Source organism: Muntiacus reevesi, chromosome 2 (assembly GCF_963930625.1).
Source record: "Muntiacus reevesi chromosome 2, mMunRee1.1, whole genome shotgun sequence".
NCBI lineage: Eukaryota > Metazoa > Chordata > Mammalia > Artiodactyla > Cervidae > Muntiacus > Muntiacus reevesi.
In genome coordinates this window covers 260,912,870-261,034,741 of record NC_089250.1, presented here as the reverse complement: position 1 = coordinate 261,034,741, position 121,872 = coordinate 260,912,870, and the positions used below count along the sequence as shown (strand labels likewise).

The 121,872-nt window shown below is 48.6% G+C and overlaps 5 protein-coding genes and 2 pseudogenes across 9 annotated transcripts; 5 read left to right on the top strand and 2 right to left on the bottom strand.

The window, feature by feature from the left end:
* Positions 1 to 4,553: 4,553 nt before the first annotated feature.
* MED29 (mediator complex subunit 29) lies at positions 4,554 to 7,957 on the bottom strand. The gene is made up of 4 exons (XM_065926080.1): positions 7,603 to 7,957; positions 7,011 to 7,069; positions 6,651 to 6,735; positions 4,554 to 4,868 (listed from the first exon to the last, which is right to left on the bottom strand). The coding sequence occupies exons 1-4, from the start codon at positions 7,816 to 7,818 to the stop codon at positions 4,626 to 4,628; spliced, it is 603 nt and encodes a 200-aa protein (XP_065782152.1). The 5' UTR covers positions 7,819 to 7,957; the 3' UTR covers positions 4,554 to 4,625.
* A 175-nt stretch (positions 7,958 to 8,132) lies between these two features.
* PAF1 (PAF1 homolog, Paf1/RNA polymerase II complex component) lies at positions 8,133 to 13,069 on the top strand. 4 transcript variants are annotated; one of them, XM_065926074.1, is made up of 14 exons: positions 8,136 to 8,427; positions 8,874 to 8,981; positions 9,075 to 9,167; positions 9,479 to 9,600; positions 9,694 to 9,760; positions 9,845 to 9,946; positions 10,027 to 10,132; positions 10,231 to 10,299; positions 10,384 to 10,487; positions 10,576 to 10,692; positions 10,788 to 10,916; positions 12,136 to 12,241; positions 12,351 to 12,441; positions 12,524 to 13,069. In XM_065926074.1, exons 1-14 carry the CDS (start codon positions 8,381 to 8,383, stop codon positions 12,931 to 12,933), a joined length of 1,671 nt encoding a protein of 556 aa, XP_065782146.1. In that variant the 5' UTR covers positions 8,136 to 8,380; the 3' UTR covers positions 12,934 to 13,069. The 4 variants fall into 4 exon arrangements, with proteins under 4 accessions (XP_065782149.1, XP_065782146.1, XP_065782148.1 ...); XM_065926075.1 differs by having other exon boundaries at positions 8,138 to 8,427; positions 8,952 to 8,981; XM_065926077.1 differs by lacking the exon at positions 8,874 to 8,981 and having other exon boundaries at positions 8,133 to 8,427; positions 12,708 to 13,069.
* A 446-nt stretch (positions 13,070 to 13,515) lies between these two features.
* On the bottom strand, positions 13,516 to 50,029 carry SAMD4B (sterile alpha motif domain containing 4B). Its single transcript, XM_065926073.1, has 13 exons — positions 49,886 to 50,029; positions 35,588 to 35,990; positions 26,224 to 26,694; positions 21,563 to 21,802; positions 20,891 to 21,000; positions 20,649 to 20,735; positions 19,550 to 19,895; positions 18,722 to 18,807; positions 18,114 to 18,232; positions 17,341 to 17,539; positions 17,023 to 17,146; positions 15,635 to 15,718; positions 13,516 to 15,424 (listed from the first exon to the last, which is right to left on the bottom strand). Exons 2-13 carry the CDS (start codon positions 35,781 to 35,783, stop codon positions 15,396 to 15,398), a joined length of 2,091 nt encoding a protein of 696 aa, XP_065782145.1. The 5' UTR covers positions 35,784 to 35,990; positions 49,886 to 50,029; the 3' UTR covers positions 13,516 to 15,395.
* LOC136162348 (U6atac minor spliceosomal RNA) lies at positions 40,024 to 40,115 on the top strand (annotated as a pseudogene).
* Positions 50,030 to 56,238: 6,209 nt separating the features above from the next.
* Positions 56,239 to 61,269, top strand: GMFG (glia maturation factor gamma). The gene is made up of 7 exons (XM_065920585.1): positions 56,239 to 56,362; positions 56,751 to 56,847; positions 56,943 to 56,992; positions 57,420 to 57,469; positions 60,105 to 60,187; positions 60,813 to 60,886; positions 61,115 to 61,269. The coding sequence occupies exons 1-7, from the start codon at positions 56,360 to 56,362 to the stop codon at positions 61,184 to 61,186; spliced, it is 429 nt and encodes a 142-aa protein (XP_065776657.1). The 5' UTR covers positions 56,239 to 56,359; the 3' UTR covers positions 61,187 to 61,269.
* Positions 61,270 to 65,513: 4,244 nt separating this feature from the next.
* On the top strand, positions 65,514 to 66,147 carry LOC136158767 (large ribosomal subunit protein uL16-like; annotated as a pseudogene).
* Positions 66,148 to 70,226: 4,079 nt separating this feature from the next.
* On the top strand, positions 70,227 to 82,392 carry LRFN1 (leucine rich repeat and fibronectin type III domain containing 1). Of its 2 annotated transcripts, none has more exons than XM_065926085.1 (5): positions 70,227 to 70,298; positions 72,754 to 72,786; positions 75,017 to 75,071; positions 75,486 to 76,928; positions 80,665 to 82,392. In XM_065926085.1, the coding sequence occupies exons 4-5, from the start codon at positions 75,523 to 75,525 to the stop codon at positions 81,569 to 81,571; spliced, it is 2,313 nt and encodes a 770-aa protein (XP_065782157.1). In that variant the 5' UTR covers positions 70,227 to 70,298; positions 72,754 to 72,786; positions 75,017 to 75,071; positions 75,486 to 75,522; the 3' UTR covers positions 81,572 to 82,392. The 2 variants fall into 2 exon arrangements, with proteins under 2 accessions (XP_065782157.1, XP_065782158.1); XM_065926086.1 differs by lacking the exon at positions 70,227 to 70,298 and adding an exon at positions 71,375 to 72,328.
* The last annotated feature ends 39,480 nt before the right edge of the window (positions 82,393 to 121,872 follow it).

Genomic DNA, 121,872 nt, shown 5'->3' with positions numbered 1-121,872 from the left:
CGCGCCGAAGGACTGAGCACCCATCGAAACACTGACAGGGGCGGGGGTACTAAGAGCCCCGGCCTCTGCCCCTCCTTGCTTAGATCAAGGGGTTCGGGTTTCCAATCCGCCTCCTCGCTCAGACTCAAGAGACCCGGCTCCCAGGTTTCACCAGACTCAGGAGTCCTGGTTCCCAGCCACCCTGTCTCTCAAACGCAGGAGTCCGAGCCCCACCAACCCCTCTCTCTCCGATTGAGGAGCCTGGCTCCCATCCCCCCCTCCACCCCGTCCAGGCCTCAGGAGTCCCAGCTCAGGAGGAAGTTCAGGGCAGGACTCCGCCCAGCTCCCCACGTAGCCAGCGGGAAAATCCGTGGCCTCGGCGAAAGCCGGGAATCCCCTCTGGAATGACGGTGGGGAAGGGGATGGCCGGGGTCCCCCGCGGGGCGCAGGGGGGCAGGTCCCGGGCGGGCTGGCTGGGGGAAAAGGGGCGGAAACCAGAGAGGCTAAAAATACAGCGAGCGCTTCCGGCCTAGGGGGAGGGGAATGGAGAGCAGAGTTTCCAGAAAAACAAGCGGGGACGGGAAACGCGGGGGTGTGAGAGCCGGCGCGAGTGCGCGGGCGAGCTGGGGACTGTGTACGCGTGGCACGTGTGACCTGGGCCCGTGTACTCCTGGCGTGATTGGCGGGAGCCGTGTGCGCAGCTGCGCGGGCCCAGCGGCTGGTGTGCTGTGCGGTGCGTGTGGACCGCGTGAGCGCCACATGTGCGAAGGGGGGCTGCCCTGGAGCGCCTGGGTGTGTGGTGGGGCAAGTAGGTGTGGGACAAATGAGCCCACTGTCCTATGTCAGGGCCGTGTCCTTACAACCCGTCTGACACCGCTCTGAGAATAAATAAGGGAAACCGCCTCTGCCTGTGTGACCATACTGTTTACTCCCACCATCGCTGGGTGAGGGAGTGTGTACTCAAACGTAACTGCCTTTGAAGTGGCATCCCATGAGAACTTGTGACTTCCATACCTACCTGCACATCTGTGTGTAGCTCTGAACCACCATGGGATCTGGAGTGACTAAGAGCTGGTAACTCCTTGAGGGAGGCCGCTGAGGGTGACTGTGTGTCCTTAGGGGTGATGAGGAGCTGTGAGCACACAGCTTGGGTGTGTGTGAGAGCCTGTGTGACTGTAGGTGGCTTGGTTGTGTTCAAGACCCCTGGAACTGTGTGGTTATCAGGTGTGTGAATACTGTTCCTGTGTTTGTGTCCTTGGGGTGTAGCTGAAAACACCCGGGAGGCCAGTGTCTGGAAGCAGTTCCTCTGTGGCCAGATCACAAGGCAGTGAAACTGGTGAACTTTGGTTCCTGACGTCTGCAGCGCGCATGATGGGGAGGGTGGCTGGCGCACTCCTGCTCCTCTTGGTGGCCTCTGTGGGCAGAGCAGGGGCAAAAAGACAGGCACACTTGAACCTGAGAAGCCTTATCTAAAGCCAGCCTCACTGCTTTTGATAACGTAGAGCTGAGGGCAGGGCTGAGTCAGCTGATGATGGGCAAAGTCTGAGATGGGGCAGGAGATAGCGGCATAAGTGGTAGTTAGACGGTTGTTTGTGTATTCACATGGTTGGATTGTTCCTTGAGTCTGTTTGTGGGACTGTCCCTGGGACCGAGACACCATGATCGCAGGATGGCGGGTCACGCTGTTCTCTACTAGAGAAGAGGGGCTCTGTGTGCCTGTTTCTCCCTGGTCTGGTTTGCCCTGAGTAGCTGTGCATCTCATGTACACCCTCCCCTGGAGTGAGTGGTTGTGTTCTAGGCTGTACAAGCTTCCTCTGGGCCTGCTAATCTGGTGAGAAGTTTCGCTGAGGTCCTCTCCTACCCTACCTCCTCACTGTGGTCCCGGCATCCACGTTATTCCATCCATGAACCACCAGAGTTCTGCCTCAGGCAGGGCCTCTGCACTTGTTCCCTCTGGAATGTCCAGGACCTACTCCCTCTCCTTTAAGTTCACTCCAGTACTGCCTTCTCAGGGAGGCCTTCATGACCTGGGTCAAGGATTAGAAAAGGTTTAAAAATAACCTTGTTATCCATTTAACAAATAATAAATACATCCATGGGGTCACAAAGAGTGGGACACAACTGAGCAACTGAACCAACAAAATACATGTAACATCTATTTACCCCCAAACCTAAACTCTCAAACTTTCATGGTTTCCAATATAAAGTAACATTAATTCTCCACCTGCAAACCTTACACCTTTAGATTTATTCCTAAACACTTTTTCTCCCCCTATTTGACTTCTGGTGTCACCTCTCTGGTTTCTTTCTTGAACTTCTCACTGCCTGACACAGGGTTTTCCTTTATCACACTTCACTGTCACTAGAATATCAGCTCCAGCAAGGCACTACACAGTTCACAGCGTGAACACAGCAAGTCCACACCACACAGGCCTTGGCCCCACACAGATGCGCAGCACATGCGTGTTGCATGAGCTCAGCTTCCTGGTGCACGATTCCTACCCTGTGTGCTGCTGAACTGTGCATCCCGCGCCCCGCCGCCCACCAGGTGTCTCCTGTCTGTCTGCTGGGATGTCCTGCCATCTGTGTGTGATGCTGTGCTGATGCCGCCTCACAGGGCCAGCCGTGCCTCCTGAGAGTGTGGGCCTGTGGACTGACACATCTCTGCCACCTTGTGCTGTGTGCCCCCAGGCTGGAAGCCAGCAGGCTCTCACGGGGAGTGTTGTAGGCAGATAATTGTTATCATGGTAGGTGGAACTGGGACTTTGTTTTTGTGTTGATTTGGAGATTAAGTGTGGTTAAGGAGATGTGTAGGGGTGCCAAACTGACAAGGTTATGATGGTCAGTTTTATTTGTTAACTTGGCTAGGCTACAGCCCCCAGTTATTTAATCTAGATGAGGCTGTGAAAGAATTTTGTGGATGTGATTCAAGTCTATAATCAGTTGACTTTAAGCAGATTATCCTAGAAGATGTGGGGAGTCACACGGGTGGGGGGGCTGATCTAGTCAGATAAATGGGCAGAGCTGTGGCTTCCTCCTAGAAGAAATTCTCCCTGTGGACAGCAGCTTCAGCTCGTGCCTGAGGGGTCTGCCGCCCTGCCTGGAGCTTGCCCTTGTGTGCCTGGCACTTCAAGGAAGGTCAGGGAGAAAGGGTAGGAACTGCTGGGATGTACACACACACACACACACAAACACACACAAAGAGCTGACCATTTCCCAGAACTCCAGTGTGGGGACTTAGGCTCTGGGTGATTTGTAGGGCTCCATGCTCCTGGGCGTTCCACACTGATGTGGGGTCCAGGACAGCAGACTGGGCGGTGCCATGGGAAGCAGGGTACAGAAGGTTCTGGGTGGGGCCATCCGTCCCCCAACCAGGCTGAGTCACTTGGGCCTTTCACACCCCACCAGCTGGGCCTGAGCTGGTAGCTCCGCCCTACGCTTGCCCAGGCCTGACAGCCATGGCTGAGCTCCCTGAAGCTCCCTCTCGGGGAAGTGGGGAGCCCAGCGGGACACACTCTTCCTGAAGCCTCCTCCTCAAGGTCTACTTCCCGGAGCTAGGGCCAAGGTGCCTGGGTTCTTCTCCAGGACTGATGATTCATCCCTGCTAGGGTCTTTTCACTTCTCCTTTAGGGCTAAAAATACAGGGACCCAGGCATTCAGCTGGGCTGGCTACACCGCGGATTGCATAACACCCCTTGTTTGAGTGCTGCTGACGCAGGCCCGGGGTATGGGGGAGGTGGGGGGGCACGCTGGGTTGCTCCCTGACTGGGACTGGGTGTGCTGTCAGGGCCCAGACCTTCCACTTCCCCTTTTTTGGGTCAAGCAGACTGGGGGTTGAGCTGACATGAGAGGTGCTGGGGATTGCTGGGTGTGGCTATGGTCCCTGGAAAGGAAGCTCCTTCTAGCCCCAGGTCACCCTGGGGTTCTGGCTTCCATTCTGGCCCTGTGCATAGGCACAGAATCCCAGTTAGGAGCTGGAAAGTGAAAGTGAAGTTGCTCAGTCGTGCCCAACTCTCTGCGACCCCATGGACTGTAGCCTACCAGGCTCCTCCATCCATGGGATTTTCCAGGCAAGAATACTGGAGTGGGTTACCATTTCCTTCTCCAGGAGATCTTCCCGACCCAGGGTTTGAATCCAGGTCTCCCACACTGTAGGCAGATGCTATACTGTCTGAGCCACCAGGGGAGTCGTTAGGAGATAGGGACAGACCCCATTAGCAAAGGCGCACTGGGCAAGAGATGGTCAGAGAGAGGGAGATGGGAACAAAAGGAGATCGAATGACAGAAGACACCAAGAGAAACAGTTAGAAAAGGAGCAGACACAGAGACCACCCCCCAAACTGGGACAAGATTAAGAATGAACTGAGGGAGAGGGGCCCGGTCAGGACTCCACAACTAGGCTAGGTAGGGGGAGACCCCCTGGAAGAGATCACCAAGGGGCACAATCCAAAGTCCACCCTCAGCCAGGGATGAGAAGTCAGCCGGCAGAGGCAAGGCCCCGCCCTACACGCGCCCTGCTGGCCTCTGCTGCCCCCTGCTGGCGCCGGCGGGAGTGCTCAGGCAGGAAGAAAAGCCAGAGACAAAGCTGCTTTGAAGCCACTCTTCATTCCCTCCCTGGCCCTTCCCCCACTCCCAACCCTGCTGGCTCACAGGGTGCCTCCAGGGCCCGTAGGTGGTGCAGGCGTCTTGCCTGTGACCTTGTTGGCACAGTCCAGCAGGGCAGTGTGAATGTCCTTGGCACAGGCAATCTGGGCTTTGATGACCGCTAGGTACTGCGGGTAGGGCAGGCTGTCAGGCTGGACGGCATCAGGCTTGGTGGCTGTGGGCACCAATGTCGGAGAGTGCTTGGCACTGTCGCAGCTCTGTGACAGACACTCATGTGCCAGGCGCTGTGGATAGACAAGCAAGGTGCAGCATTAACCTCACTTGAGGTACTGCCAATCCCACCCCAAGGGCCAGCCTGGGGTAGGCTTTTCAGCCTCTGGAATCCTGGGGTCTTGGGGTCAGAGCCTGGCCCTGCCACTCACTTGCTGGGTGACCTCAGGCATGTGGCTTCTCCTCTCTGGGCCTGTTAACTCCTTTGGAAAATGGGTTTGATAACTACTTCTGCTACCTCTTAAAATGAGAATGGTGAGCGCAGTGTGTGAGACATAGGCACAGGTCCTGGCAAGTTCTTTAAGTGCCAGTTGATGGATGTCAACTACTATTATTGTGACTCTCCTAACCCTAGGGTTGGCATTGACACTGGTTTCTCTGGTGGCACCTGCCCCTCCTCGTTTTCCTTCTACTTCTCTGGCTGGTTCTTCTAGATGCCTCTTAAACTACTTAAGCCTTAAGTGTGGCAATTCCTGAATCCTGTCTCCTCCTCTCATTCTCATGCCCTCTAGGAGGTATCACCCACATACACACCACTCTGCTCCGAACCCTGCACTGATGTGCCCACTTCCCCTAAAATTCCAGAGCTCCTATACTCTGCCTCCCAAACCACTCCCTTTCCTGGGTCCCTGTCTCAGGGACGGTCCTACCATCCAAACCAGACCCCTGGGCCTCATCTTGGAGAGTCCTCCCACAGCCCATCAGTCCCACTGCCCACGCACAAAGCCTTCTGAGTATCTCTCCCACCTGCCTTTCCCCACTGCCTCAGGACCCTGCCCTGGTGAAACCTAGCAGCTCTTGAATCCTGCCATGGGTCCCCAGCCTCCACTCTAAGCCCCCTGAACCCATCCCTCATTTGGCGACCAGAGGTATACCCCTAAAAAAACCAAATGGGTTGATGTTTTTCCTTGCTTGAAATCCTCCATGGCTTCCTAGCAACCTCTGGGCTATATGCAAACTCCAACAAGCCCCAGTGCCTACCACACCTCAGCCAGACTGAATTTCATGACATTCTTACAGGGAACTTAAAGCAGAAGTTGATCCTCTTGGTTGAAACATCCTTTACCACTATGAAGCTCCTCAAACTGCCTTTTCCTTCAAAATCCAGTTCAAAATGATGATGACACTATAAAACATTTGTCATTTGTCTACTACCACGTTAAGTGCTTTACATGCAAGATCTTGCCAAGTCCTTCCCCAAAATCCATTTTCCAAAGGAGGAATCCAAGGTTCAGAGGTAGAGATTGGTGGTCCCTCTGACTCCAAAGGCTGTGCTCTGAGCCATCTGCTTTCCTCTCAACTTCTGCCCTTCTTCCCTTTTTGTTCCAGCCTTGGCTCAGATGTGCTCTCTACTAGTAGTCTATCCTGAGCCACTTCCTCCCTAGACCCACCCTAGGTGGGGTCAGGTGCCATCTCTGGATGTCTACAGCCCCCTAAATGTCCCTTATTTTAACCTTGCCCCCTCTGCCTGGCCCCCACCCCACCCCCACATCCCAGCCCTGAGCCTTCTGCCCAAGTTTCCCCCTTCATGGTCTTCCATGTCTTGAGCTTCTCCTGTCAGAGCCCTGACTCTCTGAGCTATCACTGCTGGAGGATATATTTGTCACCCACTGAACTGGAAGCTCTATGAGGGCAAGGACTGGGCAACTTTCTATCCCCAGTATCAGGTGCAGCATCCACACAGGTCTGGGCCACAGGAGGTGCTCAGTCAGCAGGTGTCAACTGACCGAATGAAGGTTCCTGAAGCACAGGAACTGAGGTAATTGTGGTCACCTGGTGGCTAGGAGGCCCCTTACCAGGCAGAGCTCTAGCTGGTCACAAAGTGCATAGAACTCTTCCAGACACTTGTCAAAGCGCTGAATGGGTCCATCGCTGCTCTTTCTACAGTCCAGGAGAAGAAGGTGGAAGATAAATTTCCAGTTTCTGGGACTAAGTGACTACCCAACCAAGTATCCATCAGAAAACTAGGTATAGACCCAGGAGACCCAAAGTAAGACCTAGGGGACAGCTAATAGTAGAATGGGAAAAAAGGGCAAGGTCAGAGGATAGGGAATAGGCTTCAAAATAGAGAAAAGAGGGGTGGGTGGGGGTACAAGGGGGATGTTTCTGAGACTAGGATGGAGATACTGACATCCTGGAGAAAGGGGAGTACTCACTGTCCATTGTCAATGTTAGTGTTCTGAATCAGGTTCTGGGCTGCAACCTTCATCAAGGTCTAAAGAGGGAAAGAAAAAAAAAAGGTGTGGGAGATGAAGGAAACAGAAGAGGACACTTTTGGTAGATCTACACTCTTCCTTAAGATATATCCAATTTCAGGCCTCCTCTTCAGTTGTTACTTGTCCTCCTATCACTGCGGAGTAATTCCAACTTCCATTCCTTTATAGCAATTACTATCCATATTTTTCCAGAGGCTCGCGCTCTCTTGCCAGTAATTTCCCAGACATACCTTAGGGTCCTCCCTCACCCACCAGTCACGGTCAGTAAAGGCCAGTCCTTTCCTCAGGCTTTAACGTCCAGAGCTAGGTTTTTTCTTTAAATTCCCTCCAACTCGCATTCCGGTCAGTCTCAAACTCAAGATTCTCTCTGATCCCACCTTACACTGTCAATCCACAGAACTTCACTTTGGCATCACGAAGACAGTCTCATTCCTCTTTCCTTCTTAACGCTTCTTTTGCTCTCTCCCTGACTAAACAATCCCTCCGGCCCACCCCCCCGGATGGCAGAGAGCCAAATCTCCCAACCCATCACCTGTAGACTCTCCTTCAGCTGCGGGATGAGCATCTTATAACGCTGCACAGGATCGAAGTCCTGTTGCTGTTGCTGCAAAAGCCCGCTCTGGGCAGGTCCCACAAGCTGTGCTGGTGGTTGTGGCTGCTGCTGGGAACCCGACCCACCAGCTGAACCTGGACCCGATACACTAGCGGCAGAAGAAGTCGCTGAAGCCTGCTGTTGGGATGCAGCCATCTTCGCCTCGCGCACCGGAAGTGCGTCACAAGTGCGTCTTCCCGGTTTCTTTTTAGCGTCTTCGTCTCTGGGCCCTGTTTGCTGATTAGCTCCGCCTCCCAGACAATACAATCAATGAGAGGAAAGAACCCACCCTCCAACTAGTGACTCTCAAATCCGACGGCTACAATGAGATATCGATAAACCAATCACAAGAGGCTCTTTCCGCCTCGCTCCGTCCTTTGAACAGTCGCTGGCCAATCCGGGTGTGGAGCCAATCAGACTCTATTTCCCAGAAGGCCTAGCGGGCTGAGGCGACCTGCGGTCCTCCGAGTCTTGGCGGCAGTTGGTGGAGACGGAGCTGTGGGGCAGTCCTTGGCGTTGTTTGCGCGTTTACCTGAGTACTACGTAGTACTCCAGTGTTCCGGGAACTCTTCTCGCCAGCCCACCTCACTCCGGCCCTATCTGTGAGGAGAGCGGTGCCAGCCCGAGCCCTGCCTGGGATTGGGCGCCCGCCGAAGTCGGCACGCCGTTTGCCGTGGCTCTGTGAGGTTCTCGTCAGGATTGCCCTTGCCTCATCGCCATGGCGCCCACTATCCAGACCCAGGCCCAGCGCGAGGATGGCCACAGGTAGGCACTCCTGTGCCTTTTCTCTAGGTCAGGGTGGGCGTCAGCGAGGTGAGAGGGTCAGGTGGGTCTGTCAGTCTACAACCTTGCCAGCCCCCCAGGTCTGCCCGTGTCGTCACGGAGCGCACACCCTTCAGGGGGGCGGGTCCCAGACGTGGTGTTCCCCAGCTCCCCCAACACCTTGCCTGCAATGGAGTTTTGGAATTAAGCTGTTGAGGATTGAGTTTTTTTTTCTTCCAGTCAAGCGTTTGGAGACCCCTTTCCCCCCAAAACAATTATTTGACTCTATTATTAAAGTACTTGAAGACGTGTCCTTCAGGAGGGATTGAAAAACATTTAGGGACACTGTCTCTAATCAGGAGGCATACTTGACTCCCTCCATTAGAATACTTGAGGTACCTCTACCGAGAAGAATTATCATTTGTCACCTTCTCCTTCCCTTTTAAAAGCTTGGAAAAGCCCCCTTCGCTCTCCTGTCAATCCTGTTCTTTCCATCATTTGTCAGTGTCTTGTCTCTTACCCACCAGGCCCAATTCTCACCGGACTTTGCCTGAGAGGTGAGCTCCATCGTGTTTCCCCAGGACGGGTGGGCCAAGGTGGGCGCAGAGGTGGGGCAGCAGGGGCCATGTTTTGAGCCACTGTGTTCCCAGGTCTGGAGTGGTCTGCCGAGTCAAGTACTGCAATAGCCTCCCTGACATCCCCTTCGACCCGAAGTTCATCACCTATCCCTTCGACCAGAACAGGTGAGACTAAGAGTGGGGCTTTGGGATACACCTTAGAGTATGAGTTCCTTGAGGGTAAAGACTGCTTTTTCTGGCTGTTCAGGGCACAGAATGGTAGTTAACCTGTAATAGTAGGTGCTCCATAGGTATCTGTTCAGAAGCAAGCAGTATCCAAGTCTCTTTACACTTAAGAGCTGGTAGCTTTCTGATTCTAACGTGGAGGCTATTTCATTCTGAATTCCTCCCTGGAGTACCTTAGCCTCTAAGAAGCTGGGCTGTGAGGGGTAAGGCTGGAATAAGGAAACCATAATGGGCATGTTTTCCCTACCCAGGTTTGTTCAGTACAAAGCAACTTCCCTGGAAAAACAGCACAAACATGATCTCTTGACTGAGCCAGACTTGGGAGTTACCATTGACCTCATCAACCCTGACACCTACCGCATCGACCCCAATGGTGTGTTGGGAGACAGGGAGGGCCTGCTCTAGGCTCACGAGGGCCAGCTCTGGGCCTCCCTCAGAGTCCTCCTCTCACCTTGCTTTCTTCTAGTACTCCTAGACCCAGCTGATGAGAAGCTTCTGGAAGAGGAGATTCAGGCCCCCACCAGTTCCAAGAGGTGAGGGGATGCTGAGTGGGGACTTAGGACTGGCGCTTATGGGAAGGCAGTGGGGTCCTGAGGTGCCTGATTCTCCCGCTCCAGATCCCAGCAGCACGCGAAGGTGGTGCCGTGGATGCGGAAGACAGAGTACATCTCCACTGAATTCAACCGTTATGGCATTTCCAATGAGAAACCTGAGGTCAAGTAAGTTGTGGTGGGTAGGGAGGGAAGGTAGATTTCAGGTGTGTCCAGTGACCTCTAAATGTTTTTCTTTTTCTCCCCAGGATTGGGGTTTCTGTGAAGCAGCAATTCACTGAGGAGGAAATATACAAAGACAGGGATAGCCAGATCACAGCTATCGAGAAAACTTTTGAGGATGCCCAGAAATCTGTAATTGAAGGACTGGGATAGGGGAAGGGGGGGCGGGTAAAGGTGTGGCTTCAGAGCACTTTGTACTTTTTCTTACCCTGTTTTTTTGTCTCTGCCAGATCTCCCAGCATTATAGCAAGCCCCGAGTGACACCAGTGGAGGTCATGCCTGTCTTTCCAGATTTTAAGGTCAGATCCAGGGCAGGGGGCAGAGAGGGGCAGCCTGCCATCTCTGCCTATCCTAGTCTAACCCCAGTGCCCTCCATCCCCCAGATGTGGATCAACCCTTGCGCTCAGGTAATTTTTGACTCAGACCCTGCCCCCAAGGACACAAGTGGTGCAGCTGCATTGGAGATGATGTCTCAGGCCATGATCAGGTAAGTGGCCCTGCTGTCCACCTTGGCCTGATTTTTATTGTCGCTGTCCTCACTCAGTCTTAATGACTCCTCTTTCCCCCTCAAACAGGGGCATGATGGATGAGGAAGGGAACCAGTTTGTGGCTTACTTTCTGCCTGTGGAGGAAACACTGAAGAAACGAAAACGGGACCAGGAAGAGGAGATGGATTATGCACCAGATGATGTGTACGTGGGTTGGGGTTAGGTTTCGGGTATTGAGAACTGTCTCCTTTTTTCCCTCAGGGAAGAAATGGGGCTGACCCTGTCCCCTTCATCCTCAGGTATGACTACAAGATAGCTCGAGAGTACAACTGGAATGTGAAGAACAAGGCTAGCAAGGGCTATGAGGAAAACTACTTCTTTATCTTCCGAGAGGGTGATGGTGTTTACTACAATGAATTGGAGACCAGGTACTCAGCACAATCCTACTTCACTCAGATTAGCTTGGGCTTGTGGTTCAGAATCAGAATCTTGGGGTATACAAGAGCCACCTTGGAGGTGGCTCTTTGTATCTAGGGATTTGCCACATGCATTTGTAAGAATGGAAGCCTATAAAGCTGGAGCCGGTTCTCACACAAGAACCCAGAAGAAAAATCTCTACCTAACACTGGAGATATTTGGAGCTTTCGTGTAGGGTAGGACTGCCAAGTTTCCCCTGATATTAATAAGAGACTCCATGTAAAAGTAGACATAGCCAAAATATGGAGTAATATGTAAAATTAAAATTAATGTTTTAAATAAGTGAAATGCTAGATATCCAAGTTCAAAAAACATGACCCCAAAACTTCCCTGATGGTTACAAGTTTACTGTTGTGCTGGGACCCTTGATGTAAAAGTTGGGAAAGTGTGACCTTGAGTTTCTGTTTAAAGCAGAGATCACAAATTCTGATCCCATTAAGCCAGGCAAAAAGTGTAAAATGCACAGTAGGCTGTTGGGGTCTAGGTGACCTGGAGCCCTTGGCAAACTTCAAGGGGCACTGTGACCCAGCACAGCAAAGGGCTCCAACCCACTGCTGCTATGTTGGGGGGTGGGGGTGGGGTGGGAAGGGAATCAGAGGCCCAGTGGAACCTCAGAATCTTATTTTCTAAAAGCCAGAAATCCAGATTCTCTTTTTAAGTGTTGGTATCTAATTCACATTAAAATCTTACTTCTTTATACATTTATGTAAAGGGCATACATATACACATATATAAAGTACAGGGCACTCAAACTGATATCTTTGGAGCTATTTTCTTGCCTGTGAAAGTGAAGTTGCTCAGTCGTGTTCGACTCTTTACTACCTCATGGACTGTAGCTTGCTAGGCTCCTCCGTCCATGGGATTCTCCAGGCCAGAATATTGGAGTGGGTTGCCATTTCCTTCTCCAGGGTATCTTCCTGACACAGGGATTGAACCCTGGGTCTTCCGCACTGCAGGCAGACTCTACCATCTGAGCCACCAGGGGCTCCTTTTTTTCTTGCTTGTCCCCTACCCCAAATTTAGTTTCCCTTGTTCAGTCTGTATTTATTCTGGTCTTTTCTGGGCTAAGCATAAATGAGTAAAGATGAGTAAGAACCAAGTTAGACCAGATTTCCCCACAGGGGTCTTTAACTGAATCTCATGTACTTCTCCCCAATTCTATCACTGCAGGGTTCGCCTGAGTAAGCGCCGAGCCAAGGCTGGGGTTCAGTCGGGTACCAATGCCCTGCTTGTGGTCAAACACCGGGACATGAATGAGAAGGAATTAGAAGCCCAGGTACACAAGCACCACTGACCTAGGTCTCCCATGGGGTGGGTGGTAGTTGGTGGAGTGGCACAGGAACCAGACTGAACATTTTCCTTCCCCTCAATTGTCCTGCTTTCAGGAGGCACGGAAGGCTCAGCTGGAGAACCATGAACCCGAGGAGGAAGAGGAGGAGGAAATGGAGACAGAAGAGAAAGAAGCTGGGGGCTCAGGTAAACCTGGACAGACCAAACTCTTGACTCTGGGAGTCTGGGTGGGTGGGGAACTTGGGTCTTACTTCTTGCTCCCTTGCAGATGAGGAACGAGAGAAGGGCAGCAGCAGTGAGAAGGAAGGCAGCGAGGATGAGCGCTCTGGCAGTGAGAGTGAACGGGAGGAGGGTGACAGGGACGAGGCGAGTGACAAGAGTGGCAGCGGTGAGGATGAAAGCAGTGAGGATGAGGCCCGGGCCGCCAGAGACAAAGAGGAGATCTTCGGCAGTGATGCTGATTCGGAGGATGACGCCGACTCTGATGATGAGGACAGAGGACGGGTTCGTGGCAGTGACAATGACTCAGACAGTGGCAGTGATGGGGGTGGCCAGCGGAGCCACAGCCGGAGCCGGAGCGCCAGTCCCTTCCCCAGTGGCAGTGAGCATTCTGCTCAGGAGGATGGCAGTGAAGCTGCAGCTTCTGATTCCAGTGAAGCTGACAGTGACAGTGACTGAGTCCCAGAGCCTTCAGCCCTGGTGCAGATAGTTATTTTGTGCAGGAAGGCACTTTTCGCGTGATCTCTTTGTGAGCCTATTGCTTTGTTTTCCTCTCCTCCAAACCTTTGCTGTTAATAAAGCCAGCTTCTCTTTACTTCCCCTCCCAGGCACCATGGTCTCATTCTGCCTGCCCCATGCATACCCCCCTGGAACCACCCCAGGTGCTTAAGGCACAAAAGCAAAGGCCACAAAGGCAGGGTCACTAGGTTTTTTCAGGAAATATAGCATAACAAAGATCAGAATCTTTTTCGTTTGTTCTTTTTTTTTTTTTTTTTTCCAAAATAAGCCCAGACCATTAAACAAGTGAAACTCCAACAAATAAGTCTTCTCCAACAGCGAGAAAAACTGTACAGTTACTCAAAGCTGATTCTGCCAGTGGGGCTGGGAATAGAAGGAAGGGTGAAATCATGGTGGAGGGACGGGGGCTGGGGAGGGGCAGGAGTGGGTCAGGATCCTGCCCATCAGAGTGGGGCCGCCTGCGTCCTGCACACTCTGCTGACAGGTGGGGGGAAGGGGGCAGCTCTTGCCTCCCATTATGTGGGGGGTGTCCCTCACCACCTCCCAGTGCCAGGCAGACCCACCTCACCCTGATGGGTAGTGAACAAGACAGGACTGGCTGGGAGGAGGTGAGGGTCTCTTAAGAGGGACACCCTGCTGATTCCAAAAAACGAGGTGGCCCCTGTCCATCCCACTTCCCCGGGCTAGGAGGAGGATTGGAGAAGCCCTGGGAGTTGGAGGGGAATGAGCAAAGGCACAGAAACATGGAGGGGCCGGGATGGGGGACTTGCATAGGTTGATGAGTGTGCAAGAGGTACATAAATAAACCTGACACCCCACCCAGCCCGGCACTGGGAGAGGAGGTAGGGACCTGGAGCAGGTCCCCAGGGCCACCCCACCCCCTGGCTTCCTCCCCCACCCTGGGTCAGAGTTGAGGGAGGTCCAGACCAGGAGGGCAGAGGCAAGAAGGTCTGGGGAATGGGTGAGTGCAGGGAGGGTGGTGGTTTTAAATTTTTTTTTTTTGGTTTTTTGTTTTTTCCCAACATTTTGTATCTTTAATAACATACACAATGGTTACCAGCCATATTCATAACAAAAGTTATTCATAAAATGTATCTAAAAATAACATTTTTTCCTTTTCGGTGTGAAAAGCTTGAGAATGTCCCAGTGAGGGGGGAGTTGAGGGGATGGGGTTGGAAGAGGAGACCCTGGCTTCCCCACAGCCTGAACCCCCAAATTCCCGCCCTCCAACTGGGCCCCAGCACAACGCCTCAGTAGGAACAGAGATTGGTATGACTCTGGGGCTGGGACGAACCTCTGGGTTATGATATATAGTGTTCCACTTAAGTGAGGTCATGACAGAATGAGGGGGTGGGGGAAGGGTAAAAGAAAAGGGGATAGGGGTGGGGAAGGAAACCAAAAACCATCCCCTTTCCCTTATTCTTTACCCCCAAGTCTTTCAGCAGCCAGACTTGAGAGTGGAGAAGAATTTGTGTTGGCGGGGGTAGGAGACGTTAAGGCAACAGACTTCCTGACCTCACTGGCTGCCCTGGCTCCCAGTCTTCGACCTCTGCATCTGCGGAGCCAGGGCTAGGGGTGGGGTGGGGAAGGGCTAGGGGGTGTGGAGGAGGGGGCTCTGCCCTCTCCCCTCATAAAATTCAGGCTCCCCCTGCCACTTTCTTGGCTCAGAGAGAGGCCTGAGGATTCTAAAAATGAGAGGGAATGATCAGAGAGAAAAACCGTTAAGAACTATATAAATATGTATCTTAAATAGACCTAAGAAATTAATTGCAGAGAACCTCTGATAAACAGGGCAAAAGGAGGTGAGTGAGAGGAGGGTGGCTCCTGTCCTTGGGGAATTATGGGAATGGGGAAGAAGAAGGTGTAAGGAGGTGAGGGAGAGAGAGATAGGCAGACAGACACGCTCCTCTCCTCACCCGCCTTTATCTCCTCAGCTCCTCTCAAATAACATTCAGGAGAGCAGATTATCTACCCCACTCATGTCTCCCCAAATGTCAGATGGTTCTGAGCAGGCCCCACAAGAGAGTGGGTTAGTGAGTCTGGGGGAGACTTTTTCCTTGGGAGGGGCAGGTGGCCGGCAGTCTAGAGGAGGCAGGGGTGGGACAGGGCCAGGTTGGGGGTGAAGGAGGGAAGGAGGGGGCAGGCAGGCTGGCCAGTCCCTGCCCCCTTTATCCTGGCTGCCCCCTACCTCCCTGGGCCTCAGCAGAGATCCCTCGACGGGCCTGGGAGTGAGCAAGGCGTGTGCCAATGTTAAACAAAAGTTAAAAGGGTGAGAGAGTAGAAAAATATTAGAATGTATAGCTGAGCCAGCCCACCCTCTCGCTGTCGCGGAGAAGCCCGTTGGGGGTTGGCCCCCGCCCGCCGCCCGGGGAGCCTATGGGTGCGCTGGGCTGTGGGTCCCGTCAGATGGTGGAGGTTTTGTCTGTCCCATCTGTGGTAAGAAAGGGAGGAAGGGAGGAAGATCAGGAGCTGGCGGGAGGCCCAAGAAAAGGTGCTCAGGCAGCCTGTCATCCCAGTCAGGCCCTCCCTGGAGTCCGGCCTCCCCTAGGGACCCCTCAGGATGACTCTGAGTTGCTCAGTTCAGAGGTGGAGACGCTGCTGGGTAGGTGGGAGCTGGGTCAGGGAAAGAGAAAATGCTCACCACCCAAGGCGTGTTCTGTCATGCTCAGACACAGAGACTCCAGGGTGGGATTGATCTCCAGGTCAGGCCCAGGGACCGGGCAGTCTGGGTGGGAGAGAGGAGAACGGAAGCAGTAAGGACTGGACTAGGGTGAAGGGTAGAGTCACGAAAACAGAGGCTGGAGTGAGGGAGAGGCTGAGGGGGATGAGAAGGAAAGCAGAGGCAAGAAACAGACACAGAGCCTTTAAGACACACACACACTTGGTACTGGGCAGACCTAACACCACTCACTGCTTAAAAGTCTTTCTGGGCTCCTCACTGATTCTAGAGTAACTCTCAGCTTTCTACCCAGGTTCAGAAGACTCTGCTCTTTCAACCTTCCAGCCTCACCTCTCATGATGTCTCCTATAAATCCACAAGCCATGTCAGATCATCTAATTTTCTCTCCTTAATTTAAAAAAAAAAAAAAAAAAAGTTGACCTTGAGCAAGGTCAACCTTGCTCTGAGATTCAGAGTTCTGAATCTCAGATTCAGATTCATGACTAATAAGATGGGAATATCAGTGCTTTCACATGTGCAGCTGGGAGGATTTGACTGAACAGTGCAGGAAAGGTGTCTGACACATAGCATACTGGTGAAAAGAACTGGTCTCATTTTTCACTCCTGCAATTCAACCATCCAGTCATTTGATAGCGTTTACAGATGCCTACCATGTGCCAAGCCCTGTGCAGGATAAACAGGACAAATGGGGTCTCCTGCCTCTCACATAATCTCAAAAAAGAATTCTTTGTGACATAAAGAGTTTGGGGTCACAAGCAAATCTAAGCTCTCTCTAGAGGCAGCCTTTTCCAGACCAGCCTTCTCTGCTTCTGCAGCCTCAGTGCCTAGCAGCAAGTCTGACACAGGGGAGTCACCCCTGACTTGCTGAGCAAGGCAGGGCTAGTGCATCTCTAATCTCCCTTTTGCCTACTTTGCCCTCCTTCTGATCTCCCATCTCTAGGCTAATCTGTAAGCAGAGGGAAGACAGCCCTTAGGGTAGAACCTGTTCAAAGAGACGAAGTCTACAGGTTTCTGGCTTCTGAAAGAACACTAGTGGACTGATAGGCAGGACTCCCTTCTACAGAAACCTGGCCACTGTGTCTCATCCCCTCTATTCCTTTCAAACTGAGTACTTAACAATCCTCGAAAAAGACGCAGACAGACACCAGTATGAGCACCAAGATTATGACACAGGGAGGAGGAGAAAGAGAGATGGGGGGTGGGTGGGGGTAAGGAGTGAGAGAAGATGGGGGAGGGGGGGAGAGAGAGAACAGACGCATGCAAGGGACAGTGTGTATAATATCCAGAAGAGAAAAGAAAGGCCAGCTGAGGGCAGTGCTGAGGCAGAATCCTGAGGGCGGGCACCTTACCTGGAGGGAACATGAGAATGGCCTGGGGTGACGAGTGGACCGGGAGCGAGTGGGTGCGCTGCACAGAGCTGCGGCTCTGGCTGGGCATGCTGTTGCTGCCTCCGGGGTTGGCGAACCACAGGTTCTGCATGGGGCACAGGAAGACAGAGAGCAGTGGGTGGGGAGGGAAAAGGCCCAGACCCAGGAGTGGTGGAGTTGGCAGAGTCCCCTCCCCACTAAGCTGGGCCCGCCTGGACACAAACATATGGGGACACACATCACAAGCACCAACCCCCCCAACCCCAGAAGTGCCAGGCTCTTTGCTTCCAGCTGGCTCACCTGTCGGCCCTGGCCCCCAAGGCTGGGGCTGGTGAGGGCATGTCGAGGGGAGATGCCCCCAATGCCCGAAGGGCTCAGAAGGCCCATCCTGCCAGGCGGAAGGGCCCGGGGAGGCATTGGGAACTGCCGCTGGGTCCGCCGGGCCACCCCCATCCCCACAGAACCAGCTATGGGGAGTGAGTTCGAGCCAAACGCCCAGCTGTGAGAGAGCAGAAGGCAGGGTATCAGTTTAGGTGTATGTGCCCATCTGTTTACCTATTCCTCTCACCCCCAACAACCCCTGTGGTAGGAAAGAACATAGACCTGCATGAGCAGGGATTCCCTGTCCAAGTCCTTGCACTGTAATTCTGTCTCCTTCTGCCCCAAGGGGACTCCTAAGACGAAGATGGGGAGAGTCCAAAGGTTTCCTCAAATCCACTCACAGCAGTTCTAACTTCAATTCTCAAGTGTGATATTTCTGTTGTTTGTTTGGGGAGAGAAGGGACTTCAGAGCCCTCTGCACACAGGTGAGGAGAACAAGGGACAGGCAAGGGGCCAGCTCCCGAGATGGGTACTGATTCTGCTAGCTCAGCGCTCTATTCTAATGGAAAATCAGGCACCACCTGATTTTCTAATGGGAAAGTCCTCACTGGGTGACTTATATAAGGCCACTCAGTTACTGAATGAGGACAACTGGACTCCCAGCCCAGGATGCAATCACCCCTCTAAGCACTATCTGTCAACCAACAAGGGCCTACGAAAGGAAGGCCCCTGGGCCCTGGCCGCCCTCCTACCCTTTCTGCTGCCTGTAGTTCTGCATTTCTAGTGCAGCTTTGCGCGGGAAGGTCCGGAGGAGCTTCAGCACTTGCTGTTTCCAGGACAGCAGTCGTTTCTTCTGTGTCTCCGTGAAAGCCTAGAATTAGGGGGGTGAAAGAGATGTGTGTGCTTCTTTCAGATCTGCCTTCTATCCATTTGCTCAAGTATTAACAGCTGCCTGTCCTGTGCTGGGCAACGCTGGGACACAGAGGTGACCTGTGCTCACACAGCTTACAATTTAGCTGGGGAGATGATACATGCGAAATTGTAACTGTGATAAATGCTGTGAGGAAGCAGCACAGGAGGCACAAGAAACCTGATGTTATGAGGGGCTGGTGAAGCCATCCCTGTTTTACTGAGAGCTGAGGGATCAGCAGGCGGGAGGGAGACTTACTCCCTAGAGAAGAATTATGTACTAAGGCTCTCAGAATGGGAGCTCAGGGCATCCACTGAACCCAACACTGGAAGGATGAGGAGAGGTGGGCAGGAGTCAGTTAGGCAGGGCCTTGCTGGACACATAAGGAGTGTTGGTCTGCGAGGATGGGGGCAGCCTTTCCATTCCTGAGAGCCCTAGGGAAGGCCTCACCTCATGAGACAGGCACTTTTCGATGAGCTGGAGGTAACTGGTGATGTTCTCCTCGTCTGGTCGGGACACCAGCAGCTGGGTGCACACTTGGGGACATAGAAAAAGGCAGGAGGTTAGCCCCCAGAATGCCCTCTGCCATGTTCCAGCTTCCCTGGCCCCAGCTGGGTGGCAAAGAAGGTGGGTCAGGAAACTCATGCTGGATGAGTACTAGCTATGTGCCAAGCATTGCACCTGGCTTATTATGAGGTTATATAAACGGCCCACCGTACTGCCTGGTGTATGGCAGATATGAAGTCCATGATACTTTTTCTCCTTTTAAGTCTTACAATAGTCTCATCAATGGAGGGATTTTTAGCCTGACGAGTCTGAGGTTCAGAGAGGGTGAGTCACTTGCCTCAGGTCACACAGCTAAAAGAATTCAGACCCAAGTGTAAACCTGCCTACGCTGTGCTGCCTTAGGAAAAGGTGAGCCCATTAAGAGCATCAGGATACCCATCCCATGGACTTCAGTCCCCTCTGAAAGAACCAATGGATTCGCCTTATCTGTTTACTCTCTGCTGTATGCAGTTTCCACTGACATAATGTCCCATCTTCTGCTCAGGCTGGAGATACTTTGAGGGTAAGGGCTGTTTCCCATCATCAGCCTGGACATGCCGGAGGGAAGGGGCCTTGTCATCCTTAGTCTTAGTCCCTTTTCTTTAGTGCTCTAGTCCCCAGGGTGCTCTGAAAAGTTCTGCTCCCATCATTTAAACTGGATTTGACCCCTGATGCCTGGGTTCACTTGGTACCTTGGCCCAGAACCTCCTGCTGGGCCCTGGGTGGTCTCACCTTTGCCCATCACCCGTGTAAACTGGCTGGGGATGTCTCCGTCAGCGACGGGAGCCGGGGCTGGCTCACTGCCATCAGTGGGAGCCGGAGCTGGTGGAGGGGGGTAGCTCTCTGCAGCTGGAGGGTCATTGGTCTCACTGCCCTTGTCTGTGCCAGGGTGAGCCAGGGGAGGCTCAGGACCTGGCAGTGGTGGCTCCCCCCGGCCCCCATCCTTGGCAGTAGAGGTGGTGGTGGCGGCGGCGGCGGCCACAGTGGCCTGGAGGACACTGTAGGCCTTGATGGGGGTGATGATGATCTGCTGCAGCTCCTGCAAAGCATTTCGCAGATTTCCGCCTTCCAGCACATCCTGAGTGGGAAAGACACAGCCTGGGTCACATGCCAATCCCTACAGCTCTGCAGAATGACTACGCATATGGGGTCAAACAGCCCCTGCAAAGAGCTGGCGGGACCCTGGGTTCCACCACACAGCGAAGGCAGGTAAAGGTGCTGCTGGAGTGTGCACACACACACACACACACACACACATTTATACACACATATTCCCTCTTCCCCACTTCAAGGTGGAGTCCCATGGAGATGTGGAGAAGGTGGGCTAATGCTGGGTTCTCAGGGTCTCACTGAGGATGGAACCAATTCAAACCCACAGATTTGGACTAAGACACTGAAGGGCTCAAAAACCAGAAGGCAAGTGGCAGGGAAAGAGGAAAAGGGATGCAAATCAAGGCAGATATGTAAGGACAGGGCGCAGATAAGAAATAAACAACTGGAAAGAGAGATTGTGTGCACAGGGAGACACTCTGCTCTACCAGAAAGAGCTGTTAAGAGATGGAAAAGTGAAATGGAAGAGAAGTGGTTGAGTCAACAAATAAGATTCCAGAGACACAGACCAGGACAGACAGGGAGGAGAGCCTCTGAGCTTAGCCACAAGCAAGTGATCCCTGTGATCTGACTTGCACTTGGTCCCAGAGCCTGGATCCCTAGGGTTGGGGAGATCCCAAGGTGGGGGGCCACATGGGCAGCAAGGCTGACCCAGAGCCCTCAGCCATTAGCACTACTGGGCAGTCAGCTGACCTTGGAGATGGGGATACCAGGTCCTTACCTTCTCCAGGGATTTGAGGACGCTCTGCCTTTCACGCAGCTTCTGGATGCTCAGGGCTATCTTGTGGCGGGCACCTTTGGTGACATTCTGTGGAGGGGGCAGAGGGGACAGGAAGCTGGAAATGGGAGGTTAAGGTACTCAAGGTGCCCCAACAAGACCCAAAGAGAGGAGGCTTGGACTGCAAGGGTCATGTCAAAATGGTACTGCCCTCAACCATGCCCTGATGGTCCCCTCAGCTTCACCTGAGACTCCAAGTGCTGTTCAGTCAGTGTCATCATCTCTTCATAGCTCATCTGTGAGAAGAGGGCTGCGTACTTGTGCAAGCGGAGGCTCTTGAGCCACGAGGGCACGTCTGTGAAAAGAAGGGAGGGCATAAGGCCAGGAATCTGGCCCTGGTGACAGTTGTAGGGAAGAACCAGGCAGCAATCATAGGCAGCCTTAAAAGCTCTAAGACACTGGAAAGAGGTAGGGAGAAGCCCAGGATCCATATGCTACTTTTCTTCTGCCCAGTCAGACCCTTCCAGGTGGCCTTCCCTGGTCAGGACACCCCATCCTTCTGAGCTGCTGGGTTGGACATGTCCTAGGATAACCTCTGATGTCCTTAGAAGTATTCCTGGAACCTCTGTTCCATCAGTTACCTCTAGGTCCTGGCTTTCTTAGTCAGACTGGGCTGCCTGAGCGCAGGGGCTTTTCCTTAATCAGACTGGGACTTGAGGGGGTCTCTCTGCTCAGTCTTGAGCCCTTAGAGCAGGGACTGTCCACTTTCCTCAGGCCTGTATCTCCTTCTCAGGGTGGGGGGGCGGGAAGAGGAAGAATTGGGTGGGGAAGGGTGGCAGCTCCAAGCTCTCTTCTGTCCTTTTAAGCTCTGCACAAGCCTCTTGAGGAGGTCCTAGTGCTAGTCTTCCCAACTGTACCTTTCATGCCACTGCCGTCCTCCTGGAAAGTGTTCCGGCTGGAGCCCTGCTCCTCCGTCTGTTCACTGCCAGAGGAGGCCACGCTGCTCTGGGGTGAGAGGGGTGCGTGGTCGGGCGTGGTGAAAGCAGCCCGGGCCCCAAGCTCCTCTGGACTCGGCCACTCACCAGGGGCCTGGGGGCTTGTGGGGATGAGTGACATGGAGCGCTTCAGCGGGCTGGGGTGGATTTGGCAGGGGAGACCTGGCCGGAGTAGGAGAGAGACAAGAGGTCAGGACTGGGAATCTGACCACAAGAGACCATGTTCCCCTGGTCAGTGCCCTGGATGGCAGCTCAGCCCCGGAACCCAACAAGGAGAAAGGACCCTGGGGTATGAGGGGAACTACCTACCAGCTACTGCTAGTTCCCTCATTCCCCTACCTACCCAACCATCAGCAAGCTGTCAGCCACTTCTCTGAACTGCTTCACTTTCTCTGCTAGCACCCTGGGCTAAGTCACTGGAGTCCCTAGCTGGAACTGCCATCACAGCCTCCTTACAAAATTTCTTGCCTTCATCTTCACCCCCTATGGTCTATTCAACTCACAACAGCCACATTGATCCTCCTTTAAATGCAAATCTGACCCACTCAGTCCCTGATTAAATCCTACCTGTAGCTTCCCTCTACAAGAATAAAATTCAAACCCTCCTCCCAACACCTAAAAGGCCCTGCAGAACCTTGGTCCTCCTCATCTCTGAGGTCTCATCTCTCATAACTCATCCCCCTCTGGTTCAAGCTTTTCCAGCCTTTGCCACACCCCTGCCCCCAATTTGTTCCTGGAACAGTGGAGCTTGTTCTAGTCTCAGGACTTCTGAGCTTGCTCCTCCTCCCTGTTCTCCTGATCCTGGCAGCTGGCTCCTCCAGGTCTCCTCTCAAAAAAGCATCACTCCTTCTGAGGCTTTCCCTGAACCCTCAGTCAGAAGTAGCTCCTCCTCACCAATCCCCTATCATATTACTATGTCCTGTCTTTCTTACAGCACCGATCACAACTTGAAATGACCTTATCTAATTATCTGTTCACTTGTTTATAACTGTACCCCCCTGCTTCCATACCTGTGACAACAGGGCCCCAACCTTGTCTTAAACATTATTAATTAAACTCAGTAATTACAGGGGGGTTTCTACTAAAGGAGGTTCTGCACAATTATGTGTAAAGTAAGTGAATGAGGTACATAAACTGCTTCCTCAACATCTATTATTGGGCTTCAACACCTCTCAAAAGATGTTTCCTTGTTCTGAGCCCAAACCAGGGTGAATCCAGGCCCTCACTCACAGGATGTTTCATATCCTCCCCATCGATCCCATTCCTGGGATAGGAAAAGGGATTCATTTTGATTTTTAACCATTCTAAGGACAAGGCAAGTTCCCACGAGCTTCCAGACCTTTACGCATGCTACTCCCTTCCCCTAGCTCACCAGTCACCCACCCTTAACTGCCAGCCACTTTGGCCTTCACTCCTAGCTCAAGTGTCCCCTCTTCTGCAATTGTCTCCTGTGTGTGCCCTGGGCCCCTGTGCTGCTATCTCAAGTCCAGCCCTCCTGTCCCTTCCCTAGGCTGCCTCCCACTGGAATCTGGGCTTGTGTAGGATGGCAGTAAGCCTGCCCAACCATTTCTGCATCCCCAAGACAGGCCAAGACACAGGAATGCCTGAAAATTCACTGACTCCAAAAGGAGGGCACCCATCATCCTAAGAGTGCTAAAGGGGGCCTCTGAGCTTGACACAGGTAATTTAGAAGTACCCCAAGTCAAAAAGGAAAAGAAAACAAAGCCAAAAAACATCACACTGGGTAGGTGAGAACATCAAGGCCTAGGAAACAGAAGTCCTTCACCCCAGTTCCTACAAAGAGTTAGGAGGCAGAGACAGAAGAACCCTAGCCTCACTTCTGATGGAATGGCTGGGTTTCCTGTGAGTGCCTCACTGACACCCAGATTCAGGACACCCAGCCTGGTACAGGGTCCCAAAGCACCTTCCCTCATCTGTGACAGTTATCTACACTCCTAGCCAGGAAGTCACCTGAGGGAGAGGGCAGTGCACTGACCCCACCCATGAAGGCTACCCTCCACCCACTATCTATGACCTCTGGGGTCCTCTGCATGGGGCTCCTCCAAAGCCTCTCGACTCATAAAAGATGTCACCCTCTGGGCGCGGGGGGCTGGAGGACCCTTAACACAGGCCTTTTTTTTGGACTTGTCCTGGTGCCCCTGGCTTCCTTTCTCCCCTCTCAGCCAAGAAGGGGGCAGGCGAGGCTGAGAGGACAGGAAATTATCCTGATTGGAATGATTGTGCAGTTCCTGAGAAGCCCTGCTTGGCCCCGCACTAGGGTGGAGGCTGGCCACAGCATGAGAACTATAAAAACAGGAATGCTGGCCAGATATCCAGGGCCTCGCACTCTCCAAGAAACCCTGGTCTGTCCTTGGCAGAACCCCAAACCCACCCTGCCTGCCCTTACAGGCCAATCCTTGCTCCCCACTCAAAAATATTTTAATGACTTCCTGTTTCCTGCAATTGCCTGAAATTGAAAAGCTTCATCTTATCCTTCAAGTCCCCCTGCCCTTGCCCCCAGATTTGATCCTAACATACTGAAATCTGAGAGTCAAGACAGACCTGAGTTCAAATTCTGGCTCTGCCACCTATTAACTTCACGATCCTGGGCAAGTCACTTCATTTCCTCCTCTGTTCCCACTTTCATGTGAAGTCTTTGGTACAGGGGCAGGCCCATGGTAAACATGAGTATTTGCTACGGCTATTACTCATTTAAATCCCTGCACCTCTCCATCCTTGCCAGACCTGTCTATATACTGTCCCCTCCAATCTGACATCCCTGTACCTTCAATCTATGATATGCCCTCTACTTGGAATGTCCAGTTTCTCTTCTGGTTCAAATCCCCGATCCAACACTGTTCCAGCTTGATTTTTTAAAGTTACTGCAAGTACAGGCACCCTGCATGGGTGACCCCTCCCCTTGATGAGCATCTTCGGGAGGGTCACTTTTAGGTGGGGGCAGTGTAGCACAGTAATTAAGAATATGAGCTGTGGAGAAAGATTGCTTGGACTTAAATTCTGGCTACACCACCTGGGGCGAGTGACTTTTCTGTGACTCAGCCAATGAATTTTTAAGTATAAAGTTCTCAGAACAGCTCCTGGCAGACTAAATGTTGAATATATTTTAGCTAGAATTGTCATTATTAATATACCCTCCCAATTTGGACACAGAAACTGTCATGCTCTGAGACTGGAAAAAAAGGTCCAAGACACCTTGGGTTGCTAGAGCTCCTGGAAATGCCCCTCTATCCCTCTATCTTCCCTGATTCTTGCCAACACTTGGGAGGGAAGCAGGTGACCAGGATATCCATATTTAACTGGGGAAGAAAGAGGCTCAGGGGTAACTGATATGTACCAGGTGCCATACAGCTCAGTACCAAAGACCCAAGGTTCACCCTACCACTGGCACAGGTAACATTTTTATTGTCACCCTCACCTGGCCTGCTTTAACCATGGCTTGCAAAAGGCAGTCGGGCATCTTGAAGTTAAATCTTGGCAACTTCTTGCCTTGAGTCAGGTCATGTGACCATCACCTCATCAATCCCGGGAAATGTCGATCTCTTTTATCCGGTTCATTTCAACTAACATTTTAAAAACTAACTGGAAAGCAACTATACTCTAACAAAAATTAAAAAAACAAAAAACAAAAACCTCACTGGAATACCAGCCCCTCCTGCTCACCCCAGCATCTGGAGGTGCTAACTAGGAGAGTCATTTTGATACCACTTAGTTGGAGGATAGCATAGCAGTCAGAAGCAAGCACTGGTATCAGGCTGCCTGGGTCTAAACCTTGGCCAGTTTCATTACTTGCTTTATGACCTTGAATACAAGACTTTATCTCTTTGAGTCTCAGTGTCTTCATCTGCAGAATGGGGCTAATGATATTGTTGTGATGATGATTAAAGGAGATCATGCCTGCAAAATGCTTTTAAAAATAGAGCACCTAGCACAGTCAATGCTAAACAATGTTACCTACTATTACTAATGCCTTGCAGTATGAGTTACATCTTATATGGACAGGCTAACAAACATAACACTTCTCAGAAATGAGTCTGGTAAGTTGGAGCCAGATACAAAAATCCAGAATGTCTGAGTTAGAAAGAACTTCAAATTATGGTCATTAACTCAATGCTTTCAGAGGTCAGGCAGTTATCACACATGCCCAAAGTTGGATGGTTGCGGCAGAGCCCTACTGGGACACGTGTAGGGTCTAAAGGTGGTGACCAATATTTAACTCCATCTTATGACTGCCACTAGAACACAGGCCTTGATTTGCCAGATCGTTTGATTTTTAAGAAAAGCTGAAATCTGGATTTTTAGGGGAAAATTCCTTACACTGCCATTTTATTTAAAAATGTAACAAAATAAAACCAAAGTTTTGTTGAGTTTGGGCTCAATAAAGCATGTTGGCATGTCAGAAATGGCTCTGGGAATGCCAGTTCATAACCTCTACACTGCCTCATAAAGCTGAGGCCCAGAGAGATTGGTTATGTGACTTGCCCAGGGACAGAGTGAGTGAAGAGAGAGCCCAGTCTGACCCTTTTTAAGTAGGCATGGCCTCCTGGGAACTCCCACCTCCTCACCTGCATTTGCGTTGCTCCCAATACTGTTGATGGCTGGCGGCACTGAGCTGGGTGGGTGGAAGGGCACATGTCCATTTTCCCGGGGTGGCTTGTCCTGCCAGGCTGGCCCTGCATCCCCAGGGCCCAGCTCTGCAGGGCCACCCCACTCATCCGAGCCCTGGCGAGAGTGGTAGGTGGGCTCAGGTCGGGTGCGGAAGCCGCTAGCTAGCCGCTCTTCCAAGTGGCTGAGCCAGAGGGCCAGTGCATTGCGGTCCTCCAGTGTGGTGGCCGGGTGGATGAGGGCATAGGAAAGCAGCTGGCGGCTCTCCTCGATGAAGGCATTGCTCTCGATCGAGTAGGCCAGCACTTTCTGCAGCAGCCTCATGTACTCCGACTTGGCCTCCGTGTTGCCCGGCTGAAGCAGGGGTAGGTGAGACAGCAGGAGGGACACCACCTTCTCTTTGGACTCCTGCTGCCACTGGCTGACGATGGCTGCAGAGGGGACAAGAGGGAATGTCAGGGGAGCCAGGGTGGGGGACCCTCCATAAAACCAGGAAAGTTGTCTATAATCCACTCCCTCATCTCCAATCTCACTTCCCTTCTCCTTTCATTATTCCAACCTTGTCCCCCATATAGGTGATATCTAACATACTCTGCCTGCTTTCACGGTAATTTTCTTTTTTCTGGTTTCATCACTCCTACTCTCAGAAACCTGCTATGGCTCCTAATCAGCCAAACATGCTACTCTGGAACCTGAGTACCTCCTGCTGTCCCCAGGCCTGCTCTTCTTGCTGTATCCCTACTCCTTACCTTCATGGCCTCTACTTTCTTTCCCCTATCAAAACAGCCTTCATCCTGACTTGGAGGACAACAGAATATATTGGTTCAACGCCTGGGCTCAGGACTTCCCTGGTGGTCCAGTGCAGAGGGCAGGGTTCAATCCCTGGTCGGGGAACTAAAATCTCACATGCTGTGTAGTGTAGCCAAAAAAAAAAAAAAAGCTTGGGCTTGGGAATCAGATGGTCTGAACTCCCCCAACTTACTAGCTTGACCTTAGAAAAGTCACTTGAACCTCAGAGAGCACTGATTTCCTCACCTGAAAAATTCAGTACCCAATTCACAGTGTTGCTGTGAATCACTCACAGAATCACTGAGATTCAATGAGTTAATAAAAAATGGAATGTGGCCTGGAATGTAGAACATATCTAATAAATGCTGATGGCTGCTTTTTAAACTGCAATCAGCCTCTAGATTCTACCCTTCCAGTTCATTCCATACACCAGATGGATTTATCTTCCTAAAGCACACCAGGATATCATGTTCCTGACCTGAAGCTTATAATGGCAACCAGCACCAATAGACTCAAGTTCAAGAGCTCCTAGCCTAACATCACCTTCATTTCTTGGGCACTCTTCCAGATAAAGACTTGGTTTAGGATACCTCCTCTTCCCTGGGGCTCTCTAAATGCCATATTCATCCAATCTTCCACACTCAGGCTGAGAATCAAGGTTTTAGTCTGCAACAGTCTTCCTCCTCCTATCTAAATTATAAGTCTTTTATGGATTGCCTAAACCTGTCCTTCTTCAGGATGTCTTCCTGGTTACTCCATGCCTTGGGGATCTGGTGATGTTTCCTTTCTATCCCAACACATAGTCTGAGGGCCTATCTGTCCTGTGAAGATGAGTGAGGCTTCCTTGTTCTACCCAGAAGTGAGCTCCCCGAGAATAAGGCCCCAAGCTAGCCCCACAGAGGAGGCCTTGGGAAGGAACTGTTATAGGACTGACTGTCCCTCCTTGAAAACCTTGTTACCACTTGCACAACTAGCTCAATGGAGTGGAGGATGGCGGGTAATGCTGATGGGGAAAGGGAAAAGGACAAAGAATACCAACACTTGAGAAAAAAAAGACAATGATCAGGACCAACTCTGTTCTCACTCTTGGGCAACTCAGCTCATACCTACATCCACAGTGACAATGTTCCAACAATAAACAAGGGAGTTCTGAGAGGTGAGTGACTGGGTTAATGGTAAGGTCTCAGAAAGGCACAAAGGAGCTGAATGGAGCTAGGACCCCAAAGGGGTGGGTGATGAAAAAGAACAGGTAGTGATGTGGCCCATGTCCCTCCTCTCCTACTTACTGATATAAACATGATCACTGCAGAGAGCTCTACTTTTTCTATCTTAAACAGAGACTAAGAATCATTCCTAGCATGGTTGCTATGAATTGAGACCACAGCACAAAGCAGGACACGAAGAAAGTCCTCAGTAAACATCAGTTGTCATTCCTAACACCATGGTGGTTACACCTTACAATGGCTTCTTCCTTTTGAATATCCACAGAGATTCTCAAAGCATACATAAGCTAACTTCTAGACCAGGAAACAGACAGGCTAGGAATGGGCATGTACAGGAGAACCTCAGAATTTCAGGCATCTGGATTTCAAGTGAGCCCTGATCTGGATCCCTCTGCCTCCAATGGTGTCTCAACTCAATATCCTTAAGGCTTAATACTCTAGGTACTTCTGGTCACCTCTGCCCACACTACAGGCTGGACACCTGGCCACTGGGAACATGGCATAAAAACCTGAGAAATACCTTTTTTAAACATTTCTTTCTCTTAATGATGTGTCTGGAAATCTGTGGCTTGGGAATTCATATGAACTTTTAATTCTGACATTTGTAGCTCTAAGAAAACAAAACACATACAAGTCCAAACTCCTGGCCATATCAGTGCACATTTTCTTGCCTGGCCTCTCTACTCCAAGCTGTTAAAGTACTCAAGGGGTCATCCATTTATTCAGAGTCATCAGTTCATGCTTATCCACAGTACTGGCCAAAATAGAACTAACTACACAATAACAGTAGTAATGCATAATCCTACAACCCTCCACTATATCTCTCCAATGCCATTATCTTCTTCCCCTTGTTCCTGGCCTTCCAGATCCCTTTTTGGACCTGGCACACAAGGCCAGGAAACCTCATCCCTTCCATCCTTAATCTCCTGAACTAGCTCCCCATGACCATGAAGCGTTCTCTTAGGTCATCTCCATATCAAAAGATCTTTTCAAGGTGGGACAAGTCTTCCTGACTTCAGGGAGCCTTCACTGTTTGAGTTCTCCCACCTCCATATGGCACTGGATCACAGGGAAAGGAACTCCCTGGCACTCTATCTCCTTGATTAAGTCCCTGAGTTTTCAGTTCCTGATGAGAAGGAAGAAAAAATACAGTGATTGAAGATGAGGGACAGAAAGTCACGGACTTGCACCCCAGCTGTGTGGCACAGGTGCTGGGACAACGTGCTTCCTCCTCTGTAAAAGAAGGGTCACAGTACTGCTAAGAGGATTTAGGGAAGACAATCCATATAAAGCACCTCACAAGAGTGTGCCCATGGTAAACACTCAGTATGTGACTCAGTGATAGGTGATTTTCTCCCTTCTCCTCCAGCACAGTTGGCCTACCCCTTTAGTTCTACTCTGATGCTCTCAGTTGCTGTTGTTTAGGCCTTACAGGGTAGCTGGAGGCATCTGGGACAGAGAAAAGCCTTGTCTAGTCCCTCCCCCACCCCAGAGTATTGCCAGGACTCCAGGGCTAAGGGACACAGTTTCTCCTCTGGTACTGCCAGGGGACATGACAGAAGAGCCCCAAGGGTTGGGTTCAATGAAGGACCTTGTTCTACTGCAGTGAAAGGGGAAAGTGGTTTTGGATGAATGGAGGCTGACCCCAGGGAAACATGTGTTCATGTATCTGTGCAGCCATGTGCTGGAAAGGGTGGGCCTCCCAAGATTGGAAAGCATCAGTGAACACTGGAGCTGGTCCAAGGAATCTGCGCAGCCTCAGGGCCCTTGGGGTGAGCCCAGCGGGGGCTGCAGATGATGGGTGGGGATGAAACTTCTAGGTTCCTGCCCAGATCAGAAGAGTCTGGCCCAGAGCTGAGGCACAGCAGAGCCCCAATGAATACCTGCACAGCTGAACCCAGATGGTCCCCTGGAAGGCAGTGGTGTCTCTGTGTGTTTAATATACCCTGTCTAGGATCACTCTGTCCTCAGGTCACTCTGTCTCATGTCCTAGCAGATTATATGGTGTAAGGAGTACAAGTTCAAGAGGCAAAATTGCCTGGATTCAAAATCTAGCTTTCCCTCTAAGACACAGGTCAATATAACTGGGCCAGTCCTTTAACCTCTTTGAGCCTTGGTTTCCTCTTCTGTATAATGAGGGTAGTTAAAAGCCCTTACAACACAGGGTTGTTTTAAAGATTCAATGAGATAATCGTGCAAAGCATCTGATCTGTGTTAACTGCTCCATGCACTTCAACTGTTATTGTTGTTGGCTGCTGGTTGAAGATCTAGAGCTTAAGCTATTTTGGGGCTGGAGGGAGCAATTCACATAGGAGAGCACATCTGGGTCTCCCCCTTAAGATTCCCGACAAGGGTGGGGAATTTCATGCAGTTATTTACCAAAAACAGACACGTTTCTGGTTCCTCTGAGCTAGAGGCACAATAAGCAGTGATGAAATTCTGGAGGTGGGCGGATGGGGGAGGGGACTGGGGAATGCCATGACGTCAATGACTGCAGCTCACCAAGCTGAAAACTTGGACTCCAGAGAGGATGAGGGACACTGTGTAAGAGTGTTCTCCTTGGCCAGGTGACCAGAGCTAAGTAGGTCATGACCCTGGGTGCTGCAAATCACAGGAGCCAAATATATCCTGGAGACTGCCATAAGAAGAAACTCATTTTTACATGCTGGGCTGTTGCAACAATTGTGGCAGCCTGTGGCACTAGTCAGAGGGGCTGGGTTTTGGCTCCAACATGCCCTTCTATGCTTCACCCCATCTCACACAAATGTAGGGGAGGGCAAAGGGGCTCACATTTTTGTTTGATGAACTGCGTTAGTAGAGCTTGAAAGGGGAGGGTGGAGGCATCAGAGTTGAGCTTGGGTGACTCACTCAGCCACAGTCCCCTCTTGACCTCAGTTTCCCCACCCCAGATTCAATGAGCCAAGGAGGGAAGGGCTTAAACCTGCTGGATACAGGGATTCTGACTCAGAGAACAGGAGGAGAGAAGAAACTCAGGAAATGTGGCCCAGGAAGCCAGAGGACCAGGGAGAGAAGGAGACTTCAGCTTCCCTGGCCCCACCCTTGGGCTCCAAGTCATCATGGGTAGGGGGGACGGGTGATAGGATTACTGTTGTAGCTGCAAGTAGGCAGGGCAGACAGCACTGAGACAAGGAACAGGGATAATGACAAGGGGAAACCTGGGGCTTCTCCTTCCCTGGTTCCAGAGATTCTTGGGGTGTTGCTTTTCTGTTTCCAGGTTTTATCTCAGACTCTGCTCCCATGAAACCAACACTGGCTGCGTGGGCTGGGGGACTTCCTTCTACCCTTCTAGATGCTTGAGAGGAAGGGACAGCCCAGACCAGCACCTCTTCCATGTCTCCCAACTCTCCACTTCTAGTAGGTCATGTGACAGTACCCTCACCACCTTAATGGGCCCACCCAGAGTCAGTGTCAGCAAGACCAGCAGTTCTCCACTGAATGCACACAAGTGCCAAACAGCAAGCTTAAAAAACACCAAAATCTCTGGAGATAGGACCTAGGCCTCAGGTTCTTTTTATAAAGTGATTCTGACATGAAGACACCATGGGGACCCACTTACCAAAATTCAGCTCTCTGTACTCTCTGGCCCTTTCTGAAGAGGATATGGGAGGGTAAGCAGCTCTGACCCAGACCTAAACTTGAACCCTGGATTTCCCTGGGAGAACTGAAAGTAGCAGCAGGCTTGGGTGGGTGAGACATGAAGTACAAACCCCCCAAAAAAGGCAGAGGATCTGCCTCACTGTTCTGCTCTCCTGGCCCAAAGAGATTAGAAAAGCTGAAAAAGAGCATCAGACCCTGTAATAGGTAATCCTTATCCAAGAAAAGGTAGACCAACTGAACTCAAGATTTGGTTTGCAGGGTAAGTGTGCATCTTGGTGGGAAGGAGGGACAGGTTCTCTGAGGTGCCCATTCCATAAAATACTAGAAACTACTGCTGCACTTGGAGAGTATCTAGAACAATCCCTTCCTTGTCCAGATGAGAATCCTTAGGCCCAAGAGGGATGGGGCTGGCCCAGGTCACAAGAGGTGTTAGTGGCAGAGCTTGATCTAGAACCCTTGGGTGTCCTGATTCGTGTTCTCATGTCCCATGACAAATGAATCATCAGTACAGAATCATCTCTCAAACTGCCTAATCAGCAGAAGAAGCAGGGTGCCCATTAACAGGCCTATCCTCTAAGGATTCTGATTCAGTGGGTCTGGGACAGGGGCCCAGGAATCTGATTTTAGGTCACATTCTCCTCCATCAGGTGATTCTGATGATGATGCAAATTTGGGAAACACAACAGGATGGGAAAGCCATAATGGACAAGAGGATGCAGAGCTCCTCCTACAAGGCAGGTCTCCAAGTCCAGCGCCAGATCCTTCCTTCACCAATGAGGTTGAGAGTGAGACAGCAAACACAGGCTTGGAGCCCCCATGCCTATTAGGAAGAGGCATTCAAGGTCCAAAGGACTGATCTCTGTGATCACCTCTCTCTCCAGTCATGTTTTTGCTCTAATCCTGGCAGGCTTCCTGCTGACTCTGGAACACACCATGACCCGCCCTCTCTTCCCTCACTCTAAGTTTTCCCTAACTCTCCATCCACCAAAAGTACCAACTTGTTTTATTCTTACCACCTGACATGGGGCTGGGGATAAAGACCTTGACTCATATATTCATTCACCAGTCAAGTCATTGCAAGGCAATTCTCAAGGACAGGCATTAACCACAACATCTTAAAGCCAACTGTCTGAGATTGGTCTCAGGTTCTTGGTATAAGGTATGTCATGTCTTTCAAGGGCAATGTGGTAACAACAGATATTTTAAATGTACATAACTTCAAACTAGCAGTCCCACAGAATTCTAGGAATTTATCCTAGAGATGCTTAAAGGGTACTCAATACAGCACTCCTTTTAAGAACAAGACCTTTAGAGTCAAATTCCAGCTCTACCTCTAACCAGTTGTATCATCCAGGGCAAGTGACAGAGCTATTTCATTTGTAAATGGGGAAGTTAAAAGATCTTCCTTACAGAGCTGCTGGGAGGATTATGAATAACATTAAGTAAAGCACTGCTTGATACACAGGTCGGGCTCTCTGTTACTTTACTATTCTTACTATCAAGCAGCCATTAACAACAATAAGGTATATGTGTATGTGCTGAATAAGGAATGATCTTCAAGTTCCATTTTTAAGTGGAAAAAAAACCCAAATAAATTAATATGTGTGTGATGGTCTGTTCTATGTGCTAAAATCATCAAAATAATGAAAAAGCTGGAAGGAGAACTTGAATGTACTCAAGTGCAGAATGTGCTTCAATGTGCACAGAATCTCTCATAAAACATACACAAATTGGGAATGTGGAAGTCTGGGAGACCTCACTTTTCATCTTTCATATGGTTTGATTTTACTGCAAATTTTGAAAACAAAAGCAAAAACTAAAAATGCTCTAGTAAATAAACAGCAGTAAGCAACCAGTGATTCTGATAGATGGCCAGGATTGGCACCCAGTGCTCATCCAACTCTCTGCTCAGAATGGGATAGTGGGGATGCATGACCAAGCTGCTTAAGACATTGGTCTGCCCCAAAGAACCCCCTATGCTGGGGGTACAGCCATAGCACAACCACAGATCCCCTGCCCTGGAGCTAGAGTAGAGAAGAACCCTCCCTGGTGGGGAGGATGGGAGAACTGTGAAACAGCTGAGGTCTGGGCCTGTTGTAGCCAAGCTGGGTTCCTGCTGCTCACTGTCTAAGACAGGAACATAAGCTGGTGACTCCTGGCCTGAGGAACTGACTTTCCCTATAACCATGGCACTTCTGTGATTTGTACAATAAAAACTCAAAGTAAAGGTGATTGCTAAGGTGGGTAGGCCTGAGAAGAGGAGGAAGCAGCTCTGGGGGGGTCCCCAAATTCCAATCCTAGCATTCCATGCTGATTTTTCTCACCTATAAAAAGGGGAGAGCAACATTACCTATCTCAAGGGGTTGTTATATGGGCTAAACGAGTTACTGACAATAAAAACAACAATTAACATTACTGAGTGTTTACTGCAAGCCAGACACTGTTCTCAGGGTTCATAACTAACCTATAAGGTAAGCACAGTTATCATCTTGATTTTTAAAGGTGAGGAAACCAGGGCTCAGGAAGGTAAAGTTACTTGATTATACAGGAAGTAACAGAACTGGGATTTAAACCTAGACAGTCTGATTCTAGAGTCACGAAGAACACTTTTCAAAGTTACTACACAAGTAAAGTCACTACTTGGCTTGTTGCAGGGACTCAGGTTGATCTGCTGTCATGAGGAAGAAGGTGGAAAGGTTAGGGCACACTCTACATGGGTCCCTGGGTACCACCCCCATCCAGCTAGCTTTCAGGCGCATATACTCCCTCTCTTTGGTTTCCATGGGCTTCCCTTGTGGCTCAGTTGGTAAAGAATCCGCCTGCAATGAGGGAGACCTGGATTCAATCCCTGGGTTGGGAAGATCCCCTGGAGAAGGGAAAGGCAACCCACTCCAGTATTCTGGCCTGGAGAATTCCATGGACTGTATAGTCCATGGGGTTGCAAAGAGTCAGACATGACTAAGCAACTTTCATTTCACTTTGGTTTCCATCTCTCCCACCTGTCACCAAGGTCAACACCTCTCCATCCAGCCTTGGGGAGCCCCAGAAGGCCTGACTGGCTTCAGCAGTGCCCTGTGAGATAGTTCTCTGGACTGACTTCTATCTACACTTGGGGTCTGAGGGACAGGTTCTAGAGAAGCCTTGCTCACCCACACCAGTGTCACCCTCATGACAAAGAGTACTTCTTTACTGAGTGTTCAGGATACTGAAATGGACTACATGTAAATTCAAAACTCTCTTGAAACTGTATGTCTTAGGTGCAACCTACCTTTGAGGGGGTAAAGAATAATATGACTTGTAACTTTTGAAGACTTCTAAAATTCCCTCCTAGCTCTGATGTCCTAGAGCTTGAGAAATGAATGAATGCTCACATTCCATCCCCCTTTCATAGGTAATGGGTTCAGTCTATTCTTGTCAGCTGCCCTATGTGATCCTTCCTCTGCTGTGGGTAGTTTCTAGTCTGCACTGCACTCCCCCAGGAGTGTCCCATTCCACGTCTGAAGATTTCTGGCAGCAAAGCCCCAGAAGAGACATGATGATGACTTCAGAGGTCAGGGACTCCTCACCTACCAACAAGCCTAGAACCCACATTTCTTAGCACCATTGCTGGGTAGGCCTCCTCAGCCACCTGACATCTGTTCCCATCCCACGTCTCCCTCCTGCTTTGCTTCCATCTCTGGGGATGGAGACTCACCAGCACTGTTGGCCTCCGACTCCAGCAGGTGAATGTCATTGCAGTCCGCCAGTGAGTGCTCCAGGCAGAGCTGCAGGAAGCGAGCCTGGGTGCGGGTGACTCGCTTCAGAAGTGACAGCAGGGCCACTGTCTGTTCACACTCATTCCAGCCCTTGAACCAGCCAGCGAGGATGCCCACCTGGTCTCGGAACATCATGGTGCCGGGCCTGGGGCCAGGGTGGGGGGGACGGCGGTGGCGAGGGCCAGCGCCGTCACATGGTCTCGGCTCTGGGCTCCTGTTACCTCTACCCTGAGGGCCAGGGCTTGAGGATGTTCCCTGGCGTAGTGGCAATGGGTGATGCAGGGAAGAGGACACCTGCTCACATCGGGGGAGGTCTTGATCCAGCCACACCTCTCCAGGCTCCTGGAAAAGGAAGCAAGGGGATCAGAGAGAAGGGGTTGGAACTGGTCTGGTGAGTGTGGGTTCAGGGGTTAAGGAGGCCTCATATCTTCCCCTTTAGCTCAACTCTGCTGAGCTCCTGGGAGAAAGACAAAGCCAACACCAGATACTAAGCCAACTCTCCCTCCAATCTTGACTGGGACTTAGAGACTCAGACAAAGAAGAAGATGCTGCCCCTCACGTCTGGCTGTCACAGGGCCAAAGGAAGTGGATTTAAAGCTGAGAGTAAGTTGGTAAGATTTTCTAGATGGAAACAGGAGACAATGCACACTATGGCAAAAGATGTGAATTAATGGAGACCTGGCCCCAGGTGACATGACTAAGCAGACATGTGATGCTCAGCACATGTCCTGACCTTGCTGATCTCTGGTCATCTCCTCTGGGGGCTGCGCAGAGTCACTGCTTGCCTGCTGAAAGGATCCTACAGAGTCTGTGTATTATTTCAAACTAAGACCCACAAAGCTGGGATTACAGGTGAGTGGTGACCCCAGTGGAGATCTCAAGTACATGGATAGCTATCTGATCAGCAACTGGATGCCTAATGGTAGGAGGTCTTTTCAAAGATCTCTAACATGCAGGTGGGGCGGGGGGGATCTCATCCCCTCCAACCCAGCTCTCCCACTCTGATCTCTAAGATCCCATCTACCCTTGATCTGAGGTGAATCTCTCCCAGCTTTCTTCCTCATTCCCTTAAGGATACTCCTGACTCAAGTCCTCTGGATTGGGATGCTCCCTTGGCACTCAGAGATGCCATCTTGTCATCCATTTTCTTAAAAGCCAAGAGGATACTAACCTGAGAAGGGGATACATCAAATGTTAAAAACTCCAAAGCAAGAAAGTGTCCAAATTCCTTTCTTAGGCAGGAACCACACAGGAGCTGTGTCGACTGGGCAGACAACAGATTTATTCTTCAGTTGACTGGTTTCTGGACACTACTCTGAAGCCTTAGGTCTCCACTCACATTTCCCCTGTCTCTCCTGCAACCAGTGCCCTTGGCTCCATCCCCAAACCACTTTTGGCTCCATCTCCCTCTGGCTGCCAAGAGGACTGAGAACTCCATACAAAGACTCATTGAACCTGCTGGGCTAGGTCTTAGGGAGCTACTGCCATCTCCCTGAATGTCCAAGCTCCTGCTGAGGACAGCTGTGAGGTGCACCTGACAATGGCTGTGACTCACCTCACAGATCCTCATGGGTCACCTGAACAGAGCAAACTGGCCTGGCTGTCGATCCCTTTGGATACAAGAAACAAGAGAAAATGTGGGGGGAAATGAAACCTTATTCCCAATTAAACAACCCTCCCAGAAATCTTTCTAAACGACCAATCAGGAGCTTCCCCAGTGCCTCAGTGGTAAAGAATCTGCCTGTCAATGCAGGTGACATGGGTTTGATCCCTGGTTCAAGAAAATCCCATACACCACAGAGCAACTAAGCCTGGGTGCCATAACTGAGTCTGTGCTTTAGAGCCCATGAGCTGCAACTACTGAACCTACATGCCAAAACTACTGAAGCCCGCGGGCCCTAAAGCCTGTGCTCTGCGACAAGAGAAGCCACTGCAATGAGAAGCCCAAGCACCGCAACTAGAGAGTAGTCCTTGTTCCCTGCAACTAGAGAAAAGCCCGAGCAGCAATGTAGATCCAGCACACCCAAAAATAAAAATAAATACATTAAAACAAACAAACAAACAACCCAATGACAAGTCAAATATTGCCTCCCTGGCTTAAAATCCTCCAATGACTCTTCACTGCATTTAAATAAAATGCCTAGAGGGCTCCCTGCAAGACTGGTGGCCTCTCCAACCTCACTATGTACCCAGTTCTTATTCACTTGGACTTATCCACAGCTTTCCCCAACATATCTATGGCTTGCTTTTATTTGTCACTCAGGTCTCAGCTCAGTGTCACTTCCTCAGAGAGATCTTGCCTGATCATCCAAATCTAAGAAATTTCTGTTACTCTACTGAATTTATTCTATATAGCTTGGCACCCTCAGATATCTTATTTGTTTGTTGTTTCTCTCTTCCCAACAACTGCAAGCTACACAGTTGCCCAGGGCCCAGAATAGTGACTAGCACTTAGAAGGTGTTCAATACATATTTACTGAATGAACGGATGAATGAAGGTGAGCATGGAAGCCACACTTGGGACTTCTACAGCCCTTGGGGCAAAGATGATAGAAGGAATGATCAAAAGGATGGTAAAGTGATTTGGAAACCTTGCCCTAAGAGAAAAATTTGAAGGCACTGGGGAAATTTCCCCTGAAGAGAAGACTCAGGAGGAATGGCATAACTGACTTGAAATACCTGAAGGGGAAGCACACAGAAGAATTAAAGAGTTGTTTTATTTACTCCAGAGGAGAATCAGGATAGATGGCTCTAAGTGAGAGGCAACCTGAGACATGAAAAATGTTGAAAGTCAAGAAAATTCAGTTCTAGTCTTGCCCCACTGTGTCACTTTAATCTTTGAGCTAGTCTGTTTTCCTTCTCTAGGATGTGTGAGATAAGGAGCTAGACTGGTCAGACATGACAAGTGGGTTTTACCTCACAGGCTAACTTCAATTGACCGGTAGTGGCTGCCTGGAACACTGAGGTGAGAAGGATCCTGAAGAAATGAAGCAACAGGAATATCCATCAGTGGAGAATGATCAATAAACTGGAGAATACCTCATACAAGGGAATATTATGTAGTAATTAAAAATGTGCTTGGTTCTGACAGCTCAATACAAACAATGTGCTTCTAGCTAAGTGTAGTGTTTGATCTTTAACTACAATGTAAAGTGTTATGGTTAGTCCATAAGTACATAGTAATATGTTCACTGATATCATTTTTGTAAAGTGAAAAAAAAGCCGTATATAAACCCCTTATATATCTTATATATGAATGCCTATGCACCTATGTATATAGAGAAATGTGTAGAATCATACATCCTGTGCCGTTCACATTGGTTACCTTGGGGAGAAGGAGAAATTAGTTATACTCTTTTCATATAACTTTGTGCTATTTCACTAGTTCCACATGAACACAAATTACTTTTGTAATTTTTAAAAATAAATTTAATTTTAAAGAAATCTAAGGCAGCATTCTACTTTCTGGCTCAGTGAGAAAGAGTGCTGTGATTGATTATCAATGTTTGCCCTGGATACCGGACAGATGAGTGGTAGTTTATGTGCCTGAAAAAGTCAGTTTCTCTTCCCGGCTCCAGTATTTTGTGGCTTTCAGTCCTAAAGAGACAGCAGCTGCCTCAACATAAGGAAGAATTTTAAAATAATGTATCTGTCCAAGAAGGGAACTGGCTGCCATGTGAGGAGGTAATAAGCTCCCTGGCTGCTGGAAGTGGTCAAGCAGAGGCTGGATGAACATCCCTTGGGAGTGGGAGGGATTCCTTCACTGGGTGGCAACTCATAAGATAGAAGGACATGTTACTATTTCAGAGGAAACATTTGTGATGGGAGGTTTGCTATGCCAACAGTGTTTACGGCAAAAAGATGACCAAATCCACAAACAAACCTAAGATGTGCACTCTTTCCTATAAACACTTTTACTGGGTGGCTACTTTTCCTAAGTAACAGCACTGTGCCCCCGAAATGAAACTATTGATTGAACATTAATCCAGCTTCTTCCCAAAGCCAAATGCTAGAAGCAAAGCCTTGGGACACAGTAGGATCTCAAACATGATGCTTACAAGGCCAGATTTTGAATGGAGCAGGCCGGTGAGGGCTATGGTGAGCTGAAAAGCACACACACTGTCTAAAGGGAGAATTTACTATTGAGCTCTAATCAACTGCTGCTGTGTAGGAATTTGGGTCCAGTATTGTTAGATTTTTTTTTTTTTAAGAGGAGCCAGAAATCTAGATTTTTAAATTAAAATTCCCCTATTTTTAAATGTTGGAAACGAATTCATATTAAAACAGCAACAATGAACCCTATATAGAACAAACAAAGCCTGTGGCTTAGGCCAGATAGACACAAACTGGGAAAAGATCAAAAGTCTGATATATAGTGTTGTATGAAAGGAGAGAAGGTTAGCACTCCCCTTGACAAGGATGGAAGAGGCTCTCGGGCCTGACAACACGGAAAAGTCTGATATATATCCCTCTCAAGGGCCTCTCTGGTGGCTCAGACAGCAAAGAATCTGCCTGCAATGCGGGAGACTGGGGTTCAACCTCTGGGTCTAGAAGATCCCTGGGGAAGAAAATGGTAACCCAGTCTAGTATTCTTGCTTGGGAAATCTCATGGACAGAGGAGCCTGGTGGGCTACAATCCATGGGGTTGCAAAGAGTTGGACACCACTGAGCAGCTAACACTTTTCAAGGGCCTAGAGAAGGTCCTACATCTTCAAGCCACTCCACCGCTCAGGAAACATGATGGGGAGAGAGGACCTGGTGTCCAAGGAAGGTTTGAAGACAGCGCATGAAACCCTGGGACTTTAGGAAACAAACGGTCACTATCAGGGGAGGGACAAATAAGGAGTTTGGGATTAGCAGATACAATCTACTATATATAAAATAGATAAAACAACAAGGTCCTACAGTATACCACAGGGAACTATATTCGATATCTTGTAATAAACAATAATGGAAAAGAACATGAAAAAGACTACATATACATAGCTGATTCACTTTGCTGTATATAAGAAACTAACACAACACTGCAAATCGACTACACTTCAATAAAAATAAATGCATAAGTGAAAAATAACCCCTAAAGGAAGTGTTCCTATGTTTTAGACAGAAGAAGAATGCTGGGTGTTTGGTCTGGATGGTGAATGGAGATGAGGACTGGATGACTTTCTATGTCCAAAGGGCCAAAGGCCTCCAGCTTCTCTCCTGGGTGCTTGGCAACAGTGAGAAAGGATGACTTGGTTTGGTGAGATTAGCCAGGGAAGAAGCATCAGCACTGACTATTTGAAGGCATATTACTGTGGTAGCAAATTACTATGATGGATTCAGTGGATCTGTCTGCCAAACATCCACATCCATCTTCTGGTACCAGGCCCCTAAATTCCCTTTGAAGAATTAACTGTCCTTCTTGGATTCAAGAGTAGACATAAAATAAAACTTGGCCATGGAAAGCCCTCCCTGGACTCTGCTGTAAATACTAGGGAAAGTAAGTTCTTGGTTAGGGCTGCTCAGATTATACATATCTCCTGATACTCCTGGTTGCTACTGCTGCTATCTCACAGTGAGTGCCTATCTCAGAATGAAGCCAACACAGATGAAAGCAAAGTCAAAAGTGGAGGGAAAAGAGAGACTTGTTCACATTGCTAGAAGACCTATCTCTAGCTAGCTGGAAGCCTCTCATCCCACCTCCCCATCCCAGACTTTTCCGTTACAAATTCCTTTTGGGCCGAGGCCAGTCTGATTTGGGTTTTTACCACTTAACGTTTCAACTTTAAGCCTTGACTGTTCCCATACAGGAGAATTCACCACTGCTCTGGTCTCTTTATCCTTCAGTTCAGTTCAGTCGCTCAGTCGTGTCTGACTCTTTGCGACCCCATGAATAGCAGCACACCAGGCCTCCCTGTCCATCACCAACTCCCGGAGTCTACCCAAACCCATGCCCATCGAGTCGGTGATGCCATCCAGCCGTATCATCCTCTGTCGTCCCCTTCTCCTCCTGCCCCCAATCCCTCCCAGCATCAGGGTCTTTTCCAATGAGTCAACTCTTTGCATGAGGTGGCCAAAGTACTGGAGTTTCAGCTTCAGCATTAGTCCTTCCAATGAACAACCAGGACTGATCTCCTTGAAGATGGACTGGATGGATCTCCTTGCAGTTCAAGGGACTCTCAAGAGTCTTCTCCAACACCATAGTTCAAAAGCATCAAATTTTTGGTGCTCAGCTTTCTTCACAGTCCAACTCTCATATCCATACATGACCACTGGTAAAACCACAGCCTCGACCAGACGGACCTTTGTTGGCAAAGTAATGTCTCTGCTTTTTAATATGCTATCTAGGTTGGTCATAACTTTCCTTCCAAGGAGTAAGGATCGTTTAATTTCATGGCTGCAGTCACCATCTGCAGTGATTTTGGAGCCCCCCAAAATAAAGCCTGACACTGTTTCCAGTGTCTCCCCATCTATTTCCCATGAGGTGATGGGACCAGATGCCATGATCTTTATCCTTAGGTGACCAAAAATGACTCCCTGTCTTTGAGAAAAGACACTAGAGGGAACCCCTCTGGTGAAGTCTTTCAAATAATCCAACAATATGGCTACCATATTTGGTTTCTAAGAGACCAAGGAAACTTCAGGAACATCTTCCAACCCTGGAAGGTGGGAAATGGAGTAAAAAACTGGATAAGATGTTCCAGGAAAAACTAGTCATTGGCTCTTTCTCCAAGCAGTGAAAAGCAGCCCTCATGCAGGAAGCTCCTCTGGAGGTCAGCTATCCTCTCTCAGAAGTAGCACTGCAGAGTCAGTCAGACCTGACTGAACCAGAGCTCTCCTACTGACACTAACTTGCCATGCTGATCTTCCACAAGTAACTGTTTCTTTCTCAGTGAAGCTTGTTGTAAGAATGAAATGAAACAATGTATATAAGATACCTAGAATGATGTTTCACATGTCTTCACATATCACATATTGTATTATGTGCCAGGCCTTACGCTAATAGCTTTCCACTGATGAGTTTGTATGATCTCAAAAACTATAAACATATATATACATATTCTTATTTTACAGATGAAGACACGGGCACACAGAGAAGATTAAGTCACCTACCCAAGATTACACAGCTAAGCTGAGATTTTTAAGGCCAAACAGTCTGGTTTTAGAGTTCTTGCTTGTTCCTGTGTATAAATGCTACAGCCTCCTGTATGTTCTCTTCTACTGCCTAGAAAGTTCGACCAAAGTTGAACTTTAATGCGAACATCTCTGGACAAATGAGGGGTCCTATTAGCCTTCCCACCTATCCCTAGCCCTCGTAGAACATCCATGTATGCCCTGGAGGAACTTGTTCATTTCATGTATAAGGTAATAGACTAGTTACCTATGGTTAATTCACCATCTCAACTTGAGAAGAATAGGAGAATGTGAGAAGCAAGGGAGTCCAACTTCTAGAAACTCCTAAAATATGTATACTATATATATATATATTATTGCCTCAACGAAGACTGCGGCTTTTGTATGAATGGTCCTGGAGAAGGGAAGGAGAGGAAGGGAAAAGCCAGGAAGGGCCTCCTAGAAGATAACACAGCCTGGGGAGCTATGGGAAACTTGCATAATTTGGAGTAAGTGATTTTACCTTGTTGTGCTTGTTTTCTCATCTGTAACATGGGTTTAATAATAGCACCTACTCTCACAGAGTTGTGAGGCATAAGTACCCTCACAGAGATGTTAGCTAGTATCATCATCCTGGATTCCTTTCTCTAATCCCACTATCAACTGTTTGCTCAACACCAAACAAGTATCTGTATCTCCATTTTGACTACTACCACCATATTCAAGTCATCGTCCTTTCTCATCTGGATGAATGTATTGCCTCCTGTTTCCATTCTTGCCCATTTTCCTTGCAGAAACCAAATTTTCTTTAAAAACAAATAGATCATGTTACTGTCTTGCTTTAGAAATGCTGTAAGAGCTTCCAAATGCTTGTAAGTAAAAATGCAAATTCCTTACCATAGCCCACAAGGCCCCAGATAATCTGGCCTCTATGAACCACTCCAAGCCCCTGCCCCTTCTGCCTCACTTATGCTTCAGCCACACTGATCTCCTTACACATCTCAGGGGTTTTGCTGGCTGATTCCTCTACCTGACATGTCCTTCCCCAGGTCATCATATGGCTGGTTCCTTTTCATCAATCAGATCTGGGTTCATGTGTGCCCCAATCTTCCTCATCTCCCCAGTAGGAAGGAGTCTTTGGTCTGATATCATTGTCAAAAAGTGTTTCTTCTAAGGCTATAGCTCTTCCAGAAACACCTAGACTGGAAAATCCATGAGGGGAAGGAAGACTGTGGCTGTATTATTCACTGTTATATATTCAATTTCTAGCACAGTGCCTGGAACATAACAGACTGTTAATAAATATCTGTGAAAAATTTCCCTACCTTGCAGCAGTCTTTTCTTCACATGTAACAATGGTTAGATTAGAATGCCCAAATCTCAGATCCTCCCACAACTGGTGCCTTCTCATCTTTCAGGTTATCAGGTTCAACTGTCACTTCCTCAAAAAGGCCAATTCTGACCACCCTGTGTACAGTGGACAACTCCCTACCCTGTTCAATCTGTTTTAATTCCTTCCTAGCACATATCACTATCTGACTTGTTCATATATCTTCCTTCCATCAGAATATAAGATCCAAGAGCTCTAAGACCTTGACTATTTCATTCACTGCTGTATCTCCAGTACCTAAAAAGTGCCTTCATAAACTGTTTAATTGCTGGAGACATGTGAGATGTGCATACTCTATATAATAATGTTGTTCTGTTGCCCTCAATCAGACTCTATTGAACAAATTTACCCTAAAACAAACAAAACAAAACTTACTCACAGAAACCTATTTAACCCTCTTCTAAAGCTCTGAGTACTGGAAACCCAAAGTTGAGGTAGGGAGCTGAACACCAGTACTCCTGGATTCTACTACCCCAAGACTATAACCAAACCAAGTCAGTCATCTCATTCCTGTTTCTCCCAATTGAAAATCGCTCAGTCATGTCTGACTCTTTGCGACCCCATGGACTATACAGTCTATGGAATTCTCCAGGCCAGAATACTGGAGTGGGAGGCCATTCCCTTCTCCAGGGGATCTTCCTAACCCAGGGATCAAACCCAGGTCTCCTGCATTGCTGCTGCTGCTGCTAAGTCACTTCAGTCGTGTCCTCCCGCACTGCAGGTGGACTCTTTATCAGCTGAGCTACCAGGGAAGCTCTGTTTCTCCCAGTGAGATCCCAAAGTCAAGTCTGGTGGGGTCAGACTAGTCATAAACAATCTCTGGATCCAAGCAATCATAGAGAAGAGAAATGAATGGAGCTGGGCAACAGTGAGGAGGGGACTACCATCAACACTCAAAGGTCAAAGGATGGAATAACAGTTCTATCTGATTCAGCAAGCAAGAGAATCTCTAAGAGCACCACTCACCTAAACATGTCTCTGAGGATCTTCTGTCACCATCTCACACTTAGCTCAGAGAAGAAACTGTTTTCAAACTGGGGCTCTCAGTAAAGAGTTCTCTTTCCACTGAGACTGCTAAGAATGTAGAATTCAAATCTGGGGTTGCTAAGGGCCATTTTGTTGTCACAAAGCAGAAACCAGCTGAGGATGAAGTTAAGTCAGTGGAGAAATGGGGTGATTACTAGGAAGACTGTTTGAACTTCTGGATGCAGATAGGTCTATCTAGGAACCATCCTAGTTCTGGACTTTACAGTAACATGAGGCAATTAATTCTTTTTTTTTATTAAGCCAACTTGAGCTAAGGTAATGCCACGTACATCTTTAGAGTCTTGGCTGATGTGAACTTTATTTTTTTTTCTGCTGAAACTGAGCACTTTCATATACAGGGCATTGTTCTAAGTGTGTGTTTGTGCGTTAGTCACTCAGTCGTGTCCGACTCTTTGTGATACCATGGACTGTAGGCTGCCAAGCTCCTTTGTCCATGAAATTCTCCAGGTAAGAATACTGGAGTGGGCTGCCATTTCCTCCTCCAGAGGATCTTCCCAAACCAGGGATCAACCCTGGTCTCCTGCATTGTGGACAGATTCTTTACCATCTGAGCCACCAGGGAAGCCCTTGTCCTAAGTACTATACACATATTAACTATTTAAGCCTTATAACAATTCTATGAAGTAAGGTATCGTTATTACTTTCATTTTTTAACTCTGGAAACTAAGGACTAGAGAAATTCAGTAATTTGTTGTAGGTCACAAAACAGGTAAGCAATGAGTGGGATGCAAATCCTGTCTACCTGAAGAAAAAATCCAACTCTGACTTCAGACACTATCATCCTGGGATGGATAGAGTCAGAAACCTATTTGAGCCACTTGTCCTCAATTTCATCCTTTGTAAAATGAGGATAATCATAGTTTACCTATCTTATAGAGTTCCTGTGAATATGAGATGAGACAATACACGTGAAGCACTTAAACAGTGACTGGTAGATAATAATTACTCAATAAACAATGATCATTAACATTATTACTCTTTGTGTCACTAAAGTGCACCTGGCAAATACAGTGCAGATGGAGGAGATCTGTTTTCTTTCATCTGTGTCCTTCAGGTGAAGAGGAGATGTCATGGGTTAGAGGTGAAGAGTCTTTCTTGCTTTTGACCAGCTGCATAAGCCCCTTCCTCTGCCTGGAAGGCCAATCATCCTTGTCCCAACTCTTGTGGAACAGCACCCAGTCTTACCACCTCTTCTATGAAGTCTTTCCAGATAGAGGGTTCCTTCTCTCACTGCCAAATTCCCACAGTATATAATTTTTACCTCACATTCTGTCCCATGTACCTGACCAACCTCTCTATTGGCCTGTGAGCTCCCTGAAGGCAGTCCCCAGTGTTACCCTTGTGATCTGTTTATTCTTCTGGAACTTAGCTGCCGGTTAGCCAATGATTCCCTACAACTTACAGACGGAAGAACCCACTTTGTGGAATTCAGAGAAGAACAAGTTACATCCCAGTACTTTCCAAACTCCGAGTGTAGTCAGCGTGAGCGGACAAGTACATGAAAAATTACCAGGGAGAAGATGAGTGGCGCTCTACAAAGTACAATGGAAGGCTCTGGGGAGTAAGAGGATGAAGATTGGAAGATGCCTTAAGGGAAGGGTGTTTATGTGGAGAAGGACAGATGAGGAATAGATCAGAAGAGATGGACATGTGTGTTCAAGGAGGGAACAACTTGAAGCAGAAGCAATGAAGGATATGGGATGGTATGGAGCAATAGAGGGAAAGTCAGAAGGAGAAAATGCTGAGGAAGATCTGAAAGGGAACCATTCAAAGACAGAATCTGAAGTAATTGCTCAGAGGGTGGGGTAACCTTGTAGAGAAGCCAGAAACTTTTGAGGAAGGTAAGGAATCTTCTGGAAGGTGGGGACTTCGCAAAGGGGGCTCCCAGGAAAATGGGGGTGAGCAGAAGGGCACAGGGGCATACCCTGAGGCATCTTTCAAGGGCCTTTATGTGGGGAAAGGGAAATCCTCTTAGAGGGCAGTGGTTCTCAAACTTGAGCATGCATCAGAATCACCAGGAAGGTTCCTAAAAACAGATACCTACTGCCAAGTTTTCTGATTCAGTAGGTCCGGGTTGTGACCCAAGAATTTGCATTTCTAACAAGTTACCAGGTGATGCTTGTGCTGCTGGTCCAGGGACAACACTTTGAGAACGACAAGTATAGGGGGAGGGACTCTTTTGTGAGGAAGCTCTCAATGTGGAAGAGGAAGGAGAAAACTTCTGACAGGAAAATTGAGGGAGTCCTCAAGAAAAGTCTAAGGAAGGGTCTGTCTATCTCTGAAGGGAAGATCTGAAGGGAGGCGGGGTCTATGAAGATAGAACCAAAGAAAAATGTCCTGAGAGAGCTCTGAGGGCTGGAACTTCAAGGGGTAAGGGTATCTCTTGAGGATCTTTTAATAAAAAGGACACAGAGGCTCCTGATAGGGGAAGTCTGTAGGATGCTGGGGGCCTATGGTGGGATAATGGGGGAAAGAAGCTCAGATCTGAGAAGGATCTCTAAGTTGATTTCACAGGAAAGAGAATGGAGGAGATGAAAGGGTATAAATGGAGGTTCTAAAACAGATATGTAATAAGGCCTTGAATAAGGTTTCTTGGAGATGTCAGAGGGGGAATCTGAGTGTGTTCTGAGGAAGTCTCACAAAGTGGTGGGGTTGTTGATGCACAGCAATTTTGGAGAAAATTCTCTAAAAGGAGTCTGTGGATGTGTGGTCTTTTGTGAGAGATCTTAGGTTGACTGGAGCAGGATAACAGAGGTCTTTTTAGGAACAATTCTCAAAGAGCTCAGATGAGAAATCTGAGTAAAGCCTTCAATAAGGTATATGGGGAAGGTGGTTCTTCTGAGGGAGAATGTGGGAATGTCACAGTAAAGGGTTTTTCAGAAAGAATTCTGGGACTTTCTAAGAAAATGAGCTCAGAGTTATTTTGGGGGAAGACTGCATGGTGTTGGGTGTCTTTCACAGAGGGTTCTAGAGGATTTGAAGGAAGCTATGACGGTGAGTTCAGGGAAGGAATTATCTAGGAAAAGTCTTTTAGTAAGTAGTAGTAGTGGTAGTGTTAGTCACTTAGTCGTGTCTGACTCTTCGTGACCCCATGGACTGTAGCGGCCCAGGCTCCTCTGTCCATGGAATTCTCCAGGCAAGAATACTGGAGTGGGATGCCATTTCCTTCTCCACTCTCAGTAAGGCAGGAGGTCTGTAAGTGGTGATCCAAGGGTTACTGGAAGAGTCTCCAGAATAGATTTCAAGGGCATATCTCAGAAGGCTCGAGGGGGTTGTTGGGGTCTTTGAGATGGTATGAGGAGGTCTTGAAAAACTGTATCTCAGAGAGGTTGAGAAGAAAGGGTCTTAGGGTTTACAAGGGTTGTGAGGAGGAAAGTTCATCAGAAAGTGGGTCTTAAGGAGGGACCTTGAAAGGAGGATTCTAAGGGGGATTGAAGAAAATATCAGAGAGAAACTATGGGAAACCTTTTGGAATCCTGAGGAAGCAATTTTTGGAACATTTTGTGTGGGTTACTGGGAAAGATTCGGGATACATAAAAAGGGTTTTGGAAGAGGCTCTTGGAATGTGGAAGAAGAGTTCTCTGTAGATTCAGGTAATCTCTGGAGAAGATTTTTGGCATAAGTGAGGAGGGTCTCAGGGGAAGATTTTTGGGGTATATGAGGGTGCTCTATAGAGCATTTCAGGGTGGGGAGATTTGAGGAACATGAGGAGATCTTTGGGAGAGATTTTTGGGACCTGTGGAAAGGTCCAAACAGATGACTTTTGGGATGTGTGAAGGGGGAGTGTATACGGGAGATGAACTGGGGGAGGGGTGGGGCTCCAGGTGAATTTGAGGATCCGAGGCCATTTCAGAGGGTCTCTTCGGAAGATTTTCCAGGGGACATCAGGGGCATTCTGGAGCATTCCAGGGGGAGGGGCTCTGAGATTTGGGGGCCATGAATGGAAAATCTCCAAGGCGATTGCTGGTATGGGGGTAGGTGGGAGGGAAAATTCTTGGGATGTGTGAGAAGGAAGTCTGGGCGATATTGTTGGGATGTGTGAAGTAGGTCGCCGGGGGAGATTTCTGGAATGCACGGGGTCTGGAGGGGATTTCGGGGAGTCTCTGATCTGAAGATTTTTAGGGCTGATGAGGGAGGCTCCTGGAGAAGATATCTGACACATATTGTTGGAATACGAGGAGTGGCCCCGGGGGAATATTTCTAGAGTGAGGAGGAGGATGGGGGATCTGGGGCCAGAGCAGGGTTCTCTGAGGAAAATTTTTGAGGCGTAGGACAGGGTCTGGAACAGACATGGAAATATCAGGGGTGGTCTCTCGAGAAGCCTTGCGCACGGCGGGAGGGGACGGGGGGCTTCGAGTGGATTCGGGGGGGGGGGTCTGTGGGCGTGCCCTCTAGGGAGCTGTCTGAGATAGACCTGTGGAGGGGGGGGTCACGAGATGGGCCGCTGGCCGGGCTCCCAGGCCACCCCAAGGGGCGAGGAATTCGGGGAGAAGCTCGAGAAACGGCCTGTGAAGGCGACTCCGGGTACGGGTGTGAGGGATTCTCTCGAGGGTCGGAACCCCTGAGGCCCGCGCTCCGCGCCCGCCGCCGCCCGGGGTCCCTGAGGGGGCGGGGCCGCCCGCGCGGCCTGGGGAGCCCTGAGGTGAGCCCCGAGCGCCCCGACCCGCCGCCGCCCCGCGTCCGCCCGGCTCTGCTCGCCACTCACCGCCTCGGCTGCCGCCGCCGCCGCCCGGGCCTCCTCAGGCCACCGCCACCGTCGTCTCCCCCTCTCCGGCCCGCGGGCTCCCCTCCCTCCTCCCGCACCGACCACCGCCGCCGCCACCGCCGCCGTCGCGCTGCGTCACCGCGCCGTGCGTCACCGCCCCTGGCCCCTCCCCGACGGGACCGCCGCGCGCCAGCATTAGTTGACGCCGCGGTGACGAACGGCGCCCTCGCCAACGGGCGGCGAGGGCAGCCCGAAGGGCGGGAGGTGTGCGCGGAGAAAGGCGGGGTCCCGGCGGAGAGGGGGGCCGGGGGGTTGAACAAGGCCCACGAGGCCCAACCCCCGCCCCGTCGGATTGGTCGGCTGCTCAGCTGACGGGCAGTCGGTCCTGCGGGGTGGGGTGGGGGAAGAGGCGGGGCGCGCGCGGCGTTGCCATGGGCAACGGGCCCGGCGGCGCGCGGGATTGGGCCTCCCGGCCCGCAGGGGGCAGTCTCGCGCTTGTCTACCTCAGCTTTGCAACTAAGTCACAATTCCTGATTCTGGCGATCAAGGCCCGGTGATCCGCCTGGCACGCAAGCCGGGCTCTAGGCCTGGGCCCCGCCACGCCCTGGTCATCCAGGTTGCGGGTAGGCGCTAGGGCAGCTGGAGTCTCAGTTTCTCCATCGCAACCCTCTATGAGTCTATTGCTTCTCTCAATTGGGAATAGGACTGAAAGAGACGGTGCATACAAAGCGCTGGGCACAAAGCAGGCGGTCAATAAATGGGAGTCATTGCTCTGCCAGTAGTAACCTATTCATTTCACATACTGCCCTGGAGCAGCGTGAACTAAGTAAGCATATCGGGGGCACTCACTGAAGGCTCCCAGGTGACAGAGGCGTGGTTGTTCAGTTCAGTCGCTCAGTCGTGTTCGACTCTTTGCGACCCCATGAATCGCAGCACGCCAGGCCCCCCGTCCATCACCACCTCCCGGAGTTTACTCAAACTCATGCCCATCGAGTTGGTGATGCCATCCAGCCATCTCATCCTCTGTCGTCCCCTTCTCCTCCTGCCCCCAATCCCTCCCAGCATCAGGGTCTTTTCCAGTGAGTCAACTCTTTGCATGAGGTAGCCAAAGTACTGGAGTTTCAGCTTCAGCATCAGTCCTTCCAATGAACAACCAGGACTGATCTCCTTGAAGATGGACTGGATGGATCTCCTTGCAGTTCAAGGGACTCTCAAGAGTCTTCTTCAACACCACAGTTCAAAAGCATCGATTTTTCGGCGCTCAGCTTCTTCACAGTCCAACTCTCACATCCATACATGACCACTGGAAAAACCATTGCCTTGACCAGACGGCGTGGTTGTTAGAGGAGCCCAAAGAAAGGGAGTCTGAGAGGAATGTAGAGTTTAAGGCAGGGAGTAGTGGGAAATAAGCCGTGACCAGAAATTTGGCCACTTGAAAGAGTTTGGACTTGTCCCAAGGGCACTGAGGAGCCATGGAAGGTCTTCACCCCAAGGAGAGTCTGGGGGTTGGGGGGAGAGGGAAATTGGAAAGCTGTCCCTGGCTTCTATATGGAGGATAGATTGGAGGGAATAGTACTGGAGCTGGGTGTTCGGGAGCTAGCTGGGGTGGGAGAGGGGCGTTTGCATCAGGGGAGGAGGGAGGAGGAGGAGTAGGTGCCAGGGACCAATGCCCAGGAGCTTCGGAGAACCTGCTCTGGGACTACCTAGGGCACAGATGGTGAGGGAGGGAGAAATTCAAGACAAGGCCCTCTGGCTGGAAGGTTGAGGGGAAGGGGTTGGGGGCTTCCCTGGGGAGGAGACCCAGAGGTGAAGCAGGTTAGGAAGTTGCTGAGTCCAGTGTTGGCTACCCAGCATCAGGATTTAGGAGGCTCCACAACCCCTGGGTCTGGGGCCAGAAGCCTATATTTGAGGATGATCAAAGATAGTAAGTAAAGCTGTGGGAGTTAGTGACCTATCCTGGGGAGGGTATGAAGGTTGAATGGAAACAAACACCAAATAGAACCTTGAGAAGAGGAGACACATAAGGTTTGAGCAAAGAAATTGACACTTTCAACAAAGATTGAGAAGCAGCAGCCAGAGAGAGAGAGGAGGTAAACCAGGAAAACCAGGCATCTCTGGCGCTGTGAGGATAGGCCCTTTTAAAAGACGGCGGGGGTACATCACTAACTGCAAGCATTGCCACCTCCATTTAAGCAACAACTTTCAACGCCATATAGAATGGTTGGGCTCCAAGGACACTGGTTCATTTATTTATTCAATATTTCTTGAGTATCTAATATGTGCCAAGCACTGCTCAAGGTACTAAATATTCAACAACGAATGAGGCAGGCATGAAGCTTACATTCTAGTTGGGGGACAGAAACAAATGATACTTTCAATGTTTATTTGGTATATTTCGATGTAACTTGGTGATAAGTTCTATGGAGAAAATTAAAGCAAGCTAAGGGGATGGAGAGGTGGGATCAGCACTATTTTAGATGAGGGAAAGGCTTCTTTGATCAGGTGACATTTGAACAGAAATCTGAAGGAGTGAAGAGGTGAACCATGAAGGAAGGAGGGTTCACAAGAAAAAGGAGCCAGCACGTGAAAAAGCCTGATGTCAGGATCACTCACAGAACCAGAAAGAGGCTAATGTGGCTGGAGAGGAGTGAGCAGAGAGGAGAGTATTGAAAAGACAAGATCCAGGAAGTAAAGGAGGGATGTTGGCAGATAATTAAGAGCTTTTAAGGCCACTATAAGGACTTTTGCTTTTACCCAGATAATATGGGAGACAGGAGACAGTATTGAGTGAACAGGTATGTCAGTTGGTTTTTGTTTTTTTTTTTTTGCTTCACTGCACAATGTGTGAAGTTCACACTGACCAGGGATTGAACCCATACCCCCTGTAGTTGAAGCTTGGAGTCTTAACCACTGGACTACCAGGGTTAAGTTTGGTTTGGGGTTTTATTAGGATCTCTCTTGACAGTCCTATGAAGAATAGAGTGTGGGGAGGGGGTGGGAGCAGAAAAACAGTGAGGAAGCTACTATGAGAGTTCAGGCAGAAGTTGAAGGTGGCAGGGGCAGAATATAGGCTGTGGAAGGGGAGGAGTGAGCCAGTTCTAGTTATATTTGGAAGTTCAGAGCTGGCAGATTTAAAGGTAAAGTGCCAGAGGAAAGAGATGGGTCAAGGATGACTCCAAGACATCCAGATGGAGTCATGCTGGCAGTTGGACATAAGAGCCTAGAGAGGCCCAGACTGGGGAAATAATTAGGGTATCTCCCTTTGAATACTAAGAGAGTGATGCTTTCAGGAAGATGAGAAGGAGGATAGAAAAGAGGAGCAGACTGAGGGCTGAGCCCTGGGACTCATGACTCTTAAAAGGAAGCTGATATGTGATCCTGCAACCCCACTCCTGGGCATATATTCAGAGAAAACTACAATTCAAGAAGATATATACATTCCAATGTTCCTTGCAGCACTATTTGCAATAGCTAACTAAGACAGGGAAGCAAACTAAGTGTCCATCAACAGAGGAATGAATAATGATGTGGTACATATACAATGGAATACTACTCAGCTATAAAAAAGAATAAAATAATGCCATTTGCAGCAACATGGGCGCACCTAGAGATTGTCATACTAAGTGAAGTAAGTCAGAAAGACAAATACCATAAGATATCACTTATATGTAGAATCTAAAACATGACACAAGTGAACTTATCTATGAAACAGAAATAGACTCCCAGACATAGAGAATAGACTTGTGGTTGCCAAGGAGGAGAGGGGTGGGAAAGGGATGGATGGGGAGTTTGGGATTAGTCAATGCAAACTGTTACATGGAGAATGGATAAACAACAAGGTCCTCTGTATAGCACAGGGACCTGCATTCAAATCCTGTCATAAACCGTAATGGAAAAGAATATGAGGGACTTCCTTGGTGGTTCAGTGGTTAGGACTTCGCATTTTCACTGCCAAGGCCACAGGTTCAATTCCTGGTCTGGGCACTTTTATCCCACAAGCCTCATGGTGCAGCCAAAAAATGAAAAAGACTGTATGTATATCTTTAGCTGAATCACCTTACTATACAGTAGAAATTAACACATTGTAAGTCAACTATGCTTCTATAAAATTTTAAGAAAGGAACTGAGAAGGAGCAGCCAGAAGAGCCAGAGGAAATCCAGGCTGGGGTGGTGTTCCAGAAGTCAAGTGAAGAAAGTGTTTTGGGCACAGGAGTGATGGGTGATATCAGATGCAGCTGACAGGGCATGGCAGATGAAGATTAAGAATTGACTGTTTGGTCCAGCGCCACAAAGCTCCTTGGTGGCCCTCTGACGGTGGTCGTTGGCCATCCTTGTCAATGGAGAGAGACAGGAGTGAGCCTGCTGGGAGAGAGTTGAAGAGCAAATTAGGAGGAGATATTGGAGGCAGCGAGTGTGGACAATTCTTTCAAAAAGTCTTGCTGAAAAGGGAAGGAAATGAATAGGCAGGAGAGATAAAGTTTATAGGTTAATATTAAATTTTATTTATTTATTTTTGGCTGAAACATGTGGAATGCAGGATCCTACTTCCCTGACCAGGGTTTAAACCTGTGTCCCCTGCAATGGAAGCAGGGATTTTGCAGTGGATTCTCAACCACTGGACCACCAGAAAAGTCCCAGGGTTTTTAGTTTTTAAGATATACCATGGTGTGTAGGCCAAAGGGAAAGATCCAGTAGAGATAAGGATATTGGTGATACAGGGAGAAGAAGGGTAGCTGCAGTGTCGCCCTTGAGGAGGTTAGAGAGGGTGGGATCTGCGTACTGCTATGCGAGGGAACTCAGCACAGCGGGCCAGACATTGTGAAGCTAGGTCCTCTGAACATGCTCTATCGTTTGTGTGTATTTTTTCATAGAAATCCAGAGGGGGTTCTCATAAATTACTTCCCTTTTATTTCTACTTTATATGATAGTTAGGACATTATATTGATTTTAGGGAGAATTTATGTGTATAAATAGGTTGCCTTATCTAGGAATTTCATTCCAGGATGTGAACTGGGGGGGACAATACAAAATGCTCTTCATAATAAAGGAGGTACTGGTTTGATAGTATTAAACACCATTGTTGTAGTGCCCATTATAAGGCCCATGAGGTTGAATAACTGCAGAAAAAAAATACACCATTACCTGAGCGCTGGTGAGTTTCCTCTTTCTCCTCCATTTCCCCATCAACCTAATAAGTTGCAGTTTGATCAGCAAACATTTCTAAATTCCCCCTTTTAGCTCTGGAGTTAAAATATTCCAGATTAGGGGGTAGTGGAATCCAGGAAGGATTCCTGGAGGAACAGTTAAAGAGCTTATTTCATCATCAAAAAAGTCTGCAAACAAAAAAATGCCAGAGGGTGTGGAGAAAGGGAAACCCTTCTGCACTATTGATGGGATGTAAATTGGTACAGTCTCTATGGAAAACAGTATGGAGATTCCTTAAAAAACTAAATATAGAACAACCACATGATCTAGCAATCCCACTCTTAGGCATATAGCTGGAGAAAACAATAATTTGAAAAGGTACACACAGCATTGTTTACAATAGCCAAAAAATGGACACAACCTAAATGTCCATCAACAGAGGAGTGGATAAAGAAAATGTGGTACACTCCAAAAAAGATGTGTTACATATCAATATACACAATGGAATATTATGCAGCCATAAAGAAGAGTGAAAAATGCCATTTGCAATGACACAGATGGACCGTCCCTGAGATTTTTATACTGAATAAAGTCAGACAAAGAAAGGCAAATATTATATAATGTTGCTGTATGTGGAATATAAAAAAAGTTACAAATGAACTTATTTACAAAATAGAAAAAGAGTCACAAATGTAGAAAACTTATGGTTACCAGGAAGGAAAGGGGGAGAGTGACAAATTGGGATATCAGGATTGACATGTATATACTACTGTATATAAAATAGATAACTAATAATAACCTACTATATAGCACAGTGAACTCCACCTGATACTCCGTAATGACCTACTTTGGAAAATAATCTAAAAAAGAGTGCAAATATGTATAGTTGATTGACTCACTTTGCTTTACACCTGAAACTAACACAACATTGTAAATTAGCTATACTCCAATAAAAATTAAAAAAAAAAAGAGCTCATCACTACCTATGGTGTATTGGGTGTTGGCCACCTTGCTGGGAGATATGTGAAGTTATTTTATCCTCATAACCATCCTGAATCAGAGGGGTGAAGTTACTTAGCTAGAGCCACACAGTCAGGAAGCACTTGAACCCCAGTCTGGGTGACTGTAAAGCCTGGGAGGTCCCAACAGATGAGGGGAAGGAAGGAGAGGGAGGAGCCATCTGTGACAGTTGTCTCAGAATGGGCATAAACAGGATGTGGTGTTGGATGAAACTTTTCCCCTACCCCACACCCCGCCCCTGTAGCTGTGGTCCCCACCCCTAGAAGACAGCGGAACCAAGGAAAGAAGAGGCCCCTGGACCGTAAAGTCATGGTCGGGGGCCAGGGTCGTATGGGAAGGCCTAGGGGCTGGAGTGGGACTGGGGCTGGGAGGAGGCCGGGGTGAAGGTCAGGCTGTGGATGGGAGGTCAAGGCCGGGGAAAGAGAGATGGCGGTTCCGGGTTTAGCCCCAGGCGAGCAGATCCCCGAGCCTCCCTGGGCGCTGCCCAGGGGCACCTGCCGAGAGGGCTCCCCAGTCCAGACCCTGCTCATCCAGGGGCAGCATCCGCTCAGAGGAAAGGGTGCCTTTCCCCAGTGTTTACACAGGCAGTCTATGGGCTGTGGGCCTCGCCTCGTTATTAGTGGATGGAGAAACTGAGGTTTGGGGAACGGGGCAGGGCTGAGGCCAGGCGACTCAGCTCTTAACTGGGCTCCTCTGGCAGTCCGACTCCCTGGTGGTGTGTGAGGTGGACCCCGAGCTACAGGAAAAGCTGAGGAAATTCCGCTTCCGAAAAGAAACGGACAATGCAGCCATAATAAGTGAGTGTCTTCTTCCCTCCCGACGGATGGGGGGTGGGGGGAGCATAGGGACAGATGGGAGGGGCGGCTAACCCACCCATGCCCTCCCTCCTCAGTGAAGGTGGACAGAGACCGGCAGATGGTGGTGCTGGAGGAAGAATTTCAGGTGAGGGGTTGGGGGTGGGACTGGGAGACCCAGAGGGCTGTGACTGAGGCTAAGAGCCTGGGGTGGGGAGCCAGAAAAACCAGGAAGTCAAGTTCCAGCTTAGCTGTGACTCTAGGCGAGAAACTCTGCCTGTATAGGCCTCTCATCTGTGAAATGGTGACAACAGTCCTCACCTCTGCGGGTTGTCTGTGAATGCAGTGATTTAATCCTTGTAGTCTGCTTAGAAAAAAGCAAGTGTCTTAACACCTCTGGGCCTCAGTTTGTTCACCTGTAAAATGGGGGTAATAACAGGACCTACCCCTTTGGGTTTGGGGAGAGGTCAATAGACTAATAATCCATGTGTTTCTTGGATGAGTGCCTTGACACAGTATATGTTTGTTTAATGGCAGTCTTTTTTTTTTTCCTCTCCTCCCCCCACCCCTCACAGAATATTTCTCCAGAGGAACTAAAAATGGAGTTGCCTGAGAGACAGCCCAGGTATCCTGGGGCAAGGAAGGGAAGGTCAGGCCATGGAGGGATGCAGGCTGAGGGACTACTTGGGGTTCAGTCTTATTCATGGACTTTGAAATTATGTCTTTGAGTTCCTATCACAGGACTTTTGGTTTGTATACCAAAATTTTATTGCAGAATTTTATGCTAATAGTCATACGTGATGTTAGTACATACTTTGTAAGGTTTTGATCTCAACATTGCACTTGTTTCATTAAAAAAAAAGTTAAAATTTCCTTATTTTTCAATGCTTGGGAAGACTTTGAGTAGGAAAGGATTTATTTGACCTTTAATGATTGGGGAGAATCCTGTGTGAAGCCAGAGGAGCCTGGTGCTTTTTGTATATGGAGAAGTTTTTTGACACTTCTATGAAAACTGGTCTCTCTAGATTTTTTCATCTTGACTGGGGTGAGTTTTGGGTGTCCTAGGACTTTGAAACTCAATCCCAGGCTCTAGATCTCAGTCAGCACCCTGGGCATCTGACAAGTGCAATCACACAGGGCCCCATACCCAGAAGGGAGCCTTGAAGGCAGGGCTTGATGCCTGCTATCTTGAAATTCTTTCTAGTTTTATCTCTAAATCTGTTTCATTTAAAGTCTGAAAGGACAGTGGAGCCTGTGCTGGAGGCTTGGAGCCTTCTTCAGCTCACACCTCCAGCCCTAGATGGGTTCTCAGCTCCCCACTCCCACATTGCCCATTGATGGCTGGTGCCCTCTGCCCTGGGCAGGGGGCCTAATTGCAGACTCAGGGAGTGTCAGGGCCAGGGGGCAGCACTCACTCCTGAAAGATAAATTCCAGAGTGTGCCCGTGAGCAATTTCACTCCCCCCATGAGTGTCCCCAAGCCCAAGACAGCACATGACTTGAAACAGGAAATTTTAAAAGACCAATATCAGTCTGGAAAGAGACTGCAGAAGAAAGGGGAAAATGGCTTTCTCCTGTGTTTATTACAAGGGGCCCTGCATTTTCATTTTGCACTGGGTTTGGGAAATTATATAGCTGGCCCTTGTCTCAGCCCCTGATTCTAGACTGCTAGACAGTAAAACATAGTGGTTGAGCACTTATACTCTACCAGTGAACTTCCTGGGTTCAAATCTACCCATGGAACCCCAGGCAAATGGCTTCACTCTCTGGGCTTCGATTTTCCCATATGTAGTATGGGGATAATAATAGTACCTACATCATAGGGTTGTTGTGAATAATCAAATAAGCACTTACTATTTTTTTTTTTGGCCATGTCACTCAGCTTGTGGGATCTAAGCTCCCTAACTAGGGATCGAACCCCTGCCTCTGCAGTCTTAACTATTGCACCTCCAGGGAAGTTCCAAAACCATTTTTTCTTAAACATTTTTTTCTTTATTGAGTTATATTTGATGTATGATATATTAATTTCAGATGTAAAACATAATGGTTTGATTTTATTGGTATATACTGTATTACCAAATGTTCATCATGATAATCTAGTTAACATCTGTCACGATACATAGTTCCTAAAAAATTTTTTTTCTTACAATGAGGATTTTTAATATCTACTCCTTTAGCAACTTTCAAATATACAATACAGCATTATTAACTACACTTACCATGCTGTATATCACATCCCTAGGACTTATTTAAAATAAACAACTGGAAATAAAATAATTGGAAGTTTGTACCTTTTGACTCCTTTCACCCACTCCCATCTTTGGCAATCACTCATCTGTTCTCTCTCTGTATGAGCTTGATGGTTTGTTTGTTTATTTTTATTTTTTCAATTCCATATGTAAGTGAGATCATAAGGCATTTGTGTTTCTCTGTCTGATTTATTTCACCTAGCATAATGCCCTCCAAGCGCCATCCATGTTGCAATGGCAAGATTTCATTCTTTTTTAATGGCTGAATAGTACTTCATTGTGTGCATATGTGTGTGTGTGTGGACCACATCTTCTTTATCCATTCATTTATCAATGGACACTTAGGTTTTTTCCACATCTTGGCTATTATAAATTATGCTGCGATAAATATGGGGGTGCATATATCTTTTTGAATTATTGTTTTCATTTTCTTTGATAAATACCCAGTAGTGGAATTGCTGGAGCAGATGGTAATTCTATTTAGCATTTACTATTATTATTTTTTTAATTAAAAACTTATTTATGGCTGCACTGGTTCTTCGTTGCTATGCACAGCCTTTCACTAGCTGTGGTGAGTGAGGGCTGCTCTCTAGCTGCAATACGCGGGCTTCTCATTATGGTAGTTTCTCTTGTTGCAGAGCACAGGCTCTACGCATGTGCACCTCAGTAGGTTGCAACATGGGCTCAATAGCCATCATGCGAAGGCTTGGCTTGGCTGCTCTGCGGCATGCGGCCCTGGTCTTTCCAGATCAGTGATCAAATCCACGACCCCTGCATTGGCAGACTGATTTCCAACCACTGGATCACCAAGGAATTCCCCTATTATTATTATTTTCCCCCATTATTATTTTTTAAATCTTTTATTGTGTTTGAAGCTAGTATCCTTGGTCTCAGTTGTTAACCCTAGGTTCTCAAACTCAGGCAAGATTTCTAGGCTGTGGTCTCAGGTGATGAGCATTAGGCCCGAGCTCCAGGCCAAGTCCTGAGTTTGAATTCCCTTTCACTACTGTAGGTTCGTGGTTTACAGCTACAAGTACGTGCACGCTGACGGCCGAGTGTCCTACCCTTTGTGTTTCATCTTCTCCAGCCCCGTGGGTGAGACACAGCTCTATTCCTCCTGAGAGGGGGCTCTTAGATTATGTGTGGGGATGTGTAAGCGTGTGTGTTTGAGTGTAAGTGTGTGTATGTGCACGTGACTGGTGATTTTCTGTGTGTGACTGTGTGCGTGTGTATAGAGGCCTGTGTGAGAGTGTGGTGTGTGTGATGAGTGAATGCTGAGAGGGCAGTGGGGTGGAGGTGAGGGCACCCAACTCCCATCTTCATTAGTTTTGAGGTGTGTAAGCACATTCACCTCTTCCTTTTACTGGCAACCCCTGTCTGGCCCCTAAACCATCTCCAGGGACCTTAGAATAACTTCCAGCCCCCAAACAAATCTGAAAACTCTGACTGTAGCCTCCAGGGACCTCCTTAGAACAATGCCTGGGAGTCTTAGAAAACTCTGGGGCCTGTAGGATACTGTTATTGTTCAGTCGCCAAGTTGTGTCTGACTCTGCGAGCCCATGGACTGTAGCCCATCAGGCTCCTCTGTCCATGGCATTTCCCAGGTGAGAATACTGGAGTGGGAAATACCATTTCCTTTTCCAGGGTAGGACATTACCACGGCCTTAGAGAATACCTTGGCATCCCCCAGTTATGCTTCCCTCTTCTATTTTTCACACAGGCTGCAAGCCTGAACAACAGATGATGTACGCAGGGAGCAAAAACAGGCTGGTGCAGACAGCAGAACTCACAAAGGTCTGGGTCTGGGGCTGATGCTCCTGAGTGTGAGGGAGGAGAGTCTGGGATCTGAGGGCTGATGGAGGGTGGGGGGCTCCACCCCTGGAGGTCCCCCACTGGGGGGTCAGCACTCTTGGTCTGAGGGAGGAGGGAGCTGGGTTTCTGGGTCTGAAGGAGGGAGGGGCTGGAGCCCTCACTGTTTCAGTTCTTGAGTGGATTATAAAACCGAACCCTCTCTCTGCGCAGGTGTTTGAAATCCGCACCACTGATGACCTCACCGAGGCCTGGCTCAAAGAGAAGTTGTCTTTCTTTCGTTGACCTCTGGGCCAGGCACCTGAACTCAAACCTTCTAGGGCCTGAACATCCCAGACCTTAAAGAAATTAAAATGCAACAACTCAGACTCTCAGCTCTGGCTCAGTTTTCTGTTCCTCATTGTGGGCATTAGGTGGCACTCATGCAGTACCAGTCTTTGACCAGTAGAGGGCAGGCAGGGCCAGTGGACGCCTGCTGAGTTCTGGGAGGGCAAGGAGGATACCATACCTGTTCCTCTGAAAGAAAGGAAGGGGCCTGCAGGGTTTCCTCAGGAGAAATGAGGGAGGCCAGGGTCTCCTAGAGGAACTGGGGGAATATCTGAACCTGTGGAGGGGCTTGTTCCAAGAGGAGCAAGGACACCTGAGTCCCTGAGAGTAAAGGAGGCCAGGGCCTGTCTCCCCACCTCTCAATCTCACCTTCCCACCCTTGCAGGCAGTATTTGCACCTATGCTAATTTTCTCAGTGACCCCCCAGGCAGGAAGATTTTGAAGGCAGAAGAGTTGTTGAAGTTGTTATAAATGTCAAATATAATAGCTTCAGGGGTAGAGGAGTTGCTGGGGGGTGAGTGATTTGTGGGGTTGGGTGGGCCTATGAGCCCAGGTCTGGGAAAGATTAAGAGGAATCAGAACGCTCAGAGGACCCCTGAGGAGTATGAAAAGTTGAGGAGGCAGGAAAGGGACACCACCCTCCCCCTGTGGCGATTCTTCTTTCTTTCATCATCTTTGGTCGCTTGATTCTCTCAGGCTTTCTGTTTCTGAGGGACATTTATTGAGCACCCACAGTGTACTAGGCTCTGAGGATTCTGAGATGGGTAGGTCTTCAAAGAGTTGAATCACTGTCTCGCTCTGCTCTTCCTCCAGGTCTCTGAGTGTTCCTCTCTCTACCCCCAGGTTCAGGGATCTGGGAACTCCCTCTCCCACCCCTTTCCAGGTTCCCGGTTGAGAGGTGGTTGTTGCCATGGTAACAATGACAGAGTGACCTTGGGCCCCGGCTGCCCCTCCCCAGTCCTGTCGTTCCTGGGGGAGGGCCCGCAAGCCCAGCTCCAGCCCTTCCTCCAGCTTCCCAGCCTGAACACACCATGCCTTCAATTGCCCCACACTTTCCCATCCCTTGCCCCCTTGTCCCCAGTCAGGACACGCCCCTTGCCTGAGGGATTCAGGATAGAATTACTCTACACTGGGCCATAGAGAGATCCTGATAGTCCTCAATTTTCTGGCGGGGGGGGCTTGGGTTGAGGTGCTCAACCCTTCTTTCACCTATACTGGTACCCCCCCACCCATTTCTCTGCTAGGGTTGTCTCTACTCCTCCCTCTGTTCACAGCCTCAGCCCCTGAAGGCTAGAGATGAGGGAATGGGAGGGGTCATTCAATGAAGAGGTCAAGCAACTCCTGGTCTGCCAAGGTCAGAGAGGCAAAAGGACTTGTCCAAGGTCATGAACTTACACAATGAAATGGGTAATAATAGCTCCTACTCGCAGGGCTTCCTATGTGCTTAGTACTTCTATAAGCATTTTACAGCTAATTTAATTCTTACAATTATTTTTGAAGACGGTATCATTATCCCCAATTTGCAAATGAAGAAACTGAGGCACAGAAACCAAAAAGAGTTGCCCAGAGTCACACAACTAGTGGTCTGTACGGTTAGAACTTTAACCCAAGGCTAGCCTGTGGTCAGTGGCCACTCCCTCTCCTAGACGGGAGATTCAGGGAACCCCCATGTCTTCTTTTTCTTGCTACTGCTTGCTCGCACCATAGTTGAACATCTGTCTGCCTCCAGGTTCATTCACAAATGCTCTAATCAGAGACAGGCATGTACAAGGATTTGCCCCATCAGGAGCAGGGAGTTTGGAAAGCAGGCATCAATCAGAGAGGGTGACTCTGAAGGGCAGTCCAATGCACAGTAGGTTTGACTAGAGGGCTTGTGGAGGGGCCAATCAGAGAGGTCAGAACAGAATTCCGCTATACAATGAAAAGTGGGCCCAGTGGCGCTGTGGCTTTTCATCTGGGGTCACACCTTTGAGGGGCGATATAAACTGGGAACCTCTTCCTCTCTTTCCACCAACCTCCCTTCTCAATTCAGTTCAGTTCAGTTCAGTTGCTCAGTCCTGTTTGACTCTGCGATCCCACAGACTGCAGCACGCCAGGCTTCCCTGTCCATCACCATCTCCCAGAGCTTGCTCAAGCTCATGTCCATCGAGTTGGTGATGGCATCCAATCATCTCATCCTCTGTTGTCTCCTTCTTCTCCCACCTTCAATCTTTCCCAGCATCAGGGTCTTTTCAAATGAGTCAGTTCTTCACATCAGGTGGCCAAAGTATTGGAGTTTCAGCTTCAGCATCAGTCCTTCCAGTGAATATTCAGGACTGATTTCCTTTAGTATGAACTGGTTTGATTTCCTTGCAGTCCAAGGGACTCTCAAGAGTTTTCTCCAACACCACAGTTCAAAAGCATCAATTCTTTGGTGCTCAGCTTTCTTTATAATCCAACTCTCACATCTGAACATGACTACTGGAAAAACCATAGCTTTGACTAGATGGAACTTTGTTGTCAAAGTAATGTCTCTGCTTTTTAATATGCTGTCTAGGTTGGTCATAGCTTTTCTTCCAAGGAGCAATCGTCTTTTAATTTCATGGCTGCAGTCACCATCTGCAGTGATTTTGGAGCGCAAAAAAATAAAACTCCCTTCTAGGTTCCCACAGATCCAGGCTCCCTAGGTTTTCCCTGGGGTATTTCTCCCTGATAACCTTGAAAGTGAGCAGCGTTTATGTTGAATAGGTGAAGACTGGACTTTAGGTCAGGGTTGAGAATGGGGTACCCAAATTAGGCCTGAAGGGCCCTTGCCTAGGCTGAAATCTTGACTCCTTTGGAGTGGAGTGAGTCTAAGGTGGAGGTGTGGGGCTAGGATAGAGGGGTGGGACTTGGGTGGTGGCAGGACCCAGACTGAAGAAACATGAATATTACAAATTTTAAGATGGTGTTTAAGATAAAGGGGTGTGACTCAGGCTGTGAGGGTGGGACCTAAGCTTGAGGGGTGTTTCTTATTTAGGCCAGATAGGTCAGGGATTTTGCTGTGGGGTGGGGCTTTAGAGACAGGGGGTGGAGCCTATGCTTCTGGGTGGGGCCTAAATTGTGGAAGCATTAGATTGGATCTCTATTAGAAGGTCTGGGTCAGGAATTAAGGCCAGAGGGAAATAATCACACTATATGCTTTATCTGTTGCCTTCTTTTTCAGGACAACTCACATTCCCTGACCTCATGGGGCACTCCCCTGCCTCTGGGGTATATCCTTCCCCTGCTAGTGGCCCCAGGCTGGAAGATCATGTTTATTCCTGAGTGTAGGCTCTGCAGTGAGACTGCAGCAGCTCTAGCTCCCAGGCCTTCTCCTAAGAGGAGTTCAAGAACACATTTTTACCAAGCACCTATTGGGCTTCCCAGGTGGTTCCATGGTAGAGAATCCACCTGCCAATGCAGGAGACACAGGTTCAATCCCTGGGTCAGGAAGATCCCTGGAGAAGGAAATGGCAACCCACTCCAGTATTCTTGCCTGAGGAATCCCATGGACACAGGAGCCTGGTGGGCTAAACAACTGGTGCCAAGACTACTGGAGAAATTTGGTGGCCTGGGGAAAATTGGTGCGCAAGCCACATGTCAGGTGGCTTACATTTCAATTAAGAGACAGTAAGCAACAAATGAATAAATAGGTAAACAAAGAAGCAAGCAAGAATGTTACCAAGAGTGATAAAGGCTATGAAGGAAATAAAATGAGGTGATGGGATGATAGAAATCCCAAACAGGGTGGGACCTGTTTGGGTTTTTTTGTTGTTGTTGTTGTTGCTTCTTTAGTCTCTAGAAGAGTCCTCCAATTTCTTCCTGCCAACATTTATTGTGAAAAATTTCAAACATATAGCAAAGCTGAAATAGTTTTACAGTGAACACCCATATACCTACCACCTAGATTTTAGATGAACATTTTGACTGTACTTGTTTTATTACATAGCCACCCATCTATCCATCCATTAATTCATTAAAAAAAAAACTATTTATTTGACTGCATGTGGTCTTAGTAACGAGATGTGGGATCTAGTTCCCTGACCAGGGATTGGACCCCGGCTCCCTGCACAGGGAGCACAGAGTCTTAGCCACTAGGGAAGTCCCCCAATCATTAATCCCTCTTTACTTTTAAAGTATTTCAAAGTAATCTGAAGACATCAGGACAACTGGTAGCAGTGAGGATATAAATTGGTCATGGTAAAGGAAGGGCTCTCTTAAGAGATTACATTTGAATTAAGAATTGAATGAAGCTCTCTTTCTCTTTGGCACTGAAGATCTGGTGTCGCCATGGGCCGCCACCCCGCCCGGTGTTCCCGGTATTGTAAGAACAAGCCGTACCCAAAGTCCCGCTTCTGCCGAGCTGTCCCTGATGCTAAGATCCGCATCTTCAACTTGGGGCATAAGAAGGCTAAAGTGGAAGAGTTCCCACTCTGTGGCCACATGGTGTCAGATGAGCATGAGCAGCTCTCTTCTGAAGCCTTGGAGGCTGCCCGTATTTGTGACAACAAGTACATGGTGAAAAGCTGTGGCAAAGATGGATGGCTCCACCCCTTCCATGTCATCCGCATCAACAAGATGTTGTCTTGCACTGGAGCTGATAGACTCCAGACAGGTATATGTGGTGCCTTTGGAAAGCCCCAGGGTACAGTGGTCAGGGTCCACATTGGCCAGGTCATAATGTCCGTCCGCACCAAGCTGCAGAACAAGGAGCATGTGATTGAAGCCCTCCTCCGGGCCAAGTTCAAGTTCCTGGCCGCCAGAAGGTCCACATCTTCAAGAAGTGAGGATTTACCAAGTTCAAGGCGGATGAATTTGAAAACATGGTGGCAGAAAAGCGACTCATCCCAGATGGCTGTGGGGTCAGATACATCCCTAGTCATGGTCCCCTGGCCAAATTCTGGGCCCTGCACTCATGAGCATCAGCGCTGTCCCCTCCTTAATCACGCTCACCAATAAATGTTATTTCCTGTCAAAAAAAGGAGAATTGAATGAAAAGAAGAAATCAGCCATGGAAGGGGAAAAGAGTGCAGAGGCCCAGGGGCTGGAATGACATGATATGTTGGAGGAAGAGAAAATTCATTACTGAGGCTGGAAGACAACAGTGGTCAGGGATGAAGTCAAAAGGTGGGCAGGAGCCAGAGATCACAGGGCCAGATATGCTCTGTGAGTAAGGCTATCTCTACCTGGACTCAGGCTCTTTATTTCTATATCTCTGTCTCTATTATTATTATCATATTCATTTGCTCCTTGGAAGAAAAGCTATGACAAACCTAGACAGCCTATTAAAAAGCAGAGACACTACTTTGCCGACAAAGGTCTGTATTGTTAAAGCTATGGTTTTTCCAGTAGTCACGTACGGATGTGGGAATTGGACCATAAGGCTGAGTGCCTAAGAATTGATACTTTTGAATGGTGGTGCTGGAGAAGACTCTGGAGAGTTCCTTGGACAGCAAGGAGATCAAACCAGTCAATCCTAGAGGAAATCAACCCTGAATATGCATTGGAAGGACTGATGCTGAAGCTGAAGCTCCAATACTTTGGCCACCTGATGCAAAGAGCTGACTCATTGGAAAAGACCCTGATGCTGGGAAAAACTGAGGGCAGGAAAGAAGGGGGCAACAGAGAATGAGCTGATTGGATGGCATCACTGACTCAATGAATCTGAGTTTGAGCAAACTCAGGGAGAAGGTGAAGGACAGGGAAGCCTGGTGTACTGCAGTTCACAGGTCGCAAAGAGTCAGACACAACTTAGTGACTGAACAACAACAGTTCTTAGTTTCGTCATGTGGGATCTTTTGTGCAGCTCATGGGTTCTCTAGTTGTGGGGCAGAGGTTTAGTTGCTTCAAGGCATGTGGCATCTTCTTTCTTTTTCTTTTTTGGCTGTGCTGGGTCTTGGTTGCTGTGCAAGGGCTCTCTTCTGTTCCTGAGAGTGGGCTTGTCCTTGTGGTGGCTTCTCGTTGTGGAGCACAGGCTCTAGGGCTTCAGTAGTTTTGGTTCGTGGCTCTCAGCTCTAGAGCACTGGCTTGGTAGTTGTGGCGCACGGGCTTGGTTCCGCTGCGGCATGTGGAATCTTCCCAGACCAGGGATTGAACCAGTGTGCCCCGCACTGCAAGGCAGACTCTTAACCACTGGGCCACCAGGGATGTCCCTCTCTCTGTTTTTATTATCTTCTCACCCCACCCCCCTTTTTCACTCCCATCCATCCCAGACCTGCCCTATCCTCTTTCCTCTTTGCCTTCACCTTGTTCTGCTACTTTCTATCTATGTGATCTTAGGCAAGTGACTCAACCTCTCTGTGGCTTAATTTTCCTCATCTGTAAAATGGGCATAGTCATTTGACCTCTTCATTTGGTTTCTGTGAAGAGTGAATGGAGGACTTCCCTGGTGGTCCAGTGGTTGGGAGTCTGCCTGCTAATGTGGGGGGGTGGGGCGGGGATCAACATGGGTTTGATCCCTGGTCAGGGAAGATCCCACGTGGCTCAGGGCAACTAAGCCAATGCACCACAACTATGGAAGCCCTCAGCGTGTTCTAGAGTTTGTGCTCTGCGACAAGAGAAGCCACATCAATGAGAAGCCTGTGCACCACAACTAGAGAGTAGCTACTGCTTGCTGCATCTAGAGAAAGTCCATGCACAACAAAGGAGAGCCAAAGCAACCAAAACTTAACTATTTAAAAAATAAAGTGTGCAACTTAACAAAAAAAAGAAGTGAGTGGAGCTATATATGTGAAGCCCTTAGATCCAATCCTGGTACATAGTAGGGTTGGACATGTGTCCAATTTTGCTATTATTGTTATTGGTCTCCTACATCTGTCCTTCCAGCCCTAGTCCTCTATGTCATGGCAGTGAGCATCCAATATCAGGGTGAAAGGTGGGAACGGTGCCTGGGTGGTGGTGGTGATGGTGGTTGTTCTTGTTGGTTAGTCACTAAGTCTGACTTCTTGCCACCCTATGGACTGTAGCCTGCCAGGCTCCTCTGTTCATGGGATTTTCCAGGCAACAATACTGGAGTGGGTTGCCATTTCCTTTTCCAGGGGATCTTCCTGGATCAGGAATGGAACCCAAGTCTCCTGCATTGGCAGGCAGATTCTTTGCCACTGAGCCACCAGGGAAGCCAGTGATGGTGGTGGGGAGGGTGAAATCTAGAGACTTGGGGGTGGGGAGTGGGACTTTGAGTGTCCCCAGGGGGATCTAAGGGTTGTGAATGGTTCACTAAAGTTAGGTTCCCCAGAGGGAAGCTCTGTAGAGATGTCCTGGATCTGGGGGTATGGGGCAGGCTCCGTGTGATGATATGAGTAGGAAGAATTTAGAGAAGGGGTTTAGGGGAAGACCTTGGAATCTGAATGGAATCCAAAATGGGACAGATTTGGGCCACCAAGGACCTAGGGGATTGCAATAAGACAGATTTTTTTTTTTAAGTTAAGATTTTCCCCTTTATTTATTTATTTTTATTTGGGTGCACTGGGTCTTAGTTGTGGCATGTGGGATCCTTATATCTTAGTTACAGCATACAGGATCTAGTTCCCTGACCAGGGGTTGAACTTGGCCCCCTCCATTGGAAGCCCAGAGTTTTAGCCACTGAACCACCAGGGAAGTCCCATGAAATAAGACAGATTTTGAGGGGAGAGTTTGCTGGGTTTAGAGGCCAGAATATCTCAAAAAGAGATGGAGAATGGTCTGAGATATCTGGTGGGAGAGGGGCTCAGTTCAGTCACTCAGTCATGTCCGACTCTTTGCAACCCCATGGACTGCAGCTCGCCAGGCTTCCCTGTCCATCACCAACTCCCGGAGCTTGCTCAAACTCTTGTCCATCGAGTCGGTGATGCCATCCAACCATCTCATCCCCTGCCGTCCCCTTCTGGGGGTTAGCTGTTCTGTAGGAGTTGAGCAAAGGGGTCTGAACAAGAAAGGAACAAGGAATTCTCAGTTCCACAGAAGTCAAAGGGTGGGGGAAGGGTCTGGAGGTTTCAAGAGAGAGAATAAGAACAGGGATGAGGCAGGGTCCTCAGGAGGGCAACATGGGTGGGGAAGATGATCAAGAATTTGGGGCAAATTGGGCATTCTGGAAATCAGGGAGTACTTTGGAGGTGAGAGGGGTCTGGGATCTAATGGGGGTAACTGGAAAAGTCCAGGGTCTCCCATGAGTAAAAGAGTTACATTTGGCACCCCTAGACGTTAGATATGGTCTAGAATCTCTACTAGGGGGCAGAGAATTGTTTGAGGGCAGAGGGGCATAGAGGGTCCTCAGGAAGGAGTGCGATATGGTCTGTGGTCCTGAGCAGCTATGGAACATGGTTTGGGTCCCCCAAGGGAGTGAGGCATGATCTGGGGTCTCCCCAGATGTTGACATAGGGTCTGGATCCACTTTGGATGTTAGGGTGATCTGGGGTCCCTGAGGGATGAGGTGTGGTCTGGGGGTCCACCTGAATGTTGAGGTATGATTTAGGGACCCTCTTGGATGCTGAGATACGGTCTGGGGCCCCCCTAGATTGGGAGGTCTGGTCTAGGGTCCCTGATGGGTGTGGGGCCGAGTCTGAGGTCGCCAAGGAGAGCAGGACGTGGCTTGTGGTCCAGGACGTGGCTGAGAAACATGGTCTGGGTTCTCAAAGGCGGTAAGACGTGATCTGGAGTCCCCCTGGGTATCGGGACAAGATCCGAGCTCTTCATTGGGGCTGCAAGGGTCCCCATGCCAGTCGGGGCGTGGTCTGGTGGTCTCCGGGGAAGCCGGCTGGGCTGGAGGTGGGGCTGGGGAGGGGTTGGGGGCGGGCCGGCGGCTCCGCAGTGGAGAGGGGTCTGCGGAGGACCCCGGGGCGGGGGTCGGGGGCTTGCGGCCGCCGCGCCCGGCCCCTCGGGTCTGCGCCCCCTCCCCCCTTGCGGCGGTGGCGGCGGCGGGGCTCGGGCGGCGGGCGGCGCGGAGGGCGGAGCTCGGCGGCGGCTCGGGAGGGAGGGCGGGAGGCGGGAGGGAGGCGGCCCCGCGGCACCGCGCCCCCTCCCCCGGCCCTCCCCCCACCATGGCGCGGAGCGAGGCGGCGGCGGCGGGGCCGGGCCCGGGGCCCCCCCGGGCTGGGTGAGCTCGGCCCGCAGCGGCCGGGGAGGCGGCGGGCGGGGGCGCCGGTGTGAGCGCGGGTGTGAGCGTGCGAGCGTGTGAGTGTGTGTCCGCGGCCCTGCGGCGGGCCCGGCGTGCGCTCGCGCGGCCCTGTGTGTGCCCGGCGCCGGCGTGTGCGGCGCCCTGCTTGTGTGGCCATCCGGGTGTGTGCCGGGTGTCGAGCCGAGGTGCTGTGTCCGGCCGTGCGTGTGTGTCCCCCCGGGTGGCTGCCCCTTCGGCTGTGTGTCTGGGGGGCTGTCGCGCGCCCATCGGAGGGGCTGTGTGCAGGTGTGTGTGCGTGGGTTGTGTGCCCAGGTGTGGGTTCTCCCCCCTCCCCTCCCCCCGCGTGAGTGTGTTCCCGCGGTTAGCTGCGTTGGGTGTTTGTGTCCGGATTGGATGTCCACCCCAGGGTCTGTGTAGCCGGGTGTGCCCGCTCGGGTGTCCATTTGTGTGTGTGTGTGTGTGTGTGTGTGTCTGCGGGTTGTATGTCTCCAAGGGTGTGTGTCTGTGCGTCCATGGCAGGTTCCCGGCGGGGTGGGGGGTGGGGGGCTGGGGCTCAGCGCCTTGTGGGGCCTCGGTGTGGGTTTGGGGGAGGGGAGTTTGCCGCTCCCTCGGTCCATGTCAACTGGGGGGGGGGTCCTCGGCGGTCCTTGGGGGAGACGGCCATGTCTTCCCCTTCCTGGTGGCTGGGTGGGGGGGATGGGCAGCCGGTAGGTGGACAGATGGAGGGATGAGAGGCCGAGGGGTGGACAGATGGGCCCGAGGGAGGGACGCAGACCCGGCCCTCTCCCACCCGTCCCACCCCAGTCCCCTCCCGGCCAGATCTCTGCAGATGGGGCTGGAGGTGCCCACATCCAGATGGCCGGCCTGGGGACCTTTGGGCTGCTGGTGGGAGGATTGCCTCTGACCAGGTGCTCCTCAGCTCAGGCCCCCAGCCCTCTGAACTCTGACCTGGCTGGGGAAGGGGGTGTGCTGGGAGGGACGGGTGTTAGGGTTTCCTTGGCCTGGGAAGTAGGTGGGGCGGGGGTGCCTCAGGGCTGGGAGGGATGTGTGTCCATGACTGTGTGTGAGTGTGGTTCTCTGCCTATCTGTTGACTCTGCCAGTGGGGTTCAATATTTTGTGTGTATTTGTAAGTGTGTAAATCCCTCACAGGGCAGTTATGTGAGCATGTGCTGTTATGAGTGAACATCTCTGAGTGTCTGTGCAAAGGTGGATCTTTTTGTACCTATGTGCTTTTTGGAGTGTGTTATCAGCCTTGTCAGTGTCTGTTCCTGTTGTGGTTCTGTGCATGTGTGTGAGGTGTGTATAGGCTAGTGTGTGCATTTGTGCATCTGTTGGTGTGGGAATGTACCAGCTTTGTGACCGTGCATACTAGGGGTACATGAAGTTGTATGAGTGTGTTGGGTATTTAAGAGCGTGCACCTGTGTATCTTTGTGTGAGTGAGCATCTGTTACATGTGTGTTGGTGAGTGTGCAAGGGTAGCTTTGCTATAGATGCATGCACCAGGGGACACATGGGTTTCACAGTTGTGTGTGTGCCTCTGTGTGTGAGTGTGCAAGGGAAAAGGCAATGTTGTATGTGTGGTTGTGTGCAGGTGTGTCAACCTCGAGGGTCTGTGTCTACTCTGAGTCCATTTGCGCATTTGTATTGGTATCTGAAGAGTGGGGTTGTGTATGTTCAAATACATACATGCAGGATGATATGTGCACATGTGCCTGTGTCCTTGACATAGGCTGACCCCACTTATGGGCCCAGTGAGATGGGGGCCCACGTGGCATGACCTGTGGTATGCTGGGATCCATGGACACAAGTGTGTCCACATGCTGGTCCAAGAGCCTTCAGAGGGCGGGGGCACACATATCATGCTGCTGTGTCCATGGGAATTCAGATACAGAGTCATGAGTTGTGGGCCCATGTGGGTTTTGGCATGTCCACATGTGTTGGGGTGACCATGGTCTGATGGCGAAGATGGGAACTTCTGATCCTCCCCCAGCTCCTGCTACTGTTCAGGTCTTTGAAGTTGGGGACTGGGATGTGAATTCTGGAAGGAGGAGGCTGGGAGCCTAGCATCCTGGGTTTGAAGGAGATAGAGAGCTGAGGGACCAGATTCCTGGATCTTGAGGAAGGAGGGAACTGAGACCTGGACTCTTGGGTCCAAGGGAGGGGGAGGATGGGGATCTCGGCCTCTTGAGCCCCCAGAGGACAAAGGACTAAAGTCCTAGACTCTGGGGATTTGGAAGGTGAACAGCCTGGGGCTTAGACTCCTTGATTTCCAGAGGTGACTTCCAGGGTCCACCTGAGACCCTGCAGAACCTACAGCAGGAGGGCTGAGAGAGTGATCACGGCAGGGGCTTCCTGGGCTGAGATGGTCTCTGAGGAGGGTCTTGGGAGAGGAGCCAGAAGTATGCTAACAGTGTGCTTTTGTTGCTTTGCAGGTACTGGCCCAGGCCCTGACTGCCTGAAGAGAGGTGAGTGGGGTCCCTCAGGCTGGGGAGAGAGATGTGAAGTGATTGGGTTTACTCTGAGAGAGTCAGAGGCCTGGAGTGCTGCCTTGTATGAATTTTAGTGGCAAGTATAGCAGTGTCCTGATGGGCCAGGTGCCCCCCAGGCTGGGGATTGGTGACAAGGTCAGGAATGTCTTGTTTGGGTAAGAGCTTCGTAGAACGATGGCGTGGGTGGTAGGTGGGGTCTCAGGCCTGGAGGTATCACCTTTTAGGCTGAGTAAAGTGGTCAGAAAAGGGAAGTTTCTTCATGTTAGTAAAGGAGGCAAGAGTTTCCTGACATGAAATGACCCTGCATTTGGATGGTGGCGTGGATATGGTTTACCATTTTGTGTGTGTATGTGCATATATGTGGGGACATCTCCTGATAATCAGACCTACTGGTGGCTGAGAGAGAGCCAGAGCAAATGATCATTTAACAGCAGCTGTTAACGTTTATATAGTGTTTACTCCATCAGCAACTATTTTAAGTATGTTACAGTGGATTATCTCATTTAATCCTCACAATAATCCTATGAGGTAGGTGCTATCATCCCCATTTGACAGATGGACACACTGAGGCCCAAAGAGGGGAAGTCACATGGCAGGGAATTGGGGTGTGAACCTGGGCAGCTGGGGGCCAGATTCTGTGGGCAATGCCATACTGCCTCTCAATAAATGTTAGCTGTTTTCATTGTTAGTATTACACTGTTTCAACTTGAGTCCCACCCTGGCTGTGGGCCTTCTGGTTCATAGATAGTGGTTCTGAGCCCCAGAGAGCTTACAGCCACGTAGGTGCAGAGCTGCGCCTCCTACTTCTGGCCACCTCCCAGGCCAGGATTTTCTGTCGGATGTAGAGCAATGTCCCAGAGGGAGTGCATGACAGTTAGTGGTGGTGGGGGGGGGCCGCTCAGAGATGAAGAGATGCTCTGACTTTGCCTCTTTTTCTTTTTTCAGCCCCCTCAGTCTCTTTCTTCTGGTCTTCATCTGTGTAACACTCTTATTTTCTCTTCCTGTCTCTCCCTCTCTTCATCTCAATGTCTCAGTCTCTCTTTTCTGTATGGGTCTCCACTCAGTTTTTCTCTCTTTGCCTCCGACTTGCTCCCTGTCTCTTCACCTGTCTTTCAGATTCTTTCTCTTGTTGTCTCTTTGTCTCTCTCTTTCTGTCTCTCTCTGAATCTGTCTCTTTGTCTGCCAGTTCATCCCTCCCTCCCCCTTTTCTCTCTCTGTCTCTTCTCTCTCTCTGACTCTCTTGGTCCCTTCTCTGCATCCACAGTCCCCCTCTGCCTGTGGGCTGAAGGATCAGGGCCACATGAGGCCACAGCCCCAAACTGCAGATTCCTGGGAGGTGGGCCAGCAGGGACTGGGGCATGGGGTGGGGTGAAAACAGTGTCAGGGACACCCCCTTCCCATCCTTTCCTCTTCACCCCCCACCCACCCCATGTTGTGATGGGAACTGACATGTCGTGGGTTGCAGCTGCCGCAGGGGGAATCCCAGCCGGAAGGTTTTGCCTGGAGCAGAGGCACATTCTGTGTGTGTGTGTGTGTGTGTGTGTGTGTGTGTGTGTGTGTGTGTGTGTGTGTGTGTGTGTAGGCATGTATGGGGCCTTGTGTTGTATCCATTAATGTGAGCATGAAAGTCTGCTCCCTGCTTGGGCCCTCAGCAGAGGCCAGAAGGAAACCGGGCTCAGAGAAGGACTTCCCAAGACGGAAGAGCAGGGAGACTGCTCTTTTCTCAGCCCCTCCCACCTTGAGTACAATCCCCCCTCCCCACTGCCAAAGGTGGGGGGGTTGTTACCCTTAACATTTATTGAATATGTACTGTGTGCCTGGCCCTATGCTCCATGACCCCTATGAATGAGCTCACTGAACTCTTGCAACAACCCAATGACGATAGTACAATTATCAGACCACTTTACAAATCAGGAAATTATGGCCTAGCTCGGGAAAATCATTGGTTTGGGGTCACAGAGTTAGCAAGTTGGGGGAGCCAGGACTTGAACCCGAGTCTATTTGATTTCAAAGCCCTTGCTCTTAATAATAGTGAACATTTCTATGCATGGCACCTACTGGACACTTGATGATGATGATAATAATAGTTATACACTAACATGTATTGGACACATTTTACGTGCAAGGCACTGTTCTGAGTATACTATGCTCATTAATCCAGTTCATCCTCACAGAGGTAAGGCCTGTTTTTGTCTCCATTTTACAGATGAAGAAACCGAGATTCAGAGAGGTTCAGACACTTGCCCGAGATCACACAGCTAGTAAGTGTCAGAGTTGGGATTTGAACCCAGGGAGTATGGCTTTGAAATCCATGACTTTAAACCCTAGTCAGCAGTGATTTTTCAAAATATTTTGTGGGTACCAGAAGGCGCAGGCCAGGCCAGATGTCATCCCTCTGGTTGAGAGGTCATGAGAGGTCTGGGAGCTCCTGGAAGAGGGGCAGAGGTGGGGGGTTAGAAACTCAGAGGTGGGGGAGTGGTAATTTACCAAGCAGCATGGAAGTGACCTGATCTGTTCACAAGTGCATGCCAGTTGATGGTCAGTTCTGTCACCGTCCTACAGGACCCAGTTGTCAGGAAGGGATGGATGTGGGGCAGACTCCGAGCGGGACATCCCAGGGTGGCCAGGCAAGTGGTCAAGCCCTACGCCTGGCTGATCCTTCTCCTTCCTTGCAGATCTCACCTCCAGCTCCTCCTGCCTCCCCCCTGCACCATGGCTCCGGGCCCCTTCTCCTCAGCGCTCCTCTCGCTGCCGCCTACTGCCCTGCCCTTTTTGCTGCTTCTCTGGGCAGGGGCATCACGGGGCCAGCCCTGCCCTGGCCGCTGCATCTGCCAGAACGTGGCGCCCACGCTGACCATGCTGTGCGCCAAGACCGGCTTGCTCTTCGTGCCGCCGGCTATCGACCGGCGCGTGGTGGAGCTGCGGCTCACCGACAACTTTATCGCGGCCATCCGCCGCCGAGACTTCGCCAACATGACCAGCCTGGTACACCTCACCCTCTCCCGGAACACCATTGGCCAGGTGGCGGCCGGCGCCTTTGCGGACCTGCGCGCCCTCCGCGCCCTGCACCTCGACAGCAACCGGCTGGCAGAGGTCCGAGGTGACCAGCTCCGGGGTTTGGGCAACCTCCGCCACCTGATCCTGGGCAACAACCAGATCCGCCGGGTGGAGTCGGCCGCTTTCGACGCCTTCCTGTCCACCGTGGAGGACCTGGATCTGTCCTACAATAACCTGGAGGCCCTGCCCTGGGAGGCCGTGGGCCAGATGGTGAACCTGAACACCCTCACGCTGGACCACAACCTCATCGACCACATCGCCGAAGGGACCTTTGTGCAGCTTCACAAACTGGTTCGCCTGGACATGACCTCCAACCGCCTGCATAAACTGCCCCCTGATGGGCTCTTCCTGCGGTCCCAAGGTCCGGGACCCAAGCCGCCCACGCCGCTCACGGTCAGCTTCGGCGGCAACCCCCTGCACTGCAACTGTGAGCTGCTGTGGCTGCGGCGGCTGACCAGGGAGGACGACCTGGAGACGTGTGCCACGCCGGAGCACCTCACCGATCGCTACTTCTGGTCCATCCCCGAGGAGGAGTTTCTGTGTGAGCCTCCGCTAATCACGCGGCAGGCGGGCGGCCGGGCCCTGGTGGTGGAGGGCCAGGCGGTCAGCCTGCGGTGCCGCGCCGTGGGGGACCCTGAGCCCGTGGTGCACTGGGTGGCACCCGACGGGCGCCTGCTGGGGAACTCGAGCCGGACCCGGGTCCGGGGGGATGGGACCCTGGATGTGACCATCACCACCTTGCGGGACAGCGGCACGTTCACTTGCATCGCCTCCAACGCCGCCGGGGAAGCCACCGCACCGGTGGAGGTGTGCGTCGTGCCTCTGCCTCTGATGGCGCCCCCGCCTGCTGCCCCGCCGCCTCTCACGGAGCCTGGCTCCTCGGACATCGCCACGCCTGGCCGACCTGGAGCCAATGAGTCGGCGGCTGAGCGCCGACTCGTGGCGGCGGAGCTCACCTCCAGCTCTGTGCTCATCCGCTGGCCGGCCCAGAGACCTGTGCCTGGCATCCGCATGTACCAGGTGCAGTACAACAGTTCCGCAGACGACTCCCTTGTCTACAGGTGGGTGTTAGAGTCCCCGGACCTCCTCCTGCCTCAGGGGCCCTCCCTCCGCCTCCCTCGGCCTTCTTGCTCAGCTGGGGTTCTAGAGGGGCTTGTAGAGTGGTTTGTGGCTCCCATTTGCCCTATTTCCTTCTCTTTCTATTTCTTATCTTTGTTTTTCACACATCTTGCAAATCCTGGAGCACCCACATGAGCGATTTATCACCATGAATGCACCCAGCATGGTCCCTGCTCTCATGGGGCCCAGGGTCTACATCACTGCTCACCAAAGCTGTCTGATCATCTACCTTGTCACCTAGACATTCTTAGAGCAGGAAACATACTCACACATCTATAGTTACAGTTGCATTTATATTTAGAAATCACAAGGCTACTGTATCAATACATTGGGTACAATATAGAAACAAAGTATGAGAAAAGGATGTAAGTTGTTTCCACCATCCATTGAGTTAGAAGTCATTGCCTTGGCATGGACAGATCCCTAGGGTGTAGGCCGATGTTAAAAAGGTACTTTCCCCCCATCATCTCTGATTTTCTCTTGCTCTCACTTCTGTCTGTCTCTCTGTACCTTCTCTCCTTCCTGTTCTCATGAGGAACTAAGCCCCTGCTATGCGCCAGAACCTCAGCTGGGTGGGAGAGACACAAGGAGACCAAGAGGCCAAGCCCTGCCCTAGGGAGCTCACAGCCCAGAGGAAGGAGGCAGAGAGTATATGATGAATTTTAGTCTTGGCTTTGCCTTGTCTCTCCATCTCGGGAGTGTGGCTCACAGCAATTGACCTGGCATACAGCAGGCGTTTGCTCAGCGGTTGTGGGCTCTGTGCATATCTCTGCTTTGTCCTGGCTCTGGCACATTGCAGAGTGCTTGCTGAATGTTTAATCCTTTGTATGACATACCTTGGGTGCTCCAGAGAGGGTGGAGCCATTTTCCCACCTGTGGGCAGCTCCTGATCTTGTGGGTGCTTAGACCCACGCCAAGAAGCCTGCCTCTTGGCTTCCATCTTCACCTCACCCAATTCTCTTGGCCATGGTCCTGGCACACAGTTGGTGCTTTCCCATCGTTGGTTGAATGAGGTGATGCCTTCCTTTTCTCTTGTCTCTGTCATGCTCATTTTCTTCTCGTTTTGAATTTGGTCACCACTGAATAAATGCCTACTTTGTGCCAGTTTCATGCTGGGCCCTGGGCTTACTGAGATGGATAAGACACTGGCCCAGTCTTAAAAACATTAGGGCAAACAAATGGACAAAACAAAAACTTTTATAAGGTACTACCAAAGGGTACTACTCCATTTGACCTTCCCAACTTCACTGTGAGGCAGCTATGATCCCCCCTCCCATTTTATAGACAGGGAAACTGAGGCTTAGTGGGAGAAGTCACTTGTTCAAGGTCACACAGAAAGAGACAGAACCAAGATTCCAGCTCTTACCCTTCTAACTCCCAATTCTACCCTTTTTACATTGAACACTTCTTTATCAGGTGACTAGTTTGCTAGGCTGGGATTAGGGGAGAGGGATAATAGATTTGTGTAAACAGCTCCTGGTTTCTGTGATTCTCCACCTCTCTCTCTTTTTCCTTCTCTCTCTAACCCGTGGTCACTACATGGCGGGGTAGAGGGAGGTTCATGGGCCCCCAGACCCAGCATTTCTGCAGATGTTGATGGCCCTCTGTCTCCAACTGGGCAACAGACCCTAGGACTCTTCCCTTCCCCTCAGGGCGACACAGTCCCAGTCCTCTGTCCCTCGTTGCAGGCGCCTATGCTGCAGCACTGCAGGGGTTAACTCCCTCACTGCTGCCATGGGAGGAGGTGACAACCAACCAGAAGCCTGCTCTGCGGCTTGCTTGGGCCTTACAGCCAATTAGAGACACATGGGCTCAAGCTTTCTTAAGGAGCCAGCTTCTGTCCTTGAAAAGGGGGGAATCCCTAGCAACTGGTTATTTTAGGGGAAGGAGCAAAAGGAGCCCAAGACTCTTTGAGAGGGAAGACGAGAGGAAGAGGAAGACTTAGAGCCAGGGGCCCAAGGTTGGATGGAGTTGGTAGGGGGGCAGTGGTCTGGGAAATGGCAGGCAGGGGGAGAGTTGGAGAGGTGGTGGGCCCCTGATGTGTAGTCTTTTGGGGGGAGGATGGCTCTTGGTGATGGCGGAGACTTCTGGAGGTGGAGGAACTGAGGTGGGTTTCAGGACCAGAAGGTGGTGTGGCTGGAGGAAAGGGGATGCTTCTGAGAGGTAAGAGGCCTGAGGAGGTGGGGGCATGGCCTTTAGAGGAGGTGGTGCTCCTGCAGTATTGTCCCCACGCAGATGAGTTGAAGAGGCGGTTCATGTCTCTGATGACCTGCTAAGAGCTCTGTGGGAGAGGAGAGCCTGTGAGATTGAGTGCATGCAAATCTGTGTGGGTGTGGCAGTCCCAGCTTAGCCAACATCGAGCATGGAAGGGATGTGCCCAACAGAAGAGAGGCAAGGCCCAGGGGGAATGGTTCTTATAGACGGGGAGGAAAGCAACTGGTAGGAGAGTGTGAGCCACAGCAAAGCCAGCATCGGGTGGGATGCCGGCTGTTAATGAAATTATTAAGTGCCAGGCTTTGGGGATGTTAACTCATCATACTTCACACCATTTCTATGGGGTAGGAATTCTTAATAACCTCAGTGGGGGAAATGAGACACAGAGAGGTTAGGAAACTTGCCTGAGGTTACAGAGCTAGCAAGCAGCAGTAAAGAAACGCAAACTCTGGCATTGTGGCTCTCAGGCTTTGTCAGCTTACTCTGACAAAGTATTATTATACTTTGTCACTGCCACTTCTCTACACTGCCACTTGTTTGAGGGCAGGGGTCCATGGCAAGAAAGGGGCATGCTTTCTTGGCTACATTTGCCCCAGTTATGGATGAAACTTACCTGGGGGCATGGTGTAGTGACTTCAGGTATAATAGGGCAGGACGTGCACATACCTGGGTACAGTGCGTGACATGCAAAGAGTGGACATGGTCCTAGGCCCAGTAGGGGAACCATCTCCCCTGGGCCATTGTGGGGTGTGGTTTGGAAGGCACTTGTCAATCAAAAGGGAAGTGGCCTTTAGCCCTGGCCCCTTGGTGGGCAGGAATATGTAGTGGAGGGACTTGGAAATTGTCTGATAAGATAGATGCTTCTAGGAGAGGTGTATGTATACCCAAGGGTGGGATATGCAGATGAGGGGGAGTGGTCTGTATCATGGTTTCCTTGAAGGGGCAGGAACATGTAGAAGAGAGAAACTAGAAGAGCATCCAGTGTCCCAGTAGGAGTAAGACTGGGAGTATGAGGTAACCTGCTAGTCCAGTGAGAGTGATGCTTGCAGGTAAGGGGGCATGGCCTGTAGCATCCATCCCCTTAAAGGGTGGGAATATGTAGATAAGAGCGCTTGAATGGCACTTGTCCCAGTAGGAATGAGCCATTGCTAGGGAGCAAGCCCCTTGAGAGCAGGGCATAAAAGCTGTAGCATTCCTTCCTGGCAGGGGCCAGGATATATAGATGAGGAGAGACACGGGTGAGGAGTGGGTCTGACGGTGGGGCATGCAGATAAGGGGCGTGGCCTACACCAAAGGTCCTGAGAGGATGGGGATTTGGTGCTTCAGTGGCTGCTGTTGTCCCAGTAGGGGTGAGACACTGGCAGGGAGGCATGGATAGGTCCCCACGGGTGGTGGGGACATGCAAGGGAAGCAGCCTGGTTCAGAGTGGAGCTAACCCGGCGCTGATCCCGCCCCCTCCTGCAGGATGATCCCATCCACCAGCCAGACCTTCCTGGTGAATGATCTGGCAGCGGGCCGCGCCTACGACCTGTGCGTGCTGGCCGTCTACGACGATGGGGCCACGGCACTGCCGGCCACCCGAGTGGTGGGCTGCGTGCAGTTTACTACCGCTGGGGATCCGGCACCCTGCCGCCCGCTGAGGGCCCATTTCTTGGGCGGCACCATGATCATCGCCATCGGGGGTGTCATTGTCGCCTCCGTCCTCGTTTTCATCGTTCTGCTCATGATCCGCTACAAGGTCTACGGCGATGGGGATGGCCGCCGAGTCAAGGGCACCTCCAGGTCGCCTCCGCGGGTCAGCCACGTGTGCTCGCAGACCAACGGCGCAGGCGCAACGCAGGCCCCGCCCCCGCCGGCGCCCGACCGCTATGAGGCGCTGCGCGAGGTGGCGGCTCCGGCGGCTGCGGCGGCGGCCGTCGAGGCGAAGGCCGCGGCGGCCGACCTGGCTTCCGCGGAAACGGAGGCGGTCCTTGGACGTTCCCTGGGCGGCTCGGCCACCTCGCTGTGCCTGCTGCCATCCGAGGAAACCTCCGGGGAGGAGTCCCGGGCCGCGGCGGGCCCTCGGAGGAGCCGTTCCGGGGCCCTGGGACCGCCGGCTTCACCGCCCCCCACTTTAGCTCTGGTTCCTGGGGGAGCCCCGGCCCGGCCGAGGCCTCAGCAGCGTTATTCGTTCGACGGGGACTACGGGGCGCTCTTCCAGAGCCACAGTTACCCGCGCCGCGCCCGGCGGACAAAGCGCCACCGGTCCACGCCGCACCTGGACGGGGCCGGAGGGGGCGCGGCCGGGGAGGACGGAGACCTGGGCCTGGGCTCCGCCAGGGCGCGCCTGGCCTTTACCAGCACCGAGTGGATGCTGGAAAGTACCGTGTGAGCGGCGGGCGGGCGGGCGCCGGGACGCCTGGGTGCCGCGGACAAACGCCCAGCCGCTCTGACGTTTAGGGCAGGATTCGGGGGTGAAAGCGCCGAGCCAACACGTCGCCGGACTGGAGGCGAGAAGCACCCTTCTCCCCGGAGCGGGGCGCGGGCTGCCTGGGCGGTGGCCCGAGGCCACGACCCCGCGCTCAGCGGGGTTTGAGGGCGGGCCGCCGGGCTCCCCTCCCCCGTGGACGCCGAGCCCCCCTCCTGCCCCTCCCCCCGCGCGCTCGCGGACCTCGCTGGAGCCGGTGCCTTACACAGCGAAGCGCGGGGAGGGGCAGGGCCCCCCCGACACTGCAGCACTGAGACACGAGCCCCCTCCCCCCGCCCGGGACCCGGGGCAGGGGCGAGGGGCCCATTTCACGTATCTGGCTGGACTAGATCCTATTCTGTCCCGCGGCGGCCTCCAAAGCCCCCCTCCCCCAACCCCATTCAACTCCCTGGTCCCGTCGTCGGGTCTGGCTTGGGGTTCCCTTTTCTCTGTCCCCCTCGTTTGTCTCTGTCCCGCCCTCTGTCTTCTCTGTCTTCCGTCCTTCCCTATTCGTCTCTCTTTTCTCTGTCCCGTCGTTTGTTCTCCCGTATGGCGTCCAGCCTCCTTGTCTCACCAGATTATCTCCCCCAGTACACAATTCTCCCGGGCAGGTCCCACCGGAAGGACCAGACTCTCCCCGACTCCTTCCTCTTACTCCCAAGTGAAATCCCCAGAGGAAACAAAATCCAAAACCAAATCCCCCTCGCTACCGGAGCCGGGACCCTCCGCCGCAGGAGAATTAAACTTTTTTCTGTGTCTGAGGCCGCTCTGCTGACCTCTGTGTGTGTTCACGTGCCTTGGGAGGTTGGGGGGGCGTGGCCTAGATTACAGCTCTAGGACGTTAGTGAAACTAAAGGTAGGACTGCTGACTGCGACCAGGGGGATTTGCAGTTTCCTACCCTTAGAGAGACTTAGAGGTGGGGAATAATACATGAAAAACAGAAACAATAGCTAAGGTTTAATGAGTGCTTACTATTGCCAAGCACTTAAATTGTTTAATCCTCACAACAACCCTAGGACATCAGTACCTTGACTCCATCTTATAGATGAGAAAACGGGTCCAGAAGTAAAGCAACTTGTTACAGGTCGCATAACCAGAAGGTAACAAACGGGATTTAAAAGGGCAGGCAGCCTTCTGAGCCTCTAGTGCCGAGCAACTAGGGAGTGTTCATTTTCCACATAGGCATTGTGCTAAGCACAGCTCATCTCTCTGAGGTCCGACAGCTGTTGGGGGTCGATACACTTGGCCCCATTTTACAGACAGGAATCTACACCAGGGAGAAGTGAAGTCACTTGCCCAATGCTCCCCTGGTGAAGAAGTTGGCAGTTTGACCTCAGTATCTGTTCCACTCTACTACAAAATGTAACCTCTGATGTTTGTGTCTGGAGGCTGGGGAATGGCCTCGAGGACCTTAATTAACTGAGCCTGGATATCGAAAGCCAGCCTGGTGGGAGAAGGGACATGGGAAAGGACTCATGGGTCATGCTGCCTGGAACCTGAGGGATTTTAGGAGGTAGAGAAGGGGTCTGCTTGAGGGCACAGAGGTTGGCATGGGGTGGGAGAGGGTTTCTCAGACAAGGGTGTGGGCTGTGGCTGGGGAAGGGAAGTTTTTTGGGGGAGGGTGGATGGGTCCTGCAGTGAAAACTTTTCTGATCCTGGGGAAGAAGGAAGAAGGCTTCATGCCAACCAGGAGCCTCCTGAGGCCTGGGGAGGAGGAGAGAAAGACAGAAATAGCAACGGAGCAGGAGGGAGGGGGATGGATCTGGGCAGACGGTGGGAGGCAGCAAGGACAGAGGCACCAGAGAATCACAGGCCGGCATCACCCAGCGGCCCAGCCGCACTTATCTATCTCAGTCATCACGACTCCAGGGTACCGAGGGCTTCCCACACACCAGCCTTGGTGCTCACAAACCCTCCCTGAAGCATGAATAGAGCGTGCAGCTCAGTCCTGGCACAGAGCACAAAACGGACTTACTCAGAAAGCGTGATCACGTCTATACTCCAAAACAGATGCGTGCGGTGTGTGCACCCTCTTATTTATTTTAGGCTAGGTAAGTTGATTTGCTTAGAGGGAAACACACTCCACAGAGTGTGGGCCATCTCAGAAGGTGAGAGGCCTTGTGCACCCCCTTTTCTAGACAAGGAAACAAGTTCAGACAGGTAAGCAGCTTGCCCAAGACCATGCAGTCTGTAAACGGCAGAGCCATGATTGGAGAATTTACTGCCTTCTTATCCTGCACACCTAACCATCTGACTGTACTGTCTCAGCTCCACCCGATAAAACTTTACTGAGCATGTGCTATGTACCTAGCTCTGTGCAGAGGATACCGCAGTGAACAAAACAGATGAAACAAGAGACCCCTACCCCATGGAGCTTATTTTCTAGAGGCAGGAGACAGTAATCAAGCAAGTAAATTATGAGTGGTAGTGAATAAGTGTCACATGGAGAATGAAAACATTCTCATTTTGATGGGGGACTTACTTGATGGACCAGTGGTTAAGACTTCCCCACTCCCAATGCAGGGGGCCAGGGTTCGATCCCTGGTCAAAGGTATCAACCTGTAGGCTGCAGATGCAGCGGAAAAATAAAAAAACCAAGGTGATGGGGTGGAATGACTGAGAGGTTTATTTTATTTATTTCTTGGGGTATAGTTGCTTTACAGTGTTGTGTTAGACTCTGCTGTACATCAAAGGGAATGAGCTACAGGTATACATACATTCCCTCACTCTTGGACCTCCCACCACCCCATCCCACCCGTCTAGGTCACTGCAGGGCACTGAGCTGAGCTCCCTGCACTATGCAGCAAGATCCCACTAGCTGTCTCTTTTATACATGGCTGTGCTCACGTGTCAACCCCAGTCTCCCAATTCACCCTCCCCCCAATCAAGCCTCCGTATCCTCATGTCCATCTGGGTGAGAGACTTACTTTAGACTGGAAGGTCAAGGAAGGTGATATTGGAGCTGAGAAAAGCCCCCTGTGGAAAGAGCCAGGGAGGAGCATTCCTAGCAAAGAGAATAGCATGTGCAAAGGCCCTGAGGCAGGAGTGTGCTTCGTGTGTTGGAGGCAGTGTGCCTGGACTGGTGTAAAGGGGAGAGTGAGAGGAGAGCAAGTGGGAGAGGCAAGCAGGGAGCAGCTTCTGCTGAGCCTCATGGGCTGTGGTCAAGAGTCAAGATTTTATTCTCAGCTGTGGGTTTCAACTGGGGCAGTATTTGGCTTGACTTCTGTGAGGAATTCAGCTTTGACTGCAGTGTGCCTGTCTTCACAGCAAAATCAGAAACTGCCACCTCAGAACTTGGCATGCACCCTTTGACATATTTGGGGCCCACATGGTCCCTGGGTCAGTCCTTTGAATGATAGCCCCCACCTTCCTCTGTAACATCAGGCCTTTCATTTAACAGAGAAGTATTTATCAATGGCAGTGACATTCCCCCACCCCCACCCCCCTGCCCAAACTGAGAGCTTTAAACCTACGGAATAGTACATTAGGTGAGACAGGGCATGATATCATTCAAGGGGGGTGTTGGAGCATTTCCTCTGTGCCTGGCCCTGTACTGGACACTGGAGATCCAAAAGTGACCTAGAAAGCACCAGTCCTTGCCCTCCTGAAGCTCAGACAGACAGATGGCAATAGGGCTGTGATGGGAGAAACAGAAAGCCTATCAGAGCACAGAAGAGTTGCCTGACCCTGCCCAGAGGTTCAGGGAAGTGTATTAGCCAGAGTCTTTGCTGCAAGTGAAAGGAGGTCAGCTTAACTTGATTAGGTGTGGAAAAGTGTGCATTTGTTGGCTTGTAGAGCTAGGAAGGAGGCAATCAAGGACAAAACTATAAGGAATTTGACCTTAGAGGCTGGAATCAAGACTCAACTCCATTAGGACACTCTTCCCATTCATTTCTCTTCTCCACTTGTCTCAGCTCAGATGTGTCCCCTTCCACTGCATGTAGTGGGGAAAATGCCTATATATTTACAGACACAGACTCAATCCTTCTAGTACCACAGTCCAGAGGTAAAATGGCAGAATCTCCTCCAGTCCTAAATAAAAGTAAATCCCAGGGAAGGGGTCTGGTTGGTTTGACTAGGGTCACATGCCAACCCTGCACTGACTGGGCTATCCAAGGGAATGGAATGCTTTGATTGGCCAGATCGCAGTCACATGTTCAGGTTGTGTGGCTCTGGAAAAAGAGGGGGAGAGTTAAAAATATTAGGTTGAACCATATGAAATTGCCAGTTCTGTAGGTTAGAAATGGCAGAATACTGGCAATTTCATCAGTTGAAATGAAATAGTCACCAGAAAAGTAGGATGGTAAAACTTGTTGGGTATATAAAAGCAATAGAAACCCCAGAGTACCACTCAGAAGAATTTTTGGAGGAGGAAGTGATATTACTGAGACATAGGGAATGAAGAGAAATTAGATGAAGACATAGTGGTGATGGGAGAGTAGGGGGGACATGTTCCAAGCAGATGAAACAGCTTATGCAAAGCCTGTCATGGAGTTACAAGGGAAGACTTGTCCTTGTACTCTGGAGATGGAGTGCTGTGATTGGGCAAACCTGAGTTGTGTGTCCAACCAATGAGGGAGTGAGGAAGGGGGCTCATGCCCCAGAGGAAAATTGAGAAGCTTTACCAGGAGACAGGGATTCTGGGCAGGCAGAACCAAAATACATCCAGTTTAAAACTTCTTTTTTAGGCCTTGGCATCCCCAAGCAGAGGTTTGCAATCTTATTTCAACTACACCACTCATGTCTGAACTCAGATTTGTCTTACATGATTCAAATTCAAATAATAATTGGTCACTTTTTCTGGATTTTGGCTGGGCATACAGAGATGGACTTTTGAAGATACATTAGGCTGCAAGAAACAAAACCTAATTAACATGACTCAAAACGTTTTCTTATCTCAATGTCCCATTTTCCTACTCTTTTGTTCCACCTTCTTTAGAAGAACAGTTTCACACTCTAGGCTTGTTGCCTTATGGTCACAAAATGGCCACCACAGCTTCAAGTCTCTCATCCTCATATCAGTGAACTAAGCAGGGAGGAAAAGAACAAATGGAAGAATTTTCTCTCTGCTGGGGAAGAAAAAAATCCTAAAATAAAAAAAATAACAGCAATAAATGTATGTATGGGGCTTAACCTCTGCCAATTGTTTTCAATTATTTACATAAATTAGCTTATTTCATGGCCCTTCCACTGCAGAGGCAGGTGATCCACACTAGCCCTTCTCTAATTTCATAATCCACAGAATCTGTGAGCATAATAAGATATTTGTTGTTTCACTCCATTATGTTTAGGGTGTTTGTTATAACTTGGAGGATATTGTTTGTGTGAAAGCTGGAGCCATGGCTGCCATTTTGAGATCATGAGGTAGCCAGAGTACAGTTGGTCAACAGAGGTGGAAAGAATCTGGTTTCACAGTGACATTATTAAGTGAATGAATCCTAGAACTGCCCTGCCAACTCACTTTTTATTATATATGATAATACATTCATTTCTGTTCTACCCATTTGAGTTTGGTTTCTGACACCTATTATAGGATAAAGAATCCTGATATAGACTTCTATCTGTCCTAGGTACACATGGAAAAGAGAGATACACATTTCACACAAACAGGGAAAGACTTATAAACATGTGCACAAATACACATACACTTACACACATGTGGGCATGAATATGCTGTTACGCATCTTCAGACTCCGTTTTGGGCAGATACTTGCTTGGATGCATATACACACAGTCACAGAAGGCAGGCACACACAAGTATATGCACCCTGTAATGAATTTTGCTTGCACCACACAGACATCCACACTCACAGAGTCACAGAAACACACACACACATACACACACATTCAAGGATTCACTTATTGCAGAATGTTCCAACTCCTTACAGTTTACTTCTGCAGTTCTATAAATAAGGGGTGAGGGACTTTCCTGGTGTTCTAGTGGCTAAGACTCTGCACTCCCAATGCAGGGAGTCCAGGTTCCATTCCTGGTCAGGGAACTAGATCCCACATGCCACAACTAAGAGTTCAAATGCCACAACTGAGAGTTCACATGCTATAACTAAGGATCCTGCATGCTGCAATGAAGCTGGAAGATCCCATGTGCTGAAACTAAGACCAGTGCAGCCAAATAAATACACATTTTTTTAAAAGGGGGTGAGAAGAAATATCTTCAGGCAGGACTGGGGTTAATGCATAAAGAAGGTCTGAGGTCTCAGATGGGCTGAGAGTAGGTCCTGGTTCTCAGATGCACACGTCTCTTCTGGTGACACAATTCACATCCCAAGTGAGAAGGTGGAAGATGTTGAATGTGGCAGGCCTTGAGGCTCTCTTGAGACTCCTGTGGGAGAGATGAGAAGTTTCCCACTGATGCCCAGTTTCCCCATTGCCCGGGCATCAGCCTCCACCTTACCCAGGGCCCAGATATTCATCCTCTTCCAGGGTCACTCACCTTCTCTGGGGCCTCCTGGATCTGATGAAGCCAGTGCTGGAAGCAGCCCTGAGGCCTGCAGCCTGCTGTGGGTTGAGCCCGGACCCAAGCACAGGAAAGGGTGGTGTGTGAGACAGGACTTGGGACAGAGGGGTGAGGTCCCATCTTCCCAGAACCCACAGACCCAGCCCAGGTGCCCCAGGCACTCACACAGGCCTGGAGCTTGGAGTGGATGTAGTGCTTTGTGAGAAGGGGCTGCTCCAGGGTGTGGTCCAGGGATGAGGTAATCACAGCCCCCAGGACCCTTCAGGGTCAGGACCAGCTCTGCCTCTAAGGCTATGGGATGCTCCCACACCTGAGAGGTGAGAAAGAACAGGTGATGTGGAAAGGTGAGGAAGGATAGGCAAGAATGCTCAGTGAAGTGGAGACAGGTAGGGAATCCAGGGGAGGAGGGCAGGTGACATGGGACACACGATGGACACAGGTGATGGGACAGGTTACGAGGGAGCAAGTAGAGGGGAACACGTGGAAGGAGACTGTTGAAGGGGATACAGGTGAGGCAGAACGACAGGGGAAGAGACAGGTGAAAAACTGAAATAGGGACAAATGAAAAGTGAATCACAGGAGGGCTCACAGAGGTTTGAAGAGGTGGGGATGGAGAGGGACCAAGGTGGGAGTCAGTGGCGAGGGGAAGAGGGAGTCAGTGTTGAGAGTAGATGGTGATAAGGTGTCGGGGCGGGGGGGGGGGAGGGGGGGGAGGGCAAGGGTCCCAGGTCGGGGACAGAGCTGGGAGAGAAAAGGAGAAATGAGAAGGAAATAGGGAAGAGGGCAGGTGAGAGGGACAGGTGAGGGAGACAGGAAAGTGAACCCCGGGGAGGGACAGGGACAGGGCCAGGGGAGCATTTGAGGAGGGACAGGGGTGCAGGACAGATGAGCAAAGACCAGAGGAAGGGAAATACAGATGAGCTAAAGGAGGCGCGAGGCCAGCTGCAGAGCTAGAGTTAGAGGGGGGCGGGGCCAGGTGAGGGCAGGTGGGCCTGCCTCTCCCAACTTACCTGCAGGTGGTTCAGGTCCCGGGTCCTGGGGAAGAGGCGGGAGGTGAGGTCCCAGTCCTTCTGCAAGAGTGGGTCTTCCTAGAGAGCAAGGACAAAGTTGGATCACAGCGGGAGGGTTGGAGGCTAACAGCAAGGATGAGGGTCTAGCAGGAGGGCTTGAGTTTAACCCATAGGCAAGAGGCAAGGGGTTGTGCCATGCCAAGTCGCTTCAGTAGTTTCTGACTCTCTGTGACCCCATGGACTGTAGTCCGTCAGGCTTCTCTGTCCATGGGATTCTCCAGGCAAGAATACTGGAGTGGGTTGCCATGCTCTTCTTCAGAGGATCGTCCTGACCCAGGAGTCAAACCCGAGTCTCTTACGTCTCCTGCACTGGCAGGTGGGTTCTTTAGCGCTAGTGCCACCAGGAAAGCCTGAGTCGAGAGATTCAGTCAGTTCGGTTTAGTTACTCAGTCGTGTCTGACTCTTTGCGACCCCATGGACTGCAGCATGCCAGGCTTTCCTGTCCATCACCAACTCCTGGTGCTTGCTGAAACTCATGACCATTGAGTCGGTGATGCCATCCAATCATCTCATCCTCTGTCATCCCCTTCTCCTCCCACCTTCCATCTTTCCCAGCATCAGGGTCTTTTCCAATGAGTCAGTTCTTCCCATCAGGTGGCCAAAGTATTGGGGTTTCAGCTTCAGCATCAGTCCTTCCGATGAATATTCAGGACTGATTTCCTTTAGTATGGACTAGTTTGATCTCCTTGCAGCCCAAGGGACTCTCAAGAGTCTTCTCCAACACCACAGTTCAAAAGCATCAATTCTTCAGTGCTTCTTCAACTCACATCCATACATGACTACTGGAAAAACCATAGCTTTGACTAGATGGACCTTTGTTGGCAAAGTAATGTCTCAGCTTTTTAATATACTGCCTAGGTTGCTCATAGCTTTTCTTCCAAGGAGTAAGCATCTTTTGATTTCATGGCTGCAGTGATTTTGCAGCCCCCAAAATAAAGTCTGTCACTGTTTCTGTTGTTTCCCCATCTATTTGCCATGAAGTGATGGAACTGGATGCATGATCTTAGGTTTCTGAATGTTGAGTTTTAAGCCAACATTCTCAGTCTCCTCTTTCACCTTCATCAAGAGGCTCTGCTCTTGATTCTTCACTTTCTGCCATAAGGGTGGTGTTATCTGCATATCTGAGGTTACTGATATTTCTCCCAGCAATCTTGATTCCAGCTTGTGTTTCATCCAGCCTGGCATTTCACATGAAATAAGCAGGGTGACAATATACTATCTTGACCTATTCCTTTCCTAATTTGGAATCAGTCTGTTGTTCCATTTCTGGTTCTAACTGATGCTTCTTGACCTGTATACAGATTTCTCAGGAGGCAGGTCAGGTGGTCTTGTATTCCCATATATTGAAGAATTTTCCACAGTTTGTTGTGATCCACACAGTCAAAGGCTTTGGCATAGTCAATAAAGCAGAAGTAGATGTTTTTCTGGAACTCTCTTGCTTTTTCAATGATCCAGTGAATGTTGGCAATTTGATCTCTGGTTCCTCTGCGTTTTCTAAATCCAGCTTGAACATCTGGAAGTTCATGGTTCACGAAGCCTGGCTTGGAGAATTTTGAGCATTACCTTGCTAGCGTGTGAGATGAGTGCAACTGTGTGGTAGTTTGAACGTTCTTTGGCATTGCCTTTCTTTGGGACTGGAATGAAAACTGACCTTTTCCAGTCCTGGGGCCACTGCTGAATTTTCCAAATTTGCTGGCATATTGAGTGCAGCACTTTCACAGCATCATCTTTTAGGACTTGAAATAGCTCATCTGGAATTCCATCACCTCCACTAGCTTTGTTTGTAGTGATGCTTCCTAAGGCCCACTTGACTTCACATTCCAGGATGTTTGGCTCTGGGTGAGTTATCTGGGTCATGAAGATCTTTTTTGTATAGTTCTTCTGTGTATTCTTGCCACCTCTTCTTGATATCTTCTGCTTCTGTTAGGTCCATACCATTTCTGTCCTTTATTGTGCCCATCTTTGCATGAAATGTTCTCTTGGGATTTTTAATTTTCTTGAAGAGATCTCTAGTCTTTCCCATTCTATTGTTTTCCTCTCTTTGAGAAAGGCTTTCTTATCTCTCTTTGTTACTCTTTGGAATAGCTGGAGACAGAGGATGAGATGGTTGGATGGCATCTCCGACTCAGTGGACATGAGTTTTAGTAAACTCAGGGAGTTGGTGATGGACAGGGAGGCCTGGTGTGCTACAGTCCATGGGGTCGCCAAGAGTTGGACATGACTGAATGACTGAACTGAACTGAAGAGATTAGAGATTAGTTGTAGACAAGAAGTTAGACGCAGCCTGTAGCAAGAGGAGAGAGGCTAAGCCATCAGTAGCAGGGCAGCAGCTTGGCTATGGCAGAAGGGGTAGAGGTTAGCCCATGATAATAGGGACTTAATGGTTGTGTGTGTGTGTGTGTGTGTGTGTGTGTGTGTGTGTGTGTTGGTTGTGCCACAGTCTGTGTTGGGTTGTGCCACATGGCTTGTGGGATTGTAATTCCCCAACCAAGGAGCAAATCTGGGCCCTTGGTAGTAAGAACACAAAGTCCTAACCACTGGTTGTGTTGTGTTAGTTGCTCAGTCATGTCTGACTCTTTGCGACCCCATGGACTGTAGCCCACCAGGTTCCTTTGTACATGGGATTTCCCAGGCAAGAAAACTGGAGTGGGATGCTATTCCCTTTTCCAGGTGATCTTCCTGACCCAGGGATCATACCTGCGTCTCGTGTCTCCACTAGCATCACCTGGGAAGTCACTGGATCACTAGAGAATTCCCATCCTTTTCTTTCTTGAAGGCCACCAGCTCACCTGGCAGCAGAGATTTGAGCATGCCATTGTTGCAGCTTTTCCTGGTTGTGGTGGGGACAGGACGTGCTCTGGCCAAGCCCAGCCCCTTGGCCACCAGAACTAGCGTCCATGCTGCAGCCATGGCCAAATTTCCACTGCTTCTCCAGCTGCATAGCTCAGCTTTCTAGCCAGGCTAAATGAGCTATCCTGGCTGAGGTTTGTGAAGCGAAAAGGCAAATGACTTTGACTTGAAAGGCATGATTGGGTGTGACCAGCTGGCTGAGCCAGGTGAGTTGACATGTGTGGGTGAGGCAAGGTGAGTTCAGCACCATGCCCAGAAGAAAAGAGAATCTGAAATCCCAGGAGGGCTCCGGAGATGTTCCTATGAGTCCCTGGGATGTTGAGGAGCCCCTGATGGAGGCTGAGGCAGGAGGAGAGGTGGGAAGCTACAACAACAGGGCAGGGGCTGGGGTGGGGTGGGTGTGGGTGAGGCTGCTGGAGTGGCAGAGAGGAAGCTTCCTCCATTGGCTTAAGTGTTTTTCATGAACGCATTCATTTTATGCTCCGAACATTCCCGTGGGTAGTTATTTTTATGACCACTCCCATTTTACTGGTGAGGAAACGAGGGCACAAGAGGGTAAAGTGACTTAACCTTAGGTCCCACAGGTGTTTAATGGCAGAGTTGGGGTTTGAATGGAGTTCCATGCACTTACTCCCTACTCTGTGTACAACCAAAATATAAGGTGGAAACCTCTGGGGCTCAAGATGCCTAGCTTTCCTTTCTCTCCCTCTGGGTAGCATGAAAGGGTAGGAGGCTCCTTGTTTGCAGGGCAAGAGCACTTGCTGGGGCTACCTGAAAAGCAGGCACTGATTTTCAGAATGCAGGCAGAGTCCGGTTGCTTTGCTGTCATCATCCCCTGCGGTAATAAACATTGTGCAGTGAGGAGGGAATTGCTCTGATGTACAGGAACTTCATATTTTTCATTCCTTTATTTCTTTTTCTTGGCCCTAAGGTGCAGAAAAATATTAATCATACTCTTCAGATCATAATACAGAATCGCCATTGGTCCATGAAAGATTCTCTAAGGTTTTACCCCCAGCCTCATGCCCAATCCCTACCCTCCTTCCCCTTCACAGACACCCACTTTAATGCCCTTGACATATAGCTGCAAAGATGTAGCTTTATACTTTGTGATTTTGAATGTGTATATGTTGTTTCCAATTTACATAAACGGGATTGGGCTATGTATCTTCTGTTTCTTCCCCCTCTTTTTTGTTTGTTTGTTAGCCTAATAGTATGTTTCTGAGATTTCCCCATATAGGGGTGTACTTCAAACTCTCTGTTGCCAACTGCTGCATTGTGTTCCAGGGTATGCCTGCAGCAGTCTGTTACTTATTTATTTCCCCAGTGAAGGACACTTAGGTTGCCTTCAGCTCTCCATTACCATGAGGCTCACACACATCGTCTCTGTGGGAGGTTTTCTAGGATGTACTGAGTACGTCATGTGAAATGCGAGGCTGGATGAATCACAGACTGGAATCAAGATTGCCGGAAGAAATATCAACAACCTCAAATACGCAGATGATACTACTCTAATGGCAGAAAGCGAAAAGGAACTAAAAAGTCTCTTGATAACGGTGAAAGATGAGAGTGAAAAAGCTGGCTTAAAACTCAACATTCAAAAAACTAAGATCATGGTATCCAGTCCCATCACTTCATGGCAAATAGATGGGGAAACAATGGAAACAGTGGCAGATTTTATTTTCTTGGGCTCCAAAATCACTGCGGATGATGACTGCAGCCATGAAATGAAAAGATGCTTGCTCCTTGGAAGGAAAGCTATGACAAATCTAGACAGCATATTAAAAAGCAGAGACATCACTTTGCTGAGAAAGGACAGTCTAGTCAAGCCATAGTTTTTCCAGCAGTCATGTATGCATGTGAGAGTTCTACTATAAAGAAAGTTGAGTGCGAAGAATTGATGCTTTTGAACTGTGGTGTTGGAGAAGACTCTTGAGAGTCCCTTGGACAGCAAGGAGATCAAATCAGTCAATTCTAAAGGAAATCAGTCCTGAATATTCATTGGAAGGGCTGATGCTGAAGCTCCAATCCTTTGGCCACCTGATGCAAAGAGCTGACTCATTGGAAAAGACCCTGATGCAGGGAAAGATTGAGGGCAGGAGGAGAAGGGGATGACAGAGGATGAGATGGTTGGATGGCATCACCGACTTGATGGACATGAGTTTGCGCAAGCTCCAGGAGATGGTAAAGGACAGGGAACCATAGTGTGCTGCAGTCCAGGGGTTGCAAAGAGTTGGACATTACTTAGAGAATGAACAGAAACAACTATAGCCCTGACCTGTTGTCCCCACCGTATCCCTTCAGCTCATTTTCTCCCTCACTTGTGTATCCAGTGGGTTGCCACACACATCGACAACCTCTCACCTCATGTGCCCTGTATCTTTCTGCTTCTCCATCTGAAGTCTTTCTCCTGTCTGCATGCAGGACAGGAAGTGCTAAGATTAATTCCCCAGGGGCAATCTTCAACCAACCAGGATCAGGAGCCTGGGGTGAAGTATTTCTGTTTCCTTTTCTTTGGTGACTCAGTTCTGAGGTGTGCTCTACATGATTCCTAAACTCCTTAGAGGGTCCCTGGTAGGAATGACCTCGAGTTGTTCATGGTGGTCACCCTTTGGGGGTTGGGACTAGTGTGAGGAAGCAAGATAGCTAGGGTGCAAAATTTAAGGGGTCACCCAAAGTGCCTCACTCTGCACCATTTATTGCCTTTTTTTCCCTCTTTCTTTTCTTAAAAATTAAAAAATGTTTTGGCCACACCACGCAGCTTGTGGGACCATCACCCCTCGACCATGGATTGAACCCAGCAGTAATAGCAGCAAATACCAACTACTAGGCCACTAGGGAACTCATAGCTCTTTCCTCTTGAACCCCAATTTTCCCACTCCCTTGAATTTCCTGGGGATACCTCCCAAATAAACTACCTGTACCCTCGGTTCAGGGCATGCCCTTGGGAGACCCCAAACTAAATCCTGATCCTTATTCAGGAGCAGGATTTCTGAGTCATTACAGGGCACACCTGTCCTTATATTGTCTATTTAGCACCATTCAATAGAGTTTTCTGCAATGATGGAAGTGTTCTGTATTTGCATTGTCCAATATGGTAGTTACTTGCCACATGTGACTGTTGAGTGCTTACAATTTGGCTAGTCCAAAGGAGGAACTGAAATTTCAGTTTCTTTCATTTTTCTTTAATTTAAATCTAATTCCTACACATGCCTGGTGGCTACCATAATGGGCAGTGCAGTTCTAAATACTCATTTTGTTCTCCCATACAGTTGCACCTGCTTCATTCCCTTCAGAGATGCTTGAGAGACCCTGTATCCCTGTAAGAGGGTGGACGCCTCAGCACCTGGCTCTGACTTAGATGATGAGGTCCTAGTCTTTGACTATGAGCTTGATGCAAAATAGATGCGACTTTTGAGGTTAAGGAAAGAGATGAGTGAATTTTGCATGTGGAAGGAATGTAAATATTTGATGGCCAGAAAGCAGATTGTAGTAGCTTAGCTTTGAAACATGTCTTCAAGAAGTGGTTCTGTCTTGTTTCCTTCGATCTGGGTTGTCCTTTGTTGGGTTGTACCTTGCAGACTTGCAAGCCCTATACTTGGCTTCCCTGGTGGCTCAGTGGTAAAGAACCCGCCTGACAATGTAGGAGACACAGGTCTGATCCCTGGGCCACGAAGATTCCCCTGGAAAAGGAAATGGCAACATACCAGTATTCTTGCCTGGAAAATTCTATGGACAGAGGATCCTGGTGGGCTACAGTCCATGGGGTCGCAGAGAGTTGGACATGACTTAGCAACTAAACAACAACAACAAAAGGACAAATATTGTGTGGTTCTCCTTATAGAAAATATGTAGGATAGGCAGTTTATAGAAACAGAAAATAGTTTAGCAGATACCCAGGACTAGGAGCAGGGGAGAAGGAGTTATTGCTTAACATGTACAGAGTTTCTGTTTGGATGTTGAAAAAGTTTTGGAAACAGATAGTGGTGATGGTTTACAACATAGTGAATTTACTTAATGTCACTGAATTATACACTTAAAAATGGTTTAAATGTTAGGTATTCCCTGACAGTCCAGTAGTTAGGACCTCACATGTCCACTGCAGGGGGCCTAGGTTTGATATCTGCTCAGGGAACTAAGATCTACAAGCCACAAGGTATGGACAAAAAAAAGGTTTAAAGTGGCAAATTTTACTGTGTGTATATATATTACCACAATTAAGGAGGTTTAAAAAGGTAACCTTACTGGAAGAATGGAATTCCAATGTTTTACACTTTTAAAAAAACATATACAATGACCAAGTGGAGTTTTTTTTTTCCATTTATTTTTATTAGTTGGAGGTTAATTACTTTACAATATTGTGGTGGTTTTTGTCATACATTTTTTGACATGAATCAGCCATGGATTTACATGTATTCCCCATCCCAATCCCCCCTCCCACCTCCCTCTCCACCTGATTCCTCTGGGTCTTCCCAGTGCACCAGGCCCGAGCACTTGTCTCATGCATCCAGCCTGGGCTGGTGATCTGACATTATCACCCTTGATAATATACATGTTTCCATGCTGTTCTCTCGAAACATCCCACCCTTGCCTTCTCCCACAGAGTCCAAAATTCTGTTCTGTACATCTGTGTCTCTTTTTCTGTTTTGCATATAGAGTTATCATTACCATCTTTCTAAATTCCATATATATGTGTTAGTATACTGTACCAAGTGGAGATTTATTCCATGAATGCAGGTTCAGTTCAATTCAGTTCAGTCACTCAGTCGTGTCCAACTCTTTGGGACCCCATGGACTGCAGCATGCCAGGCTTCCCTGTCCATCACCAACTCCCAGAGCTTACTCAAACTCATGTCCATCAAGTCGGTGATGCCATCCAACCACCTCATCCTCTATTGTTCCCTTCTCTTCCTGCCTTCAATCTTTCCCAGCATCAGGGTCTTTTCCAATGAGTCAGTTCCTGAAGAACTGAATGCAGGTTCAAAATTTGAAAATCTATCAATGGAATCCACCATATTAACAGACTAAAGAAAAAAAATGATGTGATAATAAGAGCTTTTGCACAGCAAAGGAAGGCACTGACAAACTGAAAAGACAACCTACTGAATAGGGGAAAATATTTGCAAATGATGTGACATATGAGGGATTAATATCCAACATATATAAATAGCTCATACAACTCAACATCATAAAAAACAAACAATCCAGTTTTAAAATGGGCAGGAGAACTGAATGGATATTGTCCAAAGAGGAATTGTAGATGACCAACAGGCACATGATAAGATACACAACATTGCTGACCATTCAGTTCAGTTCAGCTCAGTCGCTCAGTCGTGTCCGACTCTTTGTGACCCCATGAATCGCAGCACACCAGGCCTCCCTGTCCATCACCAACTCCCGGAGTTTACTCAAACTCATGCACATCGAGTCGGTGATGCCATCCAGCCATCTCATCCTCTGTCGTCCCCTTCTCCTCCTGCCCTCAATCCCTCCCAGCATCAGGGTCTTTTCCAATGAGTCAACTCTTCGCATGAGGTGGCCAAAGTACTGGAGTTTCAGCTTCAGCATCAGTCCTTCCAATGAATACCCAGGACTGATGTCCTTTAGGATGGACTGGTTGGATCTCCTTGCAGTCCAAGGGACTCTCAAGAGTCTTCTCCAACACCACAGTTCAAAAGTATCAATTTTTCGGCGCTCAGCTTTCCTCACAGTCCAACTCTCACATCCATACATGACCACTAGAAAAACATAGCCTTGACCAGATGGACCTTTGTTGGCAAAGTAATCTCTTTGCTTTTTAATATGCTGTCTAGGTTGGTCATAGCTTTCCTTCCAAGGAGTCAGCGTCTTTTAATTTCATGGCTAACCATTGCTGCCGCTAACTCGCTTCAGTCGTGTCCGACTCTGTGCGACCCCATAGACGGCAGCGGAAATGCAAATCAAAATCATAATAAGATACGGCCTCACACCTGTCTTATTATCAAAAAGACCACAAATAACAAATGCTGAAGAGGATGTAGAGAAAAGGGACTTCTCCTACACTGTTGGTGGAAGTATAAATTGGTACAGCCACTGTGTAAAACAGTAAAGAAATTTCTCAAAAAACTAAAAATAAAATTATTATTCATATAACCTGGCAATTCCACTCCTGGGTATATTTCCCAAAAAAAGCCCAAAACACTAATTCAAAATGATCAGTCAGTTCAGTCGCTCAGGTGTGTCTGACTCTGCGACCCCATGGACTGTAGCACACCAGACTTCCCTGCCCATCACTAACTCCTGGAACTTACTCAAACTCATGTCCATCAAGTTGGTGATGCCATCCAACCATCTCATCCTCTGTCATCCCCTTCTCCTCCTGCCTTCAATCTTTCCCAGCAACAGGGTCTTTTCCAATGAGTCAGTTCTTTCCATCAGGTGGCCAAAGTATTGGAGTTTCCAAAGAATATTTCCTTCCAATGAATATTCAGGACTGATTTCCTTTAGGATGGACTGGTTGGATCTCCTTGCAGTCCAAGGGACTCTCAAGAGTCTTCTCCAGCACCACAGTTCAGAAGGATCAATTCTTTGGCGCCCAGCCTTCTTTATAGTCCAACTCTCACATCCATACACGACTACTGGAAAAACCACAGCTTTGATTAGATGGACCTTTGTTGGCAAAGTAATGTCTCTGCTTTTTAATATGCTGTCTAGGTTGGTCATAGCCTTTCTACCAGGGAGCAAGCATCTTTTAATTTCATAGCTGCATGAAACAATTGAAAACAACTGAAAACCAGAATTAAAAATACAATACCCCTTATAATTGCTTAAAAAAACCCACTTAGCTATAAATCAACAAAATATGAATAGAATCTGTATGTTAAAACTTACAAAATTCTGATGAAATGTTTAGAGTCCATGCACATACTGCTTGCTGCACCACAGGAAGATAGATTGAGAAATGAGTTGTTGGGTCAAGGAATAGTGACTTTAATCAGAAAGCCAGCAGACCAAAAAGATGGTGGAGTACTGCCCCAAAGAGGCATCTTACCTGAGTTAGAATTCAAGCTCCTTTTATATAAAGGGGAGCTGAGTGAGCCTGGTTGTTGCAAACTTCTTGGTATGGGAATCCTTTGGTCTTGCAGCTGTTTGCTGTAGGTTTAATTACAACAATCTTATAAACCTCCAACAAGACCAATGTTTTTCTCTTTTTGCAACTTTTAATCTCTATATGAAAGGGAAAGGATTATATCTTTAAAGGTCAGAGGCTTGAGAATGGCCTGTCATGTCTATTTCAGGCTAGCGGCAACATGCTTTTACAAAGGTGCAGATCCAGAATCAGGAAGTGGGGGCAACAGAACACAAAGGGTTAGCATTAAAGGAATAGATCCAATTGGAATCAAGCTTGTTCTCTTTTTTACAGACAGACACCAAAGGAGAAATAAATAAAGGTAGAGACATATGGTGTTAATGAACTGGAATACTCAATGTAGTCGAGATGTCAGTTCTCCCCAGAGTGATCTATAATTCAATGTAACTCCTCTCAAAATGCCAACAAGATTGGTTTTTTTTGGTATATATACACACATACTTATCTTAAAATTTATATGGATTATTATATTTAAATTTATATGGAAAAGAAAAAGAACTAGAACAGCTAAAACAATATTAAAAAAGAAAAAGTACTAGAGACATCACCCTACCTAATCTCAAGACTTACTGGATAGTGACAGTAATCAAGACAGCGTGATCCTGGGGGAAGCACAGACACATCAATCAATGCAACAGAATAGAGAACCCCAAAATGGGGCCACATAAGTATGCCCAAATGAATTTTGACAAAAACTGAAAAACAATCCAATAAAGGAAGGATAGTCTTTTTAACAAATGGTGCTGGAACAACTGGACATTAGTAGGCAAATATATGAACCTGGACCTAAACTTCATACCACATACAAAGGTTAACTCAAAACAGGTCATACTGCAAAGCAGAAATAAAGACAAAGTCATAGAGAATGGATGTATGGATACCAAGGAGGGGAAGGGGGGTGGAATGCAATGAGAGAATGGAACTGACATATACGCATGAGTATGTATAAAACAGATAACTAATGAGAACCTACTGTATAGCACAGGGAACTCTGTTCAATGTTAGCGCCACCTGGGAAGCCCCATTTAATGCTCTGTGACCTAAATGGGAAGGTAATCCAAAAATGAGAGTATATAAATATAAGTATGTATGTATGTATGTTTGTATGTATACAAATATATACACACATATGGGCTGCCCTGGTGTCTCAGCGGTAAAGAATCCGCTTGCCAATGCAGGAGATGAGGATTTGATCCCTGCATTGGGAAGATCTCCTGGAGGAGGAAATGGCAACCCATTTCAGTATTCTTGCCTGGAGAATCCCATGGATAGAGGAGCCTGGCAGGCTACAGTCCATAGGGTCACACAGAGTCAGACATGACTGAGCATAGCACACATATATATGTATAGCTGATCCACTCTGCTGTAGAGCAGAACTGACATAACATTGTAAAGCAACTATACTCCAATAAAAATTAATTAAAAAAAAATAGGTCAGGTCTTCCCAGGTGGCTCAGTGGTAAAGAATTTGCCTACCAATGCAGGAGGTGTTCAATCCCTGATCAGGGAAGATCCTACATGCCGTGGAGCAACAAAGCCCAAACATCACAACTATTGAGCCTGTGCTCCAGAGCATGGGAGCTGCAACTACTGAGCCCGTGTGCCACAACTACTGAAGCCTGTGTGCCTGTGCTCAGGAAAAAGAGAAACCACTGCAATGAGAAGCCTGTGCACCACAACTAGAGAAAAACCTGGGCCGCAACAAAGACTGAGCACAGCCAAAAATAAATAAAATTTAAAAAATGGAAAGGCATCTCATTAAAAAACAAACACAGGTCATAGATCTTTATGTAAAATGCAAAAGCGTAAACTTAGAAGAGAACATAGAAGACCAACTTCATGATCCAGGGTTAGGCAGAGTTCTTAGACTTTACACTAAAAAGTAGAATCCTTGAAAAACCAAAAAGGATCAACTGGACTTCATCAAAATTAAAAACTTTTACTCTGAGAAAGCCTCTGCTAAAATGATGAGAAAATAAGCGACTGAAAGAAAATATTTGCAAACCACATATCTGACAAAGACTAGGGTCTAGAATACATTGTAAAACCCTTAAAACTTATCAATTAGAAAAAAATCCAAAAACCCAATTAGAAAATGGGCAGAAAACATTGAAATTTCACTGAACGGTATATTCAGTTGACAAATGAAGATAGAAAAGATGCCAGCATCACTTGCCATTGTGCATGCTCAGTCCCTTCAGTTGTGTCTGACTCTTTGCAACCCTATGGACTATAGTCCACCAGGCTCCTCTGTCCATGAAGAATACTGGAGTGGGTTGCCATGCCCTCCTCCAGGAGATCTTCCGACATAGGGATCAAGCCCTCATCTCCTGCATTGCAAGCAGATTTTTTACCCCCGGACCCACCTGGGAAGTCCTGCCATTAGGAAGATGCAAATTAAAACTATACAAATTAAAATCATGATAAAATGATGATCCATCATGCAGTACACACCTAACTAGCCTGACTAATCATAATAATAACAATAAGAGAACCAAATGCTGGTGAGAATTAGAAGAAACTATAACTCATATATTGCTGATGGGAATGTAAAATGGTACGGCCACTCTTGAAAACAGTTGGAGATTTCTTAAAAAGTAAGCATACACTTACATTGCATTACTCAGCAGTCACGATCCTGGGCATTTATCCTAGAGAAATGAAAATGCATGTTCACATAAAAATCTGATATGAATGTTCATGGCAGCTTCCATAGCTCATTAAACAGTTGTTGTTTAGTTGCTAAGTCATGTCCGACTCTTTTGTAACCCCATGGACTGTAGCCCACCAGGATCCTCTGTCCATGGGGTTTTCCAGGCAAGAATACTGGAGAAGGTTGCCATTTCTTTCTCCAAGGGATCTTTCCGAATCCTCCTCTCTTGCATTGGCAGGAAGTTTCTTTACCACTTAGCCACCAGGGAAGCCCATTAAGCTTTTTTAATACTAGCTAAACTAGTTAATATTATTAGATTGCAGTAGCCCCAAACTAGAAACAATCTCTGTGTCCTTCAACTGGTGAATGGTTAATAGTCCATTGTCAGCACATCCGTTCAATGGAACAGTACTCAGCAATAAAAAGAAAGGAACTAGTGATACACAAATTGAACGGATTTTAAGGGCGCTATGCCGAATGAAAAAAGCCAATTTCAAAAGGTTACATGCTATAGGATTCAATTTATATAACATTCTTGAAATGACAAATTATAGAGATAGAGAACAGATTAGTAGTTGTCAAGGGTAACAGAAGAGCAGGGATGGTGTGACTGTATAATGATCTTTTTTTGGCCACGTCTCGGGGCTTGTGGGATCTTAGTTCCCTCACCAGGGATCCAACCTGGGTCTTTGGCAGTAAGGGCACTTTGCAAGTGCTAACCACTGGATTGCCAGGAAATTCAGAATAAATCTGTACCTTGACTGTTGTACTTATGCATCTTATACATGTGATATAAATGTCACCAAATTATATACAAGTTTTAAAAAAAATGTACATTGGAAAACTGGGGAAGTTCCACTAAGGTCTGTGGTCTAGTTAATTGCATTGTGACAATGTCAGTTTCCTAGTTTTGGGAGAGTGCTACAATTATGTAATACTGGATCCAAGGAGCTTCTCTCTAGCATTTTTGCAACTTCTTGTAAGTCCACAGTATCGTAAAATTTCAGAAACTTTTTTACGCAATAAAGGTACTAAAAGGAGAACAAGAGATTGCATGAGTTTTTTTCGGTTCAGCTTTCCCCCTTTCTTCCTTACCTCCCTTTTCGCCCTTCCCTGCCCCACTCCAACCACCTTAGATAATCATTAACTCACAGCCTTTTCTATACACTTATATGAAATGCAGACTCACGCACACATTCTCCTTTGGTTTTACAAAAGTGGCATGGGTCACGTATTTCTCTGCAGTTTGCTTTTCTCCGTTCACAGTGCTCCTGAAACTGGCCAACTTTGTCCTGGGTGGTCAGGGTAGGGAAGCAGGAAGGGGAAGGCGCGGCTTCCCAGCTTGGGGTGGACAGAGCTGAGTCAGGGCACCTTTCCTGTGGTCTCAGCTCACCTCACACTGCCCACCCCTCCCTCGGTGCCCGCGGAGCCCCCTTGAAATCTCTGGGGAGTCTCGGGAGCCTCACTGCAGGCTGGGTGGTGGCGGCGGGGCGGGGCAGCCGGGGCGGGGCAGCCGGGGCGGGGCAGCCGGGGCGGGGCAGCCGGGGCGGGGCGGGACAGGCGAGGCGAGGCGGGGCGGGGGCGGGGCGGGGATCCAAGAGGCAAATACCGGGGAGCATTTTCAAGGGCAGAGACTGGGAGATGGCCGGAAGGGGCCCTTTGGGTCAGCTAGGGTAAGGGAGGTAGACTGGCTCCACCTACTTGCCCCGAGGTCCCAGGGGCCTCCATCTCCTAGGCAGCCGCTCCTCCCCACCTGTTGCCAACCTCACTGGCAGGTCTGAGAAGACCCCCCACATCCCTTCTGTGCCCTGAGGTCCCCAGCCCTGCTCAGCCCTGCCCAGGGTGCCCAGAAGCCCCGAGGGCGTCGAGGGGACCCCCGTATGGGAAACAGGAAGCCCCTGTTAGCAAAAAGGATACAGAAGAGGGGACAGGTGGAGAACAAGTGAAAGGGGACAGAGGAAAAAGATGGAGGCGGAAGGATAAAGGTGAAGAGGGTAAAGGTAAACCTGTGAGGAGTGACTGAGAGGGGACAGGTGGGCAAGGTAGGGGAGGGGAGCCACAGCTGGAAAGAAACTGTGAGAAGGTGGAGTGACGCGCTCAGGGAGCTGGGACACTGAGGGAGTTGAGGGGGAGTTAGGGGAGGGAGAAAAGTGAGGAGAGACAGTTTAGAGAGGCTGGGGAGATGAGTCTGATGAAAGGGCCTGGTGAGGCGACGGAGAGGCAGGAGAGTCAGGACTGTCCTCCTCTCTGACTTGCTCCTTGCTTGTGCCCGCCACCCGCACCCACCGCCTGCACCACCCAAATGTGTCTCCTCACCTCTCTGTCTTCTACCTGACTTTGAGAGTCTCCTGCCCCCCTTAACCTGACCCATTGTCCTGTTCAGCTTTGACCCTCACATGTACCCATCTTTAGGCTCCCCCAACTCCTCGCGTGCTATGGCAGGTCTCAGCTTTCCCATCCTGTTGGGGGGTGAGCAGGAGCCATGTCCACCAACTCCCTGAGAATTCTCTCATATATATATGGTTTGTTTATTTTGGCTGTGCAGGTTCTTCCCTTGCAGAGTGCAGGCTTCTCTAGTTGTGGAGCTCAGGCTTACTTACCCCATGGTACGTGGGATCTTAGTTCCCCGATCAGGGATTGAACCTACATCCCTTGCATTGGGGATTCTTTATTTTTAACACCAAAAAGATTTTGTATTAGGGTGAAAGTGAAAGTCTCTCAGTCGTGTCTGACTCTTTGTGACCCCAAGGACTATACAGTCCATGAAATTCTCCAGGCCAGAATATAGGAGTGGGTAGCCATTCCCTTCTCCAGGGGATCTTCCCAACCTAGGGATCAAACCCAGGTCTCCCTCACTGCAGGCAGATTCTTTACCAGCAGAGCCACGAGGCAAGCCCAAGAATACTGGAGTGGGTAGCCTATTCCTTCTCCAGGGGAACTTCCTGACCAGGAATTGAACCAGGGTCTCCTGCATTTCACGTGGATTCTTTATCAACTGAACTGTCAGGGAAGCCCCTTGTATTGGGGTATAGCCGATTAACAATGTTGTGATACTTTCAGGTGAACGGCGAAGGAACTCAGCCATACATATACAGTTCTCCGTTCTCCCCAAGCCCCTCTCCCATTCAGACTGGTAAATAACATTGAGTAGAGTTCCATGTGCTATATAATAGGTCTTTGTTGTTTATCCATTTTAAATATAGAAGTGTGTACATGACCTTCCCAAAGTCCCTAACTATCTCTTCCCCTGTAAGGGGGATTCTTAATCACTGGTCTGCCAGGGAGGTCCCTCTCTCGTCATATGTTAATGAGCCTGTACCGTGGGCAGAGTGGGAGGGGGTCTCAGCCCACAGCATGAGGGATGAGGAGGGGGATAGACCTCAGTAGTAAGAGCTATCTCTGTTGTCTCCCAGTGAAGGAGAGTGTGAGTCCACAGAGGCCCTGAGAGAGGCGTGCTGAGAGTGGGAGCCCTGGAGGTAGGCTTTTAGCGGGACAAGTAGGAAGTCATAAACCATGGTGGTGATATTTGAATGCTTACCTTATACTAGGCCCTGTTCTAAATGCATCACTTGTGTTATCCCCCTAAATCCTCAGGACAGTCTCAGGACCCAAGTCAGACATATTATTTCTATTTTCCATTTTCCAGATGAGCAAATTGAGACACAGAGAAGTAAAGCAAAATGCCCTAGGCCACACAGCTTATAAGTGATGAAGTCCATTCCATCCTAGGTGTGCCTGACTTGAGAATTACTTAACACTCACGGGTGCGTGCATCTATGTCACTTCAATTGTGTCTGACTCTGTGTGATTCTATGGACTGTAGCCTGCCAGGCTCCTCTGTCTATGGGATTCTCCAGGCAAGAGTACTGGAGTGGGTAAACATGCCCTTCTTCAGGGGATCTTCCTGACCCAGGGATTGAACTGATGTCTCTTATGTCTCCTGCATTGACAGGCAGGTTCTTTACCATTAATGCCACTTGGGAAGCAACATTCATGGGGGAGGCTCACAAAGATGATGAGCTTGAGCTGCTCTCTTGAACTCCTGGGGACTCCAACCTCACAACACAGCTGTATCTCCCAGGTGTGTGCCCCTAAATGTGCCACTTGGACCATGGCTGGACCTGTGGCCCTACCTGCTGGATGGAGAGGCTGAAGGGATAAGGACATGGCAGGGAAAAGTGAGTCATGGCTGGGCCACGGATTGGGCAGAGGGATAGATGGATAGACAGACAGATGTTGATCAGGGGAGGGAGGAAGGCCTCACCCAGATTTGCCTCTAACTTCTGTATGTGGAAAGGGTTGGTACTTCTTCTCTACAGGTGCATTTCTCCTGGAATCTCTGTCTCCCTCGTTGGGTGAGCCTGGGTTCGGCTTTTGCTTTTTTTTTTTTTCCCCACAGCACTGGGTCTTCATTGCGCCTCTCAGGCTGATCCCCAGTCAGACCAGGGATCGAACCCCATGTACCCTACATTGGAAGGCAGATTCTTCACCACTGGACCACCAGGGAAGTCCCTCGGTTCAGCTTTTGACTTGGGTTTCAGACTCTGGCTCTTTGCTGCTGTCTGTTTTCCGGCTCTGGCCTCTATCTGGGTGTGTGCATCTCCATTTCAGTCTGTTTTCATATTTTATCAATATCTTCGTGGCTCCTGAGGCCCCCCGGGGAGGGGCCCGCTTTTAGCCTTGCTCTGTGTTTTTCAGCCTCAGCTGCACTTTAGAAACAGCTGGGAAGCTGATAATATAGCAAACATAGCAAGTGTTTATTGGGTGCATATCTGACACTGTTATAGTTAGGTTAACTCATTTAATCCTGGTTATGTGCTTATAAGGTAGGTATTATTATTATTCTCATTTTATAGATGAGGAAACCGAGACCTCAAGAAACCACTTCCTAATCTCATAGTTAATAATAGGCAGCACTGGGATTGAACCTAGTACTCCCTCAACTTTAATATATGTATGAATCACCTGGGGATACTGTTAACATGCAGATTTCTGAGTCAGTATGTGGGGGGTTGGGCCTGAGATTCTGCATTTCTAACACTCTCCCCAGGTGATGTTGATGGTCTGTGGATCACACTTGAGGAGCAAGAGTTTTAACCATTATAAGTTACCACCTCTTGGTATAGAGCAGTGGTTCTCAAAGTGTGGTCCTTGGGCCAGCAGTATCAGCTTCACCTGGAACTTCTTTTTTTAATTAAAAAAATTTAATTTACTTGTTCATTTTTAGCTGCACTGGGTCTTTGTTGCTTTGCAAAGTCTAGTTGCGGCGAGTGGGGGTTACTCTCTAGTTGTGGTGCGTGGGCTTCTCATTGCGATGGTTTCTCTTGTTGTGGAGCACGGGCTCTTGGGCGCGTGGGCTCAGCAGTTGTGGCATACAGACTTAGTTACCCCTTGGCATGTGGAATCCTCCCAGACCAGGATTGAACCCATATCCCCTGCATTGGCAGGTGGCTTCTTAACCACTGGACCACCAGTGAAGTCCCCTGGGAACTTCTTAGAAATGCAAATTCTCTGAGCTACAGTGAATCAGAAATTCTGGTCGTGGAGTCCAGTCTCCTAGGGTTTAAGCAAGAACTCCAGCTGATTTTGATGCACATTAAAGCTTGAGAGCACCACTGATCGAGTATAACAATTAAGACCAATCAAATCTCTGGGACTGCAGCCCAGACACTGGTGTCTTTACAGTTCCCCAAGTGATTGTAAAGCAAGCAAAGACCCTGAACCACTGGATTGGCTGGAGGGACAATCCTAGTTTATGTAAGTAAACAAACACACTAGCTGAATTGTAATTTGCTGTCAGGGTTTGGTCCAGCCTGGGGAAGCCTCAGTGGGCATGGCCAGGAGATGGCAGATGAAACGCTGAATTTGGGGGAGTACCAGAAAAACTGGGGAGTACCAGAAAAGCTGAATTTGGGAGGCTAGGGACTTCCCTGGTGGACCAGGGGCTAAGACTCTATGCTTCCAATCCAGGGTACAAGGGTTTGATCCGTGGTCGGGGAACTAGATTCCTCATGTTGCAACTAAAGATCCCGCATGCTGCAAGGAAGATTGAAGGTCCCCTGTGTTGCAACTAAGACCTGGAGCAACCAAATAAATAAATAAATAAAAAGGAAAGGAGACTAGAATAGAGATCCTGGGATCCTTCCAAGAGAACCCTGGACAGGCATATCCTTAGAATCCATGGAATGGTGGGAGGGGAGGATGTTGCCCTGAGTCTCCCCTATTTTCCTTGTGAGGAGCACAAAATAAGGGAGCAGATGTTTTTGAATAAATTGGAGCATGGCAGAGGGCTTTCTTGGAATCCTAGGGGACATATGTAGGGTTTGAGGGGGTGCTGGAATAAAGAAGATGGGTTTAGATGAGTTGTCTCAGACACCTTCCGTAATAAATAATGATGATGGAGGCATATGAAATGTGCTAAGTGCTCTATACCCATCATTAGAGAGACTCCCTGAGATGAGCCTATGCTTTCCTTTTCCTGTTGGTAAAATTGAGGCTTCATTGTATCCATCAAGTCATCCTTGATTTTTCTCTTTCGCCCTCTGTCTGTCTGTCTGTCTCTTTCTCACACCTAGCCCATACTGTTTTCAATTTATCAGCAAATCCTGCTGGCTGGTACTTTCAAAGTGTTCCCAAATTTATCCACTTCTCATCCTCTCCACATTCCCCATCCTGGTCGTGTTATGCCCACCTCCTGCTCAGACAATCACAGCAGCCTCCTCCCTGGTGCTCACTCCCACCCTAGTGTGTCTCCCACACACAGAGATTACGTCCCCCTTCTATTCAGGAGCCTCTCATGACTCCCATTTCACTCAGAATCAAATCCAAACCCCTACCATGTTTTACAGAGCCCTTTGAGGGCTGGCCCTCCAGGTCTTCTAACCTCATCTCCCTCTTCACCCCTCTCTCCTCTACCAAATGGCCTTATTACTGTCCCTTCAACAAACCCCTTCCTGTCTATATCTGTCAGGGCTTTTAGTTGCAAACAACAGAATCCACACTGGCTAGAGCAGTAAAGACATTCAGTTAAAGACTTTGTTAAGCTTGTGAATTATCAGAAAGGGCAGAATGGCAGCTTATGAAGCCAAAGTGAAAGTGAAAGTGGCTCAGTCATGTCTGACTTTTTGCGACCCCATGGGTTATACAGTCCATAGAATTCTCTAGACCAGAATACTGGAGTGGGTAGCCTTTCCCTTCTCCAGAGGATCTTCCCAACCCAGGGATCAAACCTAGGTCTCCCACATTGCACGTGGATTCTTTACCAGCTGAGCTACCAGGGAAGCCCAAGAATACTGGAGTGGGTAGCCTATCCCTTCTCCAGGGGATCTTCCTGACCCAGGAATCAAACCGGGGTCTTGATTCTTTACCAGCTGAGCTATCAGGGAAGCCAAAAGCCTGGACTAATCTCCAACCACACCATGAGGGCCTCTTTGGGGAAAAAAACCCTGTACCTGCTGCTTAGAATTGCTAAAGTCAGGATCAGCCTCCATGAATGTCCGTCACAACCTCCCCCAAAGAACCAGAGTCTTTAAATAGATTTTTGCTGAAGTATGCTGTGCTGTGCTTAATCGCTCAGTCGTGTCTGACTCTTTGTGATCCCATGGACTGGAGACCACCAGGCTCCTCCATCCATGAGATCCTCCAGGCAAGAATACTGGAGTGGGTTGCCATGCCCTCTTCCAGGGGATCTTCCCGACCCAGGGATTGAAACTGCATCTCTTGTGTCTCCTGCATTGCAGGCAGATGCTTTACTACTAGCGCCACCTGGGAAGCCCGTATATACATATATCCACTCTTTAGTCTTTTTTTTTTTTTTTTTGACCATGCTAGGAGGCATGTGGGATCTTCGTTCCCTCATCAGGGATCGAACCCATGCCCTCTGCATTGGAAGTGCAGGGTCTTAAACACTGGACCACCAGGGAAGTTCCATAGATTCTTTTCCCAGAGGCATTTTATTGTAAAAGTCACTGAATGACTGCTTTCCATTTTTGTGGCCACCTACTGTAGCTCTCTCCCTCTCCTTTTTTAAACAACAAAACCCAAGATTTATTGAGCACGTTTTATCTCCCAGATATTGTTGCCTTCTTCATTTAATTCTCACAACAAGTACATGAAGTAGATATTATTATTATTCCAGTTATATAGATGAGGAAACTGAGGGTCAGCAAGGTGAAGCAACCTACTCAAGCAATTATTATGTGGCTCCAGGCTTTATATTCAGGTCTGTCTTCTGTACTTCAAACTGCAGATTCTCGGTGGCAAGGAATCTGCCTGCCAGTGTAGGAGATGCAGGAGACACAGATCGATCCCTGGTTTGAGAAGATTCCCTGGAGTAGGAAATGCCCACCCACTGGAATATTCTTGTCTGGAGAATTCCATGGACAGAGGAGCCTGGCAGACAGTGTGGCAAGGAGTCTGTATCTCTACCTGACATTATATTACATATTTTTTGGTAACAGCTTTATCAAGATATAATTCATACTCCAAGTAATTCACCTATTTAAAGTGTACAGTTCAATACTAACACAACATTAGGATTTTCCCTGGCAGTCCAGTAGTTAAGACTCCATGCTTCCAATGTAGGGGGTGCAGGTTCAATCACATATGCTGTGCAGCCTGGTCAGATTAAAAAAGAAAATAAAAAAAAAAAATAAAAGGGCCCTTTAAACAGCGACTACATCACCCAACCTAGTCTCCCTGGCCAGTGGAAACATCTCCTTTCCTCTGAGGAGGCTGTTCCTCTCTCCCCAAAGCAATCTTGATGTTGTCAGTATAATTGGGAAAATAAAAATTCTTCAAAAACAAAACTAACACAACATTGTAAATTAACTATACTTCAATGTAAAACAAAAGAGTACAATTCAATGGTTCTGATAGATTCACAGAGTTGCAAAGCCATCACCACAATCAATTTTGGAGCATTTTCAACACCCCCCAAAGAAATCCTGTATGTTTCATCAGTCATTCTCCATTTCCTCTCAATCTCTTCTCCTCACATACAGCCCTGGTGGTGATGGTTTAGTTGCCAAGTTGTTTACGACTCTTTGCGCCCTAGACAACCACTGGTCTACTTTCTAGGGCTTCCCTGGTGGCTCAGCTGGTAAAGAATCTGCCTACAATGCAGGAGACCCCATTTCTATTCCTGGGTTGGAAGATCCCCTGGAGATGGAAACAGCAGACCACTCCAGTATTCTTGCCTGGAGAATCCCATGGACAGAGGAGCCTGATGGACTACAGTTCATGGGGCAAAGAGATGAACACAACTGAGTGACTACACGCTTTCAATCTACTTTCTGTCTCTATGGATTTGCCTATTCTAGCCATTTCATACAAATAGAATTATATAGCATATGATCTTTTGTGTCTGGCTTCTTTTACTTAGTATGATGTTTTCAAGGTTCATCCATATTGTAGCATGGATCAATGCTTCTTTTCTATTTATGGCTGATAATATTCCATTGTATGGATATACCGTAATTTGTTCATTCATTTATCAGTTGGTGGACCTTTGGGTTGTTTTCCACTCTTTGGCTATTATGAATCATGCTGTTATGAACATCTATGTACAAGTCTTTTTGTGGGCATGATAAATGACAGAAAAGGTAAGGACCTAAGAGAATCAGAAGATATTAAGAAGAGGTGGCAAGAATACACAGAAGAACTATACAAAATAGATCTTAATGACGCGGATAACCATGATGGTGTGATCACTCACCTAGAGCCAGACATCCTGGAGTGTGAAGTCAAGTGGACCTTACTTGAAATTTTGTAGCATTACTACAAACAAAGTTAGTGAAGGTGATGGAATTCCAGCTGAGCTATTTCAAATCCTAAAAGATGATCCTGTTAAAGTGCTGCACTCAATATGACAGCAAATTTGGAAAATTCACCAGTAGCCACAGGACTGGAAAAGGTTAGTTTTCATTCCAATTCCAAAGAAGGGCAATGCTAAAGAATGTTCCAGCTACTGTACAATTGTGCTCATTTCAAGTGCTAGCAAGATTATGCTCAAAATCCTTCAAGTTAGGCATCAGAGAACTTCCAGACGTACAAGCTGGGTTTTGAAGAGGCAGAGGAACCAGAGCTCAATTGCCAACATTCGTTGGATCATAGAGAAAGCAAAGGAGTTCCAGAAAAACATCTACTTCTGCTTTATTGACTATGCTAAAGCCTTTGACTGTGTGGATCATAAGAAACTATGGAAAGTTATCAAAGAGATGGGACTACCAGACTACCTTACCTGTCTCCTGAGAAACCTGTATGAGGGTCAAGAAGCAATAGTTAGACCCTTACATGGAGCAACTGACTGGTTCCAAATTGGGAAAGGAATACAAGACTGTATATTGTCACCCTGCTTATTAAACTTATATGCAGAGTACAACATGCAAAATGCCAGGCTGGATGAATCACAAGCTGGAATCAATATTTCTGGAAGAAATATCAACAACCTTAGATATGGAGATGATATCACTCAAATGGCAGAAAGTGAAGAGGAACTAAAGAGCCTCCTGATAAATATGAAAGAGGAGAGTGAAAAATCTGGCTTGTTTCAATGTTGTTTCAACATTAAAAAAAAACTAAGATCATGGCATCCTATACCATCACTTCACAGCAAATAGATGGAGAAAAAGTGGAAGCAGTGACAGATTTTATTTTCTTGGACTCCCAATCACCATGTACAGTGATTGGAACCATGAAATTAAAAGATACTTGCTTCTTGGATGGAAAGCTCTGACAAACTTAGACAGTGTATTAAAAAGCAGAGACATCACTTTGCTGACAAAGGTCCATATGGTCAAAGTTCCTCGGACTGCAAGAAGATCCAACCAGTACATTCTAAAGGAACTCAGTCCTGAATATTCATTGGAAGGACTGATGCCGAAGCTGAAACTCCAATACTTTGACCATCTGATGGGAAGAACTGACTCATTGGAAAAGACCCTGATGCTGGGAAAGATTGAAGGCAGGAGGAGAAGGGGATGACAGAGGATGAGATGGTTGGATGGCATCACCGACTCAATGGACATGAGTTTCAGCAAGCTCCAAGAGTTGGTGATGGACAGGGAAGCCTGGCGCGCTGCAGTCCATGGGGTCGCAAAGAGTCGGACACGACTGAGTGACTGAACTGAACTGAACTGATAGTCATGTACAGAGGTGAGAGTTAGACCATAAAGAAGGCTGAAACTGAAGCTCCAATACTTTGGCCACCTGATACGAACAGCCAGTTCACTGGTAAAGACCGTGATCCTGGGATAGATGAAAGTCAAAAGGAGAAGGGGGCAGCAGAGGATGAGATGGTTAGATCGCATTGTCAACTCAATGGATGTGAATATGAGCAAACCCCAGGAGATGGTGGTAGACAGGGGAACCTGGCATGCTGCAGTCCATGGGGTCACCAAGAGTGAGACATGACTTAACGACTGAACAACAGTTTCATAGGTTGATGAGAGGATTAGAAAAATTAATGCATGCAAAATACTTAAATCCATGCCTGGCATGTAGACAGCATTCAATAAACAGTGTCATCATTAACACTTTTCCCCTTCAGCTCTGGTTGGTTTGTAGGTGTTCCTAAGGGCTCTTGTGTCAGTTGTGAATTATATTTGACTGTTAGAACAGAGGTCACTTATGCAAGATAGAAGTTTTTTTCTGCCCCATGCAAAACAAATCCAGAGGCAGGGCTAGTATTTCAGCTCCACATTAGAGATCCAGGCTCCTTTCAGCCTTCTGCTCTGCCAGTCTCAGCAATGTGTTCCCATCTTAAGATCATTTCTTGGGACTTCCTTGGTAGTCCAGTGGTAAAGCCTCTGCCTTGCAATGCAGGGGATGTGGGTTTGATCCCTGGTTGGGGAACTCAGATCGCACATGCCTAGAAGCAGCTAAGCCCATGTGCTGCAACTAGTGATCCCTGAGCCTACAAGCCACAACTAAGACCCAAGGCAGTCAAATATATAAATGTTTAAAAAAATGATTTCTTCATTCATTGTGTTTGCTGGAGCCCAAGCCATATTCAAAGCAGATTCAAAGCAGATCTTACATGGAAGGATAAAGGGCATAAAGGGTATCTGCCAGCTGCCTATTCCCTTTAAGAAATTTTCCTGGAAGCCCCATCCAATGACTTGAGAGTTTTTTGTTTGTTTTGCTGCACCACAAGGCTTGTGGAATCTTAGTTCCTGGACCAAAGATCGAACTGGCAACCTTGGCAGTGAAAGCTCAGAGTCCTAATCACCGGACCACCAGGAAATTCCTTGACTTGAGGGATTTGTTTTTTTTGTCTTAGCTGCAAGGGAGGCTGGTAAACATCTTTTAGCCTGGACCATTGCCTTCTGCCATTAAATCAGGGTTCTGTTATTAAAGAAGTGGAGGTTGGATATAGCCTAGGCCAGCAGCAGTCTTTGCCACACACCTGTAGCCAGGTGGTGAATGTGCTGGTGTGGAGAATGCCAGAAATGTGAGCTTGAGAAGCATTTTCCACTAGACTGCCACAGTTCTATGAGAGCAAGGATTTTTAGGTGTTCTGTTTACCACTGCTTCCCCAGTGCCTTAGAATAATGCCAAGCACACAATAGGCTCTCAATAAGAATTGAATGAATGTGCTTCTGGCTAACACTCCAAGGAGCAGGAAGAAAACTTAAAATCATTTGGAATATGGAAGAAGTTTGAAAAAAAATATACTTGTTGATTTGCCTCCAGTTTTTTATTTTGAAAACTTTCACTCTTATAGAAAAGTTACAAAAGTAGTACAATGAGCACTTGTATACCCTTCACCTTGATTCACCACTGTTAATTTCCTTTCTCTCTTCCACTTGAAAGTAAGTTGCAGACGTTACAATACTTCCCACCTAAACGCTGTCTTCGAAGCTCCTAGAAACAAGGACATCTCCTACCTAAATCACAATACTCCACAGTTTTAACATTAGAGTAACAAGATCAACTGTATATTACCTAATATGCACTCCATGTTAAAATGTATCCAGTTATACCAACAATAGCTTTGTTCTTCATATTTTTTCAAATTCAGGATCCTATCCAGTCAAGGACTGTGCATCGCATTTTGATGTGAATGTCATCTCTCTTGCCGTCCTTTGATCTGGAGCAGTTCCACAAGACTTTTTTTTTTTTTTTTCTTTTATGACATTGACATTTTTGAAGACTCCAAGCTAGTTGTTTTGTTGGGTATTTTGTCTTGGGTTTGTTTAATTCTTTATTCATGATTCAATTCAAGTTAAACGTTTTGGCCAAGAATAATTCAGAGATGATGTTGTGTCCTTGGTGTATCACATCTCGAGGGACATGCTGTCAGTTTCTCTCCTTTTTTGCTGATTGGGTTAAGGTGTGTGTGTGTGTGTGTGTGTGTGTGTGTGTGTGTGTGTGCTCAATCTCGACTGACTCTTTGTGACTCCGTGGGCTGTAACCCGCCAGGCTCCTCTATCCATGGAATTTTTCAGGCAAGAATACTGGAGTGGGTTGTCATGTCCTGCTCCAGGGGATCTCCCTGACCCAAGGATCGAAGCTGCATCTCTTATGTCTCCTATATTGGCAGGTGTATTCTTTATCACTGCACCACCTGGGAAGTCCTTGGGTTAAGGTGGAGTCTGCCAGATTTCTCCATTGTAAAGATTTCTTTCCTTCCTTCTAGTTAATGAGTCATCTGTGGGATTATACTGGAGATTGTGTGAATATCCTGTGCTCCAACAACTTCTATTTCTTTTTAAAAAAATATTTTATGACCCAGAGGGATGGGATGGAGGGAGGAGAGGGAGGTTCAAGAAGGAGGGGTTATATATATATGTGTGTGTGTGTATATATATATATATATATATATATATATATATATACACACACATATAAAACTATGACTGATTCACATTGTTTTATGGCAGAAAGCAACACATTGTAAACCAATTGTCCTCCAATTAAAAAATAAATTTAAAAATATTTTATTTAGTTTACTTTTTCGCCACACCACCCAGCTCGTGGGATCTCAGTTCCCCAACCAGGGATTGAACCCGTGCTCCCTGCAGTAAAAGGTCAGAGCCCAATCATTGGACCACCAGAGAACTCCCATCCAACAACTTTTCACCCAAGGGTTTTACTGTCCATTGCTGATCCTCATCTGAAGCAACTATTCCACTGGTGGTTACAAAATGCCGTGAAGATTTTGAAATATCCATCTTTGTTCTAGCTTACACAGTGCAGATTTTCCACAGAAACAAGTTGCTCTTTCTTTTTTCTTGAAGTCTTTTTGTAGCTAGATTGCCCCCAGCCTGAATCTATTTATCTGTCTGTCCCTGTTCCCATCCTGATTGATTTTTTCCCTCTTCTGGTTCAGAACTTCTTGGAAAGACTGGCCAAGAGTCCCTATATCCCAGTGTTTGTGGAGAAAACATTAAATTCAAGAAAACATTAAACTCAAGAAAACATTAAACATTAAACTCAAGCAATAAAGCTTCAGGAACACAAATAGGTGATGATGCTCGTGATGATGATAACTAACATTTATTGAGCAGAGCTGATGTGCTGAGAATTATTCTGTGATTTAGATGTTAAGTAACCGTAGATTTTCAACAACCTTATGAGTTAGGTGTTATTTTTACTTTTATTTCAGAGGAAAGCGAGGTACAGAGAGGTTAGAAGATTTGATCAAAGGCACATACCTAGTCAGTGGCAGATCTGGGTCCTGAATCCAGTGATCTCACCTGAGATTATCCATCTGACTCACCTCAGCCCTTAACAAAGAGACTTTCTAAAGAGAAAGACTTTGAAGCAGTTAACAAGTGTCTTGTGAAAAGACTGATACTGATATCAGTCAGGGTTCACTTCTAGAAGGAATAAACCAGTCTAGCTATTCTAGACAGAAAGGAGTGTAATAGTAAAAATTAGGTAGTTAATTTGATGTGTCTATTTGCCTGGGCCATGGTACCCAGGTATTTGGTCAAACATTATTCTGGATGTTTCTGTGAGGGTGTTTTTGGATGAGGTTAACATTTAAATCAGTGGACTTTGAGTAAAGCAGATTATCCTCCACCACGAGGGTGGGCCTCGTCCAATCAGTTGAAGGCCTGAATAGAACAGAGAACTGACCTTGTCTGAGCAAGAGGAAGTTTAGCCAGCAGAATGGCTTTGGACTTGAACTGCAACATCCCCTCTTTCCACGATGTCTAGCTTTTCAGTGCACCCTACAGATTTTGGACTTGCCAACTTCCATAGTCATGTGAGCCTTAAAATAAATCTCTGTCTCTTTCCTTCTGACTCGATCTATATCTAAATCTGTATCTATATTTCTTATTTGTTCTGCTTCTCTGGAGAACCTTAATACACTTATAAAATCATTTAAAGGCTCAGAGGAGAAAGCTGTGGGCTTGGCCTCCAGAAATGATTCTCAAACAATGTTGCAGAACTGAACCAGAAATTGCTATTTCTGCCACAAACGGAAGATGGAATTCAAGAGACTATTACAAGACTGTTGAATTCAAGATCATGTTGGGAAGACTGTTTATTCATCTGTAGTCTCAGCCTCAAGCTGGTTTGTCTCGTCTCTGCTCTGTGATTATAGGGCTGAAAGCTTACAAACTACATCTGCCTAGACTCCTTTACCATCTTCTGATTAATTTCTGCCAACGAGAGAAGAGAGCGGGAACTTCCTTCAGCTCTGCATCCTCTCAGTCTCTGTGTATCATGGCTGGGGTCCCTGAGGACAGACTAGGGAGGGCTCTTGAGATCAACACCTGTGAAAGCGAGGGGACTGAATGAGGCTTGTGCAGAGAAGGTGAGCTGTGATGTATTCCCAATGAAGACCTCTCCTGACTTTCCGGGGGCTCTGGGTGGCTCTTCAAATTGTCTTGAGTTGCACTCCTGTATTGAGTTGGACTCCTATTGGACTCCTGGGTCTTTACATCTCCTTGTTCATCAGTCATTGGCTACACTGGAGTGAGGTGTGAACTTAGGGAAAGCCGTTTTATTCAACCTAGGCAATTCCTAAAGACAGCCGACGGCTAAGCATTCCCAACACCTGGAGAAGTAAGTTCGTCCTTCCTGAATGGGGGTTTGGGTCATTTATCGTGGCATCTACTACACAATGAGTAGCTCTAGTTTCAGCTGGAATACCGCAGTGTTCCCGGTCCTAGCTACTTTGTACATTTCCTCCCCCCACAAATATACCAGCAGGATAATATGTCAGGCACCCTGGATGATCAAAGAACCAGCTGCAGGGGACCTGCATTTGGACATCAGAAATTCAGCTTCACAGTTCTCCTTTTGGAGCTTGGACACCTGTTGCAGGGGCTCCCTTCAGAGGCCAGAGCTGAACTGCCTTGGTGCCTCCTTGGAGGTCCCAGCCCCAGCTCTTGGTAATCTTGGAATCCACCAAATGGGGCCTCATCTCTAAAACCCTGATTCTGGGAGTACCACCTGTCTTCCTTTGCTCCTTCAGTCCCAGAGGTGATAGTGGATTTATTCCATTACAATCTTTGGGTTACCCTGACATCTTTTTTTTGCTCATCCAGCCTTCCAACACCTGTGCAACCAATTAATCTGATTTATGTATTTAAAAATTTATTTTTATTGAAGTATAGTTGAATAATAATGTTGTATTAATTACTGTTGTACAGCAAAGTGACTTAGTTATTAATACATATATGACATGAGTTCAATTTAGCATGCATGCATATATATATATATATATATATATATATATATACATGTATATATGTATACATATACAAGAATACAAAAAATACTCTTTTTCATATTCTTTTCCATTATGGTTTATCACAGGATGTTGAATACACTAGGATCTTATTTATCCATTCTATATATACCAGGTTGCATCTGCTAATCCCAAACTCCCAATCCAATCCTCTCCCATACCTCTCCCCTTTGGCAACTACCAGTCTATTCTCTGTGTCCCTGATTCTGCTTCATAGATAAGTTCATTTGTGTCACATTTTAGATTCCACATATAAGTGATATGGTATTTGTCTTTCACTTTTGGACTTACTTTGCTTGGTAGTCAAGTGATCATCTCCAGTTGCACAAATATCTGAATTTAAAACCCTCTTTCCTGAAATAACCTAGAGTGGTTCCATTTTCCTGACTGAACCCTGACTGATCCCTCTGCCACAAATAGGTGGAGATGGAAGATCACAAGGTTATCCTTGAAACTGATGACTTCAACAATACATCCTGTGTTGGGACTCAGTGATTATGAGGTTGTTCTACCGCTTCTTGTTTGGTCGAGCCACATGGCATTGGGATCTAACCCTGACTAGGGATTGAGCCTGTACCCCCTGCATTGGGAGCACAGAGTCTTAATCATTGGACCACCAGGGAAGTCCTGTCCTACTGAGTCTTAACACTTGTGAATTGGTAGGAATTTACTGAAATGCTGTGTATGTGTGTGTGTGTGTGCGTGCATGCATGCACGTGTGTGGTCAGTCATACCTGACTCTTTGTGACCCCATGGACTATAGGCCTCCAGGCTCCTCTGCCCATGGGATCTCCCCGGCAAGAATTCAGGAATAGGGTGCATTTCCTACTCCAGGGGATCTTCCCAACCCAGGGATGGAACCCAAGTCTTTTGTGTCTCCTGCATTGACAGGCAGATTCTTTACCACTAGTGCCACCGGGGAAGCCCAACTGGGATCCTGCTGCAGAACAAAATCAAGACAGTGGGAAGAAGGTCTGTATCTCACTCCTCCCTTTTAAATCTCTTAGACTACACCTCATTGGCCAAAACTAACTTGCATCCAGAGCTTAACTGGAAAGGAGTGTGAGAAAGGGTTTTTGGTTTCCAGCTTCATGATGACACAGTGGAAGGAGGTTGGAAAGGATGCCTCTTGACCAGTTAAACCTTCTGGCCCCATCAACAAAAGGCTGCCCAAAAACTTTACCACTGGCAGTCATGGTAGGCAGGTGAGGCTGGGGGCCAGATTGTAGGGGTTGAGTGAAGAATTGGGGTGAATCTAGAAGACTGAGAGGCTGAGGTAGTTTGAACAAATTCAGGTTGATTGGAAGAGATAACAGGACCTGAGACAGTTGTTGGATGGATAAGACAGAAGTGAATGATGGGGACATTCACTTTCACCGCCGAGGGCCTGGGTTCAATCCCTAGTGGAGGAACTAAGGAACCGCAAGCCGAGTGGCATGGCCAAATGAAAAAAAGTGACAGTAGTATGTTACATGGCAAAAAGGACTTTGCACATGTAATTGATGTTTCAGGCAATAAAGTAGAGAGATAATCCTGGGTTATCTGAGTGAAAGTGTTAGTCACTCAGTTGTGTCTGACTCTTTGCGACCCCGTGGACTGTAGCCCATCAGGCTCCTCCGTCCATGGAATTTCCTAGGCAAGAATACTGGAGTGGGTTGCCATGCCCTTCTCCAGGGAATTTTCCCAACCTAGGGACCGAACCCGGGTCTCCCATATTGCAGGCAGATTCTTTACTGTCTGAGCTACCAGGCAGCTTGGATGAGTGGGCTCAGTCTAATCCCATGAACCCTATAAAAGCAGAGGACTTTCTGTGGCTGGGGTCAGAGAATTGATCCTGAAGGAGAAATCAAAGCAGTTCAAAGTGTGAGAAGGATTCCACCCAGGGTTGCTGGAAGGGGCCCGCATAGAAACCACCAGAAGGAGTGTAGGCAGCCTCTAAGAGTAAAGACCGATTCCTGCTGGACACCTCGGGAGGAAGCAAGACCCCGGTCCTACAGTTGTGGGGACAATTCCGCCAGCAGCGTGTTTGAGCTTAAAAACAGATTCTTCCCCTGAGCCTCCTGGAAGGAAGGCAGCCCTGATAACACCTTGATTTTGGCCTGGTGACAGACCCTAAGCAGAGGACCCAGTGGAGCCCACTCAAAATTCCCATCTACAGAAACTGTAAAATAATAAACATGTGTTGTTTCAAATGGCTAAATGCGTGGTAATGTATCACTGAAGCAACAAAAACATAAAAAAATAAAATAAGAGCGAAAAAGCCCCCAGATGAACAGTCTTTCTGCCTAATGATGTCCATGTGTGTTGCCTCAGCCTGCAGGGGAAGGCTTGGCCCAGCGTGAGCAGTTTCTGGGGCCCGAGTCCTAATGATATAAATGAGTCACCCAGTATGTGATAGTTTTCTGACTTATTCAGAAGTGAGTTAATAAGCAAGGTGGGCACGGGTCCTTCCTTGGTGGTACAGTGGATAAGAGTCCACCTGCCGATGCAGGGGAACATGGGTTTGATCCCTGGCCCGGGAAGATTCCACATGCTGCAGATCAACTAAGCCCGTGGGCCACAACTACTGAGCCCGCACCCTAGAACCCACAAGCCGCAACTACTGAAGCCTGTGGGCCTAGAGCCTGTGCTCCACAACAAGAGAAATCACTACAATGAGAAGCCCATGCATCGCAGCGCAGAGTGGCCCTGCTCAAAGCATCTAGAGAAAGCCCATGCACAGCAATGAAGACCCAGCGCAACCAAAAATAAAATCAATTAATTATTTTAAAAAATCAGCAAGGAAGGGAAGAGTTACAAAGTAGCAGGACAATACTATAGAGGCTAGTGATATGGTTATTATCTTGATTGTGGTGGTGGTTCCACAGATAAGTTCATATATCAAAAGTGATCAAGTTGTAAATTTAAATATGTGCCATTTACTATATGTCATTTGTATCTCAAGAATACATATAAACTATACATAAAAAATAGACATGGTGAAGACATGAAAAGACAAGTCATGGAGGGGGAGAAGATATTTGCAGAACTACTTTTGAATAAAGATGTTTTATCCAGAATATGTTTTTGAAAACTTGCAACTCAGTAATAAGCCAAAGAACCCAATAAAACTGAGAAAAAAACATTCAAACAGACACTTCACCAAGAAAGATATATGGATTGCAGATAACAATAGGAAAGCATACTCATCATTGTTAGTCATTAGGGAAATGTAAATTAAAATTGAATATTTGGTGCTTTCGAACTGGTGTTGGAGAAGACTCTTGAGAGTCTCTTGGACAGCAAGGAGATCAAACCAGCCAATCTTAAAGGGAATCAACCTAAATATTCATTGGAAGGA

Excerpts from the sequence above, each read along its gene's own strand:
- SAMD4B (XM_065926073.1), bottom strand. The coding sequence starts at position 35,783 with ATGATGTTCCGAGACCAGGTGGGCATCCTCGCTGGCTGGTTCAAGGGC. Across the intron at positions 26,695-35,587 it reads GTCGGAGGCCAACAGTGCTG|CCATCGTCAGCCAGTGGCAG; the intron begins GTGAGTCTCCAT and ends TCCCCTCTGCAG. Across the intron at positions 18,233-18,721 it reads AAAAGTGCCTGTCTCATGAG|GCTTTCACGGAGACACAGAA; the intron begins GTGAGGCCTTCC and ends CCCTAATTCTAG.
- LRFN1 (XM_065926085.1), top strand. The coding sequence starts at position 75,523 with ATGGCTCCGGGCCCCTTCTCCTCAGCGCTCCTCTCGCTGCCGCCTACT. Across the intron at positions 76,929-80,664 it reads GACGACTCCCTTGTCTACAG|GATGATCCCATCCACCAGCC; the intron begins GTGGGTGTTAGA and ends CCCCTCCTGCAG.
- PAF1 (XM_065926074.1), top strand. The coding sequence starts at position 8,381 with ATGGCGCCCACTATCCAGACCCAGGCCCAGCGCGAGGATGGCCACAG. Across the intron at positions 8,982-9,074 it reads CACCGGACTTTGCCTGAGAG|GTCTGGAGTGGTCTGCCGAG; the intron begins GTGAGCTCCATC and ends CTGTGTTCCCAG. Across the intron at positions 9,947-10,026 it reads AATGAGAAACCTGAGGTCAA|GATTGGGGTTTCTGTGAAGC; the intron begins GTAAGTTGTGGT and ends TTTTCTCCCCAG.
- GMFG (XM_065920585.1), top strand. Across the intron at positions 57,470-60,104 it reads TTGCCTGAGAGACAGCCCAG|GTTCGTGGTTTACAGCTACA; the intron begins GTATCCTGGGGC and ends TCACTACTGTAG. Across the intron at positions 60,887-61,114 it reads AGACAGCAGAACTCACAAAG|GTGTTTGAAATCCGCACCAC; the intron begins GTCTGGGTCTGG and ends CTCTCTGCGCAG.
- MED29 (XM_065926080.1), bottom strand. The coding sequence starts at position 7,818 with ATGGCTGCATCCCAACAGCAGGCTTCAGCGACTTCTTCTGCCGCTAGT. Across the intron at positions 7,070-7,602 it reads AGCTGAAGGAGAGTCTACAG|ACCTTGATGAAGGTTGCAGC; the intron begins GTGATGGGTTGG and ends TTCCCTCTTTAG. Across the intron at positions 4,869-6,650 it reads ACCAGCTAGAGCTCTGCCTG|CGCCTGGCACATGAGTGTCT; the intron begins GTAAGGGGCCTC and ends GTCTATCCACAG.